General features: G+C 43.4%; 1 protein-coding gene across 1 annotated transcript; it reads left to right on the plus strand.

Annotated features, from left to right (window-relative positions):
* Positions 1-1,077: 1,077 nt before the first annotated feature.
* Positions 1,078-102,068, plus strand: LOC127573846 (sodium/myo-inositol cotransporter 2-like). Its single transcript, XM_052022373.1, has 16 exons — positions 1,078-1,224; positions 11,281-11,352; positions 11,432-11,536; positions 14,402-14,461; positions 23,275-23,379; positions 36,565-36,670; positions 56,957-57,037; positions 66,267-66,472; positions 71,418-71,553; positions 77,487-77,594; positions 81,880-82,030; positions 82,670-82,838; positions 87,009-87,224; positions 87,732-87,882; positions 89,761-89,768; positions 101,871-102,068. Exons 1-16 carry the CDS (start codon positions 1,078-1,080, stop codon positions 102,066-102,068), a joined length of 2,019 nt encoding a protein of 672 aa, XP_051878333.1.
* Positions 102,069-110,124: the final 8,056 nt, after the last annotated feature.

The following is a 110,124-nucleotide window of genomic DNA, read 5'->3' on the forward strand; positions in this document are numbered from 1 at the left end:
TGGTTCACAGATGCTGCTCAGCCTGAAAGCTGACTGTGGATCCGAGCAGAACACGGTGATGTCGTCCTAGTACAGGGATGCTTTGATCTGAATGTCCTCACTGTCTAGCATCATCACCCCTCTAATGCCCATGTTCTTCCTTATGGATTCAGCAAAAGGTTTGATACAATGCACCAACAAGGTGGAGGAGAGTAGGCAGCCTTGCCTGACTCCAGATTTGAAGGAAAACACCCATTAGTTTTGTTTGTGCCACTGATGTCCATGTAGACCAGTTGTATTCAATTGCTGATTCCCTTGATAAACCCCATTTTGGAAAACATGTCCATCATGTACATGTACAATATCCTATCAAGGGGTCTTCTGGTCCAATCTGACCAGGCACCTGTCCACCCCCTGTCCTACATGTAGGTGATGGTATCCCTGAGCAGTGCAAGGCTCTCAGAGGTCCTCTTGCCAGATATGTTACAAGTCTGGTCCAGGTGGATCACCTGTCCCAGAGCAGACTTAATCTGCCTGATGATGACCTTGAATGATGTAATCCACATTCAACAGTGATTTCTGGTCTCCTCCCTCTCTCCCTTCTGTATGTAGATGAGGGTGATGATGCCCTTCCTCATGGATTCTGACATGCTGCCAGCAAGAAACACTGTACACTTCCAGCAGCCTGGGCCCATCCAGTCCCACAGAGTCGAGTATCCAGTCCCCAACTCAGCCAGTGAGTTGTCAGGGAATGGGTGGAATTTGTCACCTAACCATTTCCTCAGGTCTCAGAGTTTCATTTGGATTGAGAGGAAAATTGGCTGGGGGACCCACTACAATCAGTTTGGAGGGAGTGGAAGATAAGACTGCGGTAGATTTCGGGTATGGACCAGATCAACTTTGGTTGTCACATGTTAGTTGTCAAATATTCAACAAAAGCTCACTGTGATGCACAGAGGAAGAAATGGAATGAATCCTAATGTTTGGGGCATGATAGCCCTGCAATGCTTTAATGCTTTTGCATTGAAAGTCAGGACTAAAGTCCATTTTGTCCTTATATTGTAGTTATACTGGTGTTTCCTGAAGAAGCGTGGAAGAATGAAGACGATGACAGAGGGTGGTCTGTTCAAGACGGCCAGCACGATGAACCCTGACGAATGTGTGATCTCTCACAAGAAGTTGAATGTGATTGATATTGTTATCGTGATCATATACTTCATATTTGTCCTTCTTGTAGGACTCTGGGTAAGCTCTTTGTATATCTTTTCTCTAAAGTGTTGATTCAAAATACAATCTTAAATAAAAATATCTCTTCTATAATCTGTTAAAGTGAAAGCCTCAAGGAGCTTGTTTGAGATTAACTGTTCTTTATAAATGGACAAATCCCCAAATTCTGGGTCACGATTATTCTCGACATTGGTGCCCCACAGGGCTGTGTCCTCAGTTCCCTAATCTACTCCTTATACACTCATGACTGTGTGGCCAGATTCTGCTCTAACTCCATCTACAAGTTTGCAAATGATACCACTGTAATGGGCCATATCTCAAATAACGACCAGTTGCAGTACAGGAAGGAGATAGAAAGCCTAGTAACATGGTGTCATGATAATAACCTTTCCCTCAATGTCAGCAAAACAAAAGAGCTGGTCGTTGACTTCAGGAAGGGGGGTGGTGCACATGTACCCGTTTACATCAACGATGCTGAGGTCGAGAGGATTGAGATTTTCACGTTCCTAGGAGTGAACATCACCAATAGCCTGTCCTGGTCCAACAACATTGACGCCCCGGACAAGAAAGTTCACTAGCTCCTCTGCTTCCTCAGGTGGCTAAAGAAATTTGGCATGTCCCCTTTGACCCTCACCAATTTTTACCAAGGCACCATAGAAAGCATCCTATCCGGATGCATCACAGCTTGGTATGACAACTGCTCTGCCCGAGACTGCAAGAAACTTCAGAGAGTTGTGGACACAGCTCAGCACATCACGGAAACCAACCTCCCCTCTATGGACTCTGTCTACACTTCCCGCTGCCTCAGTAAAGCAGCCAGCATAATCAAAGATCCCACCCACCCTGGACATTCTCTCTTCTCCCCTCTCCCATTGGGCAGAAGATACAAAAGCCTGAAAGCACGTACCACCAGGCTCAAGGACATCTTCTATCCCACTGTTATAAGACTATTGAATGATTCTCTAGTATGATAAGATGGACTCCTGACCTCATAATCTATCTCGTTGTGACTTTGGACCTTACTGTCCACCTGCACTGCACATTAGAACATAGAACATAGAATATTACAGCATAGTACAGGCCCTTTGGCCCACGATGTTGTGCCGACATTTTATCCTGCCGTAATATCTATCTAACCCTTCCCTCCCACATAGCTCTCCATTTTTCTATCACTCATGTGACTATCTAAAGTCTCTTAAATGTCCCTAATGTATCTGCCCCCACAACCTCTGCCAGCAGCGCATTCCACACACCCGCCACTTTCTGTGTAAAAAACTTACCTCTGACATCCTTCTTATACCTTCCTCCAATCATCTTAAAATTATGCTCCCTTGTGTTAGCCAATTTTGCCCTGGGAAAAAGTCTCTGACTGTCCACTCGATCTATGTCTCTTATCATCTTGTACACCTCTATCAAGTCACCTCTCATCCTCCTTCTCTCCAAAGAGGAAAGCCCGAGCTCATTCAACCTATCCTCATAAGACATGCTCTCCAATCCAGGCAGCATCCTGGTAAATCTCCTCTGCACCCTCTCTAAAGCTTCCACATCCTTCCTATAATGAGGCGACCAGAACTGAATACAATACTCCAAGTGCATCTCTTGAACTCAATACCCTGACTAATGAAGGCCAACACACCATACGCCTTCCTAACAACCCTATTGACCTGCGAGGCAAACTTGAGGGATCTATGGACATGGACCCCAAGATCCCTCTGTTCCTCCACACTGCTAAAAGTCCTGCCATTAACCTTGTACTCTGCCTTCAAATTCAATCTTCTTTCTGTACTGTAATGCTTTATTCTGCACTCTGTTATTGTTTTACCTTGTACCACCTCAATGTACTGTTGTAGTGAATTGATCTGTATCGATGGCACGCAAGACAAGTTTTCATTCTACCTCGGTACATGTGACAATAGCAAACCAATTTACCAATTTACCAATTTACCAAATCACAAATTGCAGACAGGTACAATTTGGAGTGGATTCTATTTCCTCATAGACTTCACCTCCATATTCAACACTAAGGTAAAAAGCATGCATTGGCAGGCAATCTGATCACCATGATGCATAACACTGGTGCCAGCTGCTGTTACACACTTTATAGGTGTGTTGGTCTTGCTTATAATCTCCCCCTCGGTCTCCCACCAGTGCACGGAGAGGGTTGAGGGCAGAGTAGTTGAAAATATCAGGATCAATCAACCCAACCCAATGTCTACCTTTTTAAAATTCAACAAAAACAGAGTAGGCTATTGACAAGGCTCTTACACAAAACCTTAATGTCTGCATGATTGTGTCCTAATTGTCGTCCAGATATACCTGTGGACCCCAGAGCAGGGGGAGTGGGGTGGGGAGAAGGGCTCACATTCCTAGATACTATCTGACAGAATGACAGGGTTCTCCAAAAAGCAATGTTATCAGAATGTGGGTCTATTTGTGTCTGTGGTCACTGTTCTCCTTCAGGCAGAGTTACATTTTTGCCTGGATAACTCAGTTTGAACTCTGTCACCCTGAACTTCCTAGTCTTTGGATTATTCCAGGCTGTGCCAGCTGATTGATGCCAATTATCTCAGTTTGCTGCATTAGGATCATCCTCCGTTTCAACATTTGGAGCTCTTCATAAACTGTGAGTGCCATCTCTCCCTCAATGACAAACTCATGGAAACTTTGCATGGTCAGTGTCCTCTGTCCTTAGGCAGTCAATGTTACCTGCTGTGTTTCAGCCACTACTCCACACCGAGACTAGGGCATAGAGTCACTCCACATGGAAACAGGCCCTTCGGCCCACTGTGTCTGTGCTGGCCATCAAGTTCCTTTCTATGCTTCAACTTCAACTTCCCTAATATAAATTGGGACCTTTTTAGTGCAAGGGGGTTAAATGGGGCAGAATTTTTTAAGTATATCCAGGAGAGATTCTTTGAAAGTGGCTACACAGGTAGATAGGGTGGTAAAGAAGGCTTATGGAATGCTTGCTTTCATTAATTGAGGTACTGAGTACAGGAGTCAAGAAGTTATTATGTATCTCTATAGAACTCTGGTTAGGCTGCATTTAGAGTATTGCGTGCAATTCTGGTCATCTCACTATAGGAAGGATGTTGAGGCTTTAGAGAGGCTGCAGAGGAGGTTCACTAGGATTCTGGCTGGATTAGAGGGCATGTGCTATCAGGAGAGGCTGGACAAACTTGGGCTTTTTTCTCTGGAGCAGCAGAGACTGAGGGTGATCTGTTGGAAGTGTATAAAATTATGAGGGGCATAGATAGGATGGACAAGCAATATCTTTTTCCCATTATTGAGGAATCCAATACCAGAGGGCATGCATTTAGGGTGAGAGGGGGTAGGTTCAGAAGTGACGTGAGGGATAAGTTTTTTTACTGAGAGAGTGGTGGATGCCTGGAATGCATGGCTTGATAGCGTGGTGGAGGCAAATTCATTGGGGGCTTTTAAGAGGGGCTTGGATGGGCACATGAATTAGAGGAAAATGGAGGGATATGGGCATTCTGTAGGTAGGAGGGATTAGCTATGTTGGCACAACATTGTGGGCCGAAGGGCCTGTTCTGTGCTGTACTGTTTTATGTTCTATGCTAATTCCATTTCCCATTACTTGTAATGTAACCTTCAATGCCATGGCAATTCAAATGCTCATTTAAATATTTCTTAAATGTTGTGAGGGTACCTGCCTCCTTCATCCCCTGAGGCAGTAAATTCCAGATTACATGGTGAAAAAAACCATACCCATCATAAGTTACCATTTTTCCCTTTATTGGCCTTCAATATCACTTGACATCCAGGGTTCCTTGGACTTGTGGTCCACACCTTTCTCCCTTATAGGATCGTGTATGGTAAGCAGTTGGGAAAGCAGATGGTATATTGGCTATTATTGCAAAGAAGATGCAGTGCACAACTGAGGAAGTTGTTGTTGAGATTGTACAGAACTTCAGTGCAACCTTACACGGACCATTGTGTGCAGTTTTGGTCTCTGCATCCAAAATTTTTAAATTTAAAAAAAATGTTTAAATTTTATTTACAGTGTGGTAACAGGCCCCTCTGGCCTAACGAGTCGGTGCCGCCCATTTTAAACCCAAATTAACCTACCCATACGTCTTTGGAATGTGGGAGGAAACCGGAGCACCCGGAGGAAACTCACACAGACACGGGAGAAAGTACAAACTCCTTACAGACAGCAACGGGAATCGAATCCTGATCACTGGCGCTATAATAGCATTGCACTAACCGCTACGCTACTGTGCTGCCAGGCTTGCCTTGGAGCTGGTCCAGCATGGATTCACTAGATTGATTGCAGGTGTGAAGGTAGTTCTCTGAGAGATATGAGTAAGATTGACCTCTGCTCACTGGAGTTTAGAAGTTGACCTTATTGAAAGATGTCAGATTTTGTAAGAGACGGACAGGGCAGTTGTTGAAAGGTTGTTTCCTGCAGTTAGCGAGTCTGCCCTCTACCATAGGATTGGAAAAGAGATGGGGAAAAATATTTTTCCCTACAGAGTGGTAGAGGTTGGGAACTTACTACCTGAAAGGGTGCTAGAGTCATAGATCATCATCACATTTAACAAGTACTCAGATGTGCACTGACCTGCAGGGCTCTGGACCCTGTGAAGACACAAGGGACTGCAGATGCTGGGATCTGGAGCTACAAACAAAATGCTGGAGGAACTCAGTGGGTCAAGCAGCATCTACAGAGGGAAATGGACAGTCGAACGTTTCAGGTTGAGGCCCTTCATTTGGGCCCTATTCCTATAAATACCCTTTCCTTTCCTTTTTCAATCTTTTTATTGAATTTCAAATTAATATACATAACATTAGTGATTATACTTATGGTACGAAGAGATCGGGATAACAATAATAACAGTTAATATATACCCTCACAGGGAGTAAAATATATAATCTGGACCTCCCAATCTCTTACTAAGTGAGCATGATACCAAAATAAAATTTGAAAAGAAATTTAATTATATGAAAAGAGAACCCCCAAATAAAAAAATTAATAATAAACAAAAGCAAACTAAAAACTACAAAAAAAACTGGACTGATATTTCTTCGGTTAAAAAAAACATTATTATGTCGTTAGTTCCGCTCCCCTATATTCAAAGCTTATTGAAAGGGATTCAAAAAATGTCTGCTTATATCACATGGAAATACTGAATAAATGGACTCCAAACTTCCTCAAATTTAAGCGAAGGGTCAACAGTGCCACTCCTAATTTTTTCTAAGTTTAAATATGTTATAGTTTGAGAAAACCATTGAAATATAGTAGGGGGTATAGGATTCTTCCATTTAAATGTCCATTAATGTAACAAAAGCAGTCATACGACAAGCAGAAGCGGATAAATGGCCAGAATCCATCATTGGTAATAGGATGGGATTGTAAATCAATATTCAATACAGTTGAAATAATATTAAAAATATCTTTCCAATATTTTTCCAAAAGAGGGCAGGACCAAAACGTATGTGCCAGGGAGGCCACCTCTGAATTACATCTGTCACATATAGGATTTATATGGTGATAAAAATGGTCTAACTTGTCCTTAGACATATGGGTCCTGTTAACCACCTTAAACTGTATCAAAGAGTGTCTAGCACACATTGAAGATGTATTAACTAATTGGAGAATTTTCTTCCATGTCTCTATAGGTAAAAGTATCTGGAGTTCTCTTTCCCATTCATTCTTCATTTTATCAAGTGTCTCTAGATGTATTTTCTTAATCAGATCATAAATTATTGCTATCAAGCCCTTCTGATAAGGATTAAAACCTAAAATTTTTTCTGTAATTTCAATTTTATATGGTATCGGAAAAGTAGGTAAAATAACTTTTAAAAAATTTCTAATCTGTAAATATCGAAAAAAATGTGATCTAGGCAAATTGAATTTATTAGACAGCTGTTCAAAAGACAAAAAACAGTTATCAATGAATAAATCATGAAAGTGTGTTATTCCCTTCATTTTCCATAAAGAAAAAGCTAAATCAATTCTGGATGGTTGAAAGAAAAATTGGATTGGGTAGGACTTGATAAAATGAATGTATTCAATCCGAAAAATTTACGAAATTGAAACCACATTCGTATTGTATGTTTAACTATTGGGTTAATCATTTGTTTACTCAATTTACTAAGTGCAAAAGAGAGTGAAGCTCCTGAAATAGAAGCTAATGAAAATCCTTGCATGGACTCATACTCAAGATACACCCATTGAGGACATTGAATTACATCTAAATCTTGTGCCCAGAAAATTAAATATCTAATATTAATTGCCCAATAGTAAAATCTAAAGTTGAGCAAAGCCATACCGCCATCCTTTTTTAATTTTTATAAATATTTCTTACTTAACCTTGGGTTTTTATTCTGCCATATATATGGAAGAATTTTAGAGTGAATAGTATTGAAAAAGGATTTCGAGATGAAAGTTGGAACCGCCTGAAATAAATACAAAAATTTTGGTAAAGTATTCATCTTAACTGCATTAATTCGACCAATCAATGATAGAGACAAGGGGGACCCAATAAATAGCCCTAATATCAGGCTATTTTTGACCAGCACCATTATGGTTGAATGATCTTCTTCTGTGCCATACATTTTTTTATGATTTCTGTAATTTTACAATTCTAGAACTAGTTTATATGGTCTCAGAATGAGGGATCTATCATTTAAAAATAGATGTGAATTTTTTTTAAATGTACATGGGCATAAATGTTTTGAATTCTTCACTCAACGGCCTGTGGATGCTCATTTTTTGAAGCTATTCAAGCATGAAATTAATACCAGGGGAAGCAGATGATATGGGGATTGGGTGAAAATTAAACATTGTGCCATTGGATCAGCATTGATCTCACTTAGTAGAGCAGGTTTGAGGCATTTTACTTAGATTCTTTTGTTCTCATCCGCAAAGTTTAACTCTCACACCGCCATCACTAATTTAGCAGTACTTGTTAGACAACAAAGCTCTAACCAAACCTCCTTCTGCTCAACATTGACACACAATACAACAACTACAGCATGGGAGAGTATTTTGGGGATAGTGACCATAACTGTATCTGGTAAGCTATTACTTATAGTAAGATAGGCAACCATCTTTATTCCTGATTGAACAACATTGACAAAAAAATGTTATGTATGCTATGGAAGAGCATAAGATCTTCTTAAAGCAACTTAGAAAAAAAAACAGGCTCTGAGTTGAAGAAAGCTGTGAGGAAAGTCATTTTCCCTCTCAACCAATGTGAATCCAAGGATGCAATTTATCTGAAAATCAAAAAACCTACAAATACTGGAAATTTGAAATGAAAGCAGAAAATGTGGAAATGCTCAGCATTTGAAGGTCAAAGACCCTTCATTAAAACTGGGAAAGAGAGTGAAGCTAGCTGATTTTGAGTGGTTAGGGGAAAGATGGATAGGACAAAGCATATATCTCTGACAGGGTGAGGTCAGATTTGCTGTGGTGATAAGCTGTTAATGCCATCACCTGACCCATAGGTTAATGGGGGCAGTTAGAGAGTCAGGACACAAATAAGGGAGCATATATAGGCTGTGAAATGCAGAATTGTTGCCCAATCTGCATTTGGTTTCTCTAAAGCAGAGGAGATCACATCATGAACACTGAATGCAGTACACTGGATTGGAGAAAGTGCAAGGGAATTGCTGCTTCATCTGGAAAGACTGTTTGGGTCTCTTGATGGTGGGAAGGGAAAAAGTGAATAGATAAGTGTTGTATCTCCTGTGGTTGCACAGGAAAGCACATAAGAAGGAGAGTGGTTGGTAGAGATGCAAGAATGGACCAGGAAGTTGTACAGGGGATGGGTCCCTTTGGAAGACTGAAAGGGGAAGGGCAGATGTGCCCTGGGATGGAATTTAATTGTGACATGGAAGGTGAGAACAAGGGAACTCTTCTCATTGCTCTGTCCAGGAGGAGAGAGGTTGAGAGCAGAGGTGCAGGAAATAGGCCAAGAGATCTGTCACGTATAGTAGAGGGGAAGCCATGATTCAGGAAGAAGGAAGACATCTTAGAGGCACTTGTGTGGAAATTGGAGCAGATACTACAGAGATGGAGGAACCGGGAGAATAGAATGGAGTCCTTACAGGAAGCAAGGTGCAAGGAAGAATAGTCTAAGTAGCTGTGGGAGTCAGTAGGCCTGTTAGTGAATGTTTGTCACTTTCCTTGAGTCAGTGTTGATGCAGAGAGGCAAAGGCATGCATGTGCTGATGTATGCTATTAAGCATGGATCTCAGACAAGGGAGGGAGGGGCAGTGGGAGTCAGTGAGAGTGGCAACTATCACGAGGGTGAAATGTATCCAGAACTGGATTTAGGACTAATTGCATTGGATTTATAGCTGCAGTTAGTGCAGAGTTAAAAGCTGTGTAAGCTCTTTAGAAAACTAAAGCTGCAACAGTGCATGCTACTTTGTTATAGTTTGATCATTTTCTGATATGTATCCTGTATCATATAATTCCTTTATTTGTTTCTTATGATATATTATTTGTAGTATTTTACATTATTACAGCGCCAAGTTCAATTCCGGCCACTGTCTGTAAAGAGTTTGCATGTTCTCCCCGTGTGTGCGTGGGTTTCGTCCAGGTGCTCTGGTTTCCTCCCACATTCCAAAGACGTACGAGTTAGGAAGTTGTGGGCATGCTATGTTGGTGCTGGAAGTGTGGTGACACTTGCTGGGTGCCTCCAGAGCATTCTACGCAAAAATGTATTTCATTGTGTGTTTCGATGTACATGTTACTAACAAAGATATCTCATCTCATCTCATCTCATCTCATCTCATCTCATCTCATCTCATCTCATCTCATCTCATCTCATCTCATCTCATCTCATCTCATCTCATCTCATCTCATCTCATCTCATCTCATCTCATCTCATCTCATCTCATCTCATCTCATCTCATCTCATCTCATCTCATCTCATCTCATCTCATCTCATCTCATCTCATCATCTCATCTCTAGTGGTGTTTCAAAAGGAATTCTGAGTAGTGCTTTCCTGTGATTCCTGGCTAGTTTACTGCACTCAGGGCTGAACACATATGATAATGATCGATGTGATTACTGACACTTATGGCTGCAGATCACTAAACCATGCCTTGGAGACAGTACTGGCTCTCCTGCCAAGCTTACTTCCTTTCTATCTTGGAATCATGCTGACCCTTCAAGTATGCAGTCCCCTTGAGCTATCTCTGTAACTCCAGCATTAAAGTGAGAGTTGGTGAAACTGTGTTCTTGCTCCCATATCAGCTATACAGAGCTCGACAAGCCTCTAACATTTTTAAGAGGCAGTGGTATGAAGTGACCTAGTGTGGGTTAATTTTAGTTAGTGTGCAGATTCCTAAGATTGCTTGCACAATAGGGTTCAATTCTTCTTTAGTGAGGTACACAAATTAAATTTGTGGGAAAGTAGCACTAGAATCAATTGGCTCAAATCCCCAGCATGTGTAATTATTGCTTAATTGAACTTCTAGACAATAGTCAAGGATAACTTTACAAGTGTGTAAAAGGAAAAGATATACTGACTTGATATAGTATCTTTGAAGACTAAGGGAGGATATCCTGGAGATATCCTGGGTAGAACTAAAGAATAAGAAAGGTGCAAGCACTTTGATGAGTTAAACAGTAGGCATCTCAATAGTCAGTGGGAATTAGAAGAACAGATATGCCAAGCAGATTGTAGCTAATTAAATATCCTGAAAGGTAATCACTGATGCAATAAGGGGAAATATAGCATCCCACAAATAGGACTGCTATAAATGGGCCAGGAAATTGAGGAAACTGCCCTGCTTTTCTTTGAAGAGTGCAATAGAACTTTTTTATATACACCTGAATGGACAGATGTGGGCCTGATTTAATGTCACATCAGCCCCCCCATGCCATCATTTAGTAAGATTAATAATTTGTCATTCTTGAGTTACATAGCTATTCCATGTCAAGTTTTTTGGTTTCTGCAGCTCATCTCTTTCCTTCATCTTGTCCCCTGTGTATGGGACAAATAGCACAAGTGTGTAACACTTCACTGTCTAGAATAAGGTGTCTTCAGACTGAGCTATCAATGATAATTTTTTCTGACTTTCTCTGTTAGGCTATGTACAGCACAAAGAGGAACACTGTCAAAGGTTACTTTCTGGCTGGCAGGAACATGACTTGGTGTCCGGTGAGTATTTTGACTAATGACTTCTTTGGGTCACCAGGATTTGACACTTTATGTTCATAGTTTCTCCCTCTTGTTTTAGATTGGAGCATCGCTGTTTGCCAGTAATGTTGGGAGTGGCCATTTCATCGGTTTGGCTGGGAGTGGTGCCTCATCTGGAATTGCTGTCAGTGTGTATGAGTGGAGTGTAAGTTACTTACTAGTCAAAAAAATCAAACCATAGTGCTTAGCCATTGGTACAGATGTACAGGAATCACTTAAACCTCTTCCACTATTCACTCAAATCACATCTGAACCTCTCCAGTCTCTGTCACAATTGAGACACTGCATCCCAGGCAACATCCTTGTGAACTTCCTCTGCAGAATCTCCAGTGCAATTACGTCCTTCCTATCATGTAGCAACTAAAACTGCACACTATACTCCAGCTGCCTCCTCACAGTTGGACCATAACCTCCCTGCTTTTATATTCTATGCCTCGGCTAATGAAGGTAAGTAGCCTATATGCCTTCTTCTCCATCTTATCTACCTCCTTTAGGGATTGTTAGACTTATACACTGAGGTCTCTACCATTTATTGTGTGTGTTCTACCCTTATTATTTCCCCAAAGTGCATCATCTCACAGGATTAAATTCCATTTGTCATTGCTCTACCCTTTTTACATACTGATTAAAATTATCCTGTAGCCTACATCTATCCTCTTCACGATCAAGGCATTACATTTCTGTGTCATCTGCAAATGTACTAATCATATCCAAATTGTTAATGTTTTCAACAAACAGCAAGACTCCCAGCATTGATCCCTGTGGTACACTACTGGTCACCATTCAATCTCAAAAACAGCTCTCCACCATCACCCACTTGTCTCCTATTACCAAAACAATTCTGGATTCAACTTGCCAACTTGCTTTGGATCCCATGGGCTCTAACCTCTTGGGCCAGTTTTCTGTGTGGTTCCTTGTCAAAAGCCTTATCATAAACCATGTTCTGCATCATTTGCATTAACTGCACTGTCCTCATCAATACATCTTACCTCTTCAAAAAATTCCATCAAATTAGTCAGATGGGAGCTCTCTCTGACAAAGTCATATTACCTATCTTTAATTAATCTCTGCTTTTCCAAGTTAGATTAATCCTGTCCCTCAGAATTTTGTTCAACAGCTTGCCAATGACTGAAGTTAGATTTACTGGCCTGTAATTACCTGACTTATCCCTGCTGCCCTTCTTAAATAAAGGTACTGCATATACTGTCCTCTAGTTATCTCGTCCCTCACCTGTGATCAGTGAGGCGAGGCTATTAGAGCCCCAACAATCTCCTCTCTTGCCTCCCATGAAGCTGGGGATAAATCTCATCACGCCCTGGGGATTTATAGAGCTTTAAACCTGCTAATCTCCAATACATTCTCCTTTTCATGACAATGTGTTTTAGGATTTCACTGTCTCCCTCTGAATTCTTCAACTACAATGTCCTTTTCCTTAGTGAATACAAATTAAAAGCATCCTCTGGTTTAACACATGGATTGCTTCTTAGGATTATCCTCTTGCCCTTAATATATTATAAGATGCATTGGAATTTTCCTTAAACTTATCTGCCAGTGATATTTCAAGGTCTCTCTTTGCCCTTCTAATTTCTTTGTTAATAATCCCCCACCCCACATACTTTCTATACTTCCCTATTTTCACTTCTCTTTACTTGTCATTTATTTCCATTATTTTATTGAACACTCATTATCCCTTGATATCCTGGGTTCCTTGGACTTGCTTCCGTACCTTACAACTTTTTGGGGACAAGTTGGCCCTGAACTTTTAATCTCTCTCTTTAGAATAGTTCTATGAACTTCTACAACTTCATAGAATCATACAGTACAGAAATGGGCCAACTTGACCTGCCTTGAGAATGCCCACCATGATGCCTATCTATGCTAATCCCATTTGCCTCCTTTAGGCCTGTATCCTTCTATGCCTTTCCTATTCAATAGTACCTAATCAAATTCTTTCAAACATTGTCATTGTATTTGCTTCTAGCTCATTCCACAAAAACAACACCCTCTGTGTGAAAAACTGACCCCTCAGATTTTGTTTGAATTTTTCCCCTCTCACCTTATACCCATGCTCTCTGGTTCCAGACTCCCCTGCCCTGGAAAAAAAACTCTGACTATCTATCCTATCTATGGCCTTCATAATTTATAGACTCCTATAAAGTCACCCCACAGCCTCCTACATACTGGCAAGAATAAACCCAGACTATCCAATCTCTCCTTACAACTACAGCCCTCCAGTCCAGGCAACATCCTGGTGAATATCTTCTGCACTCTCTATATTGCTACCACATCCTTCCTGCAGTGTGGCGACCAGAACTGTACACAACTAAAATGCATTCAAATCAATCTTTCACTGTTTCACCTATTCAATTTATGGGTCCTGTAATTTTGCCCTCCTACCAATGTGACTTTACATTATCTCTATATGTTATCACTAGTCCCTGGCTTGCTGTGTAATCAATTCCCTTAACCACTCTATGGCTATGACACAGTTTTTTTAGCAACAATTCGGAGGCTTAGTTGAAGCGAACAGTCGGTGAAGTCTCATTAAAATCATTCATTTCTATGTGCTGTCCTTTCCGACAGTGCTCTGTGTGAAAGGGAACCATGGTATACTGTATACCTAAATTACATGCTAAAGTGTGTCTGAGGTTAAATTAATCCTATTCTCATGAAGAAAACAAAGAAAAACCTGCATTTACATGGCACAATAGAACTTGTAGAAGAACAAGAGATTGAGATTTTATGATATCTTTATTAGTCACATGTACATCAAAACACACAGTGAAATGCATTTTTTTATGTAGTGTTCTGTGGGGTGGGAAACTATGGTGGGGGTGTCTCAGGGGACTGCAAAGGTGGGGTGTCTCTGGGGGGTGTTTGTGTGTGTCACTATCAGTTTGGTGGAAATTTTCTGTCTGGTGAAGGGGCAGCTCATTTTACAGAGGTTAAGACTATAATAGAAGCAACAACCAGACTTCTCTGAAACAACTTTCTATCATTTACTCTCCAGGGAATGTATGCCTTGATGATGCTCGCCTGGCTCTTTCTTCCCATTTATATTGCAGCTGGGGTAAGACTTTTCTTCTTGTTACTGTTCATATGGTCATCTTCATTTCTGTCGTGTTTTCTGGTTCAATCTCTTTTAACACTTTAGACTTAAAAGTTTCTTTCAGGTGAATGTAGGAATGATTGAGCAACGCCCATGCAGAGTTCTAGATCAGGCCAATTATAGAGAATCTTAACTAAATCCATTTGATTTAGTTGGTTGGGTATGATGATAGGGAAAAGTAGGATGATCAAAGTTGACTTGCGAATCAACAGCCTTGCTTGTTATCAGCTGCTTCTTGTTTTAACCATAGATCAACTTCACTCTCATAAAAGAAACCCACAGACTGACAACCATCATGAATTGAGTGGCACGGTGGCTCCATAGTTAATGCTGCTACTTCATAGCTCCAGTGACTTGGGGGTTCCATGTTGACCTCAAGTGCTGATGTGTGGAGTTTGTATGTTCTCATTGTGACTGGGTGGGTTTCCCCTGGGTATTCTGGTTACTAGGTCAATTGGCTACTGTGAATGACCTTTGGTGTAATTATGCATCAAAAGAATCTAAGGGGTGTGGGGATGGTGGTCGATAGGCATGAACCCAATGGTCTCCTGTATCATAATGAAGAAGTAAGAACTCACTTGAATAGGACAAAGTATAATTTGTTCAATTACATAAGACCAATAGTCTGAATATGTTCAATGCAACAGTCTATTATTTATAATTTTCATAATTTTTGTTACAGTTCATTGTTTTAAATTTTCAGTTTGGCTTGATCATCACTTGCTCACTCTCCCCAATCAAAAGCTCCCATTACATGAGAGTTGTGACTGAATGAGCCACATGGAAACTGGAGCTATGGATGTAAAAGGTCATTTATTCACCACAAGCAGACATTCTGGAGGAGTATTTCTCTTGGGGACTCTTGGAGTATCTCTGGAGAATCTCCTTGAACTCAAGGCACATTGAGTTTTTATACTCTTAAGAATAAACATAACACCGGGTGTTTGAATGCAATTTCAATAGTTACAATTACAGAGTTCACTTCAATATTTTGAGTGCAGAAAAATGGTTCCATTGAATTCCATATTTACAATGGAAGCCTGTTACTATGATAAAGTAATTCACATGGGTGGTCTAAAAGTTTCTGAAGATGCAAACCCCTGACGCACGAAATTCATGTTGTGGTCAAATGCCTATGACCATGTGTTCATGTGAAAAAGTGAGAGATAACGTGAGAAGCCTTCCTATAGTCACTATAGTGTAAGATATTTCAGCTGAAGATATCTGATGCCTGGTTTGATGTATGCCAGTTAACTGTGCCATTGTCTTATGTTTGGCCGATGTATGGTCATGCCAGTTTACAAACCATATCTCTTAAACGGCCACCTGCTCTGGGTCAGCAGCCTGTGATCTGTTTGTTTACAAGTAGTTGTCCTTTTAATTCCAACACTGATTATAGTTCATGGAGACTGGTTCTTGTTTGTATTAATGGCTACTATATCTTAAACTTTACATAGACTATGGCTTCATCACCCTAACAATGAGGATCAACTTGAAGCCCAAGATAACTCAACTGGGTTAACTCTTCCTCTGTCTCCAGCCTCCCCATCTTTTCTACAAATGCACTAGCCCAGAAATTGACTTGTTATCATTTCAGCTATGGGCTTACCACTGGAAACAGTAGCACTGGAGCCCATGGCACTCGGAACCAGGAATAGGGTGTTGCCGATGAGACAGGCCCAGCTGCTAGGGGCACCATAGAAGGATTGGATAGAGTGGAGGTGGAGAGGATGTTTCCATTTGTAGGAGAGTCTAGGATCTGAAATCTGAGATATCAGAATATAGGGATGACCCTTCAAAACTGAGATGAAGAGGAATTTCTTCATCCAGAGGGTGGTGAATCTGTGGAATTCATTGCCATAGAGGGCTGTGGTGGCCAAGTCATTGGGTGTATTTAAGGCAGAGATTGGTAGATTCTTGACTAGTAAGGGGGTTAAGGGTTATGATAAGAAGGCGGAAGAATGGGGTTGAAAAAAATTCAACCACGACTGAATGGAGCAGACTCAATGGGTCGAATGGTCTAATTCTGCTCCTATATCTAACTCCACTCCTTGACAATACATCCGAGGCGCGTTTATATCCTCTCCTGTCACCTATTCACATCTCCACCCTCATGGCCTTCTCACATACTTCATTAAGTGCTGGATCATATCTTCCCTTACTTTTAAGCTGAAAGGGACACGCGCTCTCTAGGAGGCTACCCAGGGTCTGGGGAAACTACTGGATGAGACATGCTGTCTGTTCTTTCTCCACATTAGCTCTTTATCCTTGAGGTTGCTGTGGTGGAAGTGCTGCATGCTGGAGTGATGAGGTTCACCAAGTCACTGTCCAACTTCAGCTCTTGAAAACCAAATAAGAGCCAAGGGATTGGATTGTGTAGTGCCTATCCAACTCAACTTTACCCAGAGTAGATCACATTGGTAATCACTTTTGCCCCAGCAACATAAGCTGCACACAAGACTGTTGTGGAACACCCAAACATACCAAACAACATAGTGACGTCTGATTCCCTTACACATACATAATTGCACTTTACATCTACCTCTTCGGCTCTCCGCTCTGTTCTTATTGAGACATTGTCCTCCCATGGTTGTTAGCCCAAATAGATCTAATTACAGGGTGTTATTCTTAAAAATACTTGCCTCCTTAGACTAAAAAAACATGATGATGCCGGAGGAACTCAACAGGCTAGGCAGCATCCATGGAAAAAAGCTGGCGATCAACATTTCAGGTCAGGAGCCTTCTTCAGGACTGAAGATAGGAAAAGGGGAAGCCCAATATATAGGAGGGAAGAGAGATAGTGATAGGCAGGTATGGGGGATTGGGGGAGAGCAGATCCACCAGGGGATGGGTAAGAGGTAAGAAGAGAAAGTTATTTGAAAATTAATAAAAAGATTGAAAAAGAAAGTTAAAAAAGGGCTAGGAATGGGAAGGAGAAGAAGCATGGTGGGGGGGGGGGGAGGTTGGTGGGGGGTGAGTTTGTGGGGAAGGGGTAGGAATTACCAAAAGTGGGAGAATTCAATATTCATGCTGTTAGGCTGTAAGGTTCCTAGATGGAAAATGAGGTGCTGTTCCTCCAGTTTGCGTTTGGAATTCTCCTGGCAGTGGAGGAGGCCGAGGACTGTCATGTCAATGATAGTGTGGGAGGAGGAGTTGAAGTGACTGGCAACAGGAAGATGCAGGTTGTGGTAACGGACAGAGGCAGGTGTTCTGCAAAATGGTCACCTAGTCTGTGTTTGGTCTCACCAATGTAGAGGAGGCCACACCTGGAGCACCGAATGCAGTAGATGATGTTAAAGGAGGTGCAGGTGAATCTCTGTCTCACCTGAAAGGACTGTTTAGGTCCCTGGATGGAGGTGATGGTGGTAGTGTAGGGGCAGGTATTGCACCTATAGTGGGGGCAGTGGAAAGTTCCTGGGGTGGGAGCAGGATGAGTTGGGGGGAGGAATGAACAAAGGAGTTGCAGAGAGAGCAGTCCCTGCAAAAGGCAGAAAGGGGTGGGGAGGGGAAGATATGCTTGGTGGTGGGGTCCAGTTGGAGATTGCGGAAATGGCGGAGAATAATGTGTTGGATGTAGGCTGGTGGGATGAAATGTGAGGACAAGGGGGCCCCTACCCCTTTTGGGTCTGGGCGGGGTGGGGGTGAGAGCAGAGGTGTGGGAAATAGCAGAGATATGGGTTTGAGCTCTCTCGACCACAGTTAGGGGAAAGCCTGCATTCTATCTGTAACCACGACCTGCATCTTCCCATTGCCAGTCACTTCAACTCCTCCTCCCACACTATCACTGACATGACAGTCCTCGGCCTCCTCCACTGCCAGGAGAATTCCAAGCACAAACTGGAGGAACAGCACCTCATTTTCTGTCTTGGATCCTTGCAGCCTAACAGCATGAATATTGAATTCTCCCACTTTATGTAATCCCCACCCCCCTTCCCCACAAACCCCCTACCATGCTTCTTTTCTTCTTCCCTTTCCTAGTCTTTTTTTTCCTCTCTCTTTTTCCTTTTACTCATCCCCCGGTGGATCTGCTCTACCATCCTCCCCCTCACCTGCCTATCACTATCTCTTGCCTGCATCTACCTATCACCACCCTGTGCCCACCCGCCTCCCCTCTTTTGTCCACCTATCACTGCTCTGCTTTCCCCTCCTATATGTTGGGCTTCCCCTTTTCAGTCCTGAAGAAGGGTCCTGACTGCCTGCTTTTCTCCACAGATCTGCCTGGCCTGCTGAATTCCTCCAGCATCACCGTGTTTTTCATCTAGATTCCAGCATCTGCAGTCCTTTGTTTCTCTACCTCCTTAGACTGCTGGAGCTGATGAGTCATAATTACATCTTGGACAAAGGTTATGACTGTGAATGAGCCACACAGAGACTGGAGCTGTACACATAACAGATCTTTATTCAACACCAGCAGACATTCAGGGAGAGACCCAGTGGGAAATTCTCCTGGTAGAATCTTATGGAAGAATCTCTCTGAACTCAAAGTAGAATGAGGCTTTATACTCTTTAAGCACAAAGTCAACAGCAGGTGATTAAATACAGTTTCAATCGTTACAATTACATAGCTTACTTCAATATGTTAGGATGTAGAAGAGTGGTTTTGTAGAATTACATACTTACAATGGGAGCACATCTTGACTGACAAGATCATCTCTGAATAATCGAACACCTCCGTTGGAAATCCAGACAACCAAAACAGCTCCCTTCCACCATAATTTTAATGGATAGGTTAGGACCCATTGGATTCAGGGCAATTTGCAAACTGGATCCAAAACTGGCTTGTCAATAGGGGACAGTAGGTGATGGGTGAGGGTTGTTTTTGTGATTGGATGCCTGTGACTGCTGGTGTTCCACACGGATCGGTGCTGGGAGTCTTGCTGCTTGTATTGTATATGTGAATGATTTGGAATTGGATATAGAAGGTATGATCTTAAGTTCACAGATGACACAAAGATTGGTGGAGTTGTTGACAGTGTGGAGGGTAGTCTTAGACTACAGGCTGATATCGATGTGTTGGTGAAATGGACTGAGAAATGGCAGATGGAGTTTAATCCTGATCAATGTGAGGTGATGCATTTTGGGAGTACTGATGAGGCTGGGATATACCCCATGAATATTAGGGTCCTAGGGAGTATTGAGGAACAGAGGGACCTTTGTGTACAAGGTGGCAGTACAAGTAGATATTGTGGTTAAAAAGGCCTACAGGATACTGGCCTTCATTAGTCAGGGCATTAAGTACAAGATCCAACTTAGTAAAACATTGATCAGACTTCAACTGGAGTGCACTGTGTCACTATATTGTGTCTGGTCAACACAATATAGGAAAGAGACGGTGCAGAGGAGCTTCACCAGGATGTTGCCTGGGATGGAGCATTTCAGTTATGAGGAAAGACCGGAGAGGCTGGTTCTGTTCTCCCTGGAGTGCAGGTGGTTAAGAGGAGACATGATTGAGGTATATAAAATGATGAAGGGTATGGATAGGGTAGACAGCAGGAAACTTTTCCCTATATCAGAGGTAGATAAAACCAGAAGACATAGATTTAGGGTAAGGGCATAAGAGATTTAGAGGGGATCTGAGGGGTAGTTTTTTTCACCCAGAGAATGATGAGTACCTGGTACACTACCAGAGAGAGTGGCGGAAGAGTTGCTGACAGCATTTAAGAGGTGTCTAAATGAGCACTTACATCACCTGGACATTGATGGCTGAAGTGCTGGAAGATGGGATTAATAGAGATGGGTGCCCATTGGTTAACATTTTCTTGATGGGTAGAATGGCCTGTTACTATGCCGTATGATTTTATGACCGTGGCATAAAACCAGGATGTCCCACACCTAATGGCTGGTTTTAGTGTTCCTAATGCATCATGGGGTGTTACATTATTTAATAAAGTATCTTTGTATAAGTGTCAATAGAAGATACTATGTTGAAGACCTTGCTGTAATTTCCAACAATCATTTTTCTTGCACTATAAACTGACCAAGTGCAAATTCTGCCAGCACTGGCTGGTGCCCTTAGGGCTGAGGCCCTTAAGTCAATTAGCCCCTGGATTGGTGGGTGCATGGCATGGCGAGACACATTCTCACTGGGGAAATGAGGCCACGTTCTCAGCAGGACTATGGTAGAGTATCACTATCTAGCTGAACTGACTGAGTTAAATGTGCAGCACATATTCAATGCTCCTATTTAGGAGTGATTGAATTCTCAAGCAGGTAACTTTCTCCAGTTAAGCAACAAAGCCATCATCTTCAGTCCCCACCGTGAAGTTTGTCATGAGCCCCACTCCCTGACAATACATCTGAGGCTTGTTTATATCTTCTCCTGTCACCTATTCACAACTCCACCCTCATGGCCTTCTCATGTATTTCATTAAGTGCTGGATCATATCCTCCCTTACTTTTAGATGGAAAGGGATGCGCACTCTCTAGGAGGCTGCCCAGGGTCTGGGGAAACTGCTAGGTGAGACATGCTGTCTGTTCTTTCTCCACATTAGCTCTTTGATCCTTGAGGATGCTGTGGTGGGAGTGCTGCATGCTGGAGTGATGAGGTTTACCAAGTCACTGTCCAACTTCAGCTCTTGAAAACCAAATAAGAGCCAAGGAATTGGATTGTGTAGTGCTTATCCAATTCAACTTTACCCAGAGTAGATCACATTGGTAATCACCTTTGCCCGCAGCAAAGGAACTGGAAAAGAGGGAAAACAGGTTATTTTCAAAGTGCATTGAAGGTGGGAAAAGATGAATACCACAAAGAGAATATCTCTGATTGTCTGAGACCAGGGTTGCCATGGAGATCTGCTGTTGGTGAAGGTATCAGATGATAGGTAAATGAAGACAGTTAGAAAGAACACAAACAAAGGAAAGTGATGGCTGCAAAATGCAGAACTGTGGAATGTGTCCAGCAGTCAGGCTGTGCTGGTGGAGAGAGAACAACTGGGACAATATTATGGATGACATACAGCAGAACTAGTCAGTTCTGAAGTAAACATGTAAAGCAATTTAAAGATACAGAGTCCGGAAAGCTGCAATTTGCTGAGATGGAAATTGAGGGGCTGTTCCGCAAGTTTGTGTGGATTGTTACCTGCAGGAGGCTACAGATAGATAAGTCAGAGTGTGAGTATAATGGAGAATAAAATAACAGGCAATTGTCACAGGTGAGGATATTCTGCAGTGAAGATATGGTAACTCTACAACAGGGCAAAAGTCTGGGAAATTAAGATTATTGTGGGAAAATATGAAGTTGTGCACTTCAGTTGAAAGAACCAAAAGGCAGGTTATCATTCAATTGGAGAGACGTTGTAAAATAAGTAGAGTACAGACAGACCTTGGTGTTCATACATGAATCACAAGAAGTTAGCAGACAGGTGCAGCAAGCAATTAGGAAGGCAAGTGGCAAATTGTCCTTTATTGTAAGAGGGTTGAAGTTTTGCTGCAATTGTACAGGGTACTGGTGAGGAGTCCTGGCACAGTTTGGTTTCTTTATTTAAGAAAGGATGTACTAGCATTGGAAGCAGTCCAGAAGAGGACAAATCCTGGGATGAGAGGGTTGTCCTATCATGAGCAGCTAAAAAAGTTAGATCTATATTCTTTGCAATTTAGAAAGGGGGTGATCTTATTGAAACATAAGAACCTGAGGGACCTGACAGAGTAGATGTTAAAATATTTCCACTGGTGAAGGGCTCTCAAAGGAGGGGACATAGTTTATAGAGCAGTCATTCAAGAGGGCAGATATTCAAAACTGAGGTGCAAAGAGTATTGAATCTTTGGAATTCTCTATCCCAGAGGATTGTGGAGGCTGAACCACTGGAAGTATTTAAGGTAGAGATCGATGTTTTTGAAAGATTGGCATATTGAGGACTATGTGTAACTGGTACAGAGGAGGATTTGCGGCCTGGGGTAGATCAGTCCTGATCATATTGAATGGGGAGCAGGCTAGAAGGGCTGAGTGGCCCACTCCTGCTTCTGTTTCCTTGTGCTCTGGTGTGTAACTGGAAGATCAGGATCACCTCCACAGACTGAACACAGATGCTGTACAAAGTGGTCAGCCCAATTGGCACTTGGTTTCTCCAATGATGAGAAGACCATACTGAATGAAGTACAGTAGACTGGATGAGGTGCCAGTGATTCTATGCTTCCTTGGAAGGACACTTTGAATACTTTGATGGTGGAAAGGGAAGAGATGAATGGACAGATGTTGAATCTCCTGCAGTTGCATGGCAAAGTGCCAAGGCAGGGAGAGATTGGTGGGAATGAAAGAGCGGACTAGGGAATTGTGAAGGGAATGATCCTTTCAGAATGCTGAAAGGGGAGGGGAAGATGTGTCAGGTGGTGGAATCTCAGTGAAGGTGGCAGAAATTGCAAAGGATAATCTGTTGAATGTGGAGGCTGGTGGAGTGGAAGATGAGGACCAGGGAACTCCATCCTTGTTCTTTTCCAGAGGAGAGGGAAGTGTGAGACATAGATGAGTTATGGTCAGGGGCTGTCAACTATTGTAGAAGGGAAGCCTCAGCTCAGGAAGAAGGAGGATATTTTTGAGGCACCCGTGTGGAAAGTTTTGTCACTGGAGCAGATACAACAGAGATGGAGGGACTGGGAGAATGGAATGCCGTCCTTACCAGAGCAGGGTATTTTGTTTATTTTCTGGTTTTATTTCAGAACAACCTGAGCAAGATTGTCTGCTGTCCTAAGTGCAGGGAGGTGCATTGCGTTTCTCTTCAAACTTCTGACTAATGTCTGATCACAAATTTTTGTCATACTGTAATATTCTTTCCCTGCAGGTCACTACCATGCCTGAATATTTACTGAAACGATTTGGAGGCCAAAGAATTCATTTCCTCATTGCTACACTTTCTTTATTTGCCTATATATTCACAAAGATATCGGTAGGTTTCTGTGATTCATTTCCATCTACATTGTTGTCTGTGCTTAGACTAATTTCCACTGAAATATGAATTGAATGAGTGGGAAAATGCAGGTTTGGTTTCTGGTGCACACCACACTGTAATAACTTGACAAACTGGATGCCTATTGCACCATCCCAAATCATAATACTGTGGCTTTTATAATTCTAGCACACCATAGGCGGAATTGCTCAGCATCCAATCCCAATACACTGCTTCCTTCTTCATAACTTCCCCAGTGCACTGATGATAAAACTAGTCCATGCCTAATGCAGAAAATGTGCTGGGGAACCAGCAGTCAGTTTTGATGGACTTCATCTTAGAGTTTAAAACAGAGCGGCCAGTGAGATAGTTGGTGTGTTGGCATTAATTTTCCAAAATTTCCTAGATTCAGGGAAGGTTTCATTAGATTGCAAAATAGCAAGTGTCACTCTTTCTTTTCAAAAGGTAGGGGGCGGTGGGGGGTGGGGGCGGGGGAGACAGAAAGCAAGAAACTACAGGCTAGTGAACTTATTATCTGTTATACCAAAAACATTTGAAGCTGTTATTAAAGATGTTACAGCAGGGCACTTTGGAAAATTCAAAGCAATCAGGTAAAGACAACATGGAAAGGGAAATCCTGTTTGACCATTTTTTTTGGAGTTCATTGAAGTAGCATGTGAAAATGTGAAATTGTCAAATTTAGCAGGAAAAATGTTATAACGCATATTATCGAAATGGTGAGAGATTGCAGAGCTCTGAGAAGCAGAGGAACTGGGTGCCTCAAAAGGCTAGTATGCAGTTATGCAAGGTGCAGCAAATAGTTAGGAAAGTCATAGAATCATAGAACAGTACAGCCCTTTGGCCCACAATGTTGTGCTGACCTTTAAACCTCGCCTAAGACTATCTAACCCCTTCCTCTCACATATCCCTCTGTTTAAAATTCCTCCATATGCTTATCTAGCAATCTCTTGAATTTGACCAATGTACCTGCCTCCACCACCACCCCAGGCAGCGCATTCCATGCCCCAACCACTCTCTAGGTAAAAAACCTCCCTCTGATATCTCCCTTGAACCTCCCACCCATTAATTTAAAGCCATGCCCTCTTGTATTGAGCATTGGTGCCCTGGGAAAGAGGTGCTGGCTGTCCACTCTATCTATTCCTCTTAATATTTTGTACACCTCTATCATGTCTCCTCTCATCCTCCTTCTCTCCAAAGAGTAAAGCCCTAGCTCTCTTAGTCTCTCCTCATAATGCATACTCTCTAAACCAGGCAGCATCCTGGTAAATCTCCTCTGCACCAACACTTCCACATCCTTCCTATAATGAGGCAACCAGAACTGAACACAGTACTCTAAGTGTGGTCTAACCAGAACTTTTGTAGAGCTGCATCATTACCTCGAGGCTCATAAACTTAATACCACGACTTATGAAAGCTAACATCCCATAAGCTTTCTTAACTACCTTATCCACCTGTGATGCAACTTTCAGGGATCTGTGGATATGAACTCCCAGATCCCTCTGCTCCTCCACACTATGCAGAATCCTACCATTAACCTTGTACTCCGCCTTGGAGTTTGTCCTTCCAAAGTGTACCACCTCACACTTCTCCGGATTGAACTCCATCTGCCACTTGTCAGCCCAGGTCTGCATCCTATCAATGTCCCTCTGCAATCTTCGACAGTCCTCCACACTATCCACAACACCACCAACCTTTGTGTCGTCTGCAAACTTGCCAACCCACCCATCTACCCCTTCATCTAAATCATTAATAAAAATCACAAAAATAGAGGTCCCAGAACCGATCCTTGTGGGACACCACTGGTCACAGCCCTCCAATCTGAATGAACTCCCTCCACCACAACCCTCTTCTTTCTACAGGCAAGCCAATTCTGAATCTACATGGCCAAGCCTCCCTGGATCCCATGTCCTCTGACCTTCTGAAGAAGTCTACCATGTGGAACCTTGTCAAATGCCTTACTAAAATCCATGTAGACCACATCTACTGCACTACCCTCATCAATCTGCCTGGTCACCTCCTCAAAGAACCCTATCAGGCTTGTGAGACATGATCTGCCCTTCACAAAGCCATGCTGGCTGTCCCTGATCGGACCATGATTCTCTAAATGCCCATAGATCCTATCTCTAAGAATCCTTTCCAACAGCTTGCCCACCACAGGCATGAGGCTCACTGGTCTATAATTCCCTGGACTATCCCTACTACCTTTTTTGAATAAGGGGCCAAAATTTGCCACCCTCCAATCCTCCGGTACCATTCCCATGGACAACGAGGACTCAAAGATCCCAGCCAATGGTCCAGCAATCTCCTCCCTTGCCTCGCGGAGCAGCCTGGGGAATATTTCGTCAGGCCCCGGGGACTTATCTGTCCTAATATTTTCTAACAACTCCAACACATCCTCCCTCTTGATATCTACATGCTCTAGAACATTAACCTTACCAGCACTGTCCTCAGCGTCATCAAGGCCCCTCTCTTTGGTGAATACTGAAGAGAAGTATTCATTGAGAACCTCACCCACTTCCACAGCTTCCAGGCACATCTTCCCACCTTTGCCTCTAATCGGCCCTACCTTAACTCTCATCATCCTTCTGCTCTTCACGTACGTGAAAAAAGCCTTGAGATTCTCCTTAACTCTACTTGCCAAAGCCTTTTCATATCCCCTTCTTGCTCTCCTCAGCCCCTTCTTAAGTTCCTTCCTTGCTACCCTACATTCCTCAAGAGACCTATTTGATCCTTGCTGCCTACACCTTATGTATGCAGCCTTCTTACTCCTAACTAGTTGTTCCACCTCTCTTGTCACCCATGGTTCCTTCACCCTGCCATTCCTTCTCTGCCTTACTGGGACAAATTTATCCCTGAACAACGACCACATCTCCATTGTACATTTACCTTCAAAAATGTCATCCTAATTTACATTCGCCACTTCTAGCCTTATGGCCTCATAATTTGCCCTTCCCCAATTAAATATGTTCCTGTCCTCTTTGCTCCTATTCTTGTCCATGACAATGCTGAAGGTTAGGGAGCGGTGGTCACTGTCACCCAAATGCTCACCCACTGAGAGATCTGTCGCCTGACCCAGTTCATTACCTAATACTAGATCTAATATGGCATTCCCTCTAGTCGGCCTGTCAACATACTGTGACAGGAATCCATCCTGAACACACTTAACAAACTCTGCCTCATCTAAACCTTTGGTACTAAGCAGGTGCCAATCAATATTTGGGAAGTTGAAGTCTCCCACGATTACAACCCTGTTATTCTTGCACCTTTCCAAAATCTGCCTCTCAATCTGCTCCTCAGTATCCTTGCTGTTACCGGGGGGGGGGGGGGGTGGTGGGGGGCCTTTCGAATATTCCCGGTAGAGTAACTGCTCCTTTCTTGTTCCTGACTTCCACCCATACTGACTCTAGAGAGGATCCTTCTACATTATCCACCCTCTCTGCAGCTGTAATAGTATCCCTGACCAGTAATGCCACCCTTCCTCCTCTTCTCCCCCCCCTCCCTATCCCTTTTAAAACACTGAAATCCAGGAATATTCAGTATCTATTCCTGCCCTGGTGACAGACAAGTCTCTGCAAGAGCCACAATATCATAGTTCCATGTATTATCCAAGCTCTCAGTTCATCACCCTTATTCCTGATGCTTCTTGTATTTAAGTAAATACACTTTAGCCCATCCACCTTTCTACTTTTATACTCTGTACTCTGCTTCTCCTTCCTCAAAGCCTCTCTACATGTTAGATCTGACTTTTCCCCATCCACTTCTTTCTCTGACCTACCTCTCTGGTCCCCATTCCCCTTGCAAACTAGTTTAAACCCTCCTGAACCATGCCCTAGCAAACCTGCCTGCAAGGATATTGGTCCCCCTCAAGTTCAAGTGTAACCCATCGATTCTGTACAGGTCCCACCTTCCCCAGAAGAGATCTCAATGATCCAAAAATCTAAAACCTCGGCCCCTGCACCAACTCCTCAGCCATGCATTCATCTGCCATCAACAGAAGGTTTTTGTTTATTGTTCTTGGAATTGAATACCAAAGTAGAGAGGTTATATTTCAGGTACATAGGGCATTGGTAAGACTAGATCTGGAGTACTGAGGACAGTATTCTTTATTTAAGGAAGGAAGCCAATCCATTGGAGGCAGATCACAGAAGGTTTATGCGAATGGTCAAGTTGGCTTATGGGAAAAGTTGGACAGGCTGGGCTTGTATCCACTGGTGTTGAGAGCGAGAGGGAAGTTGATGAAACATGTAAGATCCTGAGAGGCCTTGAGTGGGTGCATGTAGAGAGGACATTTCCTCTTGTGGGAGAAGCCGGAACTGTTTAAAAATATGGGTTTGCGCATTTTAGACAGAGAAGAGGTGACTTTTTTCTGAGATGATAATGTTTCTTTGAACTCTCTTCCTCAAAGAGTAATGGAATCATACTTGATAAGCAAGGTGGGTGAGAAGTTACCAGGGTAGATGGAAATTACAGTTGTGATTACAGTCAGTTGGCCAATGACCTTATTGAATGGTAAAACATGCTTGTGGGCCAAATGACCTACTCCTTCTCCCAATTTGTGTGTTTTATAACCTTCCCAGTTTCCTATTGCATTGACCTCAGTAGATGGAGTATAAAACAGAATGGCAAATCATTATCTGCTATCTTGTTCCAACACCCAGAACCACTTTGTATCCTTCCGTATACTACAATCCCAAAGAACTGCATCATTCACAACATTGGATGTCAAACACATTGCAAAGAATTTCCAAGGTGGTTTTCTCAAAGATCCATGGTCATTTTGGAAAATTGGAAGAAACCTCATTTACATTTGAAATATAGCTAAGATGTCTTGCAATGTTCTAGCAGTTGTCTGCCTCCAGTTCCGTTTCCCCATTGGCCCTTTCACAATAATATTGTCTCAGGACCTTGCATTCCTTGTTCATATTATATCCTGAACAAGATCTTGGTACAGTGTTTCTAATAAACCTCAAACCTGGAAACAAATGAATACAATGATAACAGGACCCGTTCAAAAATAATTGTAGAATGGTTCTGAAAATGGATGGACCACAATGTGGCAAAAGTCCAGTTTTTAGGTTCAGGGAATTGAGTTTAGGAGCTGAGAGGTATTGTTGCAGCTATGTAGGTCCCTGGTCAGACCCCACTTAGAGTATTGTGCTCAGTTCTGGTTGCCTCACTACAGAAAAGATGTGGAAGCCATAGAGGGGGTACAGAGGAGATTTACAAGGATGCTGCCTGGAATGCAGAGCATGCCTTATGAAAGCAGGCTGAGGGAACTCAGCCTTTTCCCCTTGAAGAGACGGAGGATAAGGGGGGACCTGATAGAGGTGTATAAGGTGATGAGAGGTATTGATCAGGTAGATAGTCAGAGGCTTTTCCCCAGGGCTGAAATGGTGGCCATGAGAGGGCATTGGTTTAAGGTGCTGGGGAGTAGATATAGAGGAGATGTCAGGGGTAAGTTTTTTACTCAGAGAGTGGTGAGTGCGTGGAATGGGCTGCCGGAAATGGTGGTGGAGGCAGATACGATAGGGTCTTCCAAGAGACTGTTAGATAGGTACATGGAGCTGAATAAAATAGAGGGATATGGGTAAGCCTAGTAATTTCTAGAGTAGGAATATGTTCGACACAGCTTTGTGGGACGAAGGGCCTGAATTGAGCTGTAGTTTTTCTATATTTCTATGTTCTAGAGGCAGCTCATTTCCACCCAGGTAACCAGGTGATCACACTTTCCTGAGTCAGAAGGTTGTTCACTCAGGAGACCTGAGCACAGGACCTAGCCTGATGTATGTGTGCAGTACTGGGGGGTGTTGCAAGTGTTAGAGCGGCTGTATTTCCGATGAGCTGTGAAACCGTCTGCTCGCTCAGGCGGATATAAAGGATCCCAGAGCATGGCACTATTTCAGGGAAGAGTGGTGGATTATCCCCAGCACCTTGCTCAGTGATTAGCACTCCACAAACAATGTTATCATCGTTAGGTCAATGTTGTCAAATAACTGGTCAATGTCACATCCTCTGCTGCTTTTCCTACATTAAAGACGCCATTGCACTAAAATTGTTACTTTGGACAGGATATCCTGAAAGGGATGTGAAAGGCATCATCCAAATGAGAGCTTTTCTCTCCAGTCAGGTCATTCCTGACCTCTCAGTACAGATGCTGATACTTCACATCCCTCTTCACACACCAACCTCCAGGCCCCCATTAGATCTGGGAATCAGGACCTCTTAGAACCGGGGACCTCTGGTCCTCAGTCCATTCTTGTAGCTGGCTCCTGATATCTTTGATTTTCTAAGGAGCAGGTGGAACCTTTCAATCCTTACAGGTCTGTATGAAAGATCCCATAAGAAACAGAGTCATTGCAAGCAAATGTTTGCTACTTTCTCTTGGACCCTCTCCAGTGGAGCCTCTTGGAATTGTGGTAGTCTGACAGAGTGTCTGTGGGAGACTGAGCCAATTCCTATTATTACTACTTAAATCTCCATCTGGAAGATAACTTGCAAAGGCTTTACTCCACTTTATAAGATCTGCCACTCGGGGGAAGCAGCACAGCACAGTGACTGTGGGATTTATCAGCTCTATGGTCTGTAGAAGGAGTCAGCAAGAGAAACACTACACAAGGCTACTGGGAGGAATGTGGTCTTCTGGTTTTGTCTGGGGTTCTCATACCTTGCACACACTCTGTAAACGTATTCTGCTGATAGGCCAGGGCATTGGGAAGAACTAGGAAAGGGAATTGTGAAACACCTGACAGAAGGAGAAGGTGAGGAGATGTCCCTAATGTTATTTGGCTAGAAATTTGTCCAGGGTTTTGGTGAAGATAATTTGGAGAGAAGTCACCAGATCCAGAACGTATCTTCCACAAATTGCATGTCTTGTCAATCTGAGAAGTACAAGCGCAAATATTCGAACCCTGGAGTGTAGGTAATAAGGCTCAGGAAGACGACCAGCTGACTCCTAGACAGGAAGGCTGTGATTAGGGATGGGAGGGTTGGAAGTGTGGGATAATGATCGAGAGGTGATGTCCCCTCATACATGGATACTTAACTAATATATAGACAAGAGGTTAAATCTTGGCTTCAGATGAAGCTAGCTAGGTTATCCTATAACAGTTGATAGATTCCATTCCAGGCGGAAAAGCTCACCTTTGGTACCAGCAGGAGTTGGGTGAGGGTGCCCAGTGCAGTGGGAATCACGGCAGAAAGGTTCCCCTCATGAGCACTGTGGTTCACACCGCCGGCGTCAGCGACACACTGAGCGCCCACATAGAGCCTGTTGACACATTGAGCAACTGAGCAGAAAAACAATCAAGCAAAACTTAATCCACATTGGAAACAACAACTGCTCTATCAGATCTACGATCTGCAGAAAGAGTCAGCAAGAGAAGCACTACACAAGGCTACTGGGAGGAATGTGATCTTCTGGTTTTGTCTGGGGTTCTCATACCTTGTACACACTCTGTAAACATGTTCTGCTGACAGGCCAGGGCATTGGGAAGAACAACAACCGCTAGCTTTCAGATTATGCCTTTAACTTGTAAAATGTCTCAGCTTCACAGAAGTATTAGAGCTGATCTCTGGGGACACAATTATCCTGCTGAGCAGCTGCACAGGTATCAACAGAGAAGGAGTAAAATAGCTTCCTTTAAAGAATCCCTTCTATCACCCAAAATAGGAATTCAGGAGACTGAGATCTGAAGAAATAGCTGTAGACCTGTGGAATATCATGGAAAAAATGGCACCACAACAGATAAAAGGATAAGTGGCTCCTTTTATCACCAGCTTCTGTTGCTAAACAACTTTTCAATTCAGCTAAATATCCTGTAATCTGGTTTCTGACATTAAAGCAAGGTCACTAAACAACTGCCTCGACACACTTTGCACTTTTTGTAATTCCAATGCACTGGATTCCTCTCCATATGCAACTTGGACAGATTGGGTAGAAAATTGTCCTCAGCTCCCAGTGTTAAATGTGCAATTATGGGCCTGGATTTTGCTGTGGTGTTGATGGTGAAACTACCAATGTTCGCCATCATCTCTCAGTGAAATTGACATAAAATTCAGGATGTTTATGTATGGTTTAATGTGGAAATCCTGAAGTGTATGTGAGTGATTCAGTGTAACTCTACACGTTTCACTGAAGTTTCCACTGATGAATGTGGGCCTAATTGTCCACTACTTACATAGTTAACTCATAAAATCTTAGAGTCATAGACTCATAGAGCAATACAGCACAGATACAGGCCCTTTGGCCCAACCAGTCCACGCCAACCATGGTGCCCATACAGCTAGTCCCAATTTCCTGTGTTTGGCCCATATCCCTCTAAGCCCTGCCCCTCCATTTACCTATCCAAGTGCTTCTTAAATGATGCTATTGTACCTGCCTCAACTACCTCCTCTGGCAGCTTGTTCCATATGCTCATCACTCTATGCATGAATAGTTGCCCCTCAAGTCCATTTTAAATCTTTCCCCTCTCACTCTAAATCTATGCCCACTAGCTTGGGACTCCCCTACCCTGGGGAAAAGACTGTTAATGTCCACCTTATTTATGTTTCTCATAATTTTAAACATTTCTATAAGGTCGCCCCCTCCTCTTTATTCCAAGGAATAAAGACCTGGCCTGGCCAACCTCTGTCTATAACTCAGGCACTCTAGTCCTTGTCAATCTTTTCTGCACTCTATCTGGTTTAACAATGTGTTTCCGATAACAGGGTGACCAAAACTGTACACAGTACTCCAAGTGTGGCCTCACCAACGACTTATACAATAACAACATACTATGTCAACTCCTATACTCTGTGCCCTGACTGATGAAGGCCAGTATGCTAAACGTCTTTTTCACCACCCTGTCTACATGTGATGCCACTTTCAATGAACTATGCACTTGTACACCTCGGTCCCTCTGTTCCATTACACTCTCTAGTGCCATACCCTTCATAGTATAAGTCCTATGCTGGTTTGACTTTCCAAAATGCATCACCTCACACTGATGTGTATTGAAGTCCATTTGCCATTCCTCAGCCCACTTGCCTAACTGATCAAGATTCCCCGGTAATCTACAATAACCTTCTTCACTGTCAACAACACCTCCTAATTTCGTGTTATCTGCAAACTTACTGACCAAGCCTTGTGCATTCGCATCCAAATAATTTATATAAATAACAAATAACAAGAGCTCCAACTAGTCACAGGCTTCCATTCCGAGAAACAACCCTCAACCACCACCCTCTGCTTCCTACCTCCAAGACAATTTTGAATCCACCTAACTAGCTCTCCTTGAATTTCATGGGACCTTATCTTCCAGACCAGCCTGGCATGTGGAAAATTGTCAAAGGCCTTGCTAAAGTCCAAATGTTACGTACCAGCAACAATAGAGACACAACGAACAATGTTTAAATGTTAGAATCTATTTATTAATAACTGCTTATAATAACAGAAATAAAAATGTTAGATATCAGACATTGACCCCAAAATATCCTGAAGTGTGTGTGTGGCAGGTTCCCAAACCCCAAGTCTAGGAACAGTTCTTAAAGTTCAGTTCAGCAAGTCACAAAGCAAAACGTTAAGACGTTGAAAACCATGTTAGGATGTAGAGAGAATGTAGAGAGGAGTTTACGAATTCCACAAGTTCCACAATGGAACCAATACAACACCTCAATCGCCAAAGAACTCTATTGTTTTTAGTCAGAGATATCTGCCACTTCAAGGGCACTCAATACATGGCCGTCCACAGATATACCTGATTTCTGGTACAGGTTAACGACAAAGTGGACTCCACAGATTGCTCCAAAAATACATACATGGATTGTGAGGTGACAGTCACAACGATTGTGCTTCACTCGTAAATACAGAGACTGGCAGTCAGTGCTACCAACTTTTTTTCTCTCTCTCAGCACATTGTAATCTTGTTGTCGTGACAACAACACACACACACACACACACACACACACACACACACACACACACTACTACTACTACTCTACTGTACTATATTTTAAAGGGAGATTCACCAAATAGCAACCTGATCTGTAACAAGTCGTAGAGTTACACAGCACAGAAACAGGCCGTTTTGTTCAACTGGTTCATGCCAACCAAGATGCCCTATTCAAGCTAGTCTCATTTGCCAGCAATTGGCCCATAACCTTCTAAACCTTTCCTATCCATGCACCTGTCCAACTGTCTTTTAAAAGTTATTATTGTACCTGCCTCAATCACTTCCTCTGGCAGGTCATTCCATATACATACCACCCTTTGCGTAAAAAAGTGGTCCCTCAGGTTCCTATTGAATTTTTCCCCTCTCACCTTAAACCTACGCCCTCCAGTTCTTGATTCCCCAATCCTGGGAAAAAGACTGAATGCATTCACCCTATCTATGCCCCTCATGATTTTATACACTGCTATAAGATCACCTCTCAGTCTCCTATGTGCCAAGGAATAAGGTCCCAGCCTGTCCAAACTCTCCCTATAAAAGTCCCTAAAATCCTGGCAACATCCTTGTAAATCTTTTCTGCACAATTTCCAGTTTAATAACATCTTTCCTATGGCAGGGCAACCAAAGCTGAACACAATACCCCAAGTGTGGTCTCACCAGTGTTCTGTACAACCACACTATGATCTCTCAACTTTTATACTCAATCCCCTGACTGTGAAGGCCAGCATGCCAAGAGCCTTCTTCACCATCCTGTCTACCTGTGACTCCACTTTCAGGGATCTATGTACTTGTACTCCAAGGACCCTCTGTTCCACAACACTCCCCAGGGCCCTGCCGTTCACTGTGAATGTCCTACCCGGATTTGACTTTCCAAAATGCAACACCTTGCACATCCTATTTTTCTCACATCTAGATTTCTACCCCCCATACCCTCGTTATAACCCCAAAGTAGTTACTGTACTCCTGTACAGTCTAAATGCAACCTATTAGAACTATACAAGCACCCTCACATTATCGTAGCTCCAACCCACCGCTATCCAGTGCCACACTGCAGTTCAATGATGTGATGATCATTGCTTAAATTGGTTAGCTCTACATGGTGCAGAGATTGTGATGCTAAGTTAACAGCTGCCCATTCAGTGGAATGCAGGCAGTGTGACAACTTTATTTTCTGTGTGCAGGCAAGGTTCCCTGTACCTTTCATGGTGCTCTGTATGGTTCCTAACCAGCACAGTTAAAGCTATGGAAGATGTATTGTGCCTGCAGGAGATGTTACAATCATTGGGAATGCAGTGCTGTGCAGCAACAGGGAACTAGGTGAGAGTGCAGACATGAAGGTTTTCAAACCCAGTGTTCAGACTCTGAATGGAAGGGGCAGGATGGAGGAGGTACCCTTTACCCAGGGAGAAGCCTCCTGCTCTGGAGGCAGAGGCAAACAGTTAGCCAGGTGTATTGCTTGAAGAATGTGGATGTTTAATGACCTCAGACAAGTGATCAAGGAAAACAAATGCCTTTTCAAACATGCTGCCGTACAGTTTGCCTGAGACATTGCCCATTCACCACATTCTACCACTTGGAACAGAGCTCAAATATTTCACCTCACCCTGTGCACCAAATGCAAGTCCCAATCCCACACCCTGCCTCACACACATACAGCCAGTGATTCAATTAGAACAGTGGCATCACCCACACAGGTTGCATGACAGTCACTGATACGCTCCCTCCCTCCTGCTGGAGAAGGTGGAGCACAAGCAGAGGCAGCAAGAACTAACAGGAGGAGATGCCTGCCTGGGTGCTTTAACTGCCTCTGCCATTACCAAAGCTGTTAGAGAAGAATGTACCTGAATATATCTAATCTTCCCCACTTCTGTCTCATTTCACATCTCCTTCTGACTGAGAAGCTGCTGATGGTAAAACCTACTTCTCCCTTTCCACCCTATCTTTATCACCTCTATGCTTTTCCCATTTCCGATCCTCACAAACTGCCACCTTTCCAGGCTGAGCAGTAAGTGCACGAATCTGATTGTAAGTTGACTTAACAGCAGCCACCACCAGCTCAGATAGACTCATTAACTCGGAGAGTGGTGGGATCTGTACACAGCCAGGACCAGAAAACGGACTATGTAGTGCCAGCTCACATCCCATATTTATTCTTCTGCTGGAGCCTCAACTGAAGGCTGGGCCAGACTGTGAAAGACTGATGGTGTACTGGGGAAACCACTGGAAAGGAGCAGAAAGAAGTCAAACACCAACTTAGTACAGTGCTTTGCAGAGAGCTTGGGGCTTGGCGTATCCAAAGCAGAACCGGCTCCCTCCCTCTGTTTGCCCATCAGAGTCACACATGATGCTGTGTCACACAAACAAACTCCCTCAACCTATTACGGTACACCAAAGTCGGTGATGAAGACTGCAGTTATCAGACTTTGGAATACATTGCAGCATTACAGGAACATATTCTCCAATAGATCTTCTCCCTAAATCCACCAAGAAGAATGAGAAACCTCCTTTGTCTTCTGCTCCTTCCTCTTCCAGTAGCTTGTCCTATTCTTCTTGGCCTCTGCTCATTTACCAAACCACTGCTCAATGTCAAGGGGAATGTCTTGTTTGCATCCTAAATGTCTAGGTGTATCACATCTGTGCACCAGCATTTAGATTGTCAAAAATCTACTTCAATGCCTGCAGCAAAAATTGAACAAGCAACAAACAGATGTAGAAAACTAGCAACAATGTGTAGTAGGTGGGTCTATGGGAGATTGGTAAAGGGTCTAGGCTGGAAGGTGGAGCTTGGCATTAAATCAGAGGCATGTGTTAATTAGCATCATGATCTGGCGTCTCAGCCTGTAGCTAATGGATGAGCATGTACATGCTGACCCTTTTACCCACAGAGCACCTGCAGCGGATACCATTCTGAAACCTTAAGGTGTCTAGAAAATAAGGACTACCATGTTCAATTGTGATTACATGCAATGTGCTCGCATTTCTGCAACACCCTAGTCAGTAGATTTTGACTCCAATAGTTCAAAATGGGTGTTAGTATGTTTTATACAGTTCCCATTTTTTTGTTTCTGTTGATTGGATGCATCCCTAAGAACATTGACCGTTGCTTTAATTGCACGGCACTCTGTGACAACATATAAAACAATGCACCATTGGAATGAGTGAAATATTTTTTAGCTTGTTGTGGTGATTTATTAATGCTAATGTCCTGTATCTCATGCATGGAATGTGTTTTCACCAGGTTGATATCTATGCTGGAGCTATCTTTATTCAGCTTGCTTTACAATGGGACTTGTACCTTGCTGTGATTAGTCTACTCATCATAACTGCAATCTACACTGTTGGAGGTAGGTCTCGTCATCTGGACTGGCATCAAGTAGGTTCACATGAATTAATTATTGTTAGCAATCTGCTCAAATTTACATTCACAGTCACAGAACCATACAGCATGGAAGAGAATTCTTTGCTCACTGAGTCCACACTGACCTTCAAGTACCCATTTACCCTAATCCAACACTAACCCATTTTTTTTCTCCCAACATTTCCATCAACTATCCCCAGTAGCGGAAGTTAACCAATTAACCTACTAACAGAAACATCTTTAGAATGTGGGAGGAAACCAGAGCACCAGGAGGAAACCCACACGGGCACAGGGAGAACATGCAAATTCCACAGGGACAGCATCAGGATTGAACGGGGTTCACTGGCGCTGTGAGGCAGCAACACTGGATAAATTTAACTAATGCCTTTCTGAAGCTAATACAAACCACAAAGGCATTGGCGACCCCTAACTTCATTTCCATTTTGCACCTGATTCTCCCACTAATCAAATGCCCGACCTTTGTGTTCTGCGTAACCTATATTCTCTGCTTCAACAACACCTATTCAGTTATGTACACCTTAAAGGCCAGCCAGGTTGTCCAAACAATAACTCAAGAAAAAGAAAAAGTAGATACGGGAAATCCAAGGTGTGAAGGAAAAACAGAGTTTACATTTCAGGCCTCAACCTTTCATCAGAACTGAGTATTTCCAGCATTTTCTGTTCCTATTACTGAATTTAGCTGACAATAATTAACATCTGATTAGGTAACTATTTAAAGCGACTACCAAATTAACTGTTAATTGTTAACTGGCAGACAGGTTATTTAATATGACTAACAACATAAAATAAACTATGACAAAGTGCAGTTGAGTTCTAGACTTTAAATATGAAATTATTCACATTCACCAAATTCCCCATTTAAGTTACAGTCTATGTGTCAGTAAAATCTATTTATTTATAGGTATTGTTTCATGACACTCCTTATGTGAAAGTGTGCTTATCATCTGAATGTGGTCTCAAATCAGAATGTTTTTGACTGAAAGTAAGCTGAATCTTACTTGGATGTGTAAAGATTTGCCCATCTTTGGTTTTTGCTTAGCTACTGAATGAGGTTACATAGATGGCAGGTGAGAAGGTAAATCGTGTATCTTCCTTATCACAAGAGTGAGTGTTGTTTAGGGTAACTTTTGATAACTGGGAAGAAGTAGACCCATCCCAACACTTGCCCTTCTCCACATCCGCAGTAGGTGAGCACAAAGAAAAGTAACATCCATCCAACATCAAAACCAGAAAAAAAGCTCCGCTAATTGTTACAATATTAACAATGAAAGAGAATATGACAATGCTTACAACTATACAGTCATTGCTGTTTAGAAGATCCTGCATTGTTGTAGTGCTTAAAATGGACTATATTTCACTTTGCAAGATCCGTTGTCCCTTCAACAGTTTATCATAGAAGGCTGCACAATCAAGTTCAGAATTTAGCCACATGAGCATTGTCGAGATGTGACTTTCTGGTGATCAGATTGTGTTGATTGTTGAACCCACTTGTGCTGCCTATAGAACCAACATGAGCTCAAATGCCTTTGCTAGATTTCAGAATTCCACTGCATTTCTGTTCATCTGAAAGTATTTCAGAAGTCAGATATCATTTGGGAGCTGACTGATTTCATATTTGTTCATGCATCATAAAGATATGCTCACCTGTTAAACTGAGGATGACAGTTCTTGTTTGTTGTTCCAAGCCTGCTCTCCACTTGCATATGTTCCTGAACAAGGTTTCCTCAAGCTCCTCAGTGAACTCAAAGGCCAATTTCCAGACATTCAGGTAATTCAGGGCTGTTGAGAAAATTCTTTTGCACTAATCTCTCTTTCTTCAACCAAGTGCAACACATCAGTGAATGAATCCTACCTAATCCAATTACCAGAACGGCTTATTACAGCTAAAAACGATTTGTTGGAAGAACTCAGCAGGCCAGGCAGTATCTCTGGAGGCAGAGGGATGGTTGACGTTTTGGATTGAGACCCTGCATTGGGCTCATTACAAAGGGGTGTGGCTCACCTTAACAATTCTTGTAGATGTGAACTTTATTTGAACTCTGCTGGAATGGGTAGGATTCTCACACCTGGAGAGGGCCCTCCTGTCAACTCTTCCTGTGGTGACCCAGGCTGGTCTCCTGGCCTCCTGGCAAACAGGAATCAGAATCAGAATCAGAATCAGAATCAGGTTTATTATACTGACGTATGTCGTGAAATTTGTTGTTTTGCGGCAGCAGTACAGTGCAACACATAAAAGTTACTTTAAGTTACAAAAATAAATAGCGCAAAAGAGGAATAACGAAGTAGTGTTCATGGGTTCGTGGACTGTTCAGAAATCCGATGGCAGAGGGAAAGAAAATGCCTTTCAAAAGGTGCATAAAAGCCATTAAGCTCATCAGGGAGTGAAGCATCACTGCCATTTATGCTGTTAGGTTTCACCTTATAGGAAGTAATGGCATGCAAACCCTGCCACAGCTGTCATGCATCTGATTGTGTATCTAACTTCACATGGACTTGCCTTTTTGCTCTCACGATGGCCTTCCGTAGGTCATACCTGGACTTCTTGTCAGATTCTGGATCACTGGTCTTGAATGCCACAGATCTAGCCCTCAGTGGATTGTGAATCTCCTGGGTCATCCAGGGCTTCTGATTTGGGAAACTCGGTATGTTCTCAACGGCACACACTCATCCACGCCGGCCTTGATGAAGTCAGTGACAGCCATAGCATATTCATTCAGATCCGAAGATGAATCCCTGAACATGGTCCAATCCAACAATTCAAAGCAGTCCTGTAAATGCTCCTCTGCCTCGACCATACCTTCGCAGTCCTCACCACTAATGCAGAGGTCCTCAGTCTCTGCCTATATGTCGGGAGTAGAAGTACAGCCAGGGTATCAGACTTGTCAAAGTGAGGGCATGGGATGGCACGGTAAGTGTTCTTGATGGTGGCGTAACAGTGATCAAGTGTGTTGGCTCCTCTGGTTCCGCAGGTGACACGTTGGTCGTAGTTTGTCAGAGACTTCTTCAAGCTGGCCTGGTTGAAGTCCCCTGCGATCAGTGGGAAGAGATCAGAGTGCACTGTCTCGCGACTGCTGACCACGGTGCTCAGCTCCTCCACTGCCAGCTTGACATTTGCCAGGAGTGGAATGTACACTGCTACCAGGATGATGGCAGAAAATTGCCTCGGCAGATAAAATGGACGACACTTGACCACCAGATGTTCCAGGTCAGGGGAATAGGACAAAGACAAGACTGCCACGTCTGTGCATCATGATGAGTTAATCATGAAGCAAACGTCACTATCTCTGCCTTTACCTGATGTTGCCATCCAGTCCATGCGGTGGATGGTGAAGCCCTCGGGTTGGAGCACATGTGTCCAGAGTGCTGGGGGTGAGCCATGTCTCTGTGAAGCAAAGAATACAATAATCCCTGATGTCCCTCTAGTACTGCTCTGAGGTCTTCAGTTTTATTTGCCAGAGACTTTACATTAGCCGGTAGGATCGTAGGGAGAAGGGTCTTAGGACGCTGTGTTTCAGTTTTACCTGCAGCCCTGCCCTGCAGCCACATTTCCTGAAATAATCGAGATTTTCCCTGAACTTCCAGCTGCTGTGCTCATTCCCTGGGTGGTCAGGAGTCCCAAGTCCACCAGTCCTTTGGATCGCTAGTTTTTTTAAATGACTTGAAACAATACTGCTCACTGCAGTCTCAGTGACTGCAGATTTCAGCTGTGGTAGTTGTAAAATGGGAGTATTTTATAATGCCCTTGGGAGCTGCAAACAAAAAGTCATGCCTCTCCAGTGGACACACAAGAAATTCTGCAGATGCTGGAATCTGGAGTAATACACAAAAAGTGCTGGAGGAACTCAGCAGGTCAGATAGCATCTATGGAGGGAAATAAACAGTGGACGTTTTGGGACGAGGCCCTTCATCAGGATGTTGCCTGACCTGCTGAATTCCTCCAGCACTTTTAGTGTATTACCCTTCTCCAGCGCCATCTTAACATCAATCCTTAGGAAATCAATCCTTCCTGGTGTTGATCTCACTGATGAGAATGCCAGGCCTCCTTGGCTAAGTCCAAGGAGGCCTGACATTATGTAGTTATAATAAAGAACTACAGTTCCCAGGAGGCAATGTAAGGGGTCACATGGGGGAACATGAAGTGGCTGTAAAAAGAGAGGGAAAGCAAGACTGGCTGTTGTTGGTTAATAAAAATGTTCAGATGTTAAACCCATGCAAAGTTTGTCTCTTGATGAAGAATAAACATAACATGGTGTCAGAAGTTGGTGTGAGGTCTGAACAGGGAGGGTAGAGGAATACTGTGTGCAATTGAAAAAGAGATTCAGTGAGTACAAAAGAAAATCTGTAATAAGACAGAGAAAAGGCTGGCTGACGTGGCGAGGGAGCACATTGTTCCCAAATTTCAGCAGTCACCGGATTTGCCAAGAGAGATTCAGGAAGGCTCAAACAGCAAATGCAGCAGATGTGGAGGTATACACATTCCAAAGGTGTGTCCTGCTTATGGGAAGTTCTGCAATAGCTGTGGGAAGAGGAATCACTTTGCAAGGTGCTGCAAAGCTGGGGCTAACAAGAGAAAGGTCAACACAGCTGATGAATTGGAAACACTTTAAACAGTGATTCAACATATATTTAGATGCTAGTGGAGCAGGAGGGAACGATGAAAAATTGAAAGCGTTTATTTTTCTGCATGTGATTGGTGAAGGTGCTTTGGACATCTAAAACAGCTTTCAAATTGATGAGACAGCTTTTGACTCGGGCACTTTAATGAAAAAATTTGAGGAGTATTTTATCCCAAGTAAAAACATCACATCTGAGAGATATAATTTTTTTTCCTGTGACCAGAATCAAGGTGTTAGCTTCGACCAATACTTAGCTGAGCTTCACACAACTGAGTAAGTCTTATCAATTTGGAGATTTGAGAAACTCACTAGTTAAAGACAGAATAGTTTGTGGAATTCCAGATAATGAACTCAGAGAAAGACTGTTGCGTGAAAAAGATCTGACCCTGGAAAAGACGTACGGATAGGTTAATATGGGGTTTAAAATGGGTGGCGTGGACTTGTTGGGCCGGAAGGGCCTGTTACCACGCTGTAAATAAAAATTTTTTTAAAAAAATTAAAATTAAAATTAAATTAAAAAAGGCGGTGAATATGGGTAGGTCAGCAGAAACACATGAGCACAAGCTAAGGAGCTGCACAGGGCAGACACGACAGTACATGCTATGAAAACAGAGAAGCAGCACACAAGGCATTTCTGAAAGTACAGCAGAGCAAAGAGGAAGGCTAAAACAGCAAATGCAGCAGATGTGGAGGTAGACACATTCCAAAGATGTGTCCTGCTTATGGGAAGTTCTGCAATAGCTATGGGAAGAAGAACCACTTTGCAAGGTGCTGCAAAGCTGGGGCTGACAAGAGAAAGGCGTGCACAGTTGAAGAGGAAATGGAAGATTTCTTTGTGGATTCTGTACAGACTGTGGCTGCTGGTAAAACAGAATGGATTGTTCCAGTAACTGTGAGTGAGACAGTAATTCCATTCAAGCTTGACACCAGAGCTCAGGTGAATCTGTTATCCATGGATGATTATAAGACTCTCACAGTAAAGAGTAAGATTTACCCTGTGAAGTTAAAAGTGACAGGCTACACTGGAGACAAAGTTCCAGTAAAAGGGGGCTGTATGGTGACCTTTAAGCACAAGGGGCAGCACTTAAAATCACAGCTACTGATTGTAGAAAAGGGAGTACAGCCAATATTAGGTCTGAGTGCATGTGAAAAGCTCAACCGAGTGAAAAGAGTTTTCATAGTAGCTTCACATACCAAAGATGACCACACAATACTCATGGAAGTGTATGCAGATGTCTTTGAGGGGCTTGGATGCTTCCCTGGTGTACACAAAATTCACATAGATGAGGCAGTGGCTCCTGTTGTCCATACATGCAGGAAAGTTCTGTTTCAACTTAGAGATAAACTTAAACAAGAACTAGCACGCATGGAACGGATGAATGTCATACAGAAAATTGAAGAATCAACAGATTGGTTGAGTTCACTGGTCATTGTGCAAAAGAAAAATGGAGCGTTGCGGATATGTCTAGACCCAAGAGATCTCAATAAAGCTATCAAGAGAGAACATTTTAAATTGCCAACATGGGAGGAGATCATGTCCCGGTTTTCAGGTGCCAAATGGTTTAGCAAGCTCAATGCATCGTCTAGGTTTTGTCAGATGAAGCTTGATGAGGCAAGTTCGAGACTGTGTACTTTTAACACACCACAGGGAAGATATTGCTATCTTCAGCTGCCATATGGGATCCTGTCCACACTAGAAGTCTACCATAAAACCATCTACATGATTTTTGAGGGCATATTTGGTGTCGAGACCATGATGGATGATGTCATCGTCTGGGGGTCCACCAAGGAGAAACATAATACTCGACTGAGACAAGTACTTGACGTGACAAGGAATGTCAATTTGAAATTAAATAAAGAGAAATGTGAGTTTGGTGTTAAGACACTGATCTTCATAGGAGATGTCATATCTGAAGAGGGAGTGAAGCCTGACCCAAGAAAGACGTCAGCCATTGAAAACATGGAGAGGCCCCAAAATAAAGAGGACATGAGATGTTTCTTAGGGATGGTGACTTACCTGGCTAAGTTCATCCCTCGACTGTCAACAGTGTCAGGACCACTTAGGTCACTCCTTGAATGGATTTGGTTTCATGAGCAAGAAGAGTATTTTGAGACATTGAAAAGGGTCCTAACTGAAAAGCCCCTGTTGAAGTTTCATGATCTGGAAAGGTATATCAGGATATCAGCTGATGCATCCTGGCACGGCCTTGGATCAATACTACTGCAGCAGCATGATGGCACATGCCAACCTGTGGCCTATGCATCAAGGGCTTTAACAAGTGCAGAAGCCAAATATGCACAGATAGAGAAAGAGCTTCTTGCCAGTACATATGCATGTGAAAGGTTCCATCAGTACATCTATGGGCAAGCTATTTAAGTGGAGACAGACCTTAAGCCATTGGTCTCAATTATGTCCAAACCACTGAATGACTGTCCCATGAGGATACAGCGCATGTTGATAAGGCTGCAGAAATATGTGATATGTGAAGATATAAAATATGTGAAGATGATCTACAAACCGGGTAAGTTTATGTTTGTTGCTGATGTGCTGTCTCGAGCAATCGACAAGACAGAAAAGAGTGACCAACAGGTCAATGCAGATATACAGGCCTATGTTGACATGATTGTCATCTCTCTTCCAGTATCACCGGATAGAACAGAGCAGATTAGGAAAGCAGCAGAGGCAGATGAAACAATGAAGGTACTCAATGATACAATACGGAAAGGGTGGCCAGCAGCAAAGGATGACTGTCCAATGTGTATTTGGGATTGTTGAGCATGTAGAGCTGAACTGTCAGTAGTGAAAGATATGGTCTTCATAGGGAACAGGTTGTGATTCCAGTGTCACCGCACAAGGAGATGCTCCAGAAGATACACGAAGGGCATCTTGGGGAGGAAAAATGTAGACGTAGAGCACGTGAAGCGATGTACTGGCCAAGAATGAACCAAGACATCAGCCAGACCACTGCTTCATGTGAAATATGCCTTACCTACAAACCAAAGCAGCAAGCAGAACCACTTACACCACACTCTGTACCAGACAGGCTGTATTTCAAAGTTGGAGTGGATTTGTTTGACTGTAATGGGAAGAGCCATATTGATGTAACAGATTACTTTACCAATTACCCAGAGGTTGCGACACTGCAATCAATGTCCAGCAAAGCAGTTATCACATTCCTGAAAGCTGTGTTTGTGAGGTATAGAGTTCCATGTGAAGTAGTATCATACAATGGTCCACAATTTTTGAGCTGTGAATTTGAATCCTTTGCCAATGTTAGGGGTTTCGACATATAACCTCAAGCCCACATCACCCAAAATTTAATGGCCTAGCAGAGAGTTCAGTTAAGGTGGTGAAGGGTGTCATGAAGAAAGCGCAAGATGGATGAGAGGATTTGCATAGAAGTCTAATGATTTACAGAAGTGAGCCATTGCAGAACGGCCTTTCACCAGCCCAAATGCTGATGGGTCGACGCATACACACTAACCTTTCACTACATGAAAACCTGTTGACACCTGAAGGAGCACACAAGGTCAAACAGACTAAAGAGGAAAGGGAAGAAAAACAGAAACAGAATCACAACAAGGCAACGAAAAGCCTACCAGTCCTGAAGCCTGGAGATCAAGTGCAAATCCGAGATCATGATACTGGCACACGGTCCATGCAAGGAGTTGTGCAAGAGGAAGTAAATCCACATTCATACCAGATCCAGACAGAGCGAGGGACACCTCTGAGGAGGAACCACGTGGATCTACAACCACAAGCTCCAACCCATGGCTGTGACCCGTCCCCTGTCAGTACATCAAAGGGGCCAGCATCTGGAGAAGATGGATATGTGGACCAGATTTCTCAGGGAAACACCAATAGTGATGCAGCAAATGAAAACAACACACCTGTGAAAACAAGTACCAGACCATAAAGGACCATTAAACCACCTCAGAGACTGATTGAAAGCTGCTGAGTGGACAAGGGTTCTTGGCAGGTTTATAAGGACAAAGTATTGTGTTTGTTTTTCTTTAAAGGGGGAAGATGTATTTATAATAAAGAACTACAGTTCCCAGTAGGCAATGCAAGGGGTCACATGGGGAAACAGGAAGTGGCTGTAAAAAGAGACGGAAAGCAAGCCAGGCTGTTGTTCATTAATAAAAATGTTCAGATGTTAAACCCTGCAGCCTCTGTCTCCCCCACACCAGTTTGCCTGCCTTTAAGGGCCACTGCCCTGATCGGATTGGTGCCCAGGAAGATGATGAAGTGTGTTTAACTGAGCCTGGTCCCACCACACATGATCAGAGTAACAGAGTTATAGAACATGGAAACAGGCCCTTCAGCCCAACTTCAACCCTGGGGGTTAACTGTTCAAATGCCACTTTAAACATTTCACATGCAGTGTTAGCTTGGTGCTCCAAACACCAAGAAAACCTCTCCATGTTTTGAAGCCACTCACAAACAGCAATGCCAGTAGCCAGAGCTGCACAGAAATGCAGTATCTGATTGCTGTCCAACACCTGGACAGGAGAAAGAAGATGCCACAACATCAGTCAGTCGATAGTGTTTGCTGGTGATGTGAGAGGGAGACTGAAGCACACGGAGACCACACTTCCACTTGCCAGCTTGGGGCTGGAGCATGCTCTGCTTCCTGACTTGCCCCTGACAGGCCTCCCTGGTGATGGCACCGGCCTCAACCTGGCTTTTCCAGTCCAGGGATTCTCACAGGTATCCACGGAAATGCTGAATTTTGCAAGACCTTGCTTGACCTTTCTGCTGCATGAGACCTTTGGCCTTTATGTCCTGGGCCAGTCGTGAATTGGACAGTCAGCACGATCTTCAGAAGACTACATTCTGAGCATCAGTGGAGACTGCATTGACTGTAGCCAGATCTCCATTTGTCCCAAGTGGCTCCAGGGAATTTTTCAATTAGTTTTCACTCTTCACTCCCAGTTGGAGTATGTGACCCAGCTTTCACAGAATGTGGATGTGTTCAGGGTGAGTCGCTTCATGTTCCATACACCAGAGATACTTTTGCAAAAAGCAACAGAGACGTTGCTGATTTTGGCATCAAAAGTAGTCTGCTGAGGTTTAATGAGTTGGTAAGAGTTGAGCTAAGACAGCTGAAGTGACCTGTGTTGTTTGGAACTTCATCACTAATGTAGAATTTGGTTAAATGTTGGTCCTCTGTAATCCTTATACTGATTCCTCATTGAACTATTCTGTCTCAGTCCTGCTCCCCCAACCTTGAACATCTGGCAGTCAAGTGTTGTCTGTACTATCTGCCCGGAGAGTTCTCCGCCATTATCTTGGTTGCAGTATACATCCCACCCCAGGCAGACGTCAAGCTGGCACTGGAGGAACTGAGTGCCATTACTAACAGGCACATACCATTTTTGAATATGCTGGAGGGAGGAGAAAGCATCAGTCAGGTCTGTGGCACCATGACTGGCTCTGATGCTCATCAGGGAAGGGTCAAGCCAGACAAGACTACAGCAATAGTAGTTAGGAGGGCAGACAAGAGATTCTGCAGCTATAAAAGGGACTCCAGGATGGTGTATTGCTTCCCCGGTGCCAGGGTTGAGAACTTCTCTGAGCAGTTGCAGAACATTCTCAAGGGGAGGGTGAGCAGCCCGAAGTCATTGGGCACATTGGCACAAACTACATAGGTAGAAAAAGGTCCCGTGGAGTGAATATAGGGAGTTAAGAAAGAGATTAAAAAGCAGGACCTCGAGGGTAGTAATCTCTGAATTACTCCCTGTGCCATGAGCTAGTGAGGGTAAGAATAGGAGGAAATGGCAGATGAATGTGTGGCTGAAGAGTTGGTGCAGAGGGGCAGGGATTCAGATCTGTGGACCATTGGGATCTTTTCTGGGCAGAGATGACCTGTATTAGAGGGACAGGTTGCATCTGAACTGGAGGGGGACCAATATCCTGGTGGGCAAATTTTTTAATGTTACTAGGGAGTGTTTAAACTGGATTGGCAGGGGGTGGGATCAAAAGCAGAAGTGAGGCAGATAGGAAGCTGGAAGTTGAGACAAAATTCAATGACAGTATGTTCAGTAGACAAGACAAGCAGCAACATGGCAGGGAGCGAGGAAAAACTGGTAGATTAAATTGCACTTATTTCAATGCAAAAAGGCTTGACAAGTAAGGTGGATGAACTCAAGGCATGGATAGCTACATTGGAATGGGATATTATAGCCATTACAGAAACATGGCTAAGGGAGGGATAGGACTTGCAGCTAAATGTTCGAGGGTACAGGTGCTTTAGGCAGGATAGAGATGGAGAAAAGAGAGGAGGGGAGTTGCATTTCTGATGTAGTTCAGAGAGGCACTTCCAAGCTGGCCTGGTTGAAGTCCACGCAGGCCTTGATGAAGTCAGTGACTGCTGTGGTCTATTTCTTCAGATCTGTCAATGAATTCCTGAATATAGTTCAGGCCATCAATTCAAAGCAATCCTGTAAATGCTGCTCCACCACCCCTGAGCATACCTTCACGGTCTCTAATACTGAGTGCTAATACCAGACTTCAACATCATGGCAGTGGTCCAAGATGAAATTACTAAGGGATTGTCCAGTGAGGCTTTATGGGTGGAGTTGAGAAATAAGAAGGGGATGGTCACCTTGTTAGGATTATACTGTAGACCCCCTATAATAGTCACCAGAAATTAGAGGAACAAATATGCAGGGAGGTTGCAGAAAATTGCAAGAATAATAGGGTTGTCATAATAGGGAATTTTAACTTTCAGTATCAGAAACAGATTTATTATCACTGACTTAGATGACGTGAAATTTGTTGTTTTGCGGCAGCAGAACAGTGCAAAATTACAAAGGTGTTGCATTTTGGGAAGACAAATGAGGGTAGGACTTTCACAGTAAATGATAGGGCCCTGGGGAGTGTTGCAGAACAGAGGGACCTAGGAGTACAAGGACATAGTTCTCTGAAAGTGGTGTCACAGGTAGACAGGGTAGTGAAGGAGGCTTTTGGCACACTGGCTTTCATCTGTCAGGGCACTGAGTATAGAAGTTGGATGTTATGTTGAGTTGTACAAGGTGTTGGTGAGGCTGCCTTTGGAATATTGTGTTCAGTTTTGGTTACCTGCAATAGGAAAGATTCCACTAAGCTGGAAAGAGTGCAAAGGAAATTTATGAGGATGTTGCCAGGACTTGAGGGACTGAGTTATGGAAAGAGGTTGAGCAGGTTGGGACTTAATTCATTGGACCATAGGAAAATGAGGGGTGATCCTATGGAGGTGTATAAAATCATGAGGGGCATAGATAGGGTGAATGTGCACAGTCTTTTTTTCAGAGTTGGGGACATAGGTTTATGCTGAGGGGGAGAGATTTAATAGGAACCTGAAGAGCAACTTTTTCACCCAGAGATTGGTCAGTATATGGAAAGGGCTGCCAGAGAAAGTGGTTGAGGCGGTACATTAACAACATTTAAAAAGCACTTGGATAGGTACATAGTTTAGAGAAATATGGGCCAAACGTGGGCAAATGGGACTAGCTTAGATGGGAATCTTGGTAGGCACGGACCAGTTGGGCTGAAAGGCCTGTTTCCGTGCTGTATGATTCTATGAATCTATGAAACAGCACACTCCGATGCCTTCACCATCATCTCTGGGGACTTCAGCCAGGCTAGCTTGGAAGTGCCTCTCCAAACTACTACCAGCATGTCAACTGTAACACCAGAGGACCCAACACACTCGACCTTCTTACACCAACATCAAGTTGTTGTAACAGCAGTCACAAGTTACAAATTGTTGTAACAGGGATCACTGAGCCATCCCACACACACACTTCGGGAAATTTGACCATCTGGCCTTCCTTCTGCTTCCTGCATACAGAGACTGAAGAATGTGGCACCAATGGAGAGGACCGTGAAGGTATGCTCAGGGGAGGTGGAGGACCATTTACAGGATTGCTTTGAATTGATGGACTGAACCATATTCAGGAATTCATTGACAGATCTGAAGAAATAGACCACAGCAGCCACTGACTTCATCAAGGTCTGCGTGGATGAGTGTGTGCCTACAAAAATATATCAGCTCTTCCCAAACCAGAACCCTGGATGACCCAGGAGATTCGTGGTCTGCTGAGGGCTGGATCTGTGGTGTTCAGGACTCACAATCCAGAGACCTAGAAGAAGTCCAGTTATGACCTCCGGATGGCTACCATGAGAGCGAAGAGGCAATTCCGGACAAAATTGGAGACATAAACTCGACTGCTGTGGCAGATCTTGCACGCCATCGCCTCCTACAAGGCTGGAACAAATAACATAAATGGCAATGATACATCACTCCCTGATGAGCTTAATGCCTTGAAAGGGAGAATAATGATACACCTGCGCAAGTCCCCACAGCGTCTGACGATCCTGTGATCTGTCTCAGAAGCTGACATCAGAATATCCTTCAGGAGAGTGAACCCTTGCAAGGCATCAATCCCTGAAGGTGTAGCTGGTTGAGTGCTAAGAACCTGTGCTAACCAACTGGGCCAGAATGCTCAGGGACACCTTCAACCTCTCACTTCTGTGGTCTGAGGTTTCCACTTGCTTCAAGATGGCATCAATTGTACCAGTACCCAAGAAGAGCTGGGTGATCTGCCACAATGACTACTATCCAGTAGCACTTACAACCACTGTAATGAAGTACTTTGAGAGGTTGGTTATGGCTCGAGTCAACTCCTGCCTCAGTAAGGACCTGGACCTGCTTCAAGTTGCCTATCGCCACAATAGGTCTACAGCAGACACTATTTTGCTGGTTCTCCACTCTGCTCTGAACCACCTGAACAACCAGAACACATATGTCAGGCTGTTGCTCATTAACTATAGCTCAACGTTCAACACCATCATTCCCTCCAAAACTTATCATCAAGATCCAAGACCTGGGCTGTTGCACCTCCGTCTGCAATTGGATCCTCAACTTCCTCACTGGGAGACCACAATCAGTGTGGATCAGAAACCTCATGTCCTCCTCACTGGCCTTCAACACAGGTGCACCTCAAGGCTGCAGGCTTATCCCTCTGATCTACTCTCTTTGTACCTATGACTGTGCAGCTAAGCATAGCTCCATCACCATCTACAAATTCGACAGTGACACCACTCTTGTTGGCAGAATCATGGATGGTGATGAGGTGACGTACAAGAGTGAGATAGGTCAGTTGGTTGTGTGGTGTTGTAGCAACAACATTTGTGCTCAATATCAGCAAAACCAATGAACTGATTGAGGAATTTAGGAAGGGGAAGTCAGGTGAGCACACCAGTCTCCATTGAGGGGTCTGTGGTGGAAAGGGTGAGCAACTTCAAGTTCCTGGTTGTCAACATCTCAGCAGACCTATCCCAGGCCCAGCACATGGATGCAGCCCCGAAGAAGGTGTGCCAGCATCCCTACTTTCTTTGAAGTTTAAGGAGATTTGATATGTCATTGAAGACTCGGAAAAACATCTACAGATGTACAGTGGAAAGCATTCTGATTGGTTGCATTCAGCCTAGTATGGAACTCCAGTGCTCAGGAATGCAAAAGGCTACAGAGTGGTGGACTTAGTTCCATCACAGGTACAGCCCAGGTCTTGGATCTTGATGTCTCAGGAAGGCAACATCCATGGGTGGCACGGTAACATAGCGGTTAGTGCGACATTATTACAGCACCAGTGATCAGGTTTCGATTCCCGCCACTGTCTGTAAGGAGCTTGTATGTTCTCCCGTGTCTGCGTGGGTTTCCTCCAGGTGCTCCGGTTTCCTCCCACATTTCAAAGATGTACGGATAGGTTAATTTGGGTTTAAAATGGGCGGCACGGACTCGTTGGGCCAGAAGGGCCTGTTACCATGCTGTAAACAAAATTAAAATTAATTAAATTAAAATTTTTTAAAAATCATGAGGGACTCCCACCATCCAGACCATACCCTCTTCTCAATGCTGTCATCAGGCAGGAGGTACAGGAGCCTGAAGACTCACACCTCAAGATTCAATAAAAACCTCTTCCCCACTGCCATCAGGTTCTTGAACCAACCTGATAAACCCTAACACTACCTCGGACTATATTTCCCTCAGCATGCACTGATGTCGCTTTGTTTATTTTTGTTTATTTTGTCATGTAAGTTATGTATAAATTATGTTAACTTAAGTTTACGTAATTTATGTTGTCATGTCAAGGTCAAAATCAAGCTTATTGTCATATGCACAAACACAGTTATGCACAAGTGCAACAAAAAATTACTTGCAGCAGCATCACAGGCACATAGTAATAGATACACAACATTCAAAAGAAAAACATAAATTAAAAATAAATTATGCACAACTTTTACATGTTTGTAATACAGTGTGCTGCTGTTGCATACCCAGGGTATGTATGCCCACAACAATAAACGACAATAAACCAGGCACATGCAACAGAGTACCTGTTCAAGTAATCTGCTGTTATCAGCTAAATTAAAGATAAATACAGCATCCGCTCCAAGAACAGACTCTAAATAGTGAGCTGGGTAACATGTCAATTATCCTGAAAACATCTATCCTTGACCCAATTAGTACATCATCAATTGTTTCAACAAGCACACTACAGATGTGGTACAAACGGTGGCAGTGCTCTGAAACTACTATCAGTGCAAAGCTCAGATAACGCTTTGTTCTTGTTTTGAATGTTAATATTCTTCCCTCATATTGACATTGACTTTCAACAGGATCTCATATAGTCAGCCCTGATAATCATGTCAATGACTTTTGGTAGTTCAATAATGCATCCCAGAATGGTACGGTTATTTACAGCTTTTTCTTGCAACAGACTTCATGAGAAGGTCATGTCATTGGTGGACCTTCCATCTCTGACCATATACTGGCTCTCAGAGTCAATCCTTGCTTCAAGAATGAAATCTTTCCCACTACCTTGTCAACCATGCTGAGCAGAAATACTCTCAATGGTTGTTGAAGTCTATTCTCTCCTTTATGTTTTGTATTTATTGCATCTTTCAGATCCTGAAATACATGGTTTTCTTCTCAGCAGGCAGAAAAACATTGCATGGATATTGCTCACAACGTTCTCCCTCTGTCTCTGGAGGTTCCAGAGCTCTCTGACTGTAGTCTGCTTTCCCAGGTGCAATCTCTTTCATAGCCTATTTCTTTGAGGAATGGTGGTTGGTCCATTCACTGCAATGTTGGAAACTGAGAAATGGAGGCAAAGGTAACATCATAGATAATGGCACCCTTTGAGTAGGATCCTTTCTCATACAGTCAAATTGGTCTTACCTGTCAGTCAGAATGGTTCAATGTTTTTGCTTTCAGGTTTACAGTCTTTTTATACATTAGAGCAAAGTGTCATGAAGGCCCCCACTTCAAAGTAGATCTGAATCTTCTTTAAACATTTTGCAATACTTCTCAGCACAGTCTCTGGTGGCTTTCTGAACCACAGCCTTAGCCCCTTTGAAATGGAGAGTTCTCAGCTCAGTTGTTTGCTGAAGTGAGTTTGCATTTTCTTTCATAATGGTGGAACCAGTAGATTTTGAGATGATACAAATTTGCCAGTCACCAAGACAACTCAGCCCCAGAATTCACAACAGCTTTTGTCCAAACTGACCTTAGTAAAACTGAAGGCAATAGGCACTGAAGGGAAAACTCTCCACTGGCTGGAGCCATACTTTGAACAAAGAAAGAGGCTGCAATTGTTGGAAGATAGTCATCCAACCCCAGACATCCAATCCCTCCATCATTTGTTGCTGATGACTGCACAATGTCAGTCCCATTGATAGCTTTCCATACCATAGAACCATAGAACACTACAGCACAGAAAACAGGCCATTCAGCCCTTCTAGTCTGTGCTGAAATGGTATTCCGCTAGTCCCATTGAGCTGCACCCAGTCCATAACCCTCCAGACCTCTCTCGTCCATGTATCTATCCAATTTATTCTTAAAACTCAAGAGTGAGCCCGCATTTACTACATCAGATGGCAGCCCGTTCCATACACCCACCGCTCTTTGAGTGAAGAAGTTCCCCCTAATGTTCCCCCTAAACTTTTCCCCTTTCACCTGAAAGCCATGTCCTCTCATACTTATCTCTCCTAATCTAGGTGGAAAGAGCCTACTCGCATTAACTCTGTCTATACCCCTCATAATTTTGTAAACCTCTATCAAATCTCCCCTCATTCTTCAATGCTCCAAGGAATAAAGTCCTAACCTGTTCAATCTTTCCCTGTAACTCAACTCCTGAAGACCCGGCAACATTCTAGTAAACCTCCTCTGCACTCTTTGAATCTTACAAATATCCTTCCTATAGTTAGGTGACCAGAACGGCACACAATACTCCAAATTTGGCTTCACCAATGACTTTTACAACCTCACCATAACATCCCAACTCCTATACTCAATACTTTGATTTAAGAATGCCAGGATGCCAAAAGCCTTCTTTACAACCCTGTCTACCTGTGACGCCACTTTCAGGGAATTATGTATCTGAACTCCCAGATCCCTTTGTTCCTCCACACTCCTCAGTGCCCTACCATTTACTGTGTATGTCCTACCTTGATTTGTCCTTCCAAAATGCAACAGTTCACACTTATCTGCATTAAATTCCATCTGCCTTTTTCTGGCCCATTCTTCCAGTTGGTTCAGATCCCTCTGCAAGCTTTGAAAGGCTTCCTTGCTGTCCACTATGCCTCCAATCTTAGTATCATCAGCAAACTTGCTGATCCAATTTACCACATTATCATCTAGATCATTGATATAGACAACAAACAACAATGGCTCCAGCACAGATCCCTGAGGCACACCACTAGTCACAGGCCTCCAGTCTGAGAAACAGTCATCCACTACCACTCTCTGTCTTCTCTCACACAGCCAATTTCAAATCCCGTTTACAACCTTTCCATGGATACCTAGTGTCTGAACATTCTGAACCAACCTCCCATGTGGAACCTTGTCAAAGGCCTTACTAAAGTCCATGTAGACAACATCCACAGCCTTTCCTTCATCTACTTTCTTGGTAACCTCCTCGAAAAACTCTACAAGATTCGTTAAACACGATCTACCATGCACAAAGCCATGCTGACTATCCTTAATCAGCCCTTGGCTGTCCAAATACTTGTATATGCGATCCCTCAGAACACCTTCCAATAATTTACCCACTACTGATGTCAGGTTCACTGGCCTGTAATTACCTGGTTTACTTTTAGATCCTTTTTTAAACGACAGAACTACATGAGCTACCCTCCAGTCCTCCGGCACCACAACCGTGGCTAAGGACATTTTAAATATATCTGCTAGGGTCTGTGCAATTTCTACACTAGTCTCTCTCAATGTCCGAGGAAATATCTTATCAGGCCTGGAAGATTTATTTACCTTTATTCGTTGTTAGGCAAGAAGCACCTCCTCCTCTTTAATCTCTATATGTTCCATGACGCTATTGCCTGTTTCCCTTCCTTCCATATCCACTATGCCAGTTTCCTGAGTAAATACTGATGCAAAAAAAAACTGTTTAAGATCTCCCCCATCTCCTGAGGCTCCACACATAGATGACCACTCTGATCTTCTAGGGGACCAATTTTGTCCCTTACTATCCTTTTACTCTTAATATACTTGTAGAAACCCTTTGGGTTTACCTTCACATTATCTGCCAAAGCAATGTCATGTCTTCTTTTTGCCTTCCTGATTTCCTTATTTAGTATTTTCTTACTTTTTCTATACTCCTCAAGTACCTCATTTGTTCCTAGTTGCCTATACCTGCTATATACCTCTCTCTTTTTCTTAACCAGATCACCAATATCCCTTGAAAACCAAGGTTCCCTGTGCTTGTTAACTTTGCCTTTAATCCTGGCAGGAACATGCAAACTCTGCACTCTCAAAATTTCACCTTTGAAGGCCTTCCACTTACTGAGCACATCCTTGCCAGAAAACAACTTATCCCAATATACGATGAAGTAGTTCATGCTCACAGGCAGCAAGACCTGGAGAGAAAAACAGGTGTTAAGTGGTAAGGACCAGGCACATCAACCTCTAACAAGAGAGAGTCTATCCATCCCCCTTAAACTTCAACAGCTTTTTGCCAAGCCCCACACTATAAATGTCCAGAGGGTATGCATTATTTTTAATGCTCTTTTCACCGTCACAAAAGGACAAGTCTCTACTTTCCCGGATGAGTGCAGCGGCAACAACTTGAACTGTGTTACCATCCAGGACTAAGAAGCTCACTTGAAAGGAATTCAATTCTTCACACAAAATATTCATTCTCTCTACAATCACCTCTCTGGGACAGTCAAGGACGTGAAATCCTGTAAGATGAATAAGAAAAATATATACAAGTTTTCCCCAGGTTACAACATGCTCTGTTCCTGTGAATTATTCGTAACCTGAACATTTCGCAAGTCAGAAATGCACATAGCAGAAAGTGTCTGCAGCCCCACAGCAGCTGGTAAATCCATTCCGCTGGTCCCCCAAATGCTTGTTTGCATATATGGGCAGTGCATAGGTCAGGTGCTTATAAGCTGGGGAGAACCTTTATAGCAATTAGAAAAAACTAAACGTGATACTGAGCTATGTATAAAGTTGTAGAATATATTTTGGAGGAACTTATCTTCCAGTCAGTGCTTTGATCAGCCCACACCTTACAGTGTTAAAAAGAGTCCCAAGAGGCATGTTTAGCCCCCAGAAGTGGTGCAGGAAAGAGCCACAGACCTAAGAACAAAAGAGAAGGGACTGAGCCTAGAATAAAGACTGAAACAACTAGTCTTTTCAGTCCTGAAAGTAAGTAACTGAGACCTGGTTTAAGGATATTAGATATTAATATAGTGGCTTTAACAGAAAAACATGTTCTAAGTCATTGATGGGGTAGGAGGAGGGAGGAGAGAGAAAATATAAAATCGACAAAATGGTATTGTGTATCCCACAGACAGGGCCGATGAATATTGCAAAAATCCTGGCTGAAAGGTGGGTTTTGGAAGGAAGTGAGAGTTGGAAACAATTTGGAGAAGGAGAGGGGCTATGAAGAAAGGAGTAGGACTAATGCAGTTAAAAACTTTGTCATCAATGATTCAAAGTCAAAGTCAAGTTTATTGTCATGTGCACAAATACATGTATGATGAGATAAAGAACAGAGATGATGCTATCATGAAAACTCAGAGTGAGGGTCATGAAGAGTGCAGAAAGATGCAATGTTACAATATGATCAGAGCTTGTGAAAGAATTTGAATTTCAGAAAACGATTTTTAAATTCAATAGATTTTGGGATGAGAAGGCAAGTGCATAAACAACAGGTCATGGCAAACAACAACAAAAGATACACACACATATACATGTATATACACATAAATTCAATCACAAACACACAAACACATACATGCAACACAGACCAACCCATACACACACACATAACTACATACATAAACACATTGCCAGACACACAAATATACAATCAAGCACCTAAATAAACAGGTGCAAAAACACAAAACCACAAGCATATGTTAAAGCAAAAATATCCACATCAATTCAGGTGTAAGTGTTTGATAATTGATAATCTCAGATCATATGCACTGATAAAGAAATGAAACATATTCAATTAGACGTGCAGGCGGATGCTCAGCTGTGCTCCAGTATGCTGTCACATGCTTTGTAATGTAGACTGTTGATTTACGTTTTGAGGGTTTATTTGTGCTTCTCCTTTTGTAGGTGGGCTGGCTGCAGTAATATACACAGACACACTGCAAACAGTGATCATGCTGATAGGAGCTCTGATTCTTATGGTATTTGGTAGGTGTAACTAAGTTATTGTTATATTTCTAACATTGTAACTTAGAAGAAATGTTCCTGAATAGAGCATCAGCATCCTGTAGGAGAACAGCCATGGTCTACTTTGATTAGTACCAAGGCATCTTCCACATTCACATAGAAGGCAGACTGGGCTTTGGTTTAAAGTCTCATCTGAAGGATGTCATTTAACTTCAGAACAAACAATAACAACTATAGCACTTTAAGGCTTTTGTTAAAAATCTCAGAAGGTGTGTTTAAAATTGTCTCCAAAGCTCTTTGCAGCTTTTCCAACATGCACCTGAAGACCTTTAAATAGTATCTGAGATGGTCACCTCAGGATTTTTACAGCTTGTAACTGATAATGGAAGCAGCAAGTGGCATTAGTGCAACCATAAGGTGTTGTAATGATCTAATTCAATCCTGATTTACATTCCTCCAGGAGACTGCCACCTGTTTTAAATAAAATTTCCAGTTGCCACAGTTAATAAACCATAATAAAATCAAATTGGGTCTAAACATAGTGTACATAGTCAGGAAAAGAATAGGGTTTTCACATTTAGTTCTGTCTTTAAGCATAACTGGAGGGTCAGCAGGTGAAAATGGCCATCCCAAAGCTCTGTCATTACCTTTGGATTCCTGCCCACAACAGTACCCCTCTGTACAGTCTCTTGATTCACTTTCTTGTTTTATGAACTGCCTCACACAGTTTCCTTGATCATTGCTTTCTGACAAGTTCAGTGGCTTCAATGGAAATAAAAGTAGGAGTGATGGAAAGGAGAGCCACCAATCCACTACTTCCCAACTTCAACTGAAGTGCAAAGTTCAAATTTAATCCATTCAGAGTTGGGGAAAAAAATCCAGTTGTATTCATTCTCAATTCCTGTCCTACTGCCAACATTAATTATCTCTTTACTTTAAGTTACACATTTGATTGAATCAATTTCCTTATTCATCCACAAAGAAACCAATACTTACTTTTTACAGTACTTAAATCCTGTTTCTATCTGCATCATTGGTCATAATATGTAATGCAATTTCTGACTTACGTCTCTTATTTTCTGCCCCTGCTGTAGTTTTTCCCTTACCCCAGAACATTCAGAGTTACATATGGTGTTGCAGGCTAAATGTCTATTCTATCAAGCTGCCAATCATGGCTACTTTGCTGCATTTAAGTCTGGTCCTTTTGTGATTCCCTGTCGTATTACCCACAGCTGTTCTCCCCCAAAATATTGCCCAAGAAAAAAAGTATTCAGTATTTAATTATTCAGTATTCGCATTTATATTTGGGGTATTTCCTTCCTAGAAATGTTCACACCTCAATGGATGGCTCTCACTCATCATTTTCAAGTTGCTTTTGGTTAACTGGTTCTTAGCATGTGTTACCAAAGTCACTCCACCACCCGCTGATGACAGCAAAGATTCCCCTCCCTCCAACATTACCTCCACATCTAGCCAATGTCACTAATTCAGTGAATGCAGATGGAAGCATTTCCTAAATCATTTATGATGGTTGCTCAAACTAAAGAGGAGTTCCCTTTACAAGCGAGATTCAGGACATCCAAAATTTGGCAGGATTCACATTCACAATACTGCTAGATCAGGGCTTCTACAAAAGGCAAATTGGGAGCTCCAAATTCTGACAGTAGCAGGAGTTTCAACAGCTGTCAGAGTTAATTTTGGCATCTTAACAGGATTCAGAGGCTCAAACTCCTCCAGGATTCAAGAGTTCTACTATTTGGTGGCATCCAGTTGGTTGTCATTTTGGGAGGATTCAGGAGTTCCCAATCGTGGTTGGATTCAGGACTTTTGTAAGAGGATTCAGGAGCTTCCTCTTCTGTTAGCATCCAGAATTTGCCTAACCTGATGGGATCCAGGGATCCACTTTATTGACTGAATTCAGGAGTGCCTGATTTTGGCACTTTTGATGAGATTTCTTTTCCCAATTAAATTTTGGAATTCCCTATTCTGGTATGATCCAGCAGTCTGACGATGTTCCACATGGGAATCATTGGTTCAGAAGATTGAGTCACATGGGATCCAGGGCAAGTTGGCAAACTGAATCCATAGATGGCTTGGTAATAAGAGGCAGAGGGTGATGATAGATGGTTACTTTTTGTGATTGGATGCCTGTGACTGTGATGTCTTGTGTAGCATACATGAATGATTTGGAAGTGGATGTAGGAGGCATGATCAGTAAGTTTGCAGATGACACAAAGACTGTTGGAATTGTTGATAATATGAAGAGCAGTCTTAGGCTACAGGGTAATTTTCACGTGCTGGTGAAATTGGCTGAGAAATAGCAGATGGAGTTAAGTCCTGATAATTATGAGGCGTCTGTCCTGAAGAGAGGTCTTGAAGAAGGGTCCTGACCCGAAACGTTGACTGCTTTCTTTTCTCCACGGGTGCTGCCTGGCCTGCTGAGTTCCTGCAGCATCATAGTGTTTTTCACTGAGATATTCCGACATCTGCAGTCCTTTGTTTCTCTAAATAAGACGTGACACGTTTTGAGAGTACTGATGAGGCTGGGACATACACCATGAATGGTAGGGTCCTAGGGAGCATTGAGAAACAGAGGGACATTAGTGTACAGGTCTAAAGATGGTTAAGAAGGCATATGAGAAGCCTGTGACCAGTGGTGTACCACAGTGATCGGTGCTGGGATCCTTGCTGTTTGTTGTATACATTAACAATTTGGATATGAACGTAGAAGAAATGATTAGTACGTTTGCAGATAACACAAAAATTAGTAATGTTGTTGATGGTGAGGAGGATAACTGTAGGATAGAGGATGAGATTGATCAGTTGGTAAGGTGAGCCAAGCTTATGGCAGATGAAATTTAAGCCTGATTAGTGCAAGGTGATGTACTTTGGATGAATTAATGAATAGTAGGGCCCTAAGGATATTGCGGAACAAGAGGACTTCAGTGTACAAGTCCAAGGATCTAAGAAAGTGGTAAAAAGGGTAGAGGAGAAGGCGTACAAGATACTGTCTTCATTAGTCAGGGCATAGAAATCAAGAGCAGGGAAGTTATGAGTCAAGAGCTTTATAAAACATTGGTTATGCAATAGCTTGAAATGCTGCTGAGTGGGAACTGATTGAGGAATATAAGATTTGCAGGGCATAAATATAGTAGTATAGTAGATAGTAGGGGATGTCTGCCCATACCTGAGGTGTCTAAACCAGAGGGCGTAGGCTTAAGCTGAGGAGTAAGAGGTTTAGAGGTGATTTGAAGAAGATTTTTTTTTCTATCCAGAGGGTGGTTGGAATCTGAAATGCATTGTATGAGGAGGTGGAAGAGGAAGTGTCTAGGAAAGAAGGTTACGGATCAAGTGCTGATAAAAGGGATTAGTGTAGATGGGTACTTGATGCTCAGCAAGGACATGGTGTGCTGAAGAGTCATTTTCTGTGTGTGTGTCTCCATGACTCCAAGTTCCTTCATCCAAGCTTAGAAACATATTGCTATTCCTTCATTGTCACTGGGAGGAGGGTCCTGGAACTTATGGAGACACTTTATGATTCTGCTTACCTGCAGAATAGGGAACTAAGTCCTGCCAGAATAGGGAAAACAAAATCCTAATAAAATAGGGTGCTCCACCTTCATGTCAAGTTAGGGAAATGATGGATCCAGTCAGAATAAGGCATTCTCAAAACCTGGCAGAATTGGTAACTCAGGATTCCTATCTAGAGACGGAGTGCCTGGATCTTGCCAAAAATTGGGATCCCCTCAATCTTACTAGAATAGGGAACTCCAGAATCCAATCAGAATGTGGAAGCCCTAAACCAAGCCAGTGTAGAGAACTCCAGAATACCAGCTATACAGAGAAATCCTAGATTTTTTTACAGAGAGAACTCTGAATCGAGTCAGAAGTGAAATGTTGAAGTCCTGACAGAACACAGTGTTCCTGAACACAGACAAAGGCACGGGAGGAACTCAGCAAGTCAGGCAGCATCTATGGAGGGAAACGAACAGTTGATGTTTTAGGCTGAGATCCTTCATCAGGATTGGAAATAAAGAAGGGAGATATCCAGTGTAAAGAGGTGGTGGGAAGGGGTTGTTCGGGAGCTGTCAGGCCCAGGTGAAGGGGGATGATAGGCAAGAGAGGGATGGAGGAGAATGGGAACGATATGAGAAGCTGGGAGATGATAGGTGGAAATTACAAAGGGCTGAAGAAGATGGAATCTGATAGGAGAGAACATGGAATAAAGGGAAGGAGGTAGGGAGAGGAACCAGTGGGAGGAATGTGTGGTTGATGGGCAGATAGAGAGGATGGGGGAGGGAAAGAGATAGTATGATGGGGTCAGGTGGATCAGAAGGAGAGAGAACAGGGAAAAGGGACAGAAGGGGAGTGGTTATCAGAAGTATGATAATTCAATGTTCATTCCACCACGTTGGAGACTACCCAAGCAGAATATGAGGTGCAGTTCCTCTGGTTTGCATTGAGCCTCACACTGGTTGTGGAAGAGGCCAAGGACAGACATGTCGGTGTAGGAATGGGCAGGAGAATTAAAATGGCTGGCCACCAGGAGATCCCAGCTGACACAGTGGATGGAGTGAAGGTGCTTGCTGAAGCAGTCCCCCAATCTGTGTGGGGTTTCACTGATGTAGAGGAGGCTGCACCAGGAACACCAGATGCAATAAATAATACCAATGGATTCACATGTGAAAGACTGCCTCACCTGGAAGGACTGTTTAGAGCCCTGGGTGGTGGTGAGGGAGGAGGTGTAGGGGCAGGTGTAACACTTAGCGCGGTCATAGGGGTAAGTGTCTGGAGAGGGAGGGGGATTGGTGGAGAGGGATGAGCGGACAAAGGAGTCATAGAGTGATCCCTGTGGAAAGTGGAGGGGAGGGGAAGATGTGGCTGCTGGTGGGATCCCATTGGAGATGGTGGAATCTGCAGAGATGATATGTTGAATGTGTGGACTGGTGGAGTGGTAGGTGAGGATGAGGGGATCTCTATCCCTGTTATGCCTGAGGTGAAATAGGGTGAAGGCAGATGTATGGGAAGTGGAGGAGATGCAAGTGAGGGCATCATCGATAATAGTGTGGAGGAAACCCCGTTTTCTGAAAAGGAGGACATCTCGGATGTCCTGGAGTGGAAAGCCTCAGCATTAGAACAGATGTGGCAGAGACCGAGGAACTAAGAAAAGGGAATGGTGTCCTTGCAAGCGACAGTGTGAGAAGAGGTATAGTCGAGGTAGCTGTGGGAGTCAGTGGATTTGTAGAAGGTGTCAGTGGATGATCTGTCTCCTGAGATGGAGACAAAGAGATCAAGGAAGAAGAGAGTGGTGTTAGAGATGGCCCAAGTGAATTTGAGGGTGGGGTAGAAGTTGGTCACGAAGTTGATGAAATTGATAAGCTCCACACGGGTGCAGGAAGCGGCACCAATGCAGTCGTCAGTATAGTGGAGGAAGAGATGGGGAGTGGTGCTGGGGTAGGTTTGGAACATGGATTGCTCCATGTAGCCAACAGAAGGGCAGACATAACTGGGACTCATGGCTACACTTTTGGTCTGGAGAAAGTGGGACTAGCTGAAAGAGAAGTTTTTGAGGGTAAGCAGCAGTTCTGCCAGATGGTGTAGGGTGTTGGTGGAGGGGAACTGGTTGGGTCTGTGTTCCAGAAAGAAACTGAGAGCCCTGAGGCCTTCTTGATGGGAGATAGATGTATACAGGGACTGGACGCCCATGGTGAACGTGAGGCAGTTGGGCCCAGGGAACTGAAAGTTATCGAAGTGGTGGAGATCATGTGAGGTGTTTGGGATGTAAGTGGGAAGAGACTGGACCAAGATGGAATCAAGATACGAGGAGATCAGTTGGGTATGGTAGGAGCAGGCAGAAACCATGGGCCTACCGGGACACTTGTGTATGTGAACCTTGGGTAGGAAATGGAAATGGGCAGTGTAGGGTTGTGGAATTATCAGGTTGGAGGCTGTGGAGCAGAGATATCTGGAGGTAATGAGGTCAGTGATGGTGCGGGAGACAGTGGCTGATGATCCTTCGTAGGGTTCTGGTTCATAGGTAAGTAAGCGAATATCTGGGACCTGCCATCTGGCCTCTGAAAGGTAGGGGTCAGTCTGCCAGACCACAAAGACACCGCCCTTGACTGTGGGTTTGATGGTGAGGTTGAGATTGGTGCGGAGAGAGTGGAGAGCAGTTAGGAACTCCATATTACTCCATAATAGAAAACTCAGGGGAACACAGAATTCTTGTGGAATTCTGGAATTTCCCATTCTGAGTGGATTCAGGAATTCCCTTTTGTGTATGAATCCAGAATTACCCTGTTTTGGCAATATTCAGGAGTTCCCTATAATGGAAGAATTCAGGATTTCCCTGTTCTGGAAGAAGGCAGGAGTTTCTTATTATGCTTGACTGAGGGATTTTCTGCATTTATGTATATTAGTCATGTCTTTATTCTGACAAGATTCTGGAGTTACGTATTCTAACTGGATTCAGGAACGTTCTTTTGTAAAAGAATCCAGAATTTCCCTGTTCATGCAGAAATCAGGAGTTGTCTACATTGGCAAAGATTCGGGTCTTTTCTGTTCTGACAGGATTCAGGTTTTCCCTAACTGGTATTGGTATTGGTTTATTATTGTCACTTGTACCGGGGTAGAGTGAAAAACTTGTCTTGAATACCGATCCTACAGGTCAATTCATTACACAGTGCAGTTACATTGAGTTAGTATAGAGTGCATTGAGGTAGTACAGGTAAAAACAATAACAGTACGAAGTGTCACAGCTACAGAGAAAGTGCAGTGCAATAAGGTGCAAGGTCACAACAAGGTAGATCGTGAGGTTATAGTCCATCTCATCATATAAGGGAACCGTTCAATAGTCTTATCACAGTGGGGTAGAAGCTGTCCTTAGTCTGATGGTACGTGCCCTACCTGATGGAAGAGGAGAGAAGAGAGAATGACCTGGATGGGTGGGGTCTTTGATTATCCTGGCTGCTTTGCCAAGGCAGCGAGAGGTAAAGACAGAGTCCAAGGAGAGGAGGCTGGTTTCTGTGACGCGCTGGGCTGTATCCACAACACTCTGCAGTTTATTGTGGTCCTGGGCAGAGCAGTTGCCATGCCAAGCCATGATGCATCTAGATAGGATGCATCGATAAAAGCTGGTGAGTGTCAAAGGGGACATGCCGAATTTCTTTAGCCTCCTGAGGAAGTAAAGGTGCTGGTGAGCCTTCTTGGCCATGGCATCTATGTGATTTGACCAGGGCAGGCTGTTGGTGATGTTCACTCCCAGGAACTTGAAGCTCTCAACCCTCTTGACCTCAGCACTGCTGATGTAGACAGGTGCATGTACACCGCCCCCTTTCCTGAAGTCAATGACCAGCTCTTTTGTTTTGTTGACATTGAGGGAAATCTTACAGGGTTCAGAACATCCCTACTCTGGGTGGGTTCAAGAGTTCTCTGTTCTGCTTGGATCCAGTAGTTCCTTTTTTGGCAAGATCTAGGAGCTCCCTATCCTGATGGGATTCAGGACATATCTATTCTAGTCAGCTTTGGGCGTTCCATATTCTGACTGCATCCAAGGAGTTCTGTATCCTGGCAGGAATTGGGAGCTCCCTATTCCATTGGGATTCTGAAGCTCCCTTTTCTGACTGGATTCAGAATTTCCCTGTTCATTTAGGATCCTGGGGTTTCCTCTCATAACAGGATTCAAAGGTTCCCTATTCTAAAAGAATTCAGGATATCCATATTCTGGCATCATTTGGGAGTTCCCTTTTCTGACAAATTTCCAGAGAGCCTTATTCTTAGAATTAAGAAACAGGATCGGAAGTAAGCCTTTCATCAAGTTCCTGAAGTATTTTCTAACAATGCCATTTTACAACTCAATCACTATGCCACTTGATTCCCTCAATGTCCAGAAATATATTAGTCAGTGTTTTGAAAGAATGCAACAACTAAGCCTCCACACCCCTTTGGAGTAAAAATCCCAATGGTTCACACCCTCTAAGTGAAGAAATTTCTCCTTCTCTCAGTCTTAAATGGCTCACTACTTGTCCTCAAACTGTGCTCCCAGGTCTTAGACTACTCAGCCAGGTAAAATATCCTCCTTGCATCTACCTTTAAAGTCCTTTAAGAATTTTGTAAGCATCAATGAGATCACATCTCATTCTTCTAAACTCTTGTGAATGCAGTCCTAGTCTACTCAATCTCTGCTCATTCAGCAAATCTACCAGCCCAGTAAATCTTCAATACACTACCTCTGTAACAAGCACATCTATCCTAGACTAAAATGGAAATAATACACTAGTGTGGTGGGGGGTTTTCTTTTAAATAAGGAAGTAAAATGCTGGAGATACTCAATAGGTCGGGCAGCATTTGTGGAAAGCAAAAGAGAGTCAATGTTCCAGGTCAACAGCCCTTCGTCAGAACTGACACACTTTTCATCTGTTCTAATGAAAGATTATCAACCAGAAATGTTTCTTTTTCCCTTCACAGATGCTGCCTGACCTGCTGAGCACTTTTTTTTGCCATTTTCTGTTTTTTTAAATATTTCCAGCACCTGCCTTTTTGTTTGTCTATTTTCTTTTAAAGTTAGGAAACAGGCCAAGTCTAGAAATATAATTTGTGCTGGGGTTTAATTTGAAAGTGTTTGATAGTGACACTAGGTACCTGAAATAGAAAATGGTCCATTCCCTGGCACTCACAACACTCACCTTGAAGATCAGCACCAAGATATTTCTTCTAAAGCTGAGAAACGGATGTTGATGATTCAAACCAGTGATACACCACATTGTGAGCTCTCAAGTTAGCAACAACTTGTAAGAGAAAATTTTGATCAGAGTAAGGAAACTAACAGGAATGTTACCAACAAATGAGCTTATTCCAGTGGAGAACTGCAACCAATGGGAATGAATATGCTCAACCTTTGGGTTTGGGAATGGATCAGGTAGAACATGGGAGGGGATGTGGGGAAAGAAAGGGTTTAAGAATGAGATATCAAAGAGAAAGGAAATTAGCACCATTTGTAGTTTGGAAGTCATTTCAAAGAGAGATGAATTTTAATACCTCTGTTAGGTAGTTAAAGACAAATTGTGCAGATTGCTACCCATTTTACTGTTAGAAAGTAAAACAAACATTTTGTTCGGTAAACGTTTTTTGTGTAGGCAGAATGGATTAGTTTAGATAGGCATTTAATTACTAGTTTAATTAGTTTGGCACAACATTGTGGGCTGAAGGACCTGTTCCTGTGCTATACTGTTCTATGTTCTATGTTTTATAGCTTTTGTCGAAGTTGATGGTTATTCAGGCCTCAAGAAGAAATACTTCATGGCTGTGCCCAAAAATCAGGACCTTAACTCAACCTGTGGCCTGCCAAGGGATGATGCCTTTCACATCTTCCAAGATCCTGCTAACTCTGACTTTCCATGGACAGGTGTAATATTTGGAGTAACTATTCTTTCGACTTGGTATTGGTGTACAGATCAGGTAACACCACTTATAGACAGTAAACATAAAGATCAATCACTGGCATATTTTTTTCTGTTCAATTATCACTGTAGTTGGCAGCTGCTCAACCAATCAAATGCATACTCTCTTCTTCCAGAGATATCCCTTACATAAACCTGGATAACTTATGTGTCGAGGGATAGTGTTGAATTATAACATGCTAAACCCATGTAGCATAAGATTGGGAAGTTTTTCAGAGTTTATGTAGTCAGGTCAACCCCACCCATTAGTTTAAATGAGATTCTGACATGTTGGAATGTCACTGCATAGTAGAATACAAATACCAGAAATTGGATCTATTAACACTTGTCTTTCATGCACAAATCACATGCAAAAGTGATCCAGGGTAGATGGTTTCCAGGAGAAATCCAGAAATGCTGCCTGCTGGTGAATTGGCCCAGGCACCCTGTGTACGCAATTCACATTGGTTCACCGAGTATAATTTTGGCATTGGCCATGCATCCAATGATCGCCAACAAAATCTGAAGCTTTTGAGCGCAAGACATGACCTTTCTTCAGGAGTTGCTGTGCAACTAGGACTGTGTCATGCCACTTGGATGATTTTATGTTCATTTATAGGAACGCTGTGTATATATTGGGAGACCTGACTGGGCAGCTTCAGGACTCTCTGCTGGCTGCTCACACACCTTCCAATGCTTCGAGTGCTCTGAAGCTAACAGGGAGTATTTGTTGAATGTTTACCAGCTGACAAGAATGCCTGAGAGGTGACACAAGTGGTAGGGCTTCACTAACAACCTTTCCAACTGAGGCATGGAAGATCCCACAGCAATGCTGACACTAGCACAGCTGTACAGCAGGTAGTACTGCTGCCTCACAGGTCCAGCAGCCTGGCTCGATCCTGACCTTGCGTGCTATGTGTGTGGAGTTTCCATGTTCTCACTGTGACTGTATAGGTTTTCCCCAGGTGCTCCAGTTTCCTCCCACATCCCAAGGACATGCTGGAAAGTTTAATTACCCCTAGTGCGGGTGGATGGCAGGAAAATTACAGGGGAGTTGGTGGGCACATGAGGGATATGGGTTACAGGGAAGTAAGTGTGGGAATGGGATTGATGGGATTGCTCTGAGGGCCAGCATAGACTCAATAAGCCGAATGGCCCACTTCTATGTCATAAGAAAACTATGAATATGAGCTGTCACTCACCTCTCCAAGGAAGGGTGTTACTTATCCTATTTCAACAGTGGTATGTTGCAGATCACTTACCCCAGAAAAGAAAATCAAATGATACAAACACTGGAAATCATAACATATTTCAGTAAACCCCAGCACTATTCCTGTTTCACTACTTGCCCAACACTACATCTATTACTGATTGAATCGAAGGAATGCAGAGGTACAATAAGTCCTGATATAGGTTTCTCCAGCAGATTGTTTGTTGCTACAGATTCCAGCATCTGCAGTCCTTTGTGTCACAATAAAACATTATTCACAAGCACACTGGGCAGATGCATATTGCACTCACCCCAGAGTTGGCTAGGGCTCAGGAGCTCTCTGTCCAAGAGGCTCAGGGTGGTCTCCTCTAGCTCAAGTGAAGCTCTACACTTGAATGGTCCCTTTCCCATGTGGAAGGTCTTCTTCCTATTCCTAGTCTCTACCTAATGAAGGGTATGTGTGTGTGGGTGGGGTGGTGGGCATGGGGCATGGTTTACAGCTCACCTTGACATGGAGGATTGTGAAATTCTTCTGACATTGCTGACAGTGTGGGGATTCTCACACTGGATGGAATGACTATAGCCTCCTCCTGCCAAGTTCTTCCATTGGCAGCCCTGGTGGGTCTGCTACCCACCTCCCCCATGCTTCAGCACAGCAGGCCTCCGTCCTAATCCCTCTCTCGTTCTCCAGACTCTCCAGTTCTTCTGAGTGTCCCTTTCTACTGCAGGTTCTTTCTTCTCCATGACAGTCAGACAGCTGCTGCTATATAAACAGAAGAGCAGGGAATACTCAGCAGGTCAGGCAGCATCTGTGGAAGGAGAAACAGTTTTGTAAGGGTCTTCCACTTGAAACATTAATTCCTTCTATGGATGCTGCCTGACCTGCTGAGTGTTTCCAACATTCACTGTTTTCATTTCAGTCTTTTGATTTTTCAGATATCAGAAATGTGCTATAAGGCCTGAACCTTTTCTGGTTGTTGCTTGGCAAGTTATTGGGTGTCTGTTTGGAACTGTGCAGATCCTACTTTAACACATGAAACCAATATTGCATTGGTTTTAATGTACTTCAGATAGTTTCACAATTTCACAATCTGATTGGTAGTTAGCAATACAGACAGCACTTCATGCGCATGGCACGGAACTTCACGGCACTTCAGATGAAACCCAATGTCTTGACAATACGTTGTTTCTTAGAAATTCAGTTGCATAAGGTCTTTTTCAGCATTATGCAGTTGAAAATGAATTTTCTCCTGAGTGAAGTCAACAACATTTTCCAATTCATTTTGCAATACCCTGTAAATTCAACTAGGTACCTCCAGTTGGGTGACCTGAGCACCTCAATTTCTGCATCAAGGCAGAAATCTATTCAGTCTGCTTTTGGACAACTTAGACCATGTTGTTCCTGGAGCAAACATCATTAGGTTCTTCTGGGACAACCTAAACTTCCCAGTGCAGCATCAGATATGGATGCCTAATTAGGAAACCTCATATTACATGTACTGCAGGTTTCCTTGCTTTCCAATAACTTACCTTCTTCCTTGAGCACCTGTGGAATTCACCCATCACACCTTGATGCTAGCACGCACCCTTCTACTGACCTGGATTCCAGACCCTGAGCCTTTCATATTTTTCCACCATCTCACCCAGGTGGCTGGTGGGAGATTCTGCAGGGTGTCAGTGGCATGTGAGAGAATGGGTATGGGGAAATAAGAGGAGAAATAGGAATGATGAGATTGCTCTGAGAACTGGCAAAGACTAGATGGATCAAATGGTCTCCAGTATCATAAGGTAAATTGGGAAATACATTCAGTGGGCACTGTACACCATGCTAAAAGATGGCTACACCCACCACCATTCAGATGTTGCTCATCTCCCAGCACCCTGTCATCCCTCACCATTGTCACTCATTCCCATACCACCTAAACATTGTTGGTTTCCCAGTGCCCCTTCCCTGCTCACACCAAACCACCCAAGTAGTTTTTCCAACTCTATCTTTCCTATGCCCCTTGTGTCACCATCAAACATTACCACCTCCCATTCTCCATCACCCCATCATGGATGTCAATGAACTGCTGCTTGCCAATTCAGGGGCACTATCCTTTCTTGATATATCCAGGTTTACAGGTCAAGGCAGTGGGAGCATTTAGTACTGGAAATAAATTCAAATGGTGCAGTTCCCATACCTGGTTGTGAAGTTCAATAGTGGTCAAAGACAGTGAAAGCATCTTTAAGTCCCAATAGACTGCTCAATGTACTCCTCACCTTCTCCACTAAATACCATAGGTTCCATTGGGCAGCAGAAGCATCACTTCAGCAGACCAATGACCTCCCTTTCAGATTTGGTGTGTATTTGTTGTGTCCATGATGAACCCATATCTTGAGTACTGGAGCCATCAGCCATGTTGCAAGCAGATGGTGTGATTGATATGCTGAGGCTGCTATGCAGCACCCACCAAACAATGTCTTTGGAGGCAATACTATTCTTTAGCACAGGGAAGGCTGTGACCAAGTAAACAATGCTTCATCTGCTGCTCTCCTGAAAAGTTGAGTGAGTTGAGGCTGGCGGTTGTTGAAGAGAAAGCTTGTGGCCTCCTTTGTACAATAAAACATTGTAAACTGTGGGATGCTGGAAATATTCCCAGCTCCAGGAAGCTGTTGAAGCTGTTGACTTTAGTGAGGTTCAGGTGGTCGAACTGTGACAGGTGTGGACTCACCCTGACCCTTCCTATCCTTCATCTTCCTCCACTTCCTACACCAGATTGCCCTCCTCTGCCTGACCTCAGCTCATCCTCCCAGGGGCAATTTTACACATGTCTAGGTTTAACCAGTCAGCAAAAGCTGATTGGTCACCTGCCATGTGTGGACATGCAGGTCTCTGGAATTCTAAAGAACATACATTCATAGAATCATGACCAGAAAAGAAAACAATAGACCTGTAATCAGCAAATGATCTCCTTAAACATTAAAAGACATTTAGACAAGTAGATGGAAGGAAATGTTTAGAGGGATATGAGCCAAACATGGGCAAATGAGATTAGCATAGATAGGCATCTTGGTGGACATGGATAAGTTGGGCCCAAGGGCCTGTTTCTCCATGCTGTGTAACTCTATGACTGGATGAATCAGGGGTAGATTGAAGTTTGGGATGGAAGGGATCCTTCCTGCTGCTTAATGCATCTTCAGAAATGCAAGGTTAAGACAGAGCATTGATTCAGCTGAGAGCTTCAAAACGACAGGGCAGGTGTCAAATCAGCACAAACTGATTGATACTGTGATCCATTGACCTGGCATTCAGGAGTCCACTATGAGCCAGCACCTCACCTCACCATGCACTCCAGGCACCATTTTGGACATATAAGGACTTTCCTGGCACCCAAAAGCCAATACTACCAATCCAAAGCATGCCTGTATATGAAGTGGTCCAAAACATTTGTAAACCTAGCAAGGAATTCGGGAGAAGTCTTTGAGGTAGCAGCAGAGAATTTGCTTCCACATGGAGGGGCTGTGGCAATTGGTACAGATACATTTAATGAACAGCAGGGTAAGTGCATGTGCAGAGGGGTGGTAGGAAATATTAGTGGTGGGGGGTAATAAAGGTAGATGGAGGCTGGTATTGGAAGCATACATCCTGCTGCAGATCAGCTGCTCAGTGCAATTTTCTGTACTGTAGATTCTGTGCAATTCTCTGAAAATGTGCTTGAACAAGGATGTATTGAATCTAACATCAGTATCTAATGCCTTGTATTGATTTCAGGTCATTGTGCAGAGATCACTTTCGTCTAAATCAATTCTCCATGCCAAAGGTGGTAGCTTGTTTGCAGCCTACTTGAAAGTCTTGCCAATTTTCATAATGGTGTTTCCAGGCATGATCAGTCGAGTGCTTTACCCCAGTAAGCACCTTTTACATAACAATTAAGTTACCTTTTATAAATCTGGTGCAGAAAATCAGTTTCATGACTTTACCGTTTGTAAATAATGTGTCTTTATCAATTGTTTTTTTTAAATCCTGAAACTTGTACATACATGTTAAGACTGCCTTCAGGCACGAGTTTAGCAACGAATGGTTTATATTATCCTCTTGCAGTTGCTTATCTAATTCTGTAGAAAGTTCTTCCCCCGTTCTATGGCTGGGTTACGTGCTTCCAAGTAGATGCGTGTTGGAAATAGGCTGGCATTCGCTGAGGACAGTTTGGCAGCCACACTCACCACTAGTTGCTTTATCTGTATGCAGAAGGATCAACCTGCTGGCTACCTGAGCCATGGGCAACCTGACCCATCGGGAAGCCTAGTACAAGCCCCAACCACAAGAGAAAACCTGTGACATCATCTGTCAAAGGTGTCCAGTTCGGCAATCCTTCCAAACATACCTGATATTCAGAAAGATTCAAAAGCTATTAGACAATCAAATGAACAATATTAACATTTTAAATAGTTAAAAACACTTTTAAAGAATTAAAACATTAAACAGAAAACATAATAATGAAATTGTAACATATCCTAAATTTAACTTTCTTACTCACAACCATAAGATCTTCATTCAAATAAAAATTCACTGGCAGACAAGAATAAGGAAAATCTCAAAGCATTCTACAAGCATATTAATGGTAAGAAGGTAAAAAAGTAAAGAGTGGGGCCCATTAGAGACTAAAGGGGCAACCTGTCTGTGGAGCACAGAGGTGAGGTCCTAAATGAATACTTTTCATTTGTATTCAGCAAGGTCAGCTGCATTCATCAATAGTCAGAAGGAATTAGAGGAGCAAATATGTAGGGAAATATGTAGGACTAATAGGGCTGTAATAGTTGGTGATTTTAATTTCCCTAATATTGACTGGGACTGCCATTATACTAAGGGATTAGATGGGGCAAAAATTGTTAAGTATGTCCAGGAAAGGTTTCTCAAGCAATATATAGATAGCCCTACAAGAGAGGGGGCAACATTCAACTGAATTTTGGGAAATGAGGCTGGGCAAGTGGCCGAAGTGTCAGTGGGGGGAGCACTTTGGGACCAGTGACCGTAATTCTATTAGTTTTAAAATAGTTATGGAAAATGGTAGGTCTAGTCCACAATTTAAAGTCCTAAATTGGGACAAGGCTAATTTTGATGGCATTAGACAGGGAATTGCAAAGGTTGACTGGGAGAGGATGTTTGCAGGTAAAGGGATGCCTGGTTAGTGGGAAGCTTTTAAAAGTGAGATAAGAGTTCAGCCCCAGCATATTCCTGTTAGAGTGAAGAGCAAGGCTGGCAGGATTAGGGAACCCTGGTTGATAAGGGATATTGAGGGTCTGATCAAGAAAAAGAGGGTATGTCAGGTATAGGCAGCTGGGATCAAGTCCCTTGAGGAGTATAAGGGATGTAAGAGTACACTTAATAAGGAAATCTGGAGGGAAAAAAGAGGACATCAGAGATCCTTGGCAGATAAGGTAAAGGAGAATTCTAAAAGATTCTATAAGTATATTAAGAGCATAGGGCTAACTAGGGAGTTCCTTAAGTATCAGTGTTGTCTTCTATGTGTGGAGCCTCGGGAGATGAATTAACCGTGGAGAAAGACATGGAAGCTGTTGAGTTCAGGGGAGGAAACAGTGATGTCCTGGAGCATATCAACATTACGAACGAGGGGGTATTGGTGGTCTTGAAGCACATAAAGGTGGATAAATCCCTGGTATCTGACCAGCTGTAAACTAGGACATTGTGGGAAGCAAGGGAAAAAAATTGCTAGCAGAGATTTTTGTATCATCGTTAGCCACAGGTGAGGTACCGTAAGACTGGAGATGGCTAATGTTGTGCCTTTATTTAAGAAAGGCTGCAAGGACAAGCTAGGGCATACAGGCCAGTGAACCTAACATCAGTGGTGGGAAAGTTACTGGAAGGGATTCTGAGAGATGGGATCGAAATGCATTTGGAAAGTCAAGGACTGATTGGGGGTAGTCAGTATGGCTTTGTGTGTGGGAAATTGTGTCATGAATTTGATTGAGTTTTTGAAGGAGTAACCAAGAAGACTGATGAGGGCAGGGCAGTAGATGATGTCTACATGGACTTTAGCAAGGCATTTGAAAAGGTCCTGCATGGTAAGCTGGTCTGGAAGGTTAGAACACGTGGGATCCAGGGTAAGATTGGCTTGGTGGCAGGAAGCAGAGGAAGACAGTTGTTTTATCAGATTGGAGGCCTGTGACCAGTGGTGTGCTGCAGGGATCGGTGCTAGCTCCCCTGTTGTTTGTCATATATGTTATTGATTTGGATGAGAATGTATGCGGCATGATAGTAAGTTTGCAAGTGACACCAAAATTGGAGGTGTGAATAGTGAAGAAAGCTGTCTAAGTTTATAGCAGGATATTGATCACTGCGAAAGTGGGCAAAGGAATGGCTGATGTCATTTAACTCAAACAAATGTGAAGTGATTTTGGGAAGTTAAACCATGTCAGGACAAAAATAATGAAAGGCCGGGTCACGGGGAGTGTTGTAGATCAGAGACGCCTAGGGGTACAAGTATATAGTTCCCTGAAAGTGGCAACACAGGTAGACAAAGTGGTGAAGAAGGCTTTGCATTGAGTACAAGAGTTGGGACATCATGTTACAGTTGTACGAAACATTGGTTAGTCTGCGCCTGGAGTATTTTGTGCATTTCAGGTCACTACATAGAGGGAGGATGTGATTATGCAAGAGAAGGTACAGAAAAGATTCACAAGGATGTTTCCAGCACTGGAGTGCCTCAGTTATAATGAGAGATTGGATAGGCTGAGGGGTGACCTTATATAAAATTATGATGGGCATATGTAGATAGTCACAGTCTTTTTCCCAGGGTTGGGGAGTCTAAAACTTGACGGCATATGTTTAAGGTGAGTGGGGAAAGATTCCGAGGGGCAAGTTTTTCACACAGAGGGTGGTGTGTATGTGGAATGAACTGCCAGAAGAAATAGTAGACATGGGTACAATTACAATTGGAAAGGTTCAGGCGCCAAACACAGGCAAATGGGATTAGTTTGGGTCGGCTTCTTGGTTAGCATAGACGAATTGGGCCTTTATTATCTGTGTTTTTTCTGTGTTGCATAAATCTACGATTCTTGAATCTAAAAAGGACATTGTTTTCCCACATTCAGGGAGGGGAATTGTAGAACATGTTATCATTAAACAGGAGATGGCTTGGGAGGCTTAAATGTGGATAAATACCCAGGGCATTTTGGGATGCAATAACAGGACTGTGAGTATAATGTAAGTAGTAGGGAAGTTATTGGAAGGTATTGGAAGGGACAGGATTAATGATGAATTAGAAAGGCAATGATTAATCAGAGATAGTCAGCATGGCTTTGTTAGGAGGACATCCTGTCTGACTAATTTGAATGAATTTTTTGAAGAGGTAAAATGTATTGATGAGGGCAGAATATTTGATGTAGTCTATATGGACTTCATTCAGTCCTTTGACAGGGTCCCCAGTGGGATACTGGTACAAAAAGTTAAAGGGAAACTGGCAAGTTTGCATATTGGATCAAAACTGGCTTGCTGATGATGGAGGGTTGTTTTTGTGATTGGAAGCCTGTGACCAATGGTGTACCTTAAGGATTGGTGTTGGGACTCTTACATACAGCAACAATTTGTACATGAATGTAGAAGGTATGATTAGTAAGTTTGTGGATGACATGAAAATTGGAGGTGTTGTTGAGATCAAGGAGGGCATCGAGCATTTCAGTTATGAGAAGAGACTGGATAGGATGGGTTTGTTTTCCTTGGAGCAGAGGCAGTTGGGGGGGGCCTAATAAAGGTGTACAATATTATGAGGTTACAGAAATAGGCCTGATTGTAGCAAACATTTTCACTGAGCAGAAGTTTCTAAAGCTTCCTTAGAGATAGGTTTGGTGTAAAAGGTAAGCGGGTTAGAGGGGATCTGACGAAGAACTTTTGCACCAATAAGGTGATTGACATCTGGAACACACTAGGGGGTGGTGGAGGCAGAGACTCTCACAACACTTAAGGCCAGGATTTGAAATGCTAAGGCATAGAAGGCAAGTGCTAGTAAATGGGAATAATGTAGATAGGTACCTGGTTGTCGGCATGGACATAGTAGGCTGAAAAGCCTGCTTCTGTGTTGTAGAACCCATGACTCTAAATGAGTTCAGGGACCCTACACCAGGCATGACTCAAACAGTATTCCAGTGTTAGGCCCACTCCTAACTCCTGCAGACTCTAGCTGGACTCCACAGATGATGGGGCTTTAACCCAAAACATTAACTCTGCTCCTCTCTCCACAGATGCTGCCTGACCTGCTGAGTACTTCCAGCATCTGGAAATTTGAAACAAAAACAGAAATCTCTGGGGATACTCAACTGGTTGAGCAGAATCTGTGGACCTGTTGTCTACCCCTATTATCTTCTGTTTGTATTAAAGATTGGAAATAAATAGGTTTTAAGTTGCAGATAGAGTAGGGAGTGGAGAGGATATAATGGGAAGATGTGTGATGGGTGGGGAAATTGGAGGGGTTAGTTGAAGGCGGCTGGTAATTGGCTGGTGTGGAATATTCTAGTGGAGATGTAAACAGAAGATGTTACTTTGTCTGCTGTTACAAAAGAGATATACAGTAGACTTTGGAAATCTGAAATGAAAACAAAAAATGCTCATTATCTCCAATGGTGCAGAATGTGAATGGAAGGGAGAATTAAGGAGACAGATGACTGGAAGCCTGCAGCCATGTTGCAGACTGAAAGGAGGTACCCCACAAAGAGGACACCCAATCCCTGTATGGTCTCTGTAATGCAGAGGTGACCACAACATGGGCAGCAAAAACTGAAAGAAGTGAAATACTACTTCTCATGGACAGAGTGCTGTGGTTCTGAATGGTGGGTAGAGAGGAGGTAAACAGGAAAGGTGCTGCACCTCCTGTGACTACATGTGAACGGAAGTGAACCTTGTGGAAATGGAACAGTGAACAAGAGCTTCCAAGAAGGAAGTATCCCATTAGAATGCCAAAAGAGGAGGAGCAGAGATGTTTGGAAGTGTCCTCTGACACACAAGAACACAAGAAAACAGGAGCAGGGGTAGGCCACCCGACCCCTCAAGCCTGTCCCTCCATTCAATATGATCATGGCTGATCTGCCCTAGACCTCAGTAATTCTTCTGTGCCACTTCCCCATAGTCCTCAATTTCTTGATTTTTCAAAAATTTATCCTGTTGTTTAAAGAACTCCAATGATCCAGCCTCCAAACCCTCTGGGGTAGAGAACTCCAGAGATTCACCACTGAGAGGTAGTTCCCACATACCTCAGTTTCAAAATACCATGCCCTAATATTATATCTATGTCCCCTCATTTGAAGCTTTCCCACTAGTGACAACATCTCAACATCTACCCTGTCAAACTCCCTAACATCTTATATGTTCCAATAAAATCACCCCTCATTCTTCTAAACTCTAAGAGTAAAGCAACTTTGTTAGCTGCTTGTGATTGGACAGCCCTCTCATCCTAGGAATCAGCCTATTTTTGGATCCCCATTCAGTCTGCAGGCTTAATGCACCATTACCTGCACATCTGGGGAGGGAGGGGGGAGAGGGAAAGGAGGACAGGGGGACCGGAGAAAGAGGGAGATGGAGGGGGGAGGGGGGAGGAAGAGGGACAGGGAAGGAGAGGGGGAGGGGATAGAGGAGGAGGAGAGGAGAAGGGGAGGGTGAGAGGGAGAGAGAGATATTCATCATATTCATATTCATCAATAACTGTCAGCTCTTGTGTTTCCATAGTATTTACTGTGGAAGTGGAGAAATCGGATGGGATGTTGAATGGGATATGGGTCATTCGAGGAATTCAATCTCTGATGCTCACAAAACATATTCTTCTTGTTTTAGATCTTGTGGCTTGTACGGATCCAGATACCTGTCGTAGAGTTTGTGGCAATCCAGCTGGGTGCACTGATATCGCATATCCACTGCTTGTAATGGAAATGCTCCCTGGAGGTAGATTGTCAAAGCAAGAAAATAATAAAATTAGGCAGAAAAAAATTCTACCCATGCTAAATTGGTGCTGGAAGTGCTTTGGCATGAGACTGCCATCCACTGCTTTAATCTTCTGATTGGTTGTTTCCAACTTGCTGAATTAAGTGGATCATTGAAGGGCCTGTTTTTTGCTGTTTGACTCCATGACTCTAGTCAGTGTTACAGTAATTCTTCATCAGCAGCCCACTGCTTGGCAGGAGGAAGTTGATCATGTATCTATTGTCTGCTGCAGCAGCTTAAATGGCAGAGACAAGTGAAGCTTGCAGTTGCTTCTATGTTCTTTTACAAAAGAATATAAATATATTGGATTGATCTTAGGTCAACATCAATCAGTACTTAGAAAGAAGAAACAGAATACAAAGAGTAGCCTAAGTGCTCTTCATAAGTTTCTTTGCTCCACTTGCGACTTCCTCCACAGCAGTCATCTAAACCCCTCCCATCTACAATCTCTTTCAGAACCTCACACTAAGGGCAGAGATGGAGGGAAGCTTGCAGACCCATGGCCAAGTGGGAGGAACCAGGGAAAACTTATGTGGTCATTTAATGAGACAGGAATTTTCCAGAAGCCTCATGACCCATGGTCATGGTGTGATTGCCTTGGAATCTGTAAAGACAGGTATAAATGGAAGGGAACAAAGAACTACAAGCTCCATAGATGACTTAATATCCCTGTTTATCTCCAGCCCAGGATCTCCTTGTTTTTCTCTCGCCCTGTGCTTGGGTGTCCAACAATTATTGAACCCTTGACCCCAACACAACTCCTTTAAGTCAAAATATAATCGCAGTAAAGTTCACATCCTTAAGAGTCCTGAAATATATGAGGAAAATTCATTTTTGTCATTTATTATTCAGCATCCTCCACTTGAACATGTAATGGGACTACCTGCCTAATGATGTTGGGTGATACATCTCTTTCCAACTTTCTCATGAACATTTGGGAGGACGACTGTAAATTGGTGAATTGGTTTATTATTGTCACATGTGCTGAAGGAATACAAGGGAAAAGCAATAACAGAATGCAAAATAAAGTGTTACAGTTACAGAGAAAATGCAGTGTAGGCAGACAATAAGGTGCAAGGCCATAATGAGGTAGATTGTGAGGTCAAGAGTCCATTTTATTGTACTAGGGGACCTTTCAATAGTCTTATAACAGCGGGATAGAAGCTGTCCTTGAACCTGGTGGTATGTTTTTTCAGGCTTTTGCCTGATGGAAGGGGGAAGAAGAGAGAATGTCCAGGGTGAGTGGGGTCTTTGATTATGTTGGCTGCTTTACCGAGGCAGCAAGAAGTGTAGACAGAGTCCTTGGAGGGGAGTTTGGTTTCCATGATGTGCCGAGCTATGTCCACAACCCTCTGCAGTTTCTTGTGATCTCAGGCAGAGCAATTGCCATACCAAGCCATGATGCATCTGGATAGGATGCTTTCTATGGTGCATCAATAAAAATTGGTGAAGGTCAAAGGGGACATGCCAAATTTCTTTAGCCTTCTGAGGAAGGAGAGGAGCTGGTGAGCTTTCTTGGCCAAGGCATCTATGTGGTTGGACGAGGACAGGCTAATGGTGATGTTCACTACTAAGAACTTGAAGCTCTCAACCTTCTCAACCTCAACACCGTTGGCATAAACAGGATCATGTGTACCGCTCCCCTTACTGAAGTCAATGACCACCTCTTTTGTTTTGCTGATATTGAGGGAAAGATTATTGTCATAACATCATGCCACTAGGCTCTCAATCTCCTACCTGTACTCCGACTCATCATTATTTGAGATTTGGCCCACTGCAGTGGTATCATCTGCAAACCTGTAGATGGAGTTAGAGCAGAATCTGGCCATGCAGTCATGGGTGTGTAGGGAGCAGAGTAGGGAGCTGAGGAAGCAGCCTTGTGGGGCACCAGTGTTGAGGTTAATCATGGTGAAGGTGTTGCTGCCTATCCTTACTGAGAGTGATCTGATGATAAGGAAGTCAAGGATCCAGTTGCAAAGGGAGGTGTTGAGTCCCAGGTGCAATTGTTGGTTCTTTCCCTATCCTAGACAAAGCTCTGATACTCAACACTAAGTTTATAGATGACACTAAAATAGATGGTAATAGTGGACAATGAAGAAGGTTGTCAAGAATTACAAGGGGATATTAATCAGCTGAGTAAGTGGGCCAAAGAATGGCAGATGGAGTTTAATTCAGATGAGCGAGGTGTTGCATTTTGGAAAGTCAAATCAAGGTAGGACTTCGACAGTGAACACAGGGCCCTGTGGAGTGTTGTTGAACAGAGGGACCTTGGAGTTCAGGTTCATAGTTCCCTGAAAGTGGAGTCACAGGTAGACAGGGTGACTAAGGTGGCTCTTGGCATGCTGGTCTTCATCAGTCAAGGCACTGAGTATAAAAGCTGGGAGGTTGTGGTGTGGGTGTACAGGATGCTGGTGAGGCTGTACTTGGAGTTTTGGTTGTCCTACTATAGGAAAGATGTTATTAAACTGGAAAGAGTCCGGAAAAGACTTACAAGGATGCTGCCAGGACTGCTGGGACTTTTTTCCTTGGAGTTAAGAAACTAAGAGGTGATCTTACAGTGGTGCATAAAATCATAAGGGTGAATGCACTCAGTCTTTTTCCCAGGGTTAGGGAATCATGAACTAAAGGCTTAGGTTCAGGGTGAAAGCTGAAAGACTTAATAGGAACTTGAGGAATAACTTTTTTACACAGGGGGTGGTATGTATGTGGAATGAGCTGCCAGAGGAAGTGGTTGAGGCAGGTACAATAACAACTTTTAAAAGACAGTTGAACAGATACATGGATAGGAAACATTTAAAAGGTTACGGGCCAAATGTTGGCAAATGGGCCTAGCATGGATGGGCATCTTGCTCAGCATGGACCAGTTGGGCTGAAGGGCCTGTTTTAATGCTGTTTGACTCAATGACTCTATGATGCTAATCACACATAGCTTATAGTAGATTATTTTTCTAATGCAATTCCACTTAGTTGGCAGTTTTTCTTCTGTTTTGAGGTTCAGTATTTTGTTCTTTTATTGAATCTCTTCCCCCTTTAGAATGGTTCTCTTTCTCAATGTCCCACTGACCAAGACTATTCTGTAACTCATTCTCTTGACTTTTCAGACTCATCAGCTGGTTCATCACCATGGAAGTTCCATATGCACTGGTGTCTCATACAACTGGACTGTGAATGCCCAAACTCAATCCAAACTGAGATTTCTGGATATTAGCATCAGTTAAGGGAAAAGACTGCATCCAGTATTCATTCATCATAGTCATACAGATAGCAGGAAGGGAGCCATTTTTCCCATTAGAGACTGGATTCACGATCAGAATAATGTGCTTACCCAATGTGTTTTCCAGTTTACTTACAGACTTGGTGACATCTGATCATCTCATTTTCTAAAATGATCATAGAATTGGGAAAGGCCTGAAGCAGCAAACTTCCAACATGGATGTATTTGCCAGAGAGGGAGTGCAGGTTTGATTCCTGGGATGGCAGCTTTGTTGTATGAGAGATAACTGAGCAGACTAGGCCTATACTCTCTTGAGTTCAGATAAATGAGAGATGATCTCATCAGCATATGCACATTTCCTATAGAGCTTAACAGGGTAGATATGTGGTTACATATGGGCATACCATCTCAGAGGGATAGGCCACTTGGTCTGTTAAGCCTGTTCCACTTTTATATAGAATCATGGTTGTCCTTATTGCATCCTCATCTCTGCCTTCCTGCCTAACTGCAGTAACCTTTCACCCACTTGTTTATCAATTATTCATCTACATTTGCCTTAAAAATATTTATAGGTTCTGCCTTTTGAGGAAGAGAGTTCATGTCTCAAAATAAAGAGACAGCCATACAAGAAACATTCCTGCAATCACAAGGTAGTAGATCTTTGGAAATCTCTGCCCAAGAGGGTAGTGGCACCTTGGCAACTGAGAATATTCAAGGCATTCATAGATTTTTAGATGTTAAGGGAATTTAGGGATATGGGGTTAGTTCAGTAAGGTGGTGCTTAGATAAATGACCAGTGACAATCATACTGAATGATGGAGCAGGTGTAAGGGACTAATTGACCTGCCTCTGCTTCTATTTCTTCAGTTTCTAGGTTATGCAAGTTTGTACTAATATGGGGGAAGGGGTGTTCCTGATTCACTTAGTTTAGAGGGTTTAAAGGTATCCAATAAATCACCCCTCAGGATGACTCAGGACGCTAGCTTTGGTACAAAGCTTGACCCCTTTCCTGTTCTCACTCTCCCACTGCAGGGCTGCGGGGCCTGATGATTGCAGTCATGATCGCTGCTCTCATGTCCTCCCTCACTTCGATCTTCAACAGCTCGAGCACATTATTTACAATTGACGTCTGGCACCACCTCCGGCCCCATTGCTCCGAATGGGAGCTCATGGTTGTTGGCAGGTAGGGAAATTTCCGGCCAGCTCAAAATAAATGTAAGGTCAACAGTGCCCTTCTGTTGAAAAGTGTTATCATGAGAAAGGTCCATTTGTTCAGACCTCTGGCCTGAAGTTTAAATTAGATTCCAACCCATTACACTATCAATGTATTCAAATATATGAAAATTGTCAAAGTTTTAAATTTTTGTCAATACAAGAGAATATTCCTTCTCCATCATTACATTGAGGCATGAGCAAAGTATGCTCTGGCAAACTAGAAATCTCTGAACTTTAAGACACTTGAATTAAGTGGCACTGACAGCAGAGTTCTCAGCTGCAGTGTTTTTGAACACTAATCTGCAGCTTTGTAACAGTGCAAAACACATGAAAGTTAAATTAACCTGGAAAGAGATGGCTAGTTTGGGTTAGAGTGTAAGAATAAATTGCTTCTCTGAAATCAAAACCAGATATTTCTTCTTGAAGTATCTTCTGTAGATCTTTGGGAACTGATCCAAAGTGACAGTGGGCTGTGGAGAAAACTCACAGATACATTAACTAGCTCCCATGTAAAACAGGGTCATCTGGGCTCTCAGAGGGAGTTAATGTAATAATGAGAAGCAAACATCACAATGATGCTTTTAAGACCAATCTCTCTTCGTTTCAGGGTATTTGTGCTGATCCTGGTGGTAGTGTCGGTTTTGTGGATTCCTCTGGTGCAAGCAAGCCAAGGTGGCAAGCTCTTCATGTACATCCAGTCCATTACCTCCTACCTGACACCACCAATCGTAGTGGTCTTTATAGCTGGCTGCTTTTGGAAGCGAGCTAACGAGAAAGTGAGTCATTTTCTTAAGATTTCTTCTGCATTTTAACTTGGCAAATTTAACACGGAGATGAATCAGAGAGACAAACATATTACCTTAGCAAGTCCTGGTGGATTGTGAGTTAGTTGAACCCAACAAGAGCGGGTTGGTGGAGAAGCGAATTCCATTACCTGTGACCCTGCTAACTTTGCGCTGTAAGTCATTGAGAGGGCTGACAAATTCCACTGGAACTGTTCAAGTTGAATTTTCACTTTAGATTATATTCTGCGTTCTAATTTTCAGTTTTGCGGTTAGGTTTGTTTTTACAGTTTTTAAAATTTGTACTTGGATTGGCCCTAATAGTTCTTTGGATTAAGGTCCTATGGATTTGTTCTCCACGTTGAGCCCCATTTAGAGAGTTCCAGTCACTCCCATAAGGGCCACCTTTACAACATGGAACGTTTTCAGTCTTTGGAAGAAGTAACCTTAGCAAACAAAAAAAGCTGTATTCTACTTCTGACAATTCCTTGGTATGGGAATACACATCAGCTACATGGAGGCACTAAATATACTGGATTGTTTTCCTTAAACCACAGTGGGTTAAGGAGATAGTTAATGGTGGTGTTCAAAATGATGAAATATCTCAATAGAGTTAAAAAAGACAAAGTGCTTCCTCTGGCAAGAAAATCAGTAAGCAGAAGGTGTTGATTTTTTTTTTAGTTTTTAAACCCACAGTGTGAGTTACTGTGACCTGAGGTATACATCTTCTGGAAGTAACTTCATTGGTAACTTTTAAAATGAAACTGGATATCTGAGTGATTGGCTCTATGGTGCGGCAGTTGCCACTGCTGCCCCACAGTTTTGGGGACCCAGGATCAATCCTGACCTTGAGTGTTATCTGTGTGGAGTTTGAGCATATGGGTTTTCTCAAGGTGCTCCTGTTTTACCTCCCACATCCCAAGTACATCCTGGCAGGTTACAGTAAATTGTCCCTAGTATGGGTAGGGGAATCAAGAGGAGTTGATGGGCATGTGAGAGACAATAGGTTATAGGATTACAGAGAAATATGGAGAATGTGAGTGGGACTGGTAGAATTTCTCTGCTGGGATCTGATGGTCTGATGGGTCAGGGACCATTGGTGTGTTGAGGATCAGGGCTGATCATTGGATCACTTGATTAGAACTAACTGGTGACTTAGGGGGTTTGGCAGATCAATGGGTTGCCGAATGAGGGCAAACCGGTGGGAAGAGTTGTGGCAGGACTGGATATGTAGAGGTGTCCAGGACCAGAGGGCATTGGTTTAGTGTGAAAATTAAGAAGTTTAGTGGGGATATGAGGAAGAAACTTTTCACCCAGAGGGTGGTTGCTATCTGGAACACACTGTTGGAGAAGGTGGTGGAAGCAGTGACTCCTACAACATTTGAGAACCATCTTAATGAGCACTTGAATTTCCAAGGCATAGTAGTCTGCAGAGCAAGTGCTGGTAAATGCAGTCAGTAGATAGGACTTGGTGGTCGGCATAAATATGGTGGGCCAAATGACCTCTTTCTGTGCTCTATGACTCTATGATAATAGTGTTAAAATTCACTATATTTAGTTATAGGAAATTTCTATTCATCTAGTACTGATTGTAGTCAAATTAATCAATAACTTCAGAAGCAGAGAACATTAATTAAAACATGTGTTGTGATATGGAGATTGGAGCTCTAGATATAACAGGTCTTTATTCAGAAGACGTTCAGAAGGAGACCTGGTGGGAAACTCTTCTGGAAGAATCTGTCAGTGGAATCCCCCTGACCTCAAAATACATCGAGTTTTTATGCTCTTAAGAGCAAAACTAGCAGTAGGTGATTAAACATAGAACATTACAGCACAGTACAGGCCCTTCAGCCCACGATTTTGTGCCAACATGTTATCCTGCTCTAAGATCTATCTAACCCTTCCCTTCCACATAGCCCTCCATTTTTCTATCATTCATGTGTCTATCTAAGAGTCTCTTAACCCTAATGTATCTGCCCCCACAACCTCTGCTGACAGTGCGATCCACACACCCACCACTCTCTGTGTAAAAAACTTACCTCTGACATCCGCCATACCTTCCTCCAATCACCTTATAATTATGCCCCCTCATGTTAGCCATTTTCACCCTGGGAAAAAGTCTCTGATTGTCCACTCGATATATGCCTCTTATCATCTTGTACACCTCTATCAAGTCACTTCTCATCCTCCTTCACTCCAAAGAGAAAAGCTCAAGCTCACTCAACCTATCCTCAATCCTGAGAGAATGTCTAAGAAGAAAAAGAGTAGAAAGCAATAATTATGAGCTCTACATAGAACTCTTGATAGAAACTGCCAATGTCCTATTTTAGCCCATGAATTTCTGTTCTAGATAGCATAACCCTACTTTTCATTTACTTTTTCTCAATTTCATACATTTTCTTGGGAGATTGAAGTCAGCAATAACTCTATGCACAGCTAATGTTTAGCACACCAGAAGAAGTTGAATCCAGTATTTGTTTTGAATAATATGTTTTCTCACTGAAGGGAAAGTATTCCCTTCCTACAAATCCACATCAAAACAACTGAAAACAAAATTCCATTACCCAAAAATATTCCTGTAGAATATCCTCTTGCTCCAAGACTCTCAAATTGATCAGAATAAAGAGGGAAGCACACTCCATTCTTTCCACAGTAATTGTCAAATAAGGATGTGTTCCACAATGGAATAACTGCCATAATGAATCCTGTAACCCAGATGAATATCAATGTGGATAAAGTCTGCCACTTGCCTGGTCTATAATGATTAAACGGGAAGACTATGCACATATATTTCTCCAGAGTCATGTATGTCAGTAGCATGACAGAGACTTCAGTGGAAAGCAAGGCCAGTGAGCCGATGAGCTGACATTTTGTGCTCTCCATCCATTGTTGGGCATGTCTGTTATATTCCCCCGGTACTTAACATCAAAGGCACCAATGAGGAAGAAATAGACTTCCATCAGACAAGCAGCACAGCAGAACGATTTGAATACAATCACACAATAGGAAGTAAGTGATTGCACTGGAGAGGGTGCAGAGGAGATTCACTAAGATGTTGCCTGGGATGGAGCATTTCAGATGAGGAGAGACTGGAGTGGCTGGGTTTGTTTTCCATGGAGCGGAGGACGTTAAGAAGAGACGTGATTCAGGTATATAAAATTATGAGGGGTTTAAGTAGGATATTCTACAGGAAACCTTTTCCTAAATCAGAGATAGATAAAACTAGCAGACATAGATTTAGTGTAAGGGGGAGGAGATTTAGAGGAGAGGGGCCTTTTTCACCCAGAGATTGACGAGTTCCTCGAATGCACTGCCAGAGAGAGTGGAGTCACTGATAGCATTTAAGAAGTAGCTAGGCAAGCACTTGAATTGCCCAGGGATTGATGGCTATGGGCCAGGCATTGAAAGTAGGATTACTACAGATGGGTGCCCACTGGTTAGTGTGGATGTGGTGGGCCAAATGGCCTGTTTCCATGCTGTATAACTCCAGGTCTCTCTATAATAATTTCAATAGTTACAATTGTATAGTTAACGTCAATATTTGTGTGCAAATAAAGGTTCCACTGAATTACATATTTACGATTGCAGCTGACAAGGCCATCAAACACTTGATGGCTAGACTCACTTGCCGGTAGGGTCATTGCCTGATATTTGTCAGAGTTACTTAGCACTTATCAACTCCTCCCTTAAATGTGTCAATGTCTTGCTGAATACAGGCATGAAATGTTTCAGTCTGAAGTTTAAAATAATGCAGATGCTGGAAGTCTAAAATAAAAATAGAAAATGCTCAAGCTACTCAGCAGGTCAAGCGGCATCTGTGGAAAAAAAATGATCTGTTTCTCTCTCTACAAATGGTGCCTGACATGCTATTTGTAACATTTTCTGTCTTTATAACTGGTTTGTTGTGTTGTCACTAAAACTGAACACAATACAACCATAGGCAAACATCCCTCATCACCTTGCTTCTGGAGTACAGCTCTTTGGTCCCTGCTTGAACCAAAGCTGTGATGAGATCAGAAGCTGAGTGAATGGTTCTGGTGAAATCCAAACTGAGCATTGACACGCAGGTATTGTTGATAACATCTTCCACCACATTTAAACCACCTCAAATAGTTTAACTGTGAATATTAATTCAATATAACATACGACTGTTTGTGTGCACAGGGTGCATTCTGGAGCCTCGTTGCTGGGTTTCTCGTTGGCATCATTCGAATGGTTTTGGATTTTGCCTTCATTGCACCAGCATGTGGGAAAGAAGACAAACGGCCATTAGTTATCAGCAAAGTTCATTTCTTGCACTTTGCTCTCATCCTCTGTCTCCTCAGTTTGATTGTGCTGGTGGTCATCAGTCTCCTCAGTCCACCTCCACGACCAGAACAGGTGAGTGAACAATGCATCCTGCTGAGCCTCCCAACTGAGTCTCCCAATAGTCTCAGTTATTATGCATTGTATTTATGTTCAAGGATTGAGTCTGAAGGAATGAGTGGCAGGGGCACCCCTTTTGCCAAGTCTAAAACCAAACAGGTGTGGAAGGAGAAGGATTGTGATTTGAGTTTTTATAGCTGTTCTTTCTGTTGAAAACTTTATTGGAAAATTTGAATGATTAATAAGAATCATTCAGGAATAAGCAAGATAAGTGTGATCAGGATTTCCTGGGTTATGGGAGATGCAGATGAAGAATTTCACATTTGTGGGATGCAGGATGTTTGCCTTGGCTTTGTGCATGGGCAGCCTGCTGAGGAATTCTTGAGAGCTTCCAGCTCAGCCCACACTGTCGACCCCTTCCATCATTGAACAATGGCAATTATTATCCATTTCAAATATTGGATCCCCTCAACCAACTCTGCTTTCCACTGATGTATGACATAACTCATTCTTCTTTCCCAGATCAGTCGGATGACTTGGTTCACTCGTTTTGACAAACTGCCAGAGAAGCCACCAGAAGAAACTGTTGTAGTTGTGCAAGACACAACTCCATCACCAGAAGAAGCCACAGTAGATAAAAGAGGCACCACTGAAGAACCCAGCACAAGGGCAGGTAATCCTCTTATACTGAATTTACTACATTACTCACATAATGCACCATTACAAAAACCTCGCTGACTCCCTCCTCGTAGTTTACATATCTGACGAACCCTACATCACTATATACCAGACAACTAATCTTCAAAAGAATAAAAGAATGGAAAATCTTGATATGGCTGGTATTGGTGAGACATCTGACATAAGCACAACAGTAAAAACGTTTACCACCACAACAATATAGCTTAAAAGCCCTTGGACAAGGTTTAAAACTTTGCAAGGTTTTCTGAGAGTAAATAGGACAAGAAAGATAAGATCTTTATCAGTCACATGTACATCAAAACACATTTTTTTGCATAGTGATTTGGGAGGCAGCCTGCAAGTGTTGTCATGCTTCCAGCGCCAACAAAGCATGCCCACAACTTCCCAACCTGTACATCTTTGGAATGTGGGAGGAAACCGGAGCACCCGGAGGAAACCCACGCAGACATGGGGAGAACGTACAAACTCCTTACAGACAGTGGCCGGATTTGAACCTGGGTTGCTGGCACTGTAAAGCTACACTACCATTGTAAGATGAGGCAAGGCTTCAGGATTGCAAATGAAAGAATGAATGAGAAAGGTAGAAGAAATTGTTTCACAGAAACAGTTGTTAGAATATCTACTGTTTCCCCACAAGTGGCAACTGAGAAATAAATTATCAAGTTATCCTTCATCTAACCTGCCAAAAGAAAACTGATGGTACCAATTGAGTTGTGTAGCAGCCAGAGCAGCAGAAGGAAGGAGCCAGCAGCTTTCAAAAAAGTTCTTTTCAGTTGGCTGAGTTGCCATACAGTTTTGGCAATAAAAAGAAGGTGGAGTGGCCATTGTGACAGTGGGCCAATGGTAGGAGTGGGGAACTGATGCTTTGGCTAGAGAGGCTTCGGTGAGGAGGCACAGGTGAGGAGCAGGTAAGAATCAGGTAAGGTTTTCATTTTCCTGTTAATCTGCAACCTTTGACTGTGTCCCTGATGACTACATGTGTGGGAAGTGCACCCAGCTGCAGCTCATGACAGAGCAAGTGAAGGAACTGGAGCTGGAGTTGGATGTAATCAGAATCATCCAGGAATCTGAGAATATCATAGATGAGACTATTATGGAGGTGGTCACACCCAAGGTACAGGCTTCAGATAGATGGGTGACCACCAGGAACAGTAAGGGGAGTAGAAGACAGTGCAGAATTCCTCTGTGGTCATTCCCCTCACTAACAGTTATACCCCTTTGGATACTGTTGGGGAAGGTGACCTTTCAGAGGCCAGCAGCAGTAGCTGGGTCAGTGGCACTGTCCCTGGCTCTGAGGCAAAGAAGGGAAGGGTGAAGTCAGGCAGAGTGATGATGATAGGGGACTTGATAGTAAGGGGTACAAATTGGCATTTCTGTGTCCACAATCAAGACTTCAGGATGGTGTGTTACCTCCTTGGTGCCAGGGTCAAAGATGTTTCACAGCAGGTACAGAACATTCTGAGGGGGGGTGGGTGAGCAGCCAGAGGTCATGGTCCATATAGGTACCAATGTCATAGGCAGGAGTAGGGATGAGGTCCTGCAAAATGATTTTAGGGAGCTAGGGAGAAAGTTAAAAAGCAGGACTTCCAGGGTTGTAATCTCAGGATTACTACACATGCCACATGCTAGTGAGGTGAGAAATAGGTATGTAGTGCCGTTCAATACGTGGCTAAGGAGCTGGTGCAGAAGGAGACCTTCAGATTTATGGATCATTGGGCACTTTTCCAAGGCAGATGGGACCTGTACAAACAAAACGGTTTGCATCTGAACTGGAGGGGAACCAATATCCTTGCCTGGAGGTTTGCTACTACTATTCGGGAGGGTTTCAGGGGGATGAGAACCTCAGCAGCAGGGCAACAGGTGGTAGTGCTGAGGGCAAGGAAGATGGTTTGATAAGTAAGATTGAAAGGAAGGAGAGCAAGGGACAGGCTAATAAACATGGTGGGACTGATGGGCTAAAATGTGTTTATTTCAACGCTGGGAGTATTATTGGTAAGGAGGATGAACTTAGAGCCTGGATCAGTACATGAAATTATGATGTTGTTGCCATTAGACCTGGATGCGTGAGGGACAAGACTGGCTGCTCAATGTTCCTGGGTTTCGTTGTTTTAGACGTGATAGAGAGGGAGGTAAAAGAGGTGGAGGGGTTGCACTACTGATGAGGGAGAATGTCACAGCAATACTCAGAGAGGATATACTGGAGGACTTTGGGTCTCCAAAGAGTCACTTTAGGTGGAGCTCAGAAATAGGATAGGTGCGATTATGCTGATGGGATTAAACTCTAGTCCTCCCAATAGCATCGCGAGGTGGAGGAACAGTTATGTAGACAGATTATGGAAAGGTGCAGAAACAACAGGGTTGTTAGGAAGTTAACTTCCCCAGTATTGAGTGAAACTTACTTAATACAAGAGGCTTAGATGGGGTGGGGTTTCTTGACTGTATCCAAGAGGAGTTCTTGAAAAAGTATGTGGAGAGTCCAACTAGAAGAGAGAACATACTGGACCTAGTTTTGGGAAGTGAGCCAAGTCAGGTGATAGACCTGATAGTTAGTGAACATTTTGGGAATAGTGAGGACAACTCATTATGTTTTAAGATAGTTATGAGTAAGGATAAAATTGGATCTTGCAGGAAGATAGTAAGTTGGGGGAGGGCAAATTACAAGAGGATAAGACACGATCTAAGAGGCATTGATTGGGAGCAGCTGCTGTCGGACAAGTCCACGTCTGACATGTGGGAGTTGTTTAAAGACCAGTTGATCAGAGTCCATGATCGACATGTTCCAGTAAGGAGTAAGGACAAGGATGGTAAGGTAAGGGAATCTTGGATGACCCCAGAGGTCCTAAACTTAGTCAGGAAGGAAAAGGAAGCACACATAAAGTTTAGGAAGCTAAAATCAGACTGTATCCTTGTGGAATATAAAGATAGCAGGTAAGTACTCAAGCAGGCGATTAGGAAGGACTAAAGAGACCATGAAATGTCCTTGGCAAACAGGGTTGATAATCCCAAGGCATTTTATATTTGTATTAAGCTAAAGAGGATAACTAAGGAGAGGGTAGGTCCACTCAAGTATAAAGGAGGGAATTTGTGCTTAGAGTCAAAGCTAGGTTGCATCGGTATTTACCGAGGAGAAGAAATTGGGAGATTGTGAAAGCAGAGTGGGGCATGCTAATGTGCTGGGACATTTTGAGATTAAGGAGAAGGTGGTGCTGGGTCTTCTGAAAAGCACTAATGTGGATAAGTTCCCAGGACCTGATGGCATATATCCCAGAATATTGAAAGAAGCAAGTGAGGAGATTGCTGGGACTTTGACAACAATCTTTGTGTCCTCACTAGCAACAGGTGAGGTCCCAGAGGACTGGAGAGCAGCAAATGTTGTGCCTTTGTTCAAAAAGGGAAATAGGGGTAAATCCAGGTAATTATAGGCCAGTGAGTCTCACGTCAGTGGTAGGGAAGCTATTAGAGAGGATACTGAGGGATAGGATTTATGCGCATTTGGAAAGGCATGGCCTGCTTAGGGACAGTCAGCATGGTTTTGTGCAGGGCAGGTCATACTTTACAAAGTTGATTGAGTTCTTTGAGGAGGTGACAAAGATGCTTGATGAGGATAAGGCAGTGGATGTTATCTACATGGAGATTAGTAAGGTATCTAATAAGGTCCCTCATGGTAGGTTGATTCAGAAGATAAAGATTCATGGGATTCAGGGTTTGAATTCGGAACTGGCTTGCCCATAGAAAACAGAGAGTAGGAGTGGAAAGCTGTTATTCTGGCTGGAGGTCTGTGACCAGTGGTGTTCCGCAAGGATCAGTGCTAGGACCTCTGTTGTTTGTGATACATATCAATGATTTGGATGAAAATATAGATGGGTGGATTAGCAAGTTTGTGGATGACACCAAGATTGGTGGAGTTGTGGACAGTGTAAAGGACTAACAAAAAATACAGCAGGATATAGATCAGTGATAGATATGGGCAGAGAAGTGGCAGATGGAGTTTAATCTGGGCAAATGTGAGATGTTGCACTTTGGGAGGTCAAATGAAAGGAGAAAGTATACAGTTAATGGTAGGCCCCTCAATAGCACTGAAAGTGGCTATGCAAGTGGATAAGGTGGTAGAGAAGGCCTATAGTATGCTTGCCTTCATTGATAGTTGTGCTGAGTATAAGAGTAAGGAAGTCATGCTGCAGCTATATACTGTAAAACTTTAGTCAGACCACACTTGAAGTATTGTGTGCCGTTCTGGTCGCCCTATTGTAGGAAGGATGTGGAGATTGTAGAAAAGGTGCAGAAGAGGTTTACCAGGATGCCGCTTGGATTGGAGGGTATGAGCTGTAAGGAATGGTTGGACAAGCTTGAGTTGTCCTCCTTAGAGCCAAGCTTTGGAGACTGATGGGAGACCTAATGGAGGTTTTTAAAATTATTGGAGGCATAGACATAATAAAATTATTGGAGGCATAGCCAGTCAGAATCTTTTCCCCAGAGGAGAAATGTCAAACAGCAGAGGACATGCTTTTAAGGTTAGAGGGGGGAAATTTAAAGGCAACGTGAGGGGCAAGTTTTTTACGCAGAGAATGGTAGGTGCCTGGAATGGGTAGAATCAGGCAGCTTGGTGGAGTTTAAGAGGCTTTTAGATAGATACATGAATATGAAAGGAATGGAGGGATATGGATGATAAACAGGAGGAGGACATTTAGTACAAATCAGCATCAAGATCGGCACAACATCGTGGGCTGAATGGCCTGTCCAGTGCTGTACTGTTCTATGTTCTATGTTGTTCAAAATAAACACCAAAAATGCTGAGAACACTCAGTAGGCCAGCATCTGAGGAGAGAGAAACAGAGCTAATGTTTCAGGTCTCAGACCCTTGGTCAGAACACAGAAAGAGAGAAAATGATAGCAGAGAAGGTATGGTGAGGGAAAAATTAGTTAGTAGTTAGAGCATCAGCTAGGATCAGATGATTCTTGTTTACCTGTATAATGTGTTGCTAATGGTTAGGTAGTGGACATGCCCAGGGGCCAGACTATACTAATAGAAAAAGTGAGCCCAAAAGATGATAGGCAGAAATGGCCAGTTCTGTTATAGGTCTCTTCCAGAAATGCCAACCTTGAAGTTCCCCTTTGCATCCAACTTTAGGTAATTCAGCATTTTCCAGCATTTTCTGTTTTTATTTCAAGTTTCCTGCAGGTTTTTTTGATTTTCATTTGCTGATGGAACTAAGTTGACTTCCCCTTTTCATTCTCCATTGCCCTGAGGTGAAGAGCACAGACCAAGCTGGTACAGGCATCTAATTGAAGTCGTGCTGCCTCGTTGTTGGTGTGCGTCCAGAAATCAGAATACAGTGAATGCTTTAACCAAAGAAAATGTTAAAAATGCAGATGCTGGAAATCTGAAATAAAAGCAGAAAATGATGGAAACACTAAGTAGGATTGCAGACTTCAATAGTTCTTGGACTGCAATACCCCTCCTGACCTTTGTCCCTATGCCTTTTCATCTAACCCCCGTCCCACTCCCTGCCATATTTTCACCATCCCTCCTGATCTTCCTCTCTTGGATCCTGAACGATCAGTCCTCAGCAGAGGCCTCAGCTTCATCCCCCTACAACCTCGTTCTTCATGAGTTCCAAGCCCAATGTAATGTTAGACTCTTCTTATATTGCTTCCTCCTTTGTACCTATTTTTATTGACAAAAGTCTTCACCCCAAACTGTGGATCTTTTCTCCCGTCTCCAGAATTCCCAATCCACCCAGACCTCTCTCCCCGGACTCATCCTTCTCTTGAACTATTCATTATTAACTATCAATGGGACTTTGACCACCTCGATTTCTCTGCTTCTCTCACCCATTCTAACCTACCTCCCTCTAAACTTGCAGCACCCTGCTCACTGAAGACCAATTCCTGATATTGTCATCAAATCCCCTGTCAAGGACGATGCTGCTGCAGTCTGGTAAACTATCCTCTATCTCACAGAGGCCAAATATTAGCTCTCAGACACCCCTCATACCTTCCTCTGGACCATGACCCCTACCATCAAATACCTGACTATTGTCTCCCACACAGTCATGGACCTCATTTCTTCGGGAGATCTTCCCTCTTCAGCTTTCAGCTTTGTAGTTCCCCAGTCCTGTACATCCCACTACTACACCTTATCCAAGATCAACGAGCAGGACTGCCCAGGCCTCAGACCACTCACTCCCCACCAAACTTATTTCTTCTGACTTTGACTCCATCCTTTCTCCCCTAGTCCAGTCCCTTCCTACTTACATCTATGACACCTCAGATACCCTCCACTACTTTGACAGTTTCCAATTCTCTGTTCCCAACCAGTTCATCTTCCATATGAATGTAGAATCTCTACACCTCCTTCTACATGAGGGCTCGCACGCAGGAGTTGTAGCCATTTCCCCTCCACCAACACACTCATTCGCCTGGCTCAACTCTTTCTCACATCAAACAAACTCTCCATCTACTCTACTCACTTTCTCCAGATCAAAGATGTAGCAATGGTACTCACATGGACCCAAGCTATGAGGGTCTTTATGCAATACACGGAACAGTCGTTGTTTCAATCCTTCTCAGGCCCCCTTCCTCAACACTTTTTCTGGCACACTGCATTGATGCTGTTTTCTGTATTGATGCAGAACTCAAAAGTGTCATCCCTTTTGCAACCAGTTTCCACCCTGTTCCCATCTTCACATGGTCCATCTCTGACTCTTCCCTCCCCTTTCTTGATCTTTCTGCCTCAATATCAGGAGATGGGACAGCTACTAACATCCATTACTCTTGATTATAATTTATCCCACACTGTCACATTTGCTCCATTGATGAGACCTTCTGCATATGTACCTCTGAATATCTTCCTTCCTCCTAACCCCAGGCTCCTCCTCTGCATACTGGACAGAGCCCTTGACCACATCCAATTTATATCCTGCACCCCTGCTCTCATTCCTTCTCATCCTGGACAGAGCAAGGACAGAGTTCCCTTGGTCCTCACCATCCACCCCACCAGCCTCTGCAGTCCACAGATCCTCCATTACAATTTCTGTCAGCTCCAATAATATTGCATCACTGGACATGTATTCTCTTCCCATGCCTTTTCAGCATTTCAAAGGGATCACTCCTTTTGCAAATATTTGGTCTGCTCCATTCCCATCAACTATTTTACAGCACTTCCTCATGCAGCCACGGGAGATGCAATACCAGTTTCCTGTTGCCTGCCACCTTAATTCCCCATTGCACTCCTTGTACAACCCAAGCTTGAGAAACAGCATCTCATCTTGTGTCTGGGCACGTTGCAACCTGCTGGGCATGAATCATAACCTTGCTATTAGTAACACATAACACAGACAAAGACATCCTATGTTCTTGTAACTGCTCCCATTAAGCCACTTGGTTTCACCCTATCAGAGAGCTTCCCTTCGTTTTACTTATCCCTCCCCCACCTTCTCTCTTTCCCAGTTCTGATGAAGGCTTCTGGACATGAAATGTTAACTGTTTCTCTCTCCACAGATGCTGCCTGACCTGTTGAGTGTTTACAGCACTTCCAGTTTTTATTTAATATTTTATCCACTTCAGGATCAACCTTTCAATATTTTCCTTTACTTTAGCCATTCAAAAGCATGTTGTCAAGACTTTTGAAAAATCCAAGTATACTGTTACAACTAGGCCAACTTTGTTCACAGCTACTGAATGAGCAAACAAAATACCACTTACGTAACAGGGATGAGGAGTGGATTAGTTAGTTAAAGTAGATAAATTTAACCAATGTTTCCAGAAAGAATGGCAGTAACTGATGTTTGGTTCCAGAAGGATAGGGAAGCTTTGAATAATTCATGATAATTGTGACAGATACTCCCATGAAAAGCACTCCTAACAGGTGATTTATGATTAAGATCTGACATGAAGTTGGAAACAATTCAACATATTGAAGAGAGAGTGGGGATTATTCAGCAAGAATTTCAGATGTTAGTCACTCCTTTGAGGGGTAGATGATAGTGGGTCAGAATAAGAAAAGGTGTATATACACAGAGGTCAGAAAATAAAGGGTTAGGCCAGAACAAGAATGTCTGGTACATTATCTTGTCAATCAAATAGATTGCACTAACACAGTAAACAGAAATTGGATCAAAATGGGGAAGTTATAACTCAGTTAGGAATGGTAAATTGAAGCATTCAAATTTTAAGGGCCAGAATACAGGGCAATCTGATAATTCTCAAACTCTAGTTTTAATTAGGAGTGCGCTCACTGTATTGGGATAAGTGTGTTAGCATGAATTGAAGATTTATTATCACAAAGAAGGGAGAGTCTGAATAAATTGGTCTTTTTCTGGCTGGAAGGGGGTGGTGCAGCGGGGATCTATTCTTGGCCTTCAGTTATTTACCATTGATATTAATGACCTGGAGGCGGGGCAGAATAGAGGGCATCCAAGTTTACTAATCACACAAAATTAGTTGAGAGGGTATATTGTGCTGACTATACTTGGATTCTGTAAAAGGATGTAAGCAAGTAAACAGCAAGAGCAAGTTTAATAATCAGGATAGCCAGGGGCACAGTGATGGCAGAGAAAGAAATACCCAGTTAAACTGCATTTATTTCAATACACGAGGTTTAACACATAAAACAGATGAATACCAGAGTGTGGATTGGCTGTGAGAACTGGGATGTTACAGCCATAACAGAAACATGGCTGAGAGAAGGGAAGGACTGGCAGCTCAATCTTCCAGGATACAGATGCTACAGGAGTGACAGGGGTACAGTAAGCGAGGAGCGGGTGTTACCTTTCTGATAAAGGAGGACATAATAGCAATACTTAGAGATGACATTCTGGGGGATCGTTCTGTGAGGCCATATGGGTAGAAACAAGAAGGGTTAATCTAGTGGGGCTGCATTTTAGACACCTCGAATAGTCAGCAGGAATTTGAGAAACTTGGTGTGTAGAGAAATTGCTCATAGTTGTTAGAGAAAGAGGTTTGTATTAGTGGGAGATTTTAATTTCCCCAGTATTGACTGAGCCATCCAGAGTGTTAAGGGCCTGGACAGGGTGGAATTTGTGAAATATGTCCAGGAAAGTTTCCTGAGTCGATATATAGAGGGCCTTACACAGGAGGGTGCAACACTGGACTTCCTCTTAGGGAATGAGGTAGGTCAAGTAACAGAAATGGCAATCAGGGAGCACTTTGGCTCTAGTGACCATAATTCTATTGAAAAGGATAGGACAGGTCCACAGGTTAAGGTCCTAAAGTGGAGCAGGGCTAAATTTGGGGGAATTAGGCACGATCTAGCAGAGGTTGATTGGGTGAACCTGTTTGAAGGGGAAAGGAACAAATAGCAAGTTGGAGGCAGAAATATTTGTTTCATCGTGTGATATCAAGATTCCAGGTGCAGCACGTTCCTGTTAGGGTGAAGGGTAAAGCTGGCAAGTTTAGTGAACCTTGGCTGACGAGGGATATTGAGGATCTGGTCAAGAAAAAGGAGGAAGTGTATACTGGGTTTGGGAGGTTGAGGACAAGTGAGTCCCTTGATGACTGTACAAAGATTAAGAATACTCTTCAGAGGGAAATCTGGAGGGCAAAGAGAGGGTATGACATAGGTTAAGGAAAATTCCAAGAGATTCTATAGCTATTAAAAGCAACACACAAAATGTTGGAGGAACATAGCAGATCAAGCAGCATATATGGAGGGAAGTAAAGAGTAAAAGGGTGGACAGGGAGAGAGTAGGTCCCCTTAGAGATCAGCAGGGCTGCCTATGTCTCGAGCTGCGGGAGATATGTGGGATTTTTAATATTTCTCCTCGGTGTTTCCTGAGGAGAAAATCATAGTTGCTCAAGAGATAAGGCAAGCAAGTGGAGATATTTTGGAGGACATTAAGGTGGATAAATGCCCAGGGCCTGACTGAGTGCATCCTTGGAATTTGCAGGAGGCTAGAGAAGAAATTCTGGAGACCCTTGCGGAAATATTTGCTTCATCGTTGCCACTGGCAAAGTTCCGAAGACTGGAAGGTGGCAAACGTTGTTCCATTGTTTAAGAAGGGTAGCAGCAAAAGTCAGGGAACTACAGGCCGGTCAGCCTGACATCAGTAGTGGGGAAGACACTGGAGGAAATTCTGAGGGACAGGATCTACCAGCATTTGGATAGACAGAGTCTGATTAGGAGGAGTCAGCATGGCATTGTGCATGGAAAGTCGTGATTGTTTTAGTTTTTGAAGAGCTTTTTGAAGAGGTAACCAAAAAGGTAGATGAGGGTAGGGCAGTGAATGTTGTCTATTTGGATTTTGGCCAGGGCTTTGACAAGGTCATGGAATCCTGGGAGAGTTAGTTAGGTGGATTCAAAATAGGCTTGGGGTAGGAAGCAGAGGGTGGTGGTTGAAGGTTGTTTCTTGGAATGGAGGCCAGTGACTAGTGATATGCCATGGGGATCAGTGTTGGGAGCCTTGTTATTTATTATTTATATAAATGATTTAGACGCGAATACGCAAGGCTTGGTCAGTCATTGGTGAGGCCCCACTTGGAGTACTGTGTACAGTTTTGGTCACCCTGTTATAGGAAAGACGTTAAACTGGAAAGAGTGCAGAAAAGATTTACAAGGATGTTGCCAGGACAAGAGGGCCTGAGTTATAGGAAGAGGTTGACCAGGCTAGCTCTTTATTCCTTGGAACATAGGAGAATGAGGGGTGACCTTATAGAAATGTTTCAAATTATGTGAGGCATAGATAAGGTGGATGGTAATGGTCTTTTTCCCAGGGTAGAAGAGTCCAAAACTAGGGGACATAGATTTGGGGTGAGAGGGGAAAGATTTAAAAGGGACCTGAGGGGCAACTTTTTCATACAGAGGGTGGTGCGTATATGGAACAAGCTGCCAGAGGAAGTGGTTGAGGCAGGTACAATAGTATCATTTAAGAAGCACTTGGATAAATACATGGAGGGGCAGAGCTTAAAAAAATTGGGACTAGCTGTGTGGACACCACGGTCGTCATGGACTGGTTGGACCGAAGGACCTGTATCCGTGCTCTATTCTTCTATGATTCTATGTAGATAAACCTGTGTTAAACTCTATGTGATGGGGCATAAACTCAGGTAATGGAATTTAACAAGCAGCACGGTGGGCACACAGCTAGTGCCAAGGAGGATGAGGGCTTCTTAAGCTAGTCCTTGAGTAAAGTCCTAGCTCCCTTAGTCTCTCCTCATAATCCATACCCTCCAATCCAGGCAGCATCCTGTAAATCTCCTCTGCACCCTTTCCAACACTTCCACATCCTTCCTATAATGAGGCGACCAGAACTGGACACAGTACTCCGAGTGTAGTCTAACTAGAGTTTTGTAGAGCTGCATCATTACCTTGCGGCTCTTAAACTCGATCCCTCGACTTATGAAAGCTAACATCCCATAAGCTTTCTTAACTACCCTATCCACCTGTGAGGCAACTTTCAGTGATCTATGGATATGGACCCCCAGATCCCTCTGCTCTTCCACACTGCCCAGAATTCTGCCATTAACCTTGTAGTCCACCTTGGAGTTTGTCCTTCCAAAGTGTATCACCTCACACTTCTCTGGATTGAACTCTATCTGCCACTTCTCAGCCCATCTCTGCATCCTATCAATATCCCTCTGCAAGCTTCGACAGTCCTCCACATTATCCACAACACCACCAACCTTTGTATCATCTGCAAACTTGCTAACCCACCCTTCTACCCCCTCATCCAAGTCATTAATAAACATCACGAAAAGTAGAGGCCCCAGCACCGATCCGCTAGACACAGCCCTCCAATCTGAATGCACTCCCTCCACCACAACCCTCTGCTTTCTACAGGCAAGCCAATTTTGAATCCACACTGCCAAGCTTCCCTGGATCCCATGCCTTCTGACCTTCTGAAGAAGCCTACCATGTGGAACATCTGAAGATAGATGTTGAGATGTTTCCATTAGTGGAAGAATATGGAATGAGGAGACGAAGTGACAAGGGAAGGAGACTGAAGTGTGCAGGAATTTTTTGATGGAGAGGATAGTGAATATCTGGAATTCTCTACCCCAGGGTTTGGAGCGCAAATCATTAGAAGATCAGAAGAAATATTTAAGGAGGAAGTAGATACATTTTTGAAAGATCATGAAATTGGGGGTTATGAGGAACTGGTGCAGCAGAGGAGTTGAGGCCTGGGGTAGATCAGCATGATCATATTGAATGGTTGTGCAGGGTTGAGGGACCAAATGGCTCTCTGTGTGGAGTTTGCATGTTCTCTCTGGCTGTAACGAACACAAAACGCTGGAGAAACTCAGCAGGTCAGACAGCATCTATGGCGGAAATGAACAGTCAATGTTTAGGGCCGAAACCCTTCTTTAGAACTCTAAAGGAAGAGGGCAGAAACCAGAATAAAAGGGGAAGGGGAGGGGGAGGTGCATGAGCTGGCAGGTGATAGATGAATCCAGGTGAGAGGGGGAAGGTAGGTAGGTGGGGGGGTGAGAAGCTGGGAGGTGATAAGTGAAAAAGTGCTGAAGAAGAAGGAATCTGATAAGAGAGGCCATGAAATAAAGGGAAGGAGGTGGGCAGGTCATGAGTGTGGGGTAGGGGAAAGAGAGGGGGTGGAGGGGCTACAGGAATGATCGAAAACAAAAGAGGGGGGGGAGGAAAACAGAGGAAAGCGGTTACCAGAAGTTAGAGAAATTAATACTGATGCTATCAGGTTGGAGACTACCAAAATGGAATATGACGTATTGCTCCTCGAAACTATGTTTGGCCTCAATGTGGCAGTAGAGGAGGCTATGGACAGACATGTCAGTGTGGGAATGAGAAATGGAATTAAAATGGCTGGCTGCTGGGAGATCCTGGTTGTTGCGGCAGACAAAGTGAAGGTGCTCAATGAAGCTATCCCCCAATCTGATTCGGGTCTGAACGATGTAGAGGAGGCCACACCAGGAACACCGGATTCAATAAGTGACCCTGATGGATTTACATGTGGAGTACTACCTCACCTGGAAGGACTGTTTGGGGCCCTGAATGGTGGAGAGGGAGGAGGTATAGGGGCAGGTGTAGTGCTTAGCATGGTTGCAAGGATAAATGCCTGGAGTGTGATCAGTGGGGAGCATTGAGCGGACAAGGGAGTTGCAGAAAGTGGAGGGGAGAGGAGGGGAGGGAAAGATGTGCCTGGTGGTGGGATCCTATTGGAGATGGCAGAAGTTGCGGAGAATGATATGTTGGACGTAGAGGCTGGTAGGGTGGTAGGTGAGGACAAGGGAAATCTATCCCTGTTATGTCAGGGAGGGGATGGGGTGAGAGCAGACATGTGGGAAATGGAGGAGATGCGGGTGAGGTCTGCGTTGATAGCACAGGAGAGGAAACTGCATTTACTGAAAAAAGAGGACATCTTGGATGTCCTGGGATGGAAAGCCTCATCATGAGAACAGATGTGGCAGGGGTGGAGGAACTGAGAGAAGGGAATAGCATCCTTGCAAGTGACAGGGTGGGAAGTTGGTTTCCTGCTGTATCCCAAAATGTGTATGTAGGTATTTTCCCGCTGTAAGTTACCCCAAGATAATTACCCCTTAGAATGAAAGAGGTGTGGTTGGGTGTGTGCGACAGGGGATAAATTGCAGAAGTACAGGGAAATAAGGCCCAGGGAATAGGGACTGATGGGATTATTCTACTGGGAGTCAATATGGACACAATGGGCCTCCTTCTGTGTTGTCATAACTAAGGGTATTAGTCAATGTGGTCAAATGCCAGAGTGAGGAGAAGGTGGTGGTGGCTCACCTTGGTCCCCCACCCTGCTCCATCCGAAGGGTGGGGAAGGTGGCAGCCAGTAAGGCTACTGCCAGCTCCTGTCAGTATGTCTGGGTGTTCCCTCTATTGTTCCACTGAGGGATGTGGAGAAGGGAGTGAGACCTGAAGTGAGTAGAGGCAAGTTTCAAACATTAAGATTAGCACATTAACAATAGAATTTCACAAGCAATGCAATAATACTATTCTCTCTACTAGATGAGAAAACTGAATCAAGGGCAATGCGCTTTTTGATGTGGTTCTGTGGGATGAGCACGAAACGTGTGGATATTGCCTTTACTGACACTGAAGAAAAATACATTGCCTCACTGCATGAGAATCGGCGCATGCGATACTTTGTCAATGTTAATTTAGTGATTTGTATGGTTGCTACCATTTTCCTTTATGCTTATTTTGCTTGAGACAATAAAACAAACTTGTGTTTTGCAAAGTAACACTTCCTTGAAACTCTCAACACATCTGATACCATGTTGGGTATTATGGTTAGAAAGGTAACACCAAAGATACCAGATATTACCTTGAGGTTATGAATGAAGGACGATTTATAATACTGTGTTTGGTAAAGTTTAATACAGTTTCTTTCAGAAATGGTGTGTGTCTCTTGCTCTTTATTAGCTACAAACTAAATAAAGATTTAACAAACAACTGCATGAAAATTGATCTTCTTTCAATTGACAGAGCTTAATGAACCTCCTTTCCAAGCAAACCAGGCTGTTTTACACATCTAGCCATCAACAAATCTACCCAGTCACAGCTACAGGTGCAAATAAATCTTCCAGTGAATTTGGTGGACTTTGTGGGGACCTTGAGACATCTTTTGTAGGTAGTCCAGATCTTGGAAGTATGTAGGAGGGCAGGGATAACCATTGACAGTCTCCTCTCCCAGAGCAGCATCCCCAGCACTGAGGATCCAGTTACACATGACCAGTTCTGTGGGAGAGGCCATGTTGCTCACATACCTGACACCAGACTCCCAAAGCACGGTATATTCCAGTCTCCATCAGAGGAAGCTATTACCAGGTGGACAGGGGAAAAGTCTGAAGGGTGTGTTCAAAGAAGAGTTTCTTGAGTTTCTTTCTTGAAGAGTTGCAATATTCCCTCTGACCCCTGGGAATCTCTGGCCCATGACCACTCAAAGTAGAGAAGAAGTGTTCAGGATGGTATTGAGAGTACACAGTGCCATAGAGTTTTAGAGCACGGAAACAGGCCAACCAAGATTCCCATCTAAGCTAATCCCATTTGCCCGAGTTTGGCCCATATCCCTCCAAACCCTTCCTGTCCATGTACCTGTCCAAGTACCTTTTAGATGTTGTTACTGTACTTGCCTCAACCACTTCCTCTGGCAGCTCATTCTGTATACTGACCACACTCTGTGTGAAAACGTTGTCCCTCAGGTTCCTATTAAATCTCTCCCCTCTTACCCTAAACCTATGTCCTCTAGTTAACCATAGAACCATAGAAACGTAGAACAATATGGCACAATACAGGCCCTTCAGCCCACCATGTTGTGCTGCCCTTCAAACCACACCTATGACTATCTAAACCCTTCCTCCCACATATCCCTCTAACTTAAATTCCTCCATATGCTTATCTAACAATCTCTTGAACTTGTCCAATGTATCAGCCTCCACCACCACCCCAGGCAGCGCATTCCATGCACCAACCACTCTCTGGGTGAAAAACCTCCCTCTGACATCACCATTGAACTTCCCACCCAATACCTTATAGCCATGTCCTCTTGTTTTGAGCAATGGTGCCCTGGGAAAGAGGCGCTGGCTGTTCACTCTATCTATTCCTCTCAATATCTTGTATACCTCTATCATGTCTCCCGTCATCCTCCTTCTCCCCAATGAGAACAGTCCTAGCTCCTTTAATCTCTCCCCATAATCCATACTCTCCAATCCAGGCAGCATCCTGGTAAATCTCCTCTTTCCAATGCCTCCACCTCCTTCCTATAATGAGGTGACCAGAACTGGACACAGTACTCCAAGTGTAGCCTAACCAGAGTTTTGTAAAGCTGCATCATCACTTTGCAGCTCTTAAACTCGATCCCCCGACTTATGAAAGCTAACATCCCATAAGCTTTCTTAACTACCCTATCCACCTGCAAGGCAACTTTCAGTGATCTGTGGATATGAACCCCCAGATCCCTCTGCTCCTCTACACTGTCCAGAATCCTACCATTTACCTTGTACTCTGCCTTGGAGTTTGTCCTTCCAAAGTGTACCACCTCACACTTCTCTGGATTGAAAACCATCTGCCACTTGTCAGCCCAGCTCTGCATCCTATCAATATCCCTCTGCAAGCTTCTACGGCCCTCCACACTATCCAAAACACCACCAATCTTTGTGTCATCTGCAAACTTGCTAACCAACCCTTCCACCCCTTCATCTAAGTCGTTAATAAATATCACAAAAAGCAGAGGTCCCAGAACCAATCCGTGCGGGACACCACCAGTCACAGCCCTCCAATCTGAATGCATTCCCTCCACCACAACTCTCTGTTTTCTACAGGCTAGCCAATTTTGAATCCACACAGCCAAGCCTCCCTGGATCCCTTGGCCTCTGACCTTCTGAAGAAGCCTACCATGTGGAACCTTGTCAAACGCCTTACTAAAATCCATGTAGACCACATCTACTGCACTACCCTCATCAATCTTCCTGATCACCTCCTCAAAGAACCCTATCAGGCTTGTGAGGCAAGATCTTCCCTTCACAAAACCATGCTAGCTGTTCCTAATCAGTCCATGTTTCTCCAAGTGCTTATAGATCCTATCTCTTAGAATTCTTTCCAACAGCTTACTTACCACAGATGTAAGGCTCACCAGTCTGTAATTCCCTGGACTATCCCTACTACCTTTTTTGAATAAGGGGACAACATTCGCCACCCTCCAATCCTCCGGTACCATCCCCGTTGACAACGAGGAATCAAAAATCCTAACCAGCGGTTCAGCAATCTCCTCCCTCACCTCACGAAGCAGCCTGGGGAATATTCCGTCAGGCCCCGGGGACTTACCTGTCCTAATATTTTCTAACAACTCCATCACATCCTCTCGATATCTACATACTCCAGAACATTACCCTCACCTACGCTGTTCTCAGCATCATCATGACCCCTCTCCTTGGTGAATACTGAAAGGAAGTATTCATTGAGAACCTCACCCACTTCCACAGCTTCCAGGCACATCCTCCCACCTTTGTCTTTAATCAGACCTACCTTTACCCTAGCCATCCTTCTGTTCTTTACGTACGAGAAAAAAAGCCTTGGGATTCTCCTTAACCCTGCTTGCCAAAGCCTTTTCATGTCCCCTTCTCACTCTCCTCAGCCCTTTCTTAAGCTCCTTCCTTGCTACTCTATATTCCTCATGAGCCCTGTCAGATCCTTGCTGCTTACACCTTATGTATGCTACCCTCTTCTTTCTAACTAGTTGTTCCACCTCTCTCGTCACCCACGGTTCCTTCACCCTACCATTCCTTCTCTGCCTCACTGGGACAAATTTATCCCTAACATCCTGCAAAAGATCCCTGAACATCGACCACATCTCCATAGTACATTTCCCTTCAAAGACGTCACCCCAATTTACCCTCCCAAGTTCTAGCCTTATAGCCTAAATATTCGCCTTCCCCCAATTAAATATCTTCCTGTCCTCTTTGCTCCTATCCCTGTCCATGACAATTCTAAAGGTTATGGAGCAATGGTCACTTCCACCCAAATGCTCACCCACCGATAGATCTGTCACCTGACCCGGTTCATTACCTAAAACTAGATCTAATATGGCATTCCCTCTAGTCAGCCTGTCAACATACTGCGTCAAGAATCCATCCTGGACACACTTAACAAACTGCACCACGTCTAAACCCTTGGCACTAAGTAGGTGTCAATCAATATTTGGATAGTTGAAGTCTCCCATTATAATAACCTTGTTATTTTCGCATCTATCCAAACACTGCCTCCCAATCTGCTCCTCAGTATCCCCACTGCTACCGCGGGGCCTATAGAATACTCCCAGAAGGGTAACTGCCCCTTTCTTATTCCTAACTTCCACCCATATTGACTCTGGAGAGGATCCTTCTACATTATCTACCCTTCCTGCAGCTGTAACTGTGTCCCGGACCAGTATCACCACCCCTCCTTCTCTTCTCCCCCCTTCCCTATCCCTTTTAAAACACTGAAAACCAGGAATATTCAATATCCATTCCTGCTCTGATGTCAGCCATGTCTCTGTAATAGCCACAATATCATAGTCCCATGTACTTATCCAAGCTCTCAGTTCATCTCCCTTATTCCTGATGTTTCTCGCATTCAAGTACATGCACTTCAGCCCATCCACCTTACCACTTTTAGAGCCTGTACCCTGCCTCTCCATCCTCAAAACCTCTCTACCTGTCAGATCTGACTTTTCCCCATCCCCTTCTTCCTCTGACCTACTCCTTTGGTTCCCTTCCCCCTCGCAATCTAGTTTAAACCCTCCTGAACCACCCTAGAAAACCTGGCCGCAAGGATATTGGCCCCCCTCAAGTTCGAGTGTAACCTGTCCTCTGTGTAGAGGTCCCAATTATCCAAAAATCTAAAACCCTCCCTCCTGCACCAACTTCTCAGCCACGCATTTATCTGCCATCTCCTCCTATTCCTGCCTTCACTAACACGTGGCACTGGCAGGAATCCCGAGATCGCTACCCTCGAGGTCCTGTCCTTCAGCCTTCTGCCTAGCTCGCTAAACTCCCTTTTCAGGACCTCATCCCTCTTCCCACCTTTGTCATTGGTACTGACATGAACCACGACTTCTGGCTGTTCTCCCTCCCGCTCTAGAATCCTGTGGACCCGATCAGTGACACCCCGGACCCTGGCACCTGGGAGGCAACATACCATCCGGGATTCATGCTCACTGCCACAGAACCTCCTATCTGTTTCCCTGACTATCAAGTCCCCTATCACTACCGCCTTCCTCTTCTCCCCTCTCTTCTGAGCAGCAGGACCGGTCCCAGTGCCACAGAGCCGACTACTGCTGCTAGGCCCCGCCAGGTCATCTCCCTCAACAGTCTCCAAAGCAGAAAACCTGTTACCGAGGGGAACAGCCTCCGGGGTTCCCTGCTCTGTCTGACTGTTCGTTTTCTTTCTCCTTTTCCCTTCCCTGACAGTCACCATTCTATCTACTTCCTGGACTCCAGAAGTACCTGCTCTAAGGGGGGTGACCGTCTCCTGATGAACAGAATCTGCAAAACTCTCTGCACAGTGTTTGAAGCTGCAACTCCAGCTCATCGATTTTGAGCCGGTTCCTCCAGCCTCAAGCACTTACTGCAGATGTGGCCATCTTGGACCGCAGCAAGGTCCACGAGTTCCCACATCAAACAGCTGCAGCACACCACCATGTCCTCCATCTGAACTAATACCTTGTTTTTTCCTAGTTTTTCTACTTAAATATTTATCACAGATAACAGGTAACCTTATCTTTGCCTACCTACCAGCTACTCACCTGCCTTACCCCTTTACGCCGATGCCCCTTGAGCCAAAGCACAGAACACTCTGCTCCCTCTCACTCTGCTGCCTGCTGTATAGGCGGTTTGCTTTTTAAACTGCCCACGCCGCGCCTGCACAGTCCAGCCCCCACTCGACCACTAAAAACTTATAAAACACTTATAAAAATACTAACCCTAGTAAATTATAACCCTATTAAAAACTAATCCTTACACTTAAACCTTAATTAAAAGAAAAACTTATAAAGTTCTCGATTCCCCAAGCCTGGGAAAAAGACTGTGCACATTCGTCCTGTCTATGCCTTCATAATTTTGTACCTCCCTATAAGATCACCCCTCATTCTCCTATGCTCCAGTGATAAAAGCTCCAACCTGCTCTAGAGTCGGCAAAATCCTCGTAAATCTTGTTTGCACTCTTTCCAGCTTAATGACATCTTTCCCATAGCAACTGCAACATAATACCCCAACTTCTATGCTCAATGCCCTGACTGATGAAGGCCAGTGTGCCAAGAGCTTTCTTCACCACCCTGTCTACCTGCGATGCCACTTTCAGGGAACCATGTACTTGTACTCCTAGGTCCTTCTGTTCTACAACACTCCCTAGGGCTCTACCATTCACTATGTAAGCCTGACCCTGATTTGTGTCTTCCCAAACTGCAATATCTCACACTTATCTGAATTAAACTCCATTTGCCATTCCTTGGCCTACTTACCCGGTTGATCAAGATCCGTCTGTAAATCCTGATAACAATCTTCACTGTCAATGACACTGCCTATTTTAGTGCCATCTGCAAACTTACTAACCATGTCTTGTACATTCCCATCCAAATCATTGACATAGATGACAAATAACGATGTGCTGAGCATTGACCGCTGAGGGAACACCATGGGCCTCCAGTCCAAAAAACAACCTTCCACCATCACCATCTGCTTCCTACTATCAAGCCAATTGTGTATCCAATCAGCTAACTCTCCCCGGATCCCATGCGATCTAACTTTCCATAGTAGCCTACCATGTGGAACCTTCTCAAGTTCCTTGCTGAATTCCATGCAGATCACATCTACCACCCTGCCCTTTTATTGACCTTCTTTGTTACTTATTCAAAAAACTAAATCAAAGCCCTGGTTTACTTGGTTTAGTGGCCCTGTGCAAGCAGCACACCATCTAACAATCTAGCTGCCCCATGATGTACGTCCTGCCCCATCTGTAGAATACTCTGCAGTTACAACATCAGCCACCTCAGAACCCACAAAACCACAGTGGAAGTGTCATCCTGGATCCCCAGGGAACGCCTAAGACAAAGAAGAGAAATTAAGGTACGCACCTTCAATGCATCCCTTAGCTTTAAATCTTTATCACTGAGGATGCTTCTGCTATTTTTAATCCAAAAGGAAATATATAGCAGACCATTCAGATGATATATAAGCACAAGATGCCAGAAATTCTCAGCAGGTCAGGCAGCATCTGTGGAAAGAGAAACAGAGTTAACGTTTCAAGTCGAAGATCCTTCTTCACTTCTGATGAAATTGTTTATCTCTCCAAAAATGCTGCCTGACCTGCTGGATATTTCAGATTTCCACCATCTCTAATTTTCACTTCTTGTTCAGATGATATAAACTGATCCTTCCCACTTCCAGGTACAGAAGCCTGAAGTCCCACACCACCAGGTTCAGAAACAGCTACTTTCCTACAAACATCAACCGACCTGCACAAACCTAACCCTACCTCAGCAATGGAACACTACAGACCACTTCTTGCACTACCATAGACTTGTCTCTGATTGTGTCTTTTTTTGCACTGTCTTGTTTTTGTGCAATCTCTTTTTCTCTCTTTCTCTTCACTGTCTTGTATAATTTATGTCTAATTTATGTTCTGTGTGTTGTCTGTACCAATGTGCCTGTGATGCTGCTACAAGCAAGTTTTTCATTGTACCTGTACCTCACTGTACTTGAACACATGACAATAAACTCCACTTGACTTGAGTTTCCTTTACCAACTCTTCATTGACTCTGGTAAAATAAGCAGTTCTAGTCAAAGTGCAAGTCAAAGTCAAGTTTATTGTCATATGCACACATGCAATGAAAAACTTACTTGCAGGAGCATCACAGGCATATAGCATCATATAAACAGCATTCACAAGAAAAACATAAATTAAACATAAATTATACACAACTTCTACAAGAAAACACAATTAGAACAAAAAAACAAAGTTCATTTTAGTGCAGTGTTCAAAGTGGTCAGTGTTGCTAAACTGTAGTGATTAGGGTTCTGTTGGTTCATTCAAGAACCGAATGGTTGAAGGGAAGTAGCTGTTCTTGATCCTGGTGGTATGGGACTTAAAGCTTCTGTACCTCCTGCCCGATGGTGGCTGCAAAAAGTTGGCATGGCCTGGACGTTGAGGATCTTTGATAATAGGTGTTGCCTTCTTGAGGCAGCACCTCCTGTAGATACTACTGATGGCAGAGAGGGATGTGCCCGTGATGTAATGGACAGAGTCCACTACTCCCTGCAACTTCTTACGTTCCTGTGCATTCAAGTTGCCGTACCAGACCATGACGCAACCAGTCAGGATACTTTCAACAGTACATCTGTAGAAGTTTTTGAGAGTGCTTGGTGACAAGCTGAACCTCCTTAATCTCCAAAGAAAGTAAACCTGCTGGCCTGCTTTCCTCATTATTGCATCTATGTGCTGGGCCTGGGACAGGTTATCTGATACATTAATGCCCATGAATTTAAGCTGCTGGCTCTCTCCACTGCCGATCCCCCAATGTAGACTGGTACATGTCCGTCCTCCTTCCCTTTCCTGAAGTCAACAATCAGCTCTTTAGATTTGCTGATGTTGAGCGAGAGGTTGTTTTTGCAGTATCATTCAACCAGGTGAACTATCTTGGTCTGGTAAGCAGATTCATCCCCACCTGTGATTAGTCCAACAACAGTAGTGCCTACCAGTGCCCAAAACCTGTGACCCAAAGAACTTATGGT

Source organism: Pristis pectinata, chromosome 8 (assembly GCF_009764475.1).
Source record: "Pristis pectinata isolate sPriPec2 chromosome 8, sPriPec2.1.pri, whole genome shotgun sequence".
In the NCBI taxonomy this organism is placed as follows: Eukaryota; Metazoa; Chordata; class Chondrichthyes; order Rhinopristiformes; family Pristidae; genus Pristis; species Pristis pectinata.

Bases quoted from the DNA above. Each gene is read 5' to 3' on its own strand.
- LOC127573846 (XM_052022373.1), top strand. From the start codon at position 1,078: ATGAAGACGATGACAGAGGGTGGTCTGTTCAAGACGGCCAGCACGATG. The intron at 14,462-23,274 runs GTAAGACTTTTC...CTTTCCCTGCAG, and splicing joins CCATTTATATTGCAGCTGGG to GTCACTACCATGCCTGAATA. The intron at 71,554-77,486 runs GTAAGCACCTTT...TTCTTGTTTTAG, and splicing joins CAGTCGAGTGCTTTACCCCA to ATCTTGTGGCTTGTACGGAT.